Source organism: Telmatherina bonti (assembly GCF_933228915.1).
Source record: "Telmatherina bonti genome assembly, chromosome: 7".
NCBI classification, from domain to species: Eukaryota; Metazoa; Chordata; class Actinopteri; order Atheriniformes; family Telmatherinidae; genus Telmatherina; species Telmatherina bonti.
The window spans coordinates 32632885-32757267 of NC_136625.1; the positions used below are offsets into that span (position 1 = coordinate 32632885).

Genomic DNA, 124383 nt, shown 5'->3' on the forward strand with positions numbered 1-124383 from the left:
TAACATGCATATAAAGGTCATTTTAAGTGTAGGGATTTAAAACAAAACCATCACTGTTTCTGTGCAATCAAGTGCATCAGCTGTGGTCTTTCAGATCTGAACACGAACAAAGAACATTTATAGATCCATATGCAGTCACATGAAATAGAAAACTATCCTTTTTTCTGTATAATTCAAGGTTTGACACATAAGGGAATCATTTAAAAATATTATCAGACCTTAAATATGGTTAAAAAATGCAACCTCAGTCATTATTAGTTTAACAAAAAGTAAACCAAAGTGCAGAAAAGTGTGTGAAAAGACTGAGGGCTTCACTTCTGTAAGGACGAGGATTAGAAATACTATTTTTATTGATTATCACCAGAGTGAGATCCTTTATAAAATAGTTTGATCACTTTCGGCATTAAGATTTGTTAACGCCAGCGGTTTTTAAACTGGGAGTTGTGATATCATTTCAGAAGGTCGACAGATAGCTGCGAAAATATGTAACCTACAGTTTATCCATCTTCTGCCGCTAACCCGGGGTCGGGTCACAGGGGCAGCAGCCTAAGCAGGAGAGAGGGAAGCCCAGACTTCCCTCTCTCCTGCTACATTTGTGAACTCTGCGGGGGGGATCCCGAGGCGTTCACAGGCCAGCCGAGAGATATTATCCTTCCAGCACGTCCAAGGTCTTCCCCGGGGTCTCCTCCCAGAGGGACGTGCCTGGAACACCTCACCAGGGAGGTCCAGGAGGCATCCTGACCAGATGCCCGAGCCACCTCAACTGGTTCCTCTCGATGTGGAAGAGCAGCGGCTCTACTCTGAGCCCCTCCTGGATGACCGAGCTCCTCACCCTATCTCTAAGGGAGAACCCGGCCACCCTGCGGAGGAAACTCGTTTTAGCCGCCTGAATACAAGATCTCGTTCTTTCGGTCACAACCCACAGCTCATGACCATAGGTGAAGGTAGGAACGTAGATCGACTGGTAAATCGAGAGCTTCACCTTCTGGCTCAGCTCCTTCTTCACCATGACAGACCGGCGCAGAGTCTGCATTACTGCAGACGCCGCACCGATCCCCTTGTTAATCTCACGCTTCATCCTTCCCTCACTCGTGAGCAAAACCCTGAGATATTCAAACTCCTCCACTTGAGGCAGGACCTCACTCCCAACCCAAAGAGGGCAATCCACCCTATTCCAGCTAACCTACAGTCATCAGATAGATTTGGGGTTTTTAACAGTGCTATCAAAATAAAACTGTTAACGTAGAGATAATTCTGTCAAATTAGCACCTTCATGAACAGCCAATTCAGAAGAAAATGACATGATCTCAGTGAGAGACGCTGTGCGTGCCTTGTCACAGCGGTGAACCAAATGTGTGCTGCTGGGCGGCTGGTCTTATTGCTTGTTTGTTTACCAGCTGAGTCACATGATGGTTCAACATGACACACAAGAGGGACGGATGATGAGCAATGTGTGACTGCACTGTGCCACGAGCAGAGACACTTTAGACAGATGTAGGAAACCAGGTCACTTCTTTCACAACGCATTCTGAACAGAGGAGAGGAACTAAAACTAAAGTATCGGCTGATTTAGATGTAATATGATATAGATGTAATTTATCACCCCTAAAATCAAATATCTTTGCTAAATGATCTTATTCATCTAACTAGTTTATCTGATTAATCCATTAACGTTTTGTATGACTTGGTCCAGTTCAGGGTTGTAGGGAAGCTGGAGCCTCTCCCAGCGATGTAGAACACACCGTGAACAGGTTTCCGGTCCAACACATACCTACTTACACTTACTTCTAGACATGCATGTCTTTTGGACTTCTGGATACACGGGGAAACCATACAGCAGGGGTGTCCAGCTCCAGTCCCCGAGGGCCACAATCCTGCAGGTTTTCCATGTATCCCTGCTCCATCATACCTGACTCAAACTAATCAGTCATTGTGCATTGCTGTTGGATCCATTTAATGGAAACTAGGTGTGTTGGAACAGGGATACATGGAAAACCTGAAGGACAGCGGCCCTAGAGGACCGACTTTGGACACCTGTGCCATACAGTCTTCTCCCAACTTACGGTGTGTTCAGACCAAATGCGTTTTGAGCGTCAAGAGTGGCAGGTTTCCATGTAAAGTCTATGGGGACGTCGAGCTTTCTCGTGTTGCATTTTGGCCGTCGGCGTTCCGCGTGGAACGCGCCAAAAATTTAATACGTTTTTTAAGCTCGATGCGCGTTCCACGCGGAACACGAGTCAAAAGCCAGAGATGGACAAAGCTGAACTTTGGCCACTCGACTCGGGGCGTCAACCAATCAGAGCGATCAGCTCGCAGCTCCTGGAACATTCCTGTGGTGAACCCAGACACGGGGCTGAGATGCCATTACTGACATTACTGAAATTATTTAGGATAGCCGTACCTTGCTAAAAAGCTGAATGTTACTGATTTGGCAACGTAGTGGGATACGTTGCCTAGCAACGCTTTGTTTGGGGGGTGGCGGCGGCTCTCTGCTGAGTGCTGCTCTTGTTGCATTAACACTGACTAACTGCCCTACGACAACGTCCTCTAGCTTTATTTATTAAATAAAGCCATGCCATATCTCTACTGAAGCCACCATCATTCAAACTGACCGGAAGAAAGCGCCGACTCCCTCCTCTCTTTTCCGCCACGTTTGCCGCTCGCTCCAGACACATAATCAGCAGACGCGGCAGGAGCGTTTTGGGCGTCGGACACAAAAGTGGCAGTTTAGTGACCAGCGTCAAGCGTTTAGCGTTTGGTCTGAACACACCGTTAAACTCAAACCAGAGACCCACTCACCAAGAGGGCAGTGCAAACCATCACAACTTTGTGCAGACCTTTATCACAGTCCAGCAGGTTTACCATGAATTCCTGCCTCAACACACCTGAATCGAATGAAATGTTTCACATAGCTTTCAGGTTCTGCACAGTGGCTCATTCATTTGAGTCAGATGTGTTGGAGCAGGGATACATGGAAAACCTGCTGGATCGCAAACCTTGCAGGAACAAAGTGAGTACCTCTATTATAACTATCATTTAAGTGTTATGCATTTATTTTTATATTTATTCATGATTTATTTATTAAATAATTAAATGTATTTAAGTTAAGTATTTAGTTCCAGTATTGTTTTAATGTAACTGGAAATAAATTTAAAGCTTCTGAGATGCTCTTCTCAAGGATGAAAGAGCTTGATGTGCCTTTCTCACTTTTAGAGATCAGACCTTAAAACAAGATAATTCTTTTTCATTTGAGAGTTGCTTTTACTGCCTTTTTTAAAAGAAAGATCTGATTCTGTTTTCTGCTCTTGTTTTGACTTTCTTTTCAAAGTGAGGAAGAAGCGACACTGAAAAAAAAATGTCAAAAAGCTGGTTTTGAAGGTTTTTTAACTAAAAATTTACTTACTGTTTTTTTATAACATGTAAGACATTTCTCACAGGATACTTTTCTCATTTCAACAGATCAGTAGTGTTGAGTTAGTACTTTGTGGTCTTGACACTTTTACAGCTAATATTTGGTGGGATATATACAATGATGGTGTCTCAGACAGATAATTAATTTAATACACTTATAAAACAATCAATTTTAAGATCCAAGTAAAAGTCAAATGACATAAACTCTGAAAAACTGATAATTTTAAACAATCTGCTTTTGTGGAGTTTTTTTTTCTTCTCTCCAATCACAGTCTTAAAGATTTTCAGGGTGAATATAAGATTTGGTTACCGATACAGTTTTTACAGTGTAGAAACAGGTTGCTGCAGAGGAGAAATATGACCAAAATCTGGTTTTCTTTCTGAGTGAACACCTGAAAAGTAAGACTTTACTTTAAGTACTCTAAGTATTGAATGACTCCAACAGTTAAAGTTCAGGACTAAACAATTCGAAAAAGACTGAAGATTGCATTTATTTGGAAAAGTAACAGGAAAAAAGCTCTTCTCTCTAAAAAGAACATGTCAGCACTGCTTTGGTTTGCATCTTAATAAACCACAAGACTCAAACCAAACTTGAGATGTTTTTTTCATAATGCACAGTGACATGTTTGCTCAAAGCCACCCTGTCATGGTCTGAGAGTTTTGGTTTTGTTGAGTCGTTGTTTAATTTCTGTTTTGAGTTTTTCCTTGGTCTGTTATCAGGTTCTAAAGCTGGAGTAGGTAATGTTTTACATTCCTACTCAAGAGCCAATCAGATTTCTCAAATCTCAAGTTAATCACAAAGAGACCAAAGCCAGCTCACCTACCATCGCCCCCCTAAAGGTATATCTGTTTATGGATAGTTAAAACATATAAGAACCAATAGCAGAATTAGCTAATAGCATAGATATGTTGTTCATCTTAAGAAAGGATCTTTTCACAGCAGGATGTCCTAATTTGCAGGATTTGGATGTTTTCCACTGTAGCACAACTGAATCGATTAGGTGGTCGACGTGTTTGGAAAGGATTTGAAAACAAACCGTTGAAGCGCCACTTAATTTGAATCAAGTGTGTTGGAGGGGGGAAACATCTAAAACCTGCAGAACTGTGGCATTCCAGGACTTGGAGATGGACATACCGGCCCTAAGGCCTTTACACGCCTACTCCAAATATTTTGTCTGAATAATTCATATTTCTTGTCGGTTCAGTGAAAAGTCATTGTAAACATTCACATCAACAGTAACAGTAACAACAGTAAGTTCAGCAATTTTGCGAGTTATTTTTTTTTAATCAGAGGTTTTTTTGAATATTCGCATCTGGCAGATCTACAATCAACCAATCAGAAAAGGTATGTTGACTGATAGATCACTGGTTACGAGCTGTGGCGGCGTCATTTTTGCTGCTATTTCATTCAAACTTTGTATCATAATGGCTGAGCATCTTTATTATTTCTTCTCTGCTTCCTGAAGCAAGCAGTAAGCAGCTAAATCCTCCAACTGTCCCACAGACGTCCATAGTCCGTCCTGAAGTGGCCGTGTTCCCGCTGCAGCTGCTTGATTAAACCATGAAACAAAGTTCTCCGGTCTTTTCTCGAACAGGATGAAGTCAGCGCCTCTTTTTGTCTTTTCTTTTGGAGCATCAGCCTACTGTTGGCGTGGCGTGGCGTGGCGTGGGCTCATGTGGAATCCACCTCACCATCTTGTTTTAGAATTTTCATAATTTATCAACACTTTCGCATTGCATTTAGTCTGAATAGATAGAAACGTTGATAATTCACCTCTGAATTATTTGCAGTATTGTGTTGTTGATTTGCATCGATCCCGGTGTGTTATACTGCGTTTTCAGCGTATCTTTACTAAGTAGAACACACACATTGACCCGAAGTAACGTGTTGCATGTGCGAGGTGCAATACTGGCTTAAACACTGGAGGCATAAACACCAGATCTAAGATAAACAGAATGGCAGAGTTCACAACCAACAGCATTTTTGTAATTGTTGCTCAATGTTGCACAGTAACAGACACTTGTGTCTAACAATTTGTAAGCTGCTGTTTACCAAAATGCCACAAAAGTACAAGGTTACTTTCAGATTGACCTTTTTACTAGTTATGAGTCCTGGTTCTGTGTATTGAACGCTAGTGGTGACCTCTAGTATTGAACGTTTTGGCTGCAGCATGAGTGTGTTGTTTGAAGCAAGTGTATACACAGATATAGCTGAAAGTTGTTGTGGACGCAAGCATACAAAGCTAGCATATCTCAGCCCTCAGTGTATCCATGAACTGTGAACCTCCAGGAAGTTATAATAGTCACGATGGCCTTGGTCAGACAATCCTGGCAGTACTTATCCACAACGCAAAGTTTGGTTGTGGTTCTGCCCTCATTGTGATTGTTTAATTAGGAAATCTTAAAGTATGTAGCAAATACTTGAAGGATTATGTTGTATTTTCAGACTTGCAGAATGAATCCATAGATAAGCCAAAAATCTTATGTCCTTGCCCTAACCCCAATGGATGTCCCCCAGTTGTGCAAGAGACTGACAATGTCCTACAGAAAACACGTAATTTAAGTTATTTTTCCACTGTTTCACGCTGCCCTGTGCAAGCTGAAGATGGGAATTCAATCAGAGATGATCCATTTATCTGGCAGGCCCAAACGTGTTGTGAGGGTCTGCTGGGAACGTCTGGCTGAGTCCCCCGTCAGAGCAAGCTTCAACTCCCACCTTCAGCAGAGCTTCAAACATGTCCCGGAGCTGTGACTGTAAGGTCGTTGGTGCCTGTCGTGGCGGTAATCCCAGGATGCCGTCAAACTGAAGGAGTCCTATTGGGCCTTTTTGGCCTGTGGGACTCTGGAGGCAGCTGATGGGTACCGACAGGGTAAGTGGCATGCGGCTTCGGCTGTCGCCGAGGCAAAAGTTCGTTCAACCAGTCTACATGTGTTTTGTGGACCTGGAGAAGGCATTCGACCGTGTCCCCCAGGGACTCCTGTGGGGGGTACTCCGGGAGTATGGGGTACCTGACCCCCTTGTGTGAGCTGTCTGGTCCCTGTACAACAGGTATCAGAGCTTGGTCCGGATTGCCGGTAGTAAGCCGGATTTGTTTCCGGTGAGGGTTGGACTCCGCCAAGGCGTTCATAACTTATATGGACAGAATTTCTAGGCACAGCCAAGGTGTTGAGGGGATCCGGCTTGGTGGCCTCAGGATTGGGTCCCTGCTTTTTGCAGATGACGTGGTCCTGTTGGCTTCATCTGGTTGTAATCTCCAGCTCTCACTTGAGCGATTCGCGGCCGAGTGTGAAGGATGAGATGAGAATCAGCACCTCCAAATCTGAGAACATGGTCCTCAGCCGGAATAGGTTGGATTGTCCTCTCGGGGTTGGGAGAGAGGTCCTGCCTCAAGTGGAGGAGTTTAAATATCTTGGGGTCTTGTTCACGACTGAGGGAAGGATGGAGCGTGAGATCGACAGATGGATCGGTGCGGCGTCTGCAGTAATGCGGACGCTGCGCCGGTCTGTCGTGGTGAAGAAGGAGCTGACCCAGAAGGCAAAGCTCTTGATTTACCAGTTGATCTACGTTCCTGCCCTCACCTATGGTTATGAGCTGTGGATCGTGACCGAAAGAACGAGATCTCGTATACAGGCGGCTGAAATGAGTTTCCTTCGCAGGGTGGCCGGGCTCTCCCTTAGAGATAGGGTGAGGAGCTCGGTCATCCGGGAGGAGATCAGAGTAGAGGATTGAGAGGAACCAGTTGAGGTGGCTCGGGCATCTGGTCAGGATGCCTCCTGGACCTCCCTGGTGAGGTGTTCCAGGCACATCCCTCTGGGAGGAGACCCCGGGGAAGACCCTGGAGGGATCACATCTCTCAGCTGGCCTGGGAATGCCTCAGGATCCCCCCCGCAGAGTTGGCAAATGTGGCTGGGGAGAGGGAAGTCTGGGCTTCCCTACTTAGGCTGTTGCCCCCGCGACCCGACCCCGGATAAGAGGCTGAAAATGAAGATGAAGATTATCCATTCATTTCCTTAGCTAGCAAAATATTTTAATTATTAGCTGAAAGTGAAAGTAGTTGTTATAAACTGAATTAATGTGAATCATGAAATGGATCAGGTTTTATTGGTTTATAATTATAACTACAATGAATTGGAATAAACTGTGTTTGTAAAACTTCCCAAGTGACTTCCTGCTAACAAGCTTAACTTAATTCAATTTAAAGGTGGTTTCACAATGTACTGAAATAAGAGTTATTTTTAAATCTGCCCTTAAAACACATAGTTTCCATTTGGCTTTTAACATTATGCAAGATGATTAGCTGATTTATTTATTTTTGTGCTAGTTATATTGATTTAGTTTATGTTTTATTTTATGTTTTAGGGCTATTTCTATGTACTATTAACTAATATAAGATCATTTTAAGTCATGTGTCTGCTCTAATGGGTTTATATGTGGCTTTTATTTTCATTTTCTACACAGCATTTTTGTCAGGTGAGGTTGTTATAAAGATGGATTTGACTGGATTGTTCTTTCTTGTCTTTTACTGACAGCTTCTGAATTTGATCTTAATTTGTTCAACAAAAGCAGGACAGTGTCATAATACACTTATCTGAGTTTATATTTAACTGAATTTTAGGACCTTGTAAGGATATGATGTGAACGTTTAGCTTCTTTTTTAATTGACTGCGTTTATTAACAAAACTTCATGTCATTGTATAAACAGGAATAACAAATTAAATACCAAAAAAGATAGTTTGCAGCAGATCTTCATCTTGGTGAGGTGTGCAAGGCTGCTCTAAGTACAGCTGCTGGTGGCAGTGACCTAATCGTCATTCTGCAATGCACTAATGAGAAAACTCAGTCTTAGACAGTTTACATTAAATGAATCAAGTTATTCTTAATTTCCTCCTACTGTCACACTTGTTTGGTGGTTTAAAACAGTGGTTCTCAAACTGGGCGTCAGGACCCTCATGCAGTTATGAGATAATATCAAGGGGTTGCCAGATAATTGTAAAAAATATATAGCCTACATTTATCAAATAAATTCGTCTTTTTTTTAATTATGGCTTTCAAAATTAAACCATTAATGCAGAGATAAATCTGTAAAATTAGTATCTTAATTTATAAAAACACTGATGCATAAACAAAGTTAACACAGATGACATCTTAAAAATGTGAATTATCTCAGTGCGAGAAGCTTATTTATTTTGTGCATGTAGATGTCTTATTACAGCGGTAAATCGAATCCACCAAAACCCACATTATCACTCACTTTTATGAAGATTTGGACAGTTTTCCAGTCTTACATTTAGAGGTGAAACATCACATAATTAATTACCCCATCTTTGGGTGGGGGTAGGAGATGTTAGACGTGGTCTCCAATATAAGTTAGCTGGGCGACGTGGTTTGAGAAGCACTGGTTTAAAGAGTCGTGTGCCATGAATGAATCCCTTTATATGCATGTGTTGTGATATAAAACAACGTTTGTGTCTGTAACAAAGGAAGCAGTGCAGCTCACTACTTGATGGCTGGTCTCTTCTACGCTGCACTTCTTCCATCTATCATCAACCATTTACCGCTGACATATAAAGTAACCATTTAACATGAGTCTTAAATCGACTCTGGCCTCCATAGCTGCCCCTTGACCAGCCTGGTTTATACAGCATAGACTCAGTCTATGGGTCTGATCATCATGCGAACGGCCTTCATGGAGTAGAAGCCTCCGCCGTAGTCGGCCCAGAAGATGCCATCCTGAAATTTGCTGCGGTAGACGCCACCGGTGTACCAGACACCGTTCAGATTGGCTTGGCCACAAGCGTTGTACCACCAGCCTCCTTTCTGGAAATGGGCACAGTTTCCTGTGGTTGGAGGACAGGAGGAGGATTAGTTCAGAGAGCATGCATCATAACAATCTTTACACAAAGATGTGCAACACTGAGGCAAGCTGCACATTTTCATAGTTGCAAAAAAAAGAAGAAGAGCAAAACCAAGAAATAATGACAGAACTGTTGGGCAGAGATTAACTTTTTTGATAGTTTTCCAGTCACATATATCTTTTTTAAAGTGTCATAAACAAATAATTTACAACTTGCATATGTTTTCTAAAAGAATTTAAACATCATCCCAGTGATAAATGGAAAAAGAGGCAGTGGTCATGCATGCGAGAGAGTGATCGTGATTTGTTTACTAAAGGAAGCGAAGGCATTGCTTGAGGCCTTGTGGGATTCAAGGCTACGTGAGCCTAACCAGCTAGGACACTTCATCACACTGCATTCAGGGTTTAAAATCCACAAGCTGGAGAAAACAAGACATCAGCGCTGCTGAATCTCTGCTTTAATGTGAGTGGAGTTTTAATAAAAATGTGCTTATTGCCTGGCTGATTTTCAAATGTTCCCTACTGTGTCTGCTTCTTATGTTGTGCTACCCGGATAAGACTTTTAGAGGAATAGGCAATACTCAGCCATGTGAAAAAGAAAACCTATTTTTTTTCTTCACATGTCAAGATATAGAAACAAAACTTATTTGGCCTTTACTCTGTCATAAAAATTATTCAAAAACAACAAATAAAGTTGGACTGGATCTGAGCTTAGCACTTTAAAAACCAGAACGCCAAAGTGTTTTACAAAATCGCAATTAAAGACATGAGAAATATGTAGCATAACACATGATATGAAGGTTAAATAACAGATAAATACGTGATTTACTACAGTGCTTCTCTGTCGTCAGGGACCCCACGCTGCATGTTTTAGAGGTAACACTATTTTAACACACTAAACTAAAACATGCAGGGCGGAGGTCCCCAAGGAGTCTGATATATTAGACGGTTTTGACTGATTTACAAACACTAGACATAATGCAGAAGTAAGTAACAGCCAGATGCAGCTGATCAAATGTAGTTGATTAATTGATCAACACCAGTGCGAACACTGCTGTAAAAACAGAAGTTTTGGCAGTTTGCTGCCATCAGTGTGTTAGCACCAGGCTTTTTTTGAGTCTGAAATTCTACAGCAACTTTCCCAAGCCTGACCAGTTGGACCCACTACACTACACGTTACTGTCTTCATGGCTAAACATGCCTGACTGAAATGAATGGCTCATTAACAACTTTGCAGAGAACTTGATGAGGAGGTCTATTAGTCTTTATAATGTGTGTTAGAGAAGGGAAACACCTTAAACATGCAGGTAGTGGGTCCTGAAAGACTGGATTGAGAAAATATCGAATGCCTTAGACTGTCAATGTTGTTTCCCGTTCAGCTTGTTCCTTCAGAGGGGTTGCCACAACAAATCATTGCTCTTGTGAATTGGCACATGTTTTTACACTGGATGCCCTTCCTGACACAACCATCTGCATTTATCTGGGCTTGGGACTGGCCCTCAACAGCAGTGTAGCGGAGCAGGACTCAAACCACTGACTGTCGGGTCACCAGACAAGCAGCTTCAGCACTTGACCCACTGCCACCCCGATGCATTAGACCAGGGGTGTCAAGCTCCAGTCCTCAAGGGCCGGCATCTGGCAGGTTTTTGTTGTTTTCAAAACCAATGCACCGGATTGAAATCTAATGGATCCAACAGCTTCTTGTCAGCCTGTTTAGTAATTTCAGTCAAGTGTGTTGGAGCATGGAGAGAGGAAAAACCTGCAGGACACCAGCTCTTGAGGACTGGAGTTTGACACCTGTCCATTAGACTGTCAATACTCATTAAAAATAAAAACAAAAATCCCTTTTTCAGACCTCAGTTAGCCTGTTAAACATCACAATACCCAAGATTAAAAAAGCACGGAAGCCAAGAGCAGTCGTTTTCCCCTATTGTTTTCAGTGGTCACCTCAAAACAACGACTTCATTTCCTCATTATCTCAAGATAGCAAAGGGTGTTTTCTCAAGCTCATGGGATAATTATCTCATTATCACAGCATGACCAACTTTGTCTTCTCAAGATCACGGGACAAACTTCCTATCACGGGATAATCAACTTTGTTTTCTCGACATAATGAAATAATTGTCTTATCACGACAAAACAAAGTTGTTTATCCCATGATAATGGCATAATTATTCCGTAATCTCGAGATAATGGTGTTAAAAAAAATGTGCCACCATGACCGCCCTCAGCTTCTGTGAAAAGAATACAATAGGTTTGTCGGGAAGGAATGTCGTAACTTCAGACTTCTTCTCTCTAAGAAGAACGTAGTAGCACAGCACAAGTTTGCTCAGTTAGATTTAAACCAGTGGTAGTCAAGTGGTGGTCAACCCGTCTTCAAGATCTACTGTCTTGCAACTTTTAGATTTATCCCCTCATACACACCTGAAACATATGAACGACGTGTTGGAGAGGGATACTTCTAAAATCTGCTGGACAGTAAATGTCAAGGTCTGAACTTGGGCACCCCAGATCTAAAAAAGCTACTAAACCTCTGGAACAATGTCTTTTGGACAAACAAAGTAGAGTTGTTTGGTTGTGATGCACAGAAGATTGCTTCGTGAAAAACAAACACAGCATATCAGCACAAACACCTCAGACCAACTGTAAAGCATGATGGTGGAGGGTTGATGATATGGGCTTGTTTTGCAGTTAAAGGACCTGGACAACTTGCAGTCATAAAATGGAGCATTAACTTCTCTATACCATCATACTATGCATTAGGGATCTTCAATTCTTTCCACAGGTTTAAGAAGTTATTCTGCTGCAACACATCTGATTCAGATTAAAACCTTTGCAAATGTCAAGTTCTAGACAAGTCCACTAATCACCAATTGATTTTAGTCAGACATATTGCAGCAGGAAAATCTCTGAAACATGGAGAACACCAGTTTATGCAACAGGATAATTCCAAACACAGCAGCAGATCTACAACTGAATGAACATAAAAAAAAAAAAAAAAAAAGATTTAAGACATAAAAAAAAAAAAACAATGTCCATTGATGGTCCAGTCCAAGTCCAGACCTCAGCATGATTAAATGATGTGCTGGAACCTTTACAGAACTGTACATTTGAGAAAAGAGGAGTGATTCAATATTCCTCCACAACAAGGTAATAAACTGGAGTTATATAAAAAATTATACCAATTTTCACAATTATTGCAGCAATATGTAGTTTTCAGTTTTTGTACTTTTGGTTTCATTGCGTAAAACCAGGCATCCAAATGCTTTTGATTGGTAGCTTCTCACTTGTTTTCTTCCCATGGAAGCTAAAAAGGTGTGTTGAGTTGTTAAAAAAAAAAACATGACACCATATGATATTTTATGTTACATATTGGAATCAAACCAGGATAGGATTTTTTTTCATACAACTCAATGTAATATGATTGTCAAACTGTATAATTGTATTTTAATAGATCTGTCTTAATCTTTCATTTTGAAAACCATTTGGAATATCTTTGGGATATGCTGGTGTCATATAGTGCCATATTTCCTGTCCTCTCTTGTCCATGTAAATGTTGGCATCAAATTTAGAAATCAGCAAAAAGATTCCAGCTCTTTTTACCTGTGAAGGCATCTTTATCCCGATCCAGAGTGGTGAACTGTTTGCCGTTGTGACTGCTGAGGGAATCCCCAGCATTGCCCTGGTAGGTGCCCAACCGCAGGCGGTAGCCCTCGCTCTCTGGCTCCAGGTGGAAGCTGCTGTACTGAGCGTACACCTTCTTGTCCATCCAGTCCTCCAGCTCCACAAGCAGCTTATAATCACCCTGCCTTCCTAACTTGTAGATGCCCTCCAGACCGAGCCAGTATTCCCCATCTATGTTGCCGAAGCCGCTCTGGATCAAAGGAAAATTAAAGGGAAGATCACAGAAAATAAGGAGTTTAGAAATGCAAGTATTATTTAGTAACCTAAAACCTCTTGTGGAAGGGGTAGTGGGATTGTTAGTAGAACAAATGAGAAATTTCTTTATGATGATGTTCTGTAATTTTGACTTCAAAAGCTAGAAGAAAGCAGCACTGTGATAAAAGAGACTCATTGTTTCTATGTAAGTCAAAAGAAAGCCATGTTTTAGAGGTACTGGTGGAAAAATGAGCATCTTTCCACAGATCTCTTGAATCATGGCTAATGCTAAAACTGGCCTGAGTACTTGTGTTGAATAATCATGAGCCATCTATTGCATGTCTGGGCATGAGCTCCCAGAACACTTTACATGGTAGAAGAGGTTGAGGTTTGTGATTGTGGATTAGCTGAATGAGCCAACAGATGATGAATGATGTAGGGGGTTTAGTCTTGGGGCTTCTCTGTGGTCCAGTGTATGTGTCTGTGAGAGCACAGAGGGAAATCAGTGTTAAAAAGAGCAATTTAGCTCCCAGTTACACGTGCACAAGGTTGGCAGTACTGAATGGAACGCAGGATTGCAGCAGATGCCAGCTGCGATATTCTCCATCTCAATCTCACGGGGCTTTGATGAGAGAGACAGCTCTATATGGTGTTGCGCAGCGAACCGACCAACCATCCATCTAGGAAGGAAACATGGGTAGAAGTGGTTTTGGAAAGAAACGCCAGCAGATTGAGCTGTGGAACATACCTTCGTTGTGGGACATCTAATGTTTCATAATGGGAATCTAAAAAAAAAAATGACCTTGGATGAATATGACTGCTGACAGGGCGTTATATTTTACAGTAAGTGAAAACACAAGGATTCAGGCTCAGGAAATTATCTTAAAGACCCCAGATGGTTTCTCTTGGTGGGTCAAATAACAGCGCTATTGTTGTCTCTGGATGAGCCAAAAATTCAAAAGCTTTAGTCCGAGAAAGAAAAGATGGAAGGAGAAGGAGACATGCAGGACAGAGGACCTTCTATTGTCACCACCTTGTAATTATCCCAGTTTCTAAAGAAGTTAACTGATCCGTCTTTTCGGCGTTGGATGACGCTCCAACCCCCGTTGTCTATATCCTGTTCACACCAGACCTGCAGAGGCCTTTCTGTTTCATCTGGTTTGATTAAGTACATCCCACTGGTGCTGTGGCCGGCCTCCTGAGCCTCCAGACAGTCCCTGAAGGGACCTGAAGGAAATAAAGATGGATATGCTGTTAAAGATATGAGGTAGTTGCTTAGGATGGTTTTTAGCTACTTTTTAAAACAACCAGAAGTATCTGAGCAGTTTTCTTGATTAGAGCTGTTTGAGTTCTCCAAATTCAAAGAAAATGAGCTACAACACTTCCCTTATCATCTTCTTTAGCATCAGAAGCAACGGCCTGTTCTTTATGAAAGAAAGGATATGAATCTGTCCCAACATTTCTAGTATATTTACTCATTTGTATTTATTGTGTTTCATTTGGATAAATATGATGCTTGAGGACTGTGAGCAAATTTAACTTTAGTAAGTTTTTCTTTCCTTTTTTAATTTGACGTCTTAATAATGAATGAATATCATTCATTTTCAAAACTATTTAGACCAATTAAGGGTTGTGGGAAAGCTGGAGCCTATCCCAGCAATCATTGGGGGACAGACAGGGTACACCCTGGACAGGTTACCAGTCCATCGCAGGGCCAACACAGAAGGACAAACAACCATTCACACTCCCATTTATTCCCATGAAAATTTAAAGTCATCAGTTAATGTAACATGCATGGCTTTGAACAGTGGGAGGAAGCCAGAGTACCCGCAGAGACCCAATGCATACACAGGGAAAACATGCAAATTCCACACAGAAAGGCTACTGTTCAAACTTCCCCCCAGCTGAGGCTCAAACCAGTGACCTTCTTGCTGTAAGGCCACAGTGCTAACCATTAGGCTAGTGTTTTTCAACCACTGGTGTGCCTTGAGATTGTCAAGTGTGCAAAGAGAAATGAGCTTATTCAAGATATTTTGACAAGAACATCTTCATATTGTTAATATAGAGTTTAATTTTTTCATGATTTTTATTGTTTGTGGTGTGCCCTGTGATCTTTTCTATGAAAATAATGTAACTTAGCTCAGAAAAGGCTGAAAAAAACTGCAGACCACCATGCAGCCCGAAAGAATAAGTAATATTTTTTTAGCTGACTACACCAATACCACATATAAGATAAGGTCTATACCAGTACCACATAAATTACTTATCTACAGCCACTTTTTGTTGAATATATAATGAGCATCTAGTTTCTGTGATACACAGCCGCATCACATAGTGTGGTCACATAGTGATTTAAGCATGATCATTTTTTAAATATCTTCTAAATTTCTTCTACAAGCTTTCTTCACCCTCATAATGTTTTCTAACAGTCAAGGAAGGCCTGGAGAAAAAACTATTAGCTTGTTCAAGTCCAGCTGTAAAGCAGAGATCAGAGCTAATAGTAGAGTTTCTAGAAATAAAAATAATTATACAATAACGTAAATACTCACAGTGAAAAAAAAATCTCTTGGAAGTTCAAAGATTAACATTGTTGGATGTTTTAGGAAACATAGGCTAGGCTAAATAACTGAACCATTTTGTCTGTAGTTCATTTTTGCCTCTCAAAGTTCATATATTTACATTAAAAATCACAAAAATTAAAAGTAAATTAAATGATGTAGCATCCAAACTGCATGTGAAAACCGAAAACTAGAGCAAAATATATTTATAGTATATATAATTAGCTTAACATAATTAGCTTTAGCCTTTGTCCAGCTAGCTTTGCTACGCTGAGTTGCAGTGACTCAGATTCACTGAAATAGTCACAGAAAGTAAAACTTCATGATAAACACAGTAATTTGTTTAATGTTTGCTTTTTACACCACAATATTGAACATGGTGTATTTTATTAGGAAGTGTAGTTTATTAATGCAGAATGTTTATTATGTTTAAGAGTTATTCTGGTGCTCATTCAGTTGCTTAAAGCAAGCAAACAAACAAACAAAAATGGTTGAAACTATCTAGAAACCAATAGAAAGTTTGTACAACAATTTTACTTTTTGCAGTGAAACTGAGCTGAAACAATGCAGCTTTTTTACATTTCTTTTACATTTTGTTAGTAGTTTTATGTGTGCTCTGGGCAGCAGCAAGAGGCAGGGACCCTGGCAGTCCTCGGCTGCAGAATCTGGCTCTAGGGTTGTGGCCTGGGAACGCCTTGGGATGCCCCGCAGAGTTGGCAAAATGTGGCTGGGGTGAGGGAAGTCTGGGCTTCCCTGCTCAGCCTGCTGCCCCCGCAACCTGACCCCGGATAAGCGGTAGAAGATGGATGGACTGTTTTATATGTGTTTTAAAAAATTCACCTTTTCCTGGCAATATTTGTGGATTCTGGTGAAACGTATGTTCATGTCAGAATGAATAAACTGTATGTGTGAATGGGTGATTGTGGCTTGTACTATGAAGCGCTTTAAGTGGTCAACAAGAGCATAAAAGTGAAATATAAATGCAGGCCTTTTACTATGTACATGTATCTGCTGTAAATCTGCAAAGTTACACTTGTTTACTACTTCCTTTGAAAAATAGGCCTGTTAAGTGTCTTAAACAAGAAATGTTTCTTCCTTCTTTTAGGTCAAACGACCGAACTAGATGTAGTCAGTGTTTGCAGTTTTTCAATGAAATTTGACCCTTTCCCAACAAGATTTCTTTAATAGTCAATGTGGCAGTGAGTTTTTATTTATTTAACTGTGTTCCTGCTAATTGTATGATGACATCAATAGAAAAAAAAATGGTTGGTTCGAATATCAGAAGTCGCTCCAACTTGTGGAGTGTAATCATTCCAGCCTGGGTTTTGTCCTCAAATCGTGTAATGGAACAACCGTGCAAAGGATCATTTTCATGCATAGCTGCACAGAAATCCATCACAGTTTATTTTTCTTGGGCAATGGCAATCTAAATGCATCAGGAAATGGTGTTGATGAGTAAAATCAAGCTGGTCAGGTCCTTTTCCTTTGCTTTAAGTTCCCCTGTCTCAGTTCAGACATTACAACATTTTTATTTCCATCCTGGTTTGTGTTCTTTCAGCTGAGCCTGGAGCAGACTACCAGCTGATTTAGCAAATCTTTAACCTCTGAAATAAGACCACTGGCCCGTTTTCAGCTGTATTCAAAGTCAGGGATTATCATGCTGTTGTGGTTGGCATGCAAATCCATGACTACTTCCCATTTTACCATGACTGTTCTGGATTTTTATGACTGAGTTGAGGAATAAATGAATGGAAATTTATAAACAGATAGATGAATGGATGTGGATCTAACTCACCCTCTGCACTGAAGTTTCTTTCAGGAGATTTCTGGACTTCAAGGGTGCCGCTTGTAGGTGGTGGCCCAGAGCGTGAGCCCCTTTCCCGGGCAAACCCACGGGTGTTTTCTGTCTGGATCTCATTGGTGAAACGTGGCACACTGACGGGAATATTTTCAGGCACCACCTGCACAAGTGGAGGTCCCAGGGGTGGTTGGTCATGCCTACGACTGTGAAGCTGCATACAGCGCTCCTCCAGAGCCCCAATCAGCACTGACTGATTGTTTACTACTGCAGACAGGGCTGCATATCTGGATTCCAGTTCCTTATACCGGGAGGCCAGGCGCAGTGACTCAGTGGTAGCATTCAAGATGCGGGTCTCCAACTGAGCCAGCTCAAGAGAGTTATCCCTTTTTCTTATGATCTCATGCAGGAGCTGCATGTAAAGCTGGGTAACTCTGGAGTTCATGTTTCTGCTTTCTTTCCTCAACAACTTCATTTCATTTACTAGGTTACCGTCAACGTCCACCACGAGCTTCAATGTTTCCATCTCACGCCACTGTTTCGACAGAAGATCTCGCACTGCAGCCACATCCAGGCGTGTCACCCGGTCCTTATCCGTTGAATAGCCTCGGGCGGCACAGATGGGGCCTGTGATCTTTTGCTCGGGGACCAGGAAGGTGTAGGAGCACTTCTTGTTCTCTTCATTGGCATCTGGAGCCCTTCGTAACCGGGAGAGGATGGGGTTCTTGGTGAAGGCTTGACTGTTGCTCCAGAGAGATAGACCAAACAATATAAAAAGGCTCCACATATCAGGTCCCATGATCCTCTTCTGACAATTCGAACAACAAGCAAGAGATCTGCAAAAAAGAAAAACACATTAGAGGTAGTAATCTAACATTTTTAATCAAAACACCTACAACATAAAAGTTCTGATCCATCTCCAATTCTTTGCAGACTCATTTTCTCCACTTACCAGATGGAACCGCTATGTATTTATAGTTTTCTTCATAAAGATACTGTATAAATGCAGACCTACATAGATTTTGCAGTTGTTCTTTTAGTTAATAAGCCAGTTGCTAAACTATTTTTGTGCAGACAAGAATGTCTAATGAATTGCCATGAAAATCTGTTTCTGTCTAAAGGCTCAAATTTTGATTTGTGCAATACGTTAGTTGGCTCTTCACCACGCCACTTCTTAGAAGGGATCATTAAAATTTATATGTATTACACAACCATAGTGTTTGTATTTGGCTAATGTAAGCTAGCAATGCCATCTCTTGCTAACATGAGATAGCAATTGTCTCTTTATGTTAAAAAAAAATTAAGAAAACTATGACTGCAAGCAATATTAAATGTTTCATCATGTACAATTGGTTTTGTCCAAAGCCCTAAACCTTTCAGGACAAAGCATAGCTCAGTGGTAAGCATCATAGGTATTTCTGATTGAGTCATGATGAAAATTAGCATAAATCTGACCAATATTCATATGACATTGTGCTGTCCTGCTTACTGATGGATGTAACTGACTTCATATCAATGTGTAAAGTCTGACTAGATAATAACAAAATGAATAGACATTTTTCACAACAACCAATGCTAACATTGTCTATCTGTTGTCCATCCTCGTTACAGGTGAGCTGGCACATCAAGAGCCTAACATTATGCTAACAATTAAATGAAACTCATAAACTTGCTAATAGTAACACTTGCCTCATATCTGGATGTCACTGCATCTGTTAGCATGTTCATGTTAGGATTTTGCACACCACTCATCTATGGCTAACCATAACCACAGAGATTCAGAGGCTCATGGGGCTAACTGTATTATTAGCAGCACAAGCTCTCATATTTATGCTCATGTTTTCAGTCCAACCCACCCGTCCTTTCCATTACATTTGCTGACAGTAAGCAAAAATATAGTGTATAAACATTATTTAAATAGTTCCATCTATTCTACAAAGAAACTAAAGCTAAAGCACTAATTAAAGGCATAAGGTGAACCTTTAACTTCCGGTGGATCTGTTATACATTCATGGTTGACATGGTCTAGATTCGCTTCTCCACTTAGAGCACTGCAAGTTAAAACAAAACTATTCTGAATGCTCAGATTTTATTCAGAGATTAAACATTTCTAATCTGATTGGATCAGCCTTGACAATAGCCACCATCTGTAAAGCATTAGCGGTCAATGAATACTTTTATCTGTAGGAAAATTACAGAAATGCTTTCCTATATGGCCTCCACTGTTTTCATATCTATAAACTAAATCAAACAGCTGTATAATCTTTAGGTTTAATTGATGAAAGACAGGACAGATTTGGAATAATTCTTCATCGCAAAAAAAGCTTGAACAATCAATACTAAGGTGCACTTAACCTAAATGATAGTCTAGCTAATTGCTAACATATTTAGTCTCATATCTTGTATTTTATTCTCTCCACCTATGTGTTACTAGAAAACTACATTTTTGCAGATGTTTCTTTTCTCCTCTAATCCGATTTAATCTGTTTAAATCGCTGTGCCTGCAAAATGCACTGTAAGAGCATCTGTTAGGACGATACAGGAAAGAGCTGCTAGCAAAAACTCTTCACAAGAATCCTGCTTAATTATGAGGTAAGCGAGCATTATAATGTAAAGTGAAAAGAAGCAGACCTTGACACATGGACTGCTTGTTTCACACATTAAGTCCTGCAGACAGTCCTGCCCTTGGCAAGAGCTGCCTTCTGCTGCGATTGTGGTGAAATAACACCCAACTGCCACAAATGTGTTATCTTAACTCATATTTTCAATACATTCCTCGATGTGTTCTTTTTTTCATTATGTCCCTCACCACATCTGTATCAGGTGTCTCTGTCTGTGCAAGTGTTGAGATCTGTTTTTAATATTTCTGTAGACCTAATGGCAGACATTCCAGTCTTACAGAAGATTTCACTAAAAATACGATATTCCATCGATAATTGAGTTGATGTGGTGTGAAATGACCCTGAATGTATAATTTAATAGATATCTAGTTAAAGTTTCTGATGGACATGAGGGGTGTATTTCAGCTAAGTAAAACGTCACTGAAAAGATTACCAGGAAGATCTAAAGAAAAACTGCTAAAGAGAATAATCTACTGTTTTTATCCTGTAAAAAATGTTAAAATTCAGCAATCTGAAAAAGTCGTGTCTGTTGTTTGTTTATACTCCACGGCTTGAAGGAAAGACACGTCACATTAAGTGTTTCCACTTTGGAGCAGACATCGTTGTCAAGTCCACAATTTTAAAAGTCACAAATCTGCATGAAGAGAAAAGGAAAAGTTGATTGATGGGGAAGTTATGAGCTAGATTTTCAACCTTGGGTCTTTGTAAAATGTGAGGCCAACACATTTATCATTCATTAGTGGCACAAGAGAGAAAGACAACTGAATCAGAAAAGCATCATGGGTTGAGTTAGAGAGCTTTTGTTTAATTACGGAAACTTTTTGACAACAAACTCAAATTTACATACTGTCGTAGTTTAATGGAAACAACTTTTGACCATTTCCTGGTTGGTTTTAGACTGTAACATTACTTGGCTAGGTGAAAATCAGAAGTTTGAAATCCATCATATTCAGAGCTAAAATACACTTTATACAACGGGATTGTCATCATGGACCCTACACAAGAGCATGTCTGTGTGAACTATAGCCTCAGTTTCCTGTTCTTAGCTGACAGGAGTGACACCTGGTATACTGCTCTGCTGCTGTCGCCCATCTGCTTCAAGGTTCGATTCAAAGATGGTATTCTGCATGCCGTGGTCGTAACCAGTGGAGATTTGAGCTCCTGTTACCTTTCGATCATCTTCAACCAGTCTGCCCATTCTCTTCTTACATCAACAAGGCATTTTGGTCCCAAAAAACTGCTGCTTACTGGACATTTTCTTTTTTTCTGTAAACCCAGAGATGTTTTTGCAGGATTACCACTTTTTGAAATGCTCAAATCTAGTAGTTTACTACCAATAACCAGTCACCTAAATCCGCTTTCTTCCTCATTCTGATGCTCAGTTTGAACTTCAGCAAGCCATCTTCACCATACATGAATAAATACACCGAGGTGATTAACTATTTGTGTTAGCAAGCAGTTGAACAGCTAATGAAGTGCCCAAAGAGTGTAAAAATGCCACAATACCATATTTGAGAATGAAATTCTTGCACTAAACAGCTGTATCATACAGCACACTCATTGGCATCACCATCACAAAATTAAAAACAGACCCAAAGAGGACTGTTAGATAATCAACACAGCTGATCAGAAATAATGAAATATTTCACGCCCTGTGATGGACTGGCGACCTGTCCGGGGTGTACCCTGCGGCCAATGATTACTGGGATAGGCTCCAGCTTCCTGCGACCCTGAATTGGACTCAGCGGTTAAGAAAATGGATGGATGGACGTCTTGAAGGAAGATGAATTGAATGAGCTTTTTTCTGGTTCGGTTGACAAACTGCTGTCCTAAATCTCCCACATAGTGGCAACACATTTTTGTTTTAACATGTTGTATCGTTTAAAATCTTCTTTTCCTCCCCAAATATAGATATGTTATTGAAAAAGAGAAGGAAAATGGTTCATTTATTTGAACTTGGGGATGAAAGAGAAATTAGAGTGTTTAAGGACCAATGAGGGGAGCAGGGATCCCTGGTTTATGAGTAATGTTTTCTGGAGTCTATTTTTGGAGAGAAAGCCTGTGTTTTGAGCTTATGGGCTTTGACAGCACAAAGAATGAAGCAGGGTAGGGTGCATGCAAAATTAAAAATCCCTCCTTCTGTACTCAATAGCATGGTTTGGCCCTGGAGCCAGAGTGGTGAGCCAGATTTTGGCGTCTGGGCCAAATCCAACCAGAAGGCAGTCTTGGATGTGACCAAGGAGGTTTAGCAACCTTCATCTAACACTTCTGACAGGCACGTGGTGCGACCCACTTCACACTGATGTGCTTTCAGACGAATCCACAAAGGCTTTTACCAGAATGCCAAGGAAGAAGAATCAAACTATTTGAAGGCAGAGACAGCTGGAGCTTTAAATCATTTCTGTGGTCTCATCTTGACATTTCGTTGCAACAAGGAGTCCTGTCCACATTTAATGGAACATATCCCAGAAGATCACCCTAAATCCAACTTGCTGCAGAAGCAGAAAGGACCCTTGTGTCATTTGTCCAAAAAAAAAAAAAAAAAAAAAAGAAAAACATGCTTGCCTCAAGAGATTTCTTTTGTTTTCATAAAGTTTGGTGATTGATAGAAAACATTTGAGCCAACAAATGTTTTTTAATAGCTGTTTTTTCAACAGCATAACTTTGTCCAGAATTGTTTTCCTTCATGAAATAAGCTGTATTTTTATTTGATCATGAATCATAAGCGATATGAGGGCACAGGAAAAGGCACTTAAAGAAAAGGGGCCATGTGTCAGAGCTCAGTAACACCTCAGCACTGTCAGTCAGATATTATTAGCCATAAAGCCCTTTCCCTCCACTTTTCTGTAATCACAGGTCATCCCTCTTTCAATAGCTCAGTCTCAGACGCTGGCACGACTGCACGACTCCGGCCTCACTATATGAATCTCACAGGCCTTGACAGGAGTGACAGTGTTTACATAGAGGCTCCTCAGCCAGGCCTGTAAATCTCATTATTTGCAGCTCTTACGACCAGGTTTCTCTCTGTCATTCTCACCATGCTGGTCTTCATCATGTCAGCAACATAGTCACCATTTTTCTGAGGACTCATTAAAAGGTAATCTTGTCCTCTCTTTCTCTCTTTTTTTTTTTTTGTTGCTCAGAGCCAGCAGACACTTACTTATGTGTCATTCAGCCCTTGCGATCAGACAGGTCAACCTTTGTGGTGGCTGGTTTTCCCAGCCTACACTGCGTCTAAGTCTATCTGAAGATTCCCTTTTTACATTGAATGGCTCAGAAAGTTAACCAGTTATCCCAAAATGCTGGATAAATACAATAAATTGATCCCATGTGTTTTAGTTAATGTTGTTGCTTTGGCTAGAGTTTAAGCACTGCGCTCACAGCTTATTCTGCTGATGCTACTGACACAGGCCATCTGCTGACCTTTATAAAAAGTGAATATGATCAAGATGTTGACATAAAATTGCATACTAAAAAACTCAATCCACAGCTCTTTTTATAACAGCTACAGATGTCCTTTTGGGCGGAAAACACCAAATACTGTCATATCAGCTATGTTTTAAGGAATAATTTGCACCTTTTATTGAAGTAAAAGCACACAGTCATGGACTGAAGATTTCATTTACCACACAGATGAATGTAATGAATCAAATTAACAAAAGCATGGTATGGAAGAGGCTTGAAAATACATAAACCTCTGCTAATGTGCAACTCTAATCTGCTGAGATTCAGACTGATAGAAAAGCTAATCAAATTTAACCATGAACAGAAATCTCACCTGTGACAGTGAGTCCAGCCAGGGGTCCGATCGTTGTCTCAGTGTAGTTTCCTCTGCAAGTTCATGCCCTCCATGCTCATTCACTCACTCCCAGTCCTCCTCTTAGTCTTTCTCATTGAGAGTGAAGGTCTGCGCTTAAAGCTGCGGCACCAGCAAACGCAGACCACTTGCAGAGAGCTGTGGAGGGTGGTCCATGCAGAAGGAGGGAGGCCAATGGTGTTATCTTCCCTTTAGCTCCTGCAGAGGCAAAACTTGGCCCTGCCTTCCTCCTCTGATGTCATGTAAAGTTTAGGAGGAGAAGATGGAAGTGTTCACCACAGATGAAAACGTGCTGAATCCAGCTGGGAGGCACTAAGTGGGAAAGACATTAACACCCCAAATCAATCTTTGTCGTCTTCTTTTAATGCCTGCTGAGCTTGTCTCCAACTCGTTCACTATTATTAGTCTTACAATCATTTCTATCATTCCTCTTAACAAATCTATTTTTGTATCAGCTCCAATGACTGGTTGATGTGGTCATGCAGCTTTTCCATAATAGGCTTGCTTTGCATGAGAGTGTCTCTCTTGTGTTTACTTCACATGAGAGATGTGTGTATCTCATAGCAATCCAAACGCTGTTGGCAGCTGTGTTTATTTGGTTTTGAGGACAATATGCACAGGGCTGTGCTGACAAAAAGAACGCCCTTCAGCTAAATGTTTTGGACTGAGGAGGAAGCACAGGCTTTGAAGCTTAGGGGAGATTCTCTGTGTGGGGAGACATACTTCTGCATGTGGGAGGATAGTTTTTCTTGCAAGCATTAACACAAAACGTTGATAATGAAAAAGGGTTTCACTGTGTGTGTGTTTCACGCATGCATGCGAGAGGGGAGATTTGTCTGTGGTGGTCAGTTATGTATTTAAATTACATCAAATAAAAGAACAAGTGAGAAAAGTTACATCTAAAAAGTATTCCTAAAAATAATTTTTGCTTTTCAAAGTGGTCTTCAAGGTCCCTAATTATTTTTTTTTTATAAACGGTGAAATATTTCTTATCTTCAAGATAAAGACTTGCTTGCTTTATTTGTGACTTATAGTTTAACTTAACTTCAATTTCCAAACTATTCAGCTCAAGTTTAGATAAGCGAAGAGCCTCCTTTCATTTGCTCTCTTTCTGTCTTTATGCAGATAAATATATATAAAGATATCTATAAATCTGTCATTCATGACTACAATAGGATTTATAGATAAATTCTTAAGAATTTTGCATTTTGTTTTTGAAGGTGACAAACTGAAGCACTCACGTTGACATTGAATCAAACGTTTTCTCTTTCTGTGAGCCCCTCCTTGTGGCTAAACCACTTCACTACCTAATTTCACCTTTACAGAAACCCTTCCTTTGAGATCAATTTCAGATGAGCTTCAGTGTAGATATATCTTTAGATCGGTGTCCTGCAGGATTTCCAACTGCTGGAACACACCTGACTTAGACTCAGACAAGCTCTGCACCTGTCATCTAAATACACATTGATTTGAATCAGGTGTTTTGTAGTGGGGACTCTTGGAAAGCTTGTGAGACACTGGCCCTCAAGGACCAGGATTGAGGATCCCTGGTCCAAAGCCCTGGTCCTGAATAATTGTCACGGATATGTCACTTTTTCAGCAATGAGCTCTTTGGGGTTCATCCGGTTGGTGCAAATTAGCATTTTATGTCTGTCAAACTGTGCTGTCTTTAGCATTTTGTTATTACAACAAGAAACAGAAACAAACTTCTACTTGTGTTTTTGCAACAGGTTTAAGTGTTGCCAGATCTAATGACTGAAGTAGGCAACCAGGTTGAGGAATACCAGGCCCATACTGAAAACAAGCAAGCTATCTGTACGAAGGGGAAAAAAACTTATCAGTTTTACTGGTAAATATTTCAAAAACTTGAAACTTGATTTTTGTTGGGGGTTTTTTTTCTCTGACCAAATCAAAATTTTGATCTTAACATTAATTTTAAACAAAATAAAGTCAGATAATTTTCACTTCTTGGCATCCTGATGAAACTAGTCAAAAGTCCTATAGCAGCACTGTTTTGTTTGTCAAAGTCCTGATAAAAGAAACAAAATAATTTTAATGAAGTAATAATCAATTCTTATGTAATTAATTATTTGCCTAATATCTATTCTGAACGCTTACAAATACTTTTTAGTGGCTTTGGAAAGAATATAAGCTCAAAGAAGTTATTTGTGATAAAGCACTTTGTGTTGTACTTTTGTTGTATGAAAAGAGCTATATAAATAAAGTTTGATTTTATTTGATTTGAAAACTGGCAACACAGCAAAGTGCCAAAAGATCATTTAAAAACTGTTCTTTGCTAAGTTATCTGTCATGTGTGGGACACAGTGGCTCCACACTGAGTTTGGGGCTTAATCCTAGAATAATTACTGTAGGCTGTTTAACAAACAAATAAACAAACAAACAAAAACAAGAGGAAAAAAACTAATTTTCGACTGAAAACAGAAAAAAATACCAGAAAAGCCCTCGGAGAACGCAAACCCCCACCAAGCACAATGTTAAGGAATCCTTTAAAATATTCCTGAATCCAAACGGGGATGCGGATCACCGCCAAAATTTAATTACTTCTTCCTTTTCACATTTCCAACGACTCCTGAAATGTCATTAAAATCTGTGCATAACATTTTGAGTTATCCTGAACAGAAACAAACAGATAAACAGTAAAAAGCAGAAGCTCCTTGGTGGAGGTGATGAATTAACGGGAGACTTATCAAAGGTTAACAAGCGAGACTGTCAACGGCCGTGAGTGACGTCACGCAAACTGTCCAATGGCACGCGTCGCAGTGACGGTTGCAACTCGCGCGAGCTCCGGCAGCGACTCTCATCAAAGCACAGGAGCAGCCTTAATGTTTTCCGTCCTCTCAGAGCCAGCAAATTGATATATTAATCTAACAAACATGATGCCTCTTTGTTTAAAAAGTCACTGAACGACGCGCCTCTGTTGTTTTTTTGTTTTGTTTTTCTAAAACTATTTTTTCTACCTTTTTTTTCCAGCATGGTGAGTCTGCCCCATAGACGGTCTATGGTCTGACCCCCCCCCCCCCCCACCTTCCACCTTTCCCAGCAAATGTTGCTAATGCTTTATTTTCGTGCTTATTGTCTTACAAGCGTCTACTTGTGTTGCAAGCCACAGGACCATTTGTTTTTGTCCACTTTGCCCTACAGAGACCGCGTGGATTAGGTGATTTAAACGGGCTTTAGTGGGTGCTGTGGATAAAATTAGACTTCTGCAGTGTCAGAGATCCTGTGTCACTGAGGATCTGATCTGTTGAGCCCTGAGCAAAAAGTCTGAAAGAACACTGTCTGACTAAATGTAGACCTTTAAAATTAACTTTTGCATTGATTTTTAAACCAAATTACTCAAATAAATAAACAACTAAATGTTGTTTCTCTAGTAAAGATGACTTGAGCTGATTTAATATGTTTATATTCCCAGTCAGAGGCGCTATATAGGGGTAAAAGTTAGGAAGATACTAAGGGCCCCATGACTTGATAGGGCCCCAAAAAGATGTATATAAGAAAATCATTAAATCTTTATTAAAAATAATAAATGCTTTTTTCAAAGGTTGTGATAAAATAGTGCAAAAATATCAACGGATAAACTATTTATATTAAAATAACCTAGTTAGATGCATGCACTGTGATTAAACCCTTTATGGGGCACTCAAAGAAATAACTTAAAATTCGAAATTTTAACCTAAAATTTTCCTTCTGGTATGAACCAAGACCTCCATTCTGTTGTTACATTAACAAAAAAAATAAAAAAAAAAGTTACTTACCCCATAAAGGGTTAAACACAGCCTTAGATCTTTATTATTACCATGAAAAGCTATTTTTTATCAGCTTGAAGCAATTGAAGCAAAAACAAAAATCTAAGATTTGCGATCAAGTGGTAGGGTCTATGGCACTGTCTTTCGTAGGGCCCAAAATTCCTGGCGGCGCCCCTGTTCCCAGTATATAATGTGCAGTTATGCATCCAGTAGAACTTTACTCATCTGATTACCTGGTAATGTGTGCTGCAGGATGCTGACAGCCCCCAGGCACTCTGCGACCTCTGCCTGGCTCAGGTGTGCAGCAGTTTAGATGTTTTGTGCAGCCTTCGAGCAGACGGCTCCATGAGCCTCATCTGGTCCCCGCTCTTCCCACAGGAGATGGCCGATCAACTGCTCCATAAGATGGCAACTAAAGGTAGGAAAACTGAACACACTGCAGCTGCCAAGCAGGAGGTTTGCAGCTTGCCTTTAAAGAAATTCTTCTATGATCTGAAGTTAAATGTTCTTCATTTGCAAACAAAAGTTAAGATGATGATTTATGAGTTCACAGTACACTGCGAGGTTATAAATTTCAGTTTGTTGTAGTTTAAAATTATGCTTTTTTTTAATCCCACAACGTGTCTCTGTGTGTTTTCACCTCCCAAGGGATACTGAATGACACAACTGTGGGGATTTTCCGAAACTGCGAAGAGCTCCGCTTGCGTAGAGCCTCCATCCGCTGCTGTCCGGTGTCGGCGGAGGCTTTCCGCTTGGCTATCTGCCCTCACCGGCTCCTGGAATTAGATGTCTCCTGGGTTTCTGGGGGTTTGACTGGTGCTGATGTCATCTCAGGTCTGGCCTCCAGCCCAGAGTGTCGGACTAGCCTGCAGAGGTTTTCCCTCAATGGTTTACGTCTGGACTGGGGATCTCTGGAAGATCCGCACGTTGGCTTCAGCTCCCTGCAGGGCCTCAGGACGCTCCATCTTGCCAACACAGACCTGACAGATATTATCCTTGAGGATGTTTGTTCTCTCCCTCACCTGGAGACTCTGGACATCTCCTGCAGCACTGTTTCAAAGCTCACTGCCCTCCTTGAGTGCAAAACCCGCCTGAGATCATTAATCGCCCACCGACTGCCACAACTGGACATGTCTCCTGCCAGGTTGTTTTTTGTCTTTAGCCAGCTTAACGCTCTCAGGCATTTGGACTTTTCAGATGACCACTTTGCCGTCGATGACAGTGACGGAAGTGATGGAGACGAGACACTGAGGCAGCTTCTGGAGGGGAGTCCTCAGATCCTACCTTCGCTTGTTTCTCTGGACATATCAGGGAGGAAGAGAATCAGTGAAGCTGCAATCAGAGCGTTTGTGGAGTCAAGGAGTGGACTCATTTTTCTGGGCCTACTAGCCACTGGCCTCAGCTCCTGTCAAGTCCTTTCTTCACAGAAAAACCTAAAAGTAAGCAACTCTAATGGCATCAAGCATATCGGAGAGATCAGAGAATCATCCAGAGTGACATTTGAGCTTGATTTAGGCATAAGTTTCTCATTTATTTCTGACCTAAGGCTGCGTTTGTATGCTCACTGAATATGCCCACTGTATTTCCTGTTTCTCTAATTCTGCTGTGCGTGTGTGTGCGTGTGTGTATGTTCAGGTAACCGGAGAGGCTAATGATAACCAGGTCTGTGAGGCACTCAGAAGGTACAGAGAGCGGGAGTGTTTCGTACGAGAGGCCCTCGTGCATCTCTACAGTCTAACCACTGACGCTGACAAACCACAGCCAGACATGCTGAAGGTGTTGTGGCCTCAGTCTCTAACTGACTGCATTTTTCTTCTAGCCCAGCACTTATGAATCACTGTGAAGGGCCCATTAGTTTCATTTAGCAGAAACATATGAATACAAGTGAGCTTTCAGGGAAAAAAATGCTAAAACAATTAAGGTTTTTAGCCGTGAAATATATAGAAATTTTACTTTTTTTTTTTTAATTTACCATTAAAATCAGTGTGGCACTATTCTTAGTTACAGTTCCATAGTGAGTTATACCATGCATCTTTCATTACTGATGGGTAAAAAAGAAGTAAGTGAAGTGATGTACTGAACCATAAGTGAAAACCATAGACCGTATATGAAAGATGAACGGAGCCTCCGGCGGATAGGTCAGGTTTACCTTCATGACAACTGTGGGGGGAGTGAATTTTTTTCTAACTCGCCCATTTAAAAGTAATTTTATCTTGAAATTAGGCATATTTAGGGGTGTGTCCTTTTGATTGACATGTACCCGATCTCCCACTTCAAGTAAGAAGAACTTAGAACAACCGCGGTTTTTAGCTGGTTAACAACGTGACTTAGCTTTAGCCCGCTTACCTCTGTTAGCTGGTTAGCTCCTGTTATCCCCATGTTAGCTCAGTTAGCTCCACGTTAGCTCGGTTAGCTCTTAGCTACAGAAAGCTACAGTTTGCTCGATGTTAATCATCCACCGTGACGCTCACAGCGCCCCTCTCAGCTCCACCTCTTTGCCCATATTTGTATTTTCCGGGCGAAACGATGCACATGCCCCTGCCAAGATGGCGATGATAGGAACCGCCCACCGAGATTCAATTCAGCTTGTCAGAAACCTATGGGTGACGTCACGGAGGCTCCGTCCATCTTTTCATATACAGTCTATGGTGAAAATAGAAGATATGATCCAACTATCTAAACTGTTTTTACAGTTTAAACAAACTTGGAAGTCAAATCTTCAACATAGTTTCAACTCTCTTAGATAAGCTTCTTTGTCATTTCTTTAAGTCGTCTTCAGAAATAGTCCTCCAGGCTCGAAGGGATTTCCGAAGCTTAAAAAAACTCTTGTTCAGTTCTCTGTCAAGATGATCTCACACTGCTTCAATAATGTTGACGTCTGGCCTCCATCAGACCTGTTGCCACTCATTTTCTCTCTAGTTCTTTGGCATACCTCAGTCCTGTTTCACTCTTCCATGGTGATAAGTCCTGACAAGCCTTCAGTGAGGAGTAGATGGATCAACTGGGGGTCCTGATGCATCTGTAGTTAGGTTCGATGTCAAGCCCCACTATTAAACTTTGGCAGACTTTCTCACTGTTACATACAACAGCTAATTCAGCGTCTATCTTGTATCCTGTCTCTTACCTGAGCTTTCTCCAATCAGAAAAGTCAGTCTGATGTTAACTATTTCTTTAACTCATACTCTTTCCCTTACTTTCCTTGTTTTTGTCACTTCCTTCTTTAAAGTACTCTTGTGTTTCTTGCTGAAAGCTCATGTTCAAAACTGCCAGTGTGCTGATATTCAGGTGTTGGCATGTGATCCTGTGCTGTTAACCAAAATGATGCGGCAAAGCAGCATAACAAAAAAAGCTGGGAAAAAACTCAGTAAAGAAAGTTGCAAAGTGCAGTTTGTCAGCCTCGGGACACTGCAGGGCAACAATTGCTCCAAGAACGCATATGATAAATCACTAAGAACTATTAAAACGTAAAAAATCGAGAGTTTTAAGGTCATAAAGTAACCTTTAAGTATCAATTTCTGATACTTTTTTCATTTGCTGCAGATTTTATTTAAAAAATTTCCTTTATATAGTGCTGTATATACTTGCTTTCATTGATCTTGAATTGATCTGGGTGCAGATAATCAGTCTTTAAATCGTTGTTCACATACACAAATTACAGCATACCCACTTTTTCCTCTTCAGGAGGACGTGCTGACCTTTAAAAGAATGAAATGCTTTAATATTACATGCATCTGTAAGCAGTTTGAGCTTATTTTCAACATACGACGCAGCTGCGGTTCAAACGTCCCATGGTCTGATGTGTTAATTACGGCACTTAGTAGTGATCTGAGATGGGAGGAGGTGGTAAGACATCTCCAGCCTTAGAGATTGATGCTGTAATCCAGCTGCACAGCTGGTTTGGTGTCTAGTTTTCAGCTACGGAAACGTTCCATTTAAAAATGTGGACTGTATCCAAGCTGACAATTTCAAATGAAGACACATGTAATAATGTCATGGACATGTTATTTCCTTCAGCTGGTGGTGAGTGCAATGCAGAGCCACCCCAGCTCCTTGCACATCCATCTGGTGGCCACGGCGTGCGTGTTCAATCTGACCACTCAGGACCTGGCGGAGGCCATGCCTGTCAGTCTGATCAGCTCCACTGTCACCCAGCTGTTGCATGCCATGAAGACCTTCCCAAACCACCAGCAGGTCAGTGGTTCCGCTCACTGTCTCAGATCCATCATATTTCATGTTAAGCAGCTTAGCACTCAGTGGGAAGCATCATAATAATGATGAGTTTAATTATTAACAAATTATCTCCGTCTTTCCAGGTGCAAAAGAACTGTCTGCTGGCACTCTGCAGTGACTACATCCTGCAAGAAGTTCCTTTTGACAAGTTAGTTCATTTTTCCACAGTTAAACCAGTTAAACTGGTGCTGGGAGAAATACTTTTATGCAGCTAGAAAACATAAGTTTAGTAACTTGTATCTCCAGGTTTGTAACTTGTAAACATGTTTTATGACTCATCTCTACATTAAAATTGTAACAACAAGAACATCAAATCTATAAGAACAAATTCTGGAAGTCAGAAAATGAAGCCAGCGAGCTGCGTTGCTGCTAAAACGATTTTTACCCATCCAGTCTTGGTGGCCTGTTTATGCTGTGTGTTTCCTCCCTTGCTGTTTGCTTCATGCTTGCTGCCACTGCTGCTGTTGCCACGATTACCGCATGTTGTCCGCTTTTGTTTTGAGCCTCTCCGCCACTCCAGCGTCCAGTTAAAAGAGAAATAACTGTTCGGCATTCACACCGGTATTTCATTGATTAAAAAACATGCTTCCAAGAGGATTTATGCTTGATAAAGTTTTTATTCATCAACCATAAGTCCTTTAAGATACAAACCAATTTTACAATTCAATTTAATCAATCTTTATTTGTATAACACAACTTTACGACAATGTCACAAAGTCGTCTTCGGGGGACTTTACAGACACATCATTTCAAGCCAGTTCATAAGAAATAACCCAGTTAAACCAACAGATTGCTTAAAATCTTGACTTGATCCAATCCCCATCCTGAGCTGCATTAGGCGACGGTGAAAAGGAAAAAAAAAATCCTTTTAACAGGAAGAAAAACCCGACTCAGCAGAACACTTGTAAAACTGACTAATATTTTAAGAGTACTGATTTGTACATGTACTTTTAAATCTGGAGATACAAGTAGAAAACTTCTGTACCTATCCTGGTGTCATGTATTTTCTCTCCCATGTTTCAGTGGAAATCTGATCTCCCCAAAGTTACGTCTGTGCATTACTGCCTTACATTTTACCGCCTTGTGTTCCCCATGCTGTCCCCATGATTCAGGTATTTAGCCGCCATGCTGGTTATTAACTGGCTGAGCAGCCACGAGGATCCGACCCTCCAGAGGATGGCGGTGGCTGTCATCTCCATTCTAGTGGCAAAGGTTAGGACTCTTCTCACTTACTGTGCATTAGTAAAATAGTACGGCCTCTCATAGTCCCACCTACTGAAAGCTAATGCAACTCTGTCACACTTATTTCTAAAGCCAGCTCAATGCTACTGTTAAGTCCAGATAAATGTGAACAATTTCCCTGTAAAGCGATGAAACAAAGAGAAATGTGTCAAATGAAAAGCTCATCAGTTTGTTTTTATGCACAGTTGTCCACAGAGGAGACAGCAAAGCTCAGCAAGGACGTCTTTTTCATGAAGGTAGATGAACATCCTCTTGTGTGTTTCTCCAAATTAGCTTTGAATAAACATCGATGTGTCTGTAGTTACCTGTGTCTTTCACCCACCTGCATGTTGTCAGTGGGACTCTTATTACAACCCGCTCTCTTTATCTCACTTTACTGCTTCTCATTTATTCAGTCAACTCTTTTTGTTAGCTTGTTTTAGCTCATTTTTCCTCATTTCTTACTGTTGTCTCCGTCTAACAGCAGCTGCTGGCTATCGTGCAGCAGAAAGCCATGATGGGAGTTGTGGACTCCACTCTGAAGTTTGCTCTCAGTGCTCTGTGGAACCTGACAGATGAGATGCCCACAGCAGCCCGCAACTTCATCGAGTGCCAGGGCTTGGAGCTGTACGAGGAAGTTCTGGAGGTTGGGAAGGAAAGAAAAATACACTGACAGATGTATTAATACAGAAATACGACCTCATAAAGTGACCTAAACCGTTTTCTTTTTTTGCATTTGCAGTCGTACTACAATGAACCCTCTATTCAGCAGAAAGTTCTCGGCCTTTTGGTGAGTGCAGTGTACGTGGACGTGGTGTTCATGATTTGAAAAGTGTTTTAAATTTTGATTATGTGGGAAAAAAAACAACATAGACTTTTCTTCTTGTGCTGCAGAACAACATAGCAGAGGTGGAGGAGTTGCAAGCTGAAATGATGGATGAGGACCTGATGGAGCACATCCTCAGTCTCCTGCAGGACTCCCAGGTGGAGGTGGGAGTCCGGTACTTTGCAGGAGGGATTCTGGCACAGCTCGCCTCCAGGGCAGAGGCCTGGACTCTGGACGATGAGCTGCTCACCACTGTGCTGAAGCAGCTGGTTAGTGTTTTGACTGCTAATGATATTATAATAGACTATAAAATCCACCTCCTGCTCCTTCAAATGTGCTTTGTGTGTTTTTGTCTTTGCAGCATGAGTCCATAATAACATGGAGCCATCTCGAGAGAGAAATGGTTTCTTACCGGTGAGAGGAAGAGTTGTGTGTAATGCTTTTGCTCATTCTGTCTGGCTTTAAATGCCAACTACATGTTGCATAACCTTTTATTAAATGTATCACATCAATTATTTATCCTGCGGTCTCTCCAGGGCTCTTACGTAACAATTTTCACAGCTTGTGCTGATTTAATACATCTGATAAAGGCATATTTTAAAACACCACATACACGTAATGCCACTTTTCATTTGTTTCGTCTGTTGAAGAGCGAAAGAGTCGTACCATGATCGCAAGGGAAGGACTATATTCACTTGTTTTCTGTGTGGAATAATTACATTGATGTTGTAGAAAATGGCCATTTGGTGCAAAGGAGAGGTCCTGAATGTAAATTTGCACTTCTTTCTTCATTAAATGCTTTGTTGTCTCATTTGTTTTTGTGAATCTGTCATTCCAGGTCATTCCGTCCATTTTGCCCCTTGCTTCAGCCTCGCCAGCCTTCAGGAGTGCAGCTGTGGGCGGTATGGGCTATACATCTGGTCTGCAGTCAAAACAGTAAGACATGCAAACAACACACTGGAGACCTCGGTGTGGCTGATAAGTGGATCTGCAGCTTGCCTTTCACGTCAGCCTAAAACCGTTTTCATGTAAACCAGCAGACTACAACCCTCTTCTATACATTTTTAATGCATTCATGCACATTAATGTTGCATAGCTTCACCGGGCCTGGTCCTCATCTGGTATGTTAGCACTGAACCCATGTGTGGGATTCTCACTTTATCTCTTTTCCATCCTCCAGCTTCACATTACAGCAGCTTGCTGGAGAAGGAGGGTCTGACTGAACTCCTGAAAGCTTTGGCTGCACATCCCGACACACACAGCGACATTCAGAGACTATCAGGCAGCATCCTGTTGATGGTAGAGGAGCACCAGAGTCACTCAGGAGCGACGGAGCCTCGTAAATCTTGACAAAAGTCTTGAGGAGTTGATTTTATTTATTTATTTTTAAGCTGCTTGTTAAACGTGCTAAACATACGGCTGCAAACGAGGCAGGTGCAGCAGAAAAATGCAGACATTTTGAATGAATGTTTAATAGACTAAGTTATGTACTATGTACAGAGTATTGTGTATGAGTGTAATGTGGCAGTTTAGCTCCAAAACCAAGATTGTTCCTGATAAGCAGTTGTTTGTGAAGCCGAAGTTGTTTAGAACACATGTAAATTCCAACATCTGCCACTAGAGGGCACTTTAGTATTGTAGCTTTGGGGCTGGTAAGTCCTGAATGTCTCTGTAAATTATTTAGCCATTAAACATATAGACTCAGAACCATATGCAATTAGAGGGAACTCAGTATAAAGCTGGGAAATAAGTACACCCTCCTCTCTTTTCTCTCCTCTCCTACATTCACACGCCCCCCCCCCCCCCCCCCCCCCCCCCCTCCTCTCTGGTATCCTAGATGCAGAATTCATTATATTTTATGTAATGCAGCTGGAAGACAGAACTGCTCCAGAGTGTCTATTATAAGTAGGGTCTATTTATAATTCCTTTTGAAAAGTGGATTAACAAGCTGGCATGAATATTTGAGTTGCACCACCATCTTTAACTTTTAAGTTTCAAATCCTTTTGCTTTCCTTTTTTTTTTTTTTTTTTTTTTTTTTGTCAAATCCCTTGGAGGAATTTCAAAGAGGGTCTAGGAAATAGATTACTTCTTGTCATGCTTGTGATTCAAGTTCATAATTTTCCTCACATAGTCATAAAGAGCTGCAGAAAGGGTCAGCAGTTAACATCGGCTAACCCACCACACAGTGGACTAACCCTGGCGGTCCTCTTGAGTTATAGGTCAAGTACCCTGTAGGAAACACGGCGTACTGTTACCTAGAGAAGTGTGGGAAAGAAGCTCTGTTTTACATGAGCCCTGCATGCAACATGGTGATGTAGCATGTGTACTTTTGCCGTGTTTAAATAAACATGCCATTACCATAAATATTGTATGGGAACTTTACACTGATATGTCCTGGAGACATGGAAAAGACGGCATTTGATCTGGGTTTTGTGCACTGTGTTAATCTGGTTTTAAGTTTCTACATTTGGGTCAGCGAACTGATCAATACTGAAGTGACACATGAGATGGAGGCATTGTCAAGAGGACAACAGAAGTAACCTAAAGAGGAAAGAATAGGGACAGTTCAATATTTGAGGGTGTGTTTAGCCTTCAAGACATGAAGAGATGAGGAAAAGTAAGTAAGCCAAAACAGTAAAACCAGTTGGTATTTCTCCAGTTGGAGTTTGGTGTTTTAATCTCCAGGCCTTTGTTACATTAAACTGGAAATAAAATGAGGTATGTATACACTGACTGGCAACTTTATTAGGTACACCTGGTTAGGACAGGATTAGACCCTACTGAACCTCAAGAACCATCTTAATTCTTGGTGTCAAAGATTCAACAATGTGTTAGAAACATTCCTAAGAGGTTTTACTGCTTATTGACACAATAGCGTCACAGTTTTTGCACATCATGATGAGAATCCCCTGTTGCACCACATCCCAAAGCTGCTCTGTTGGATGTAGATCTGGTGACTGTGGAGGCCGTTGGAGGACAGTGAACTCATCGTCATGGTGGAGATGATGTGAGCTTTGATACATGGTGCATCATCCTGCTGGAAGTTTCCATCAGAAGATGCTACACTGTGCTCATAAAGGGATGGACAGGGTCAGCAGTGACACTCAGGTGTGCTGTGGTGGTTAAAATAATGCTCATTTGTTACTAAAGGTGTTGATAAAATACTTCCCAAAGCATCACACCAACACCAGTGTGAACTGTTTATAAAAAGAAGGATGAAACCATGTTTTCATTATGTTTCCACTAAATTATGATCTTGTAATCTGGCAAGAAAGTTTTGTTCATCTTCTATTGTCCTGTTTTGGTGAGTCTGTGTGAGTTTTAGCCTCAGTTTCCTGTTCTTACCTGCCAGGAGTGGCACCAAGGCCGGATTATCCAATGGGCATGATGGGCCCACGCCCACTTGAGGCCCATTTGGGGACTAGTGGGGCCCACATAGGGCATACACCAGGAGTTTGGACATGAAACTAAAAGTACATAAAAGCCAGATAGTTACACCACAGTGTCTAGTGTATTTCTGTTGGTACCACTGTCAGAGAGATGTTAGAAAGGTCGTTGTACACTTTATCATTCACAATTTTCACAATGTTGTGCTGGGAAGTGCATTTTTGCACTTGTAATCTGGCCCTGAGTGGCATTCGATGTGGTCTTCTGCTGTTGTAGACCATCTACTACAAGGTTGGACATGTTTGTAAAAAGATGCTATTTACATGCCATGGTTAGCACTTGCTGTTACCTTTGTATTACTAAATCCTCTTTCTTCGTCATTTTGATGCTCAGTTTGAACTTCAGCAAGTCGACTTCACCTTGTGACTAAATGCATTGAGTTACTGCCATGTGATCATCTGCTTAAATATTTGTGTGTTAATAAGCTATTGATCAGGTGTCCCTGACAAAGTGACCAATGTCGAGTTCACATACTGGATATTGAATAATAATAAATGGTAAACAAGGTTTAAACTCACTATATGAGTGCTGATCATTTTACCTTTGAGTGCAGTTGGGTGGACAAAGAAACAAACTGTGAAACATGCATTCATTCATTCGTTCGTTATCCTAACCGCTTAGTCCGATGAAGGGTTGCAGGGAAGCTGGAGCCTTTCCCAGCTGTCATTTGGGCGAAAGGCGGGGTACACCATGGACAGCTCGCCAGTCCATCGCAGGGCCAAATTGTGAAACAACACAGTAAAACTCGCCTCATTGGTGCTTCTCTGTTTTCCCATCATATTAAACCCATCACATAATGGATAATCTGGTGAAACTGGGGGGAGTCGTATCAGTGTGGTACTGACAAACTGCATAATCCCATAATAATGCCAAACTACTCTGTTAGACAAGGACTGGAAAAGTGCTAAAAATAAAGATGGTTATATGGAAAGTGACAGGTGCAAAAATAACCCTAATGACTAGCAATAGAAAAAGAGAGAAGTGGTAAATAAACTAAAGGAGGGATAAAGAGAAACATGCTGGAGATAAGAGGAATAGGGTGAGTCAAAGGAAGCTGAAAGCCCCTGTCATGCTGCACAACTGTTATTGCAGAAATACCACAGACCAACTTGCAGATTCCCTGTCTCAGTTTGAAATATCATTGTGCTGCTTTTTGAGTTGGAGCTTAGTGTGAATGAGCATCTCGTTATCTCACTTGTGCAGCCAGCTCTATGGGATTAAAACAACTGTGAACTGGTCTGGGTTTCCAGATACACTAATGTAAATGGCACGAATCTCCAGCTATAAATGCAGGGGTGTGTGTGTGTGTGTGTTTGCACGCAGGAGTTCCTGCAGTGCACATGTGTGTGTCAGTTTTTTTTTATTTGCATAGTTATTTGGAGGCTAATTAGGCACCGGCTAACCTAAACAGCAAAAGATGGAAAAAAAGACACATTCAAAGAGCAAAAGAGCAGGAGGAGAAACAGAGAGACAAGGAAAAAAAAAAGGAAAGAACACTTCTTCGGGCACTGTTATGCACAAAAGGACACACCATCTCTTCTTAAATGACCTTTTATTGCTGGGGAAGGATACAGAGATGGCAGGCCCCTGAGCCTGTGTGCAGATATGTTACAACAGACTATCTTCCCTTCTGCCTCATGCAGGGATTTATTCTTTACCATCAATCAATAGCTGTGTTATATCCAGTTTAATAGGAGAACATACAGTATGTAATAGAAAGAGTGATTTCAGTTGCAGTAAACAAATATCTGATGGTAATGCAGAGTGATTATAGTGCAGAGAAATACACAGAAATCTGAACAAATTAAAATCTTTGTGCTATAAAAACCTGCCTTTGTGCTCATTTCTCTCACTCTTCTGTTGCATTCACATACTTGGAAACAAAACTTATGATAAATTAGGCTATTCAGGTTAATGAGGGTTGAAAACAAAACATTACACACTTACAGTTTACACAAGTAAGCAGACAGTAAGCCATAAATTCACTTCAGTATGATGTAAGGTTTATAGTTCTAGTGTAAGTAATGTCTCAGTTGGCTGTGGCTGTATGGGAGGGTGCAGTCAGTCGTAATTTTGTGCTGTCATCCATATGAGGTAGAGATTAATGATGAAATTTCTATGAAATAATTGAAACTGACAAACCCAGTTTCCAAGCAGCAGTCGCTGGAATGTATCCCTCATCTCTAATTTTGGTGTACGTCAGTCCACTGCTTCACTAATGGATGCTTTTTCCTGTTCACTGTATCTGTGTGTATGTGTGTTTTTATGTCATGGTGGACTAGAAATTGGCAGGCCATCCAATAATGAAGATCTCCTCTAGACATGAGGATCAAATATTTCTCTCTCTATTGCCTCAAAAGGGTTAAGACTTGGTTTTAGGGTTTCGATTTAGAGTAATGGTTAGGCAAGCATGATCTGCTATGATTAAAGCCAGGGGTTATTGGCTGTGTTGTGTCAATCAAGTGTCCCCATAGGAACATATAAAACAAATGTGTGTTTGTGAGCATGTTTATAAGTATATGTGTCAGCAGGCTATTATGGTCGGTTAGAGCCACTCTTACTTGATGTCACATCTCCCATCTGCAGGCATTTTACAGTGGCCAGTCTGCCTTCAGCTGAGTGGATGCACACAATGGAGCAAACATATGAGTTGTAACACCCACAGGCAGGAAATAAGCCTCCGAATCCAATAGCTGTTTGCAATTTCTCATCCAATCACTGAACTGGCTCATAACCACAGCTGTGCTACTGATGTGACCATTGCCAGCAGAATTATTTCTGTCCTGGAGTGCATCCGACCCACAAATCCACTATATAAACATATATTTTCTCAACATTTGTCATGTCTGAGCGACCATTTTGAACATATTTGGCGATAAATAAATTTGCTTTGTATTGTAAAGTTTGATGATAAGATTGTTCTCAATAATATTTGTATGTCAAACATAAATATTCATGTTTTTAGCCAAATAACTTCCAATGGACAGGTTTTCATGCAACATAACAGAGATCTATGCACATCCAGAGGCCAGAAAGCAACCCATTTTATGTGGTAGAAGCAAGACCCTAAACAGAGATGACAAGATATTTAACTTTGCAAATTGCCTTGTAAAGGGATTCCCAGATCAAGCCCTTAAGGCCCACTGTCAATGATTCCCTGCTGCAACACATCTGACTCAAATTAATGGGTCAATAGCAAACTGGTTCAGAGCTTGTCAGACATCCATTTAATTTGATCTAATACCTGCAGGATGGTGGGCCTCAAGGAGCTGGGTTGGGAATTACTTGGTGAGGATAGATGTTCATTTTCTGAATCTCAAGGGGATCCCAACCAAGATTGAGGATCCAGACCAGTAAGTGTAGACTCCTGTATACTTACATCCAGATATACATTTTTTAAGCATTTAGGTCTCTGCAGTGCTCACTTTTGTGTTTTAAAATATAAAACTCTGATCCCATAAGACTCACGATGAAGACTCAAGACTCATTGCTGTTATTGATGGCATTGATAACTTAAAACTTTCATTTTACATTAATAAGTTCACCATAGACTGCTTGATACTTCGTTATTTGTAGAGTTACTCTAAAATCACTTTAGTTCTTGCTATTTTATTCCCTTCCTTGTATGTATAACTATATTTTTAGGCAAGATACTCAACTATAACCTTTTTTCTTTTCACAGTTTAAAGCACAGATAATTTAAAAAGTGCTGTCAGGAATTCTTATTAAAAAAAAAAAAAAAACCACACAATTATTTTAAAAATCTGAGTAAAACTTGATTGATTTTCAAATGTTAAATTGTTAGAAGATTAGGCAGATTTTAGTTTTCCTCCAACTAAATTAGGTCAACAGTTTTTGGCCAAGCTGGGTTAGGTGTTAGCCTTTTAACCTGATGGACTGTTTCATGTAGCTTCATATTTAGCATGAAGGCATTGGAATAGCATAATTGTTTAATTTTCAAGACAGCAGAAAAACACAGTTTCTAAAAGATAGACAGAAATGTAAAACTACAACTTTGATTCTACAATATATGTTGAATTGGTAGTTTCAGATGTACTTTTGTCAATTTGTTTTTTCTTTGACTGAGCTAGGTTAGCTGTTAGCTTATAAACTAAACTCTGCAAAGCCTGTCACCTTTAGCATCCTAATTAGCATTAATATATGGGAATTATTGTCTCCAACTTTCGAAAATACTTGAAAATGTAGTTCTAGATGTTTCATACTACAACTCACTGATTTTATACATGTTAAATAAAAACGTTTATGTTTTGTTGGGGTGGTTTAATTTTTCTTTCAATGGAGGGTGTTAACTGTTAGCTCTACATTTTCATGCTACTACATGCTAATGGGCCTCTTGCTGTCACTTCATATTTAGCATAATAGCTTGTAAGTACCATAATGTTTTTTTCTCCCATTTTCACAAAAAAATTAAATAATCACAATTACTAAACATTTTAGATTGAAATGTTTTAGGGTGCGGGATGATGGAGTTTTGGTTAAAACTGCGAGAGTCTCTAGGCTTTTACACCATTTTCTATCCAGAGGTGATTCATGTTGGAGGCTGAACACATGCTTTTGTCTCTGTCTGTTTTAGGCACATTTGTGCATGTGCCTAAATATGGGGAGAGTGTGGGGGAGTTAAAAGTGCAGAATGCTGAAATTCAGTTCATCCACTTAATGTAACTATTACTGAAATTCAGCCCTTGCTGTGAATTATCACTCACTGAGTAAAAATAGTGAGTACAAGCAGGGGTTCATTTTATGTAACAGCAGTATGCAGGAGCAGCAACTGTGTACATCCTTCTTTAAAAAAAAAAGAAATTTGGGTAATCCCTGTCATTCCATATGTGTCACCATGCTGGCATGAATTAGGGCAACCAGCTTTCCTATTTCCAGCCTGCACCCTCACCCTCGCCTCCAGCATCATAATTAGTGTGCTTGTCAGAATCTAATATCCACATCTCAGATGAACATCTCTGAATATGATGTATAATTCTTCAGATACACATGAGAGTTTATAACACAGACCTTTGTAGACATGAACATTATGCAGTGCATTTTCTATATACTTAGGGGACCCATGCAAAAATGCAAAAAAACGAAACCCTTAAGAAGGAATCAGCAACGGAGGTTATAATGTCATCAAACATCTCAACATACTCCTCGCAAATGCAACACGCAGACGCATGCTTGACGTTTTTGGAATACAGTTATGTATGCTGTGCCATTGTGTACATGCATAGTTATACAAACTGGTATGAGTCAGGTTCACCTCTTTATATAAGGAGGAAAAGCAGGCAAAAATATAAATTACTGATTCCTGAGTGTTTATTCTTTGAGCTTCATGACAAATATCTGCCTTCTTTTTCAAACAATGCTTCAGTTTTCACATTTGCTAAAGCAAAATCATCACTGCAGCCTTTTTTACAGCAAACACATAACTTCCTTACTAATTACGCATACTTTTTAATGCGAGTCACTCAGCCATGAACAGCATGTTTATGCTTTATTGTTATTAATCTATTTAATGAGATAAAGTATCTTTGTATTTTGTTCTTTTCAGATCACTCTTAATGAAATGCACTTTTAAGTGCCAGTGAAAGTGCAAAGAGAGGTTTCTCTTTGTTCTCTTGGATTAAAGAGAAAGGGAACAGACTGTGTGTGAAGAGTGCACTAACAACTATAGCTTCTCCACATTGTCAGCATATGGCCACCCAACAGCTGCCAAAGCTGAAGCTAATTATCCAGCTCTTCAGTATGAAATATTGTTACGGCTATTACCTTAGTTCTCAAAATCCGGTGTACAAAGTCCAGCTGTCTGTAGTGTGTTAAGCTCTTTAATGCCAACTATGTATGCAGTTTAACAGCAGACATATTAAAGCACAATATTAATGATAACCACTCAGTTAAAGTCTGATCCAGTAAGCTATGAGAATGAGATGGTGAGCCAGCATGGACAATACCAGGATACTAAAACTGAGACAGCTAAATATAATTCAGACATCATTTCTTTTCGTAATCTTCACCTGTCAAAATCTGAAATATTACAGCCCTTTATGTCTCTTCTACCAATCTGATGCATAAGCATGATAACACCAATGCCACAGGAACTATAGCTTGCATTAATCCAAAACATCAGGTTCCTATCTTTTCCATTCAGGCGGCTTAAAGATTTCTTATTCAGTCAGTTGTGAGAAACAACCAACTGCACTGCAGCAATACAAATATACTGGAAGGCCAGAATATTGTGGAGAATAACACAGTTAAAGTGGCTTTACTGTTTCATTGTCCAAGTCCACAATAAAGAACATAAACTTATGGTTATGTTAATCCATGTAATTACACTTGTCCTCCTGGAAGAAGCCTGTAATTTGGATCAAATATTCTCTGAATAAAACAGCCCTTTGAGCCCATTTTCAGGAGATGACTGTATTTTGCATGTGTTTTCATAAATAATGTGCGTGTTGGTGTCCAAATATTCCCAGATCTTCAGTAACTACACAGAGGATGGTGTGACAAGGATTCTGTTTTAGTGTCAGAGTCAGTGAAGTCATACAGCCCCAATACTTGTTCTTAAAGCAAAAATGTGAAATGTCTGTGTCTTGATCTGAGCCATACGTAAACCTCAAATAAATCAGTTACTCTCTTCTGTGTTTTTATGAGGCAAAAACTAATTTTCATGCAAGTTTTAAGTGCATTACTGATCTACTAATTGTACCTACTTCCTTACATGAGTAAATGGAATGGCCTCAGAATGTATACACTGGCTTTTTTTGGTACACTGACACTACATGAAGACAGAACAGTGCAAGCAAACCAGTTACAAAGAGAGAAAGAAAGAGAACCAAAGAAAATTAAAAAAATCTGTCATCACAATGTCCTGTTTATGTGCCATCCAAAGGGGACCGCTGCCTAGACAGACCTCAGCATTTGGGGTTTGACTTCTCCATCTTCTCAGATGTTGTACAATTGTATTATGAGTTTCTAGACTGTGGTATGTTTCTGGACTAAGAGCGTGAAACGGCTTTACAAGACCACACATTACCTGTGCAAAAGCTTGCACAGATTTGCTTCTTATACATTATGAAATGTGCATGTAGTGTACACATTTATTCATGCACTCTAACAAAAATGGATTGTATAAAATTATGCAATTTTGCTGCTTTGAGCAATGAAACAGTTAAAATTTCACAGAGTCTGTTTATCTGATGGGTTACCACCATTCATTAACTTAGAGGACCTACAATCATGGTCCATGTGCAACTATGGTCATAAGGGTGTAGAACATTGCTGGTTCAGCCAGGTAACTGGTGTAAATCCATTTTCTCATGGTTTGGTTATATAATTTATTAAAAGAACTGAAAAACAAATGTTCATGTAATGTAAAAGTGAAAGTGCTTTACTCTGTATAGCAAAAAAAAAGAAAACCCTTCAACCAAGACTGTCAAAAAGCATCATCCATAATACTGACAGAAAACTCCTCCACTTTTTAAACGTCACATTCATATCCATCCACCAAGAATGAGTGTTTTTATGAGACAATTCAAAGAAAACTACATAATTTGAATTTGTTTATGTAGGCAAAACAACCCATAACTGCATTAATGTGTCAAGAGAGGAACTGCATATTATGTGTCAGAATTGTGTCCATTATTTTGAGCAAGACTTTTTTTTCCCCCAAAATTGTTGCAGTGATTACTTGTCACCAAGACAATCAAAGACCAAATGGCATCCATTAAGTCATAGGTGGCATTGTAAAGAGATAGTATTCCAGTCATAACTATCATAGTTTATCTATCCAAACCATATTATTATATTGCCAAAATCCAACCATGAATTAGCTTAAGTATTTTATTGTTGTATGAGTTGCATTTTTCCCCTATTGCCTGTATGGAGGAGTTTAGATGCTGTTCCTATGGGATGTGTTTTGGGCTATGAAAAAGTCATTGTTAGATTTTATTATGCGAGACCCAAAAGGAAGATTTTGAAATTGTAAGTATGACTGATTTTCTTATTTGTCTCTGTGACGGACTGGTGTGGCAGGGTGTAGCCCAGCTCACACCTGATAGCAGCTCAGATACACTATTAGACAAACGTTTGGGGACACTTACCCATTGGGTTTAATGGGGAAATGTCCAAATATTGGACTAGTACTGTAGATTCCAGCCCCCTTTGTGACACTGAATTGGAATAAGTGGGCGTAGCAACTTAACTTGGATATATGTAGTTTGACTATCAATTAAGTCGTTGATTACCTTGGCAAACATTGACAACAATTAGCTTGTAGGAAAAAATGGCTTACTGGTAAGTGTGTATCACTGCAAAAAGTTAACTGCAACAATATATTTGAGTATCCCTGTGGATTAAACTAGTTTGCTGGCAAAGATTATTTCAGTAATTCATTGACTGAGAACAAATCAAGTTAGTTACTCACTTAAATAAGTGTAATTCTGCAAAAATAAATAAATAAATAGATAATAAATAAAATAAAAACCTGTTTTTTTCATTGACTGACAGCCCAATACAATTTGCAAACCACATATTATGAACCACGGTTACCTTCACTTTTACAACTGCCCACTAAATTTACTTTGAAAACATGTCTGTTTAGAGTTAGCTAACTAACTAGCATAATGGCTAACCTTGTTGCTGTTAGCTTATAAATTAGTCAGCTTTTTTATTACTTGTTTCTAGCTAAGAACAGTGCACAAAGGCTAACAGAAACTAGCCTATATGCATATATGTAATGTTAAAGAGGTGCTTTCATAGCTTTTAGGTTTCCAAAAAACAAAATTCAAAGTTCGCAATAAAAATAAGTATTTGTCTGCCTAAGAAAACTCGGGTAAGTATTGTCAGAAAGTAAACTTCAATATTTTCCTCATTTGTTGAACAACATCATCATGACACATATTAGATTAATGACAAAACAGCAGACCAATGAGAGCAGATTGAGTCTTTCATAACAGCACATGAAGATGACAACAGGTAAGCTACTGAAACTGTGTACTGTACGGGAAATATATTGTGTTCTGTTTCAAAGTAAAGCATGTAAACTTTTCTGTTTCCCAAATTAAAAATAATGAAGCTGTAAATCACAATATGAGCTCTTTAATAACACAGCTAGCTAGCTGCCTCCAAGAAGATCATTTTCACTGACAAGAACTTAATTTTGGGTCAAAATTACCATTTCTCACTCAAACACAACACAGAAATCAACATCATACAAAATCAAACATTTGCATATATGTTCTATATATCGCCCAGTACTGGGGACCTCCACAAGTGACTAAAAAATGTAAGTCCACCATAAATGACTAGAAAGACATTCCTTATCACTGTTGAATCCCATTTCTTTGTTTGAAAGCTGAACCTGTTGAACAGACTCAAACTGACCGTTACATTAAACTTCAAGAAAGTTGTGGAGGTTGACAAGAGGCACTGTGGGAATCAGTGGTGGGCAGGGTGGGATTAGGTCTTTTAAACAGTGTGTGAGGTTTTTAAACCCCTGTTGTCACGGTCTGTTCTAGCTCTCGATGCATGACCCGTGCTTTCTTCCTCCTCCACTTCGAGCTGCTCGTCTTTCTTCTTGATGTAGCGCTCATAGAGCACCATGATGACACCCATCAACCAGGCTGACACTGTGCCAGCGGCAAAGATGACAAAGCCAATGACAATAAAGAAAAGGTAGTCCAAGGAGCCCAGAGTCTGGTGACACAACGTTCGTAGCTGGATGCCGACTTCACCCAGACGACGGCCTTGCATGTCAGCAGGTGAGCCACACACTGTCTGTCCCTCATCTGTCACACAAACATACCAAGAGGGAATGATAAGGATTAATCAGAGTGAAATGCAATATATCAGCATTTTTTGTTAGTTAAAGAAAAGCACTGATATACACTCCATAGACAAACTTGCTCTTATATCTTAAGTATCAAAAACTCCAGGCTATTGGTGTTGATACACTAAATAAACAGGTCGATTGTCTTGATTCATAATGTTCTCGACTCAATGTGACTGATATTTAAATATCTGAAAAGCTGTTTTAAATCCCAAAGAACTCATTTGAGTTTTGTGCCTATTTTTAGGCCCTATTTTCAAAAATTGCATACTAAATATGGCTATTTCATTATGGGTAGGGATAAACAGTTGCAGTATATCTCTGCAACCAACACGTCTGTTTGAATACTTTTGAAGTCATAGTTAAGGGAGATTTGTTTAGCTGTGTAAATATTTGTATGTGTTACTGGGGAGGAATACATTAAGATGGCACATAGCACAAATGATGAAAGTTTCATGCTTGCCTGAACAAAAAAAAAAACACTTTCAAGATTAATATGAACAAATGCCGTTGTGGGTCTAAACCTCTTTCAGGTCATAGAAAAACACGAGAAATCTCACAGAAGCAGAACAAGATTTTTGCACAGATGGTGGGGTCCCAAAAAGGACCATTTTAGCACAGTTTGGCACCAGCTGTTTTAAGTACAAATAATAATATATTTATTTATAAAGCACTTTCAAACAAAGTGTTGTTCATGGCAATAAAAAAAAAGAGCTAAACAGATTAATGAAAAAAAGACAAAGTGAATAAATGATTCTTTTGTTTTAATACCTCCACAGAACATGCCAGCCTGACGTCTTGAGGAAGACGGTTATGCAGTACTGGCACCCCGGCAAAAAAAAAAAGCATATTCACATTTTTTTCTCATCATAGTAACTTCTTGCAAGACTATAGCTTAGGTTTATTCAAACTATCCACAGTTCTGTAAACAGCTATGGATGACCCCTAAGATAATTGGTAGTTAGTCCTTTTATACACAGTCATGGCACCCTTACCTGCTTATGTTACTTATACATGTGGACATGTGAAGTAATTTTACATACACTACTAAATTTTCCATATTTTCACTTAAAAATAAATTCAATTAGATTCTTCCCATCAATTTACACACTATTTTTGTCACTAGGAAAGCAATAAATATTAACTAAATACTTCAAATTTCATTCAAACCCTTTGGCAGTAATGACAGCAAATCTACGGTATAAGCTTTGTCCTCAGGAAATTCTTTTCCGTCTTTTTGTTGTGGAAACATTAAAATTCAGCCAGGTGGAGCACAAAGCAAAGTGGTTTTCATGGCAATTCAGAGACTGTATTAACAAAGTGATGCTCAATGCCAGGGTTGTTCCACACAACAGAAGTCTAATAATTCATTTTTGTTTCACTACCTGAGCAGTTTTTTTTTTTTGCTTTATGTTGTCTGAAAGTCATTCAGATGCCTTTTGTGGTTAATATCTGCTATTTAGCGAGGTGTGGCTTCTGTTTGGCCACTCTTTCCTAAAGCCTGATTAGAAGAGAGCTGCCTGATGACTGTCTTTTTATCTCCACAGAAGATGCTGGATCTTGAAACTGCCAACATGTAAACATTTTAACAGGCTTGACATCATTTATGTAATTTTAAAGGACCCTTTGAGTTATAAACAAGCTAAACACTGAGTTCAATGTATCGAGTTGAAGACGAAAAAGCAGAAAACTTCACCACTTTAACAATGCTGCTTTCTCCAGGACCACAAGTTTCAGGGTGTTCCCGTGTTTTATGCTCCTGACTTGATGCTGTTTTAAATTACAACAAAGAAATCATGGATGAATTATTCAAACATGTTTTCTGCACAAAGGATTAGAAGTGACTCTGCTCTTTGTGTTTGCCTGAAAACACATCTTCAGGCTTTGGGTATGACTACAACAAAGACCTGCTGAAATCCACAAATCAGAGCAAAGCATTGTTTCCCTTCCTTCTAGAAAACTGGAAAAATATACGACATATTCAAAAACCTATCAGTCAAAATGAAATCCAGCACATGATGGATGTTGAGCTCCACAGCAGCTGACGAGGGAGTAGTTTTTCTGAATATAATCCTGAAGTCTGCTTGTGTCTTTTGTTGTTGTAAGCACAAACTGCATCACAACAGTGTTGCTGCTTCACACAGCCACTGTTTTTAATTGGCATTTTTTCAAAGCTTCTGCATTGGGGTGGGATTCCCACTGGGAGAGATCAAAAGACCTGAACACTTCTGCAGAGGGAACACTTTTCTGGGACCAGATTTCTGCACCAGCAGCCCTAAAATACACTCTTAATTTGCTGGTATGCTCTGTGTTGAAAATGTGGTTTGCACTCACACGTGGACCAGAACAATGCACACGTACACCCTGCAAGATGTTTCAGGGAAATGCAGAGCATAGGGCAGCAGATTAATTATGTTTGTTGTCTTACCACCTTACATAACAACATGCCAAGTTGATTAGTTAGGTTTTTTTTAATTCCTCCCCCAAGTGTTAAAATGTGTAATTGCATTTAAAGCTTAATTAACTGTGTAATGACTACAGAAGCCATTAGTGTCTCTATTTACAGTCCTCACTCATCTGCCAGTTCTTACATGAGTTCTGTCTAAACATCATGGTTGGGTACTCCTTATAATCCCGTCTGATGAAGCTAGCTCATAGTATCTGAATTTCAAGACAATATCAAGCAAAACGACAAAAGATTAAATTTTCTGTTTGTTTTTAATAGAATTGATTTGCCATTGTTCGTGCGTTTACTAGCTGGTTGGAAGTGCAAAAACTTGCTCTGTCAACCACTTCTTTTGTTACCCTATTAGCTATTTAGTACTTTTGCTGTAGTAACTGCGTTTACCAGTCACTTTATTAGATATAGCTTGCTAGAACCAGGTTGGACCCCTTTAATCTTTGGAAATGAGTTAATTCTTGGTATCATAGGTTCAACAAGGTGTTGGGAACAGAAGCCAGATTTGACCTCTTGTCTTTGTATCTTTGCCTTTGCTTTGGTAAACATTGTAAGGAACGCAGCAGCTGTTCTTAGTGTAAAATAAATAGTGAGAGCAAAGCACACTGGAAACTTGGATGGAAATTTTCCCGGGATGAAATGTTGTCTTTTGTGAAATATTCAGTTTTTTTGTTTGTTGTTGTTCCTTGCACTTCATTAGCTGCCAGCTTTTTTATTTTTAGCTGGTTATTCAATCTCAGCTATTTATTTGACACATCACGTATGGTAATTCCATACACGTTTTTTCAAGCTAAGGGACCCATCACCAGTCCTCAAGGCCCACTGTCCTGCAGACTTTCCATGTTTTAATGCTTCAAGACACCTGAGTTAACTTAACGGCTCAATTGCAGACTTGTGCAGAACTTTGTGATCACTGATTTAGCCAACTACTACCTGTTTAAGCATCAGTATAGAAACTAGTAAAAAAAATCGATACTCAGATACTCATGTAAAATGAAGTATCTAGTTATATATTGTATAACACGGGTAGTAATGTTTAAATGCTACCTTTAGAACGGCCACTTCCAACTATTTTGAACAAGCACTGCAGCAGGCAGCACCTCCCCCTACAGCAGCTACCTGGTGGACCCATTGTTTACACTGGTGACGAATTTCAAAATGGGAGCGGACAAAGCAAGGTAGAAATACTGAAAAGTAAAATCGTTATTTGTACTTTGAAGCAATGCTTCACCTGATTTGTGTGTCGACACGTTCAGTAGCAGACTTATGCAAAGCTTTGATATTACTGATTTATCTAACTACTACCTGTTTAAGCATAAATACAGAAACTGCTCATTAGTTATGGATGGATGGATGGATGGATGGATGAATGGATGGCTGGCTAGCTAGATGATGGACGGATGGATGGATGGATGGATGGATGGATGGCTGGCTGATGGATGGATGGATGGATGGATGGATGGATGGCTGTCTGATGGATGGATGGCTAATAGATGGATGGATGGATGGATGGCTGATGGATGGATGGATGGATGGATGGCTGATAGATGGATGGATGAATGGATGGATGGATGGATGGATGGATGGATGGATGGCTGATGGATGGATGGATGAATGGATGGATTGACTGGATGGATGGATGGATGGATGGCTGGCTGGCTGATGGATGGATGAATGGATGGATGGATGGATGGATGGATGGCTGGCTGATGGATGGATGGATGGCTACCTAGCTAGCTGGATGATGGATGGATGGATGGCTGGCTGGCTGATGGATGGATGGATGGATGGCTGGCTAGCTAGATGATGGACGGATGGATGGATGGATGAATGGATGGCTGGCTAGCTAGATGATGGACAGATGGATGGATGGCTAGCTGGCTAGCTGGATGATGGATGGATGGATGGATGAATGGATGGATGGCTGGCTGATGGATGGATGGATGGCTGATGGATGGATGGATGAATGGATGGATGAATGGATGGATGGATGGCTGATGGATGGATGGATTAATGGATGGATGGATGGATTGACTGGATGGATGGATGGATGGATGGCTGGCTGGCTGATGGATGGATGGATGGATGGATGGCTGGCTGATGGATGGATGGATGGATGGCTAGCTGGCTAGCTGGATGATGGATGGATGGATGGATGAATGGATGGCTGATGGATGGATAGATTAATGGATGGATGGATGGATGGATGGATGGGTGGGTGGATGGATGGCTAGCTGGCTAGCTGGATGATGGATGGATGGATGGATGGATGGATGGCTAGCTGGCTAGCTGGATGATGGATGGATGGATGGATGGATGGATGAATGGATGGCTGATGGATGGATAGATGAATGGATGGATGGATGGATGGATGGATGGGTGGGTGGGTGGGTTTTGTCTAAACGGTACGTTGTCGTGGCAAAAAAGACCACGATATCTTCACCAAAACATTTTCTTATAGCTCTTTGCTAGGTAGCTTACTTTGGTCCCTTTTTTGTCTGAAACCATAGAAACCATGTTACAAGTTGTACACCTGTTTATAGGAAAAATAACAATTTTCTCCTCACAAGTTGTTTTTACATAAAGTATTTTTGATTTGATCAAACATCCAATCAGAATCATCCAATCCTTACTACTTAAGGAGTAGTATTTAAATACGCCTTAGGCTTCCTTCTGCTTCTTCACAAACAAGATATAAAGTTACGCCAATGTGCATGCTTGTTTTGTACTGTATATTTGTTTGAGATAAAAAAAAAAAAAAAAGTAAAATTAAAAAAATAAAACAAAATGCTTCATGTAAACACCTCCACCTATCTGATCAACTGCGGGTGTTTAAACCATTTCAGTCTGATCAACAAAAAAGAAAAACTGTTTTCCCTCATTCCACCCATTTCTGTGGTGTGTGTTATTTTTGCGCAATCGAAACACTCGAAATGACGAGTTGTTAATGCCACAGTAAAGCAAAAGTGTTCTAAAATATACCGTATGCTTCATTCTCACGCACATTCCTCCAACATAAAATCTTCTGAATCTTCTCAAACTGCATGTCAAAAGCATTATGATTGCATTACATCTTTGCATTCTATAAACACAGTAGTTTGGATATCTTTGTCTTGCATCTGTGTAAAAATGTCAGCTAGAATCTCTTATCACATTGATTTCAAACACATAGAAGACCCATTTAAACGTCATGAGTGTAAATTTGTGGGACTTTTCTCCACATGCCGTTGTGGCCTTTCCTATAAGACTTAATCCAAGATCCCAAAATCAAGAGTATTAAGCTAAATTATGTGTGTATAGCTGTTTGTCTCTTTGTCTGAAATCTTTGATGAGCTGTCAGTCTGTCCAGGCTGTTCTCCACCACTTACCCAACGTCCCCTGGACAGGCAACAGAAGATGGACTTGGACTTCTTTGCTAGTTTGCTAAACAGCAGGCAAAACACTTTCTTAATGTGTGAAAAAATAAAGACTTGAGATGGTGGGAGGAGTGATCTGACAGAGGATGACAGCAATATACTTTTCCTTCCCATCAATTCACTTGACATTTCAATTTTCACAGGATGTAGGGAATGTATGTTTCCTTATATTTTATTCATTTTGTGTCTAAATCTCTATTCTTATCCTTGGAGGAGCTTTTCTTCAGCTCAGATATCTGAAAATGAGCTTGCAGCTGATGAAAATGTGAAGAGTCTGTTTGGATAAGCGCTGTCTGCCACAGAAATATCAAAGACAGCTCTGATCCTCTCAGTGGCTGTTGTTGCACTGTTCGTACGGACTCCAGCGATACCAGCCTGCATCACTTCTTTCCATGGCGCTCACATGTACGCTCACTCTCTACATACTTTCTATACATTGAAATCTCCCACTAAGACCTGTCAAACAGCGGTTTTCCATGTCTGTCCTTGCAGAGTCTGCTAATGTTTATCTACAAGTGCTTAACGGCCAAGAAGGAAACCCCTCTGGCCTCACCCCTCCATCTCCCCCCCAGGGGACTGGCATCGAAGAAGAGGGCTTTTCCTCTCTCCTTTCACCATCCACACTCTATTTCAAGACCTTCTCCTTATGTAACAGCCAAACGGGTGCTAATCTAGCCAGGAAGGCGAGACAGAGGAGAATCTGTCGGTTCCTTCCCGAGGCTTTATTTCTCACTCTCTCGTTTGCTTGCTCACCATAGCTGCATTTCCTAAGCTGTGGAGGCAAAGCAAAGTCATGCTGCCTGGGCCAGGTGAGATCCAGATGAGATATAATGAAACTTCAAACAATGAATGTCCCTAAAAAAAAATGTATTTTACTGCAAAATAACTCAAATACTGAACATTTGGTTGGGTTAATTTGCCTACAAGACAATAGATGTTTTCTGGGTTGTTTATTTCTTTAAAAAAAAAAAAAAAAAAAAGATGGAGAGACTGTATGCGGAGGGAAAGAATGTGTGCATCCATGTGTCCGCCTTCTCCTTCTTGGCAGCTGTCGCTGGGAGAGGCTCCAATCCGAATTAAGCTTGACAAAAAGGCAATGAGTGGCAGGAAAATAGGACATCTCCAACAGAAATGGTTTTAGACTCAGCCTAAGCTTCACGGGGACTGTGGCGAACTGGAGTGTGCATGTCTGTGAGTGTGTCGAGTGTGGGAGAAGCAGGGGATGCCTTTTTAACAAGCGTGGTGATTGTATTATAGCTGTGGTGTTAGAATTATAACTAGCTTCTTGCTCAGTAAGACACACTAAAAATAGCAGCTGCTCTTTTGCATGGTGATACATCCACACCAAAGCTGTAGCATTATAACTCAAAGTAAGAAATATTACAGAATATCAGACACATCTGTCAGGTTGGCAGCTAAATAACAAAGGGGTGGAGATCAATAATTGATGGTGGAGCCATGATTCATTAATTGCACCTGCTGCACCGGATCCTAACAGCTGAAAGGAGTATGGATTGATTTGTCATTTGGAGATAAAAGACGGTCTTGTTTTTGTCCAAAACTGCAGAGCAGAGAGCTGAATAAATGGGTCGAGCTGCAAGCGGAGAGTCAGGAGGCTGCATGCCAACAGTCTTCTTTCACCCTCTTTGTTATTTGATAGTCTGGCTGCGGTCACGCTCCGCTGTTGTCACCTGCGTCTCATCCCACTGAAAGATGAGAAAGGAATGCAAACTTGACTAAACTGCACAACTGAGTTGTTTGTTTGATTTACACTCGTGACAAGTTTATTGAGCACACCATGAACCTCCTTCGGCCTTCAAAACTGCTTTTATTCTTGGTGTCATAAGTTCAGCGAGGTGTTGGAAACATTCCTCAGAGATTTTGCTCCATGTTGACATGAAGCATCACACAGTTTCTGCACATCCATGATGAGAATCCCCTGTTCCACCACATCCCAAAGCTGCTCTGCTGGACTGAGATCTGGTGACTGTGGAGGCTGTTGGAGGACGGTGAACTCATCGTCATGGTGGAGATGATGTGAGCTTTGATACATGGTGCATCATCCTGCTGGAAGTTTCCATCAGAAGATGCTACACTGTGCTCAGAAAGGGATGGACATGGTCAGCAGCAGGACTCAGGTAGGCTGTGGTGGTTAAACCATGTCATGTTTGTACTAAGGCGCCCAACATATGCCAAGAAAATATCTTGTAATCCAATACCCCACCAGTAACCTGAACTGTTGATACAAGGCAGGACGGATCCTTGCTTTTGTGTTGTTTACACCAAATTCTGACCCTACCATCTGAATTTTGCAGCTGAAATGGAGACTCATCAGAACAGCAACATTTTTCCATCTTCTATTGTCCAGTTCTGGTGAGTCTGTGTGAAAAATGTAGCCTCAGTTTTCTGCTTTCAGCTGACAGGAGTGGTTATATGAGTTACAGTTTTGATGTCAAGATGACATTTTAGGCCAGACAGCTGCTGCTCACTAGATATTTTTCCTTTTTCCAAACATTCTTTGTGAACTCCAGAGATTGTTATGTGTGAGAATCCCAGTAGATCAGCAGTTTCTAAAACACTCTGGTCAACAACCATGCCATGTACAATGTCAATTAAACCCCCTTTAGTTTACTTTACATGAGTTGCTGACATGTAGTTGGATGATTAGCTATTTGTGTGAACAAGGAATTAAGTGTATAAAGTAATCACAATTACTTGTTAAAAGAATTAAAAGAATTGAGTAATAAAGTGGCCAGTGAGTCTATATTTCTGGTATAGTCTACATACGGTATAAGAGTGCTTCTTTTCTGTGGACTTCATGATTTTGAACGATGAGAAGAACCGCTGCAGGTGTTTCAGGGCATTCAGATGTGATGTGATGTGATGTAGGCAAATCCATTTCAGAGGCTTCTGTGTGTGCATCAGGAGATATGGGAACATTTATTTTCAGCCTAACAGAGTCTTTACTGCCATGTTTGAACTTTTATTATCATTTTACATAATATTAAATGTAAGTTCATGTCTCAGTTTTATACTTAAGCAATCATTAATGAAAATAATGTTGTAGGGAGACTCAGGGTTTGAACCCATTCTGAAGCTAATAAAACTACCTCTGTGGCCCAAACAAAACTGATTCCCAATATATTACATTTACGTTTGGTCACAATTCCAAAAATCAATTAGACAAGAAAATATGCAGCTTTATCATTTAAAATATCTGATATATGCTACACCCGCCACTGGGCTCTGCCACGGACACGCCCACTCCAGCCAGTTTCCTGAGCGGCCAGTCTCCTCATTACTAATCATTAACACCTGTTACCTGTTTAACCTCCAGCTATATAAACAGCAGCTCTCCACTCACTCCTTGTCGGACCTTGTAACTGCTTGCAACATTTTCTCCCATGTCCCTTCCCCGGCCCAGACTCACTCACCAGCCCTGAAGATTACTCTTGGATTGCTTTCCTGGTTTTAGGATCTCCTGTCCCGAGATTCTCCTTGGCTTGTGTTGCGCGTGCCATGGTCAGCTGTTTCACCTTACAGTTTCCAGCTGTGTGTCATTATGTCTTTTATTTCCTCTACAGTGATTGGCTGGAGTGGCATGCTAGGATGGATATAAGGTGGGAGTGCACAGAGCTCAGGCAGAGGTCACTGCCAACCTCTCCACCGGTTCCTTTTGGTTGTTTTGAGTTGGGAGTCTCCGGTAGTCCAGTTTTCAGTTTTGGTTCTTTGGTTTGATCTTCTTTTTGCTTGGGGAGCAGCCCAGATCCTACGGCCCATTGCATGGCTGGTTTGAGACTGCCCCCTACTTTTTCTTACTTTGGGCTGGGGCTCCCACCTCCTTTGGTTGCCGTTGGTTTCTTTCATAAATGTTTGTTAAATGTTGCTTGTTGGCGGTGGTTCCTATTTTTGACCCATATTATTGTTTTATTTAGGGATCGTAACCACTTGACTTCCTGGTGCTGACCCTTTGCCTGTCTCCAGGATAACCCATTTAGCTGCGTCGCCATCAACTTGCTGAGATCCTTGTTCTTCTCCTTGTTTGTGAATAAACTTGTTCTATATCTGATCTGTCTAGAAGAGTCCTTCATTAGCTACAATATAAAAACACCACATGAAAAATTACTCATCAGTATTTATTGAATGAATATGAAGTAAAAACAGAATCAGTGTGTGAAATTGCCCACATGACTAGCAGTGGCGCTTATTGGAGAGTTGGGGGGTCTTCTTAGTTGTAAATCTTTCCCAAAAAATTACTTTTTTGGGAAAAGCATTATGTTAAAAACACACCTGACAGAAAACCAGTTAAATTTCTGTTTTTATAGACATCATCACCCCGTTAATGATCAGTTAATCAACAGCATCTGGCTGCTTCTTCCATTCATTCATTTTCTTGACCACTTGTTCCAGTTAAGGGTCGCAGGGAAACTGGAGCCTATTCCAGCAACCATTGGGCAACAATAGGGCTGCAACTAACGATTACTTTAATAGTTGACTCATCTGTTTAATAATTTTTTTGATTAGTCACGATTATTTCTGTCACGCCCACCATCTGTGCTTCCAGTTGACGCAGTTCTTTTTACAGGCTCCAGTATGTTTTACCCCACTCTATTCATTTACAGCACATGAATATCCCCCTGATTCCCAGTCAGTCACAACATAATGTCTGACAGAGCTAAGTCTAAACAAAGCTATGGAGATTGCTTCGCCGTAATTGATTTCCACTCAGATTACTTCATTGCAGATTTGATCATCTTTATTGCTTTCATACATAATATCGTGGCAAATAAACATCATCTACACGCACCCTGCGGTCAAAAACCTTTTGCCCTTCCGGGCCAAACATCTGCCCAACCAGTGACACGTTCCCCCTATATACGTCACCTGCCCAGGTAACAATACAGCGCCCTCTAACAGCAACAATGAGGAAAACAGTTAAACAAATTGGCTCCTATAATGTCCTTTAGTAAGTTAAAAGAATGACTCCTGAACCAATTGAATATTAAATTTTAGCTTCACGGCTTACTACTAATTTATTTTGAAACATTCAAACTTAGCTATAGTGTCATATCCAAGCTGTACAGAATTTGCCTCAAAAAGAAAACAAAACAAATAAATAAAATAGTTTAACACAGTGATTTTCATAGAATTGCATCAAAAGGATGATTTACATCTTTAAAAAGCCTGTTTTGTATGTTAAACAACAGCACATTACTACTCTTTAATGCTAACTTAGCCATCAGGAATGCAGGAAACCATGACTCTGGGGTGCTTTTGTTTCAGATGCTCGTGCATGCCTGTCGTCCTGCTGTGGTACGCCAACTCTGCATGGCATACTACACATTTCACCTGTTTTAACTCTTTCATTAGTGTGAAATTAACTTTGGAAATACAAGGCCTGATCCTGTAATCACTCTGTCTCTGTTCAGGTTGCGCCGCTGTCGGTTTGTTCTTCACTGTTTAAGAACACAGACACTGCACAAAATGACAAAACTGCCTCCAGCGCCTTCCTGTGGTGCTTTGCAGTCATTTCCTTGATATTTAGAGTTCTTATACTGTCTGAACAGCTGTGGTTGGTAAATGGCGTTAAGTTTCCTGGGGCAGTGTTTTATTAGAAAAGCCATAATGGGCGTTTATAACACGGCTCGTTGACAATGACATTTCGCGTCAAGGACTTTTTATAATCGACGTCAACTAATCGTTGCAGCTTTAGGTGACAGGCACAGTTCATCCTAAACAGGTCGCCAGTCCATCACAGGGCTGGCTGCTTCTTACTATCATAATTTTTATTAAAGCTCTAAAAGTTGAAGGCAGTTTTTCACACATTCCTTCCTAATTTTGGCTTTTGTTTCTGCAATAAAGAATGACATGGTGTAATATGTCGTGGTGTTCATCTGAGTTTTCTCTTTCACTTTCACGTAATGAAAATATTCTCATCCTCTAAAATAAAATAGCATGATTTTAGTATTAAACATCGTTTAACATTAGCATCCTACAGCACTCAAACACACCTGGAGAAACTAGACAGGTATGTAAGAATGCTCTTGTATTACAGCTCTGCAGCTAACATGGCCTTCCTGCACACACCAAGTACTGTTGGCTTAGACTACCCACTGTGTGTGTGTGTGTGTGTGTGTGTGTGTGTGTGTGTGTGTGTGTGTGTGTGTGTGTGTGTGTGTGTGTGCTGAACTTCCTGACTGTCAGGAACAGGTCAGGAGTGGATACAGAATATCCTCGACCCTTCATCTGAACACAGGAACACCTCAGGGCTGTGTGTTGAGCCCACTGCTCTTCACACTTCTTGTAAAGGACTGCTGCCCCAACGGTGGTTGGACTGATCATGGACAAGGAGTCTGTATCCCGGCTTGAGGTGGAGCATCTTACCGGGTGGTGTAAGGATAAGAATCTTGCCCTAAATACCTCCAAGACAAGGAGATGACTGTTTGCTTCAGGACAGTCAAACAGACAGAACATCCCCCTCTCAGTATCCATGGCAAGTGTGGAAACAAGGACCTTGGAGTCAACATATCCAGCGATCTCACCTGGACCACCAACACCTCAAGCCTGTTCAAAAAGGCTCAGCAGAGACTTTTCTTCCTCAGGAAGTGTTGAAAGGCCCACCTCCTATGTAGTCTCACAGTGAACATGTCTACAGGTGCATCGCAGAGAGCACCCTGTGCAGCTGCATTACAGTCTGGTTGTACAGCAGTGGAGTGAAAGGGCTTGCAGCGAGTGGTGATCCAAGCGGATCAAGAGACGAACCTCCCAGATCTGGAATCTGTCGACTGAAAGGGGAGGCCACCAGCTTTCTCATTGACCCCACCTTGGTTTTTGCCTTGTTCCAACAAGTTATCAGCACAAGACTGTACTGGGACCAATGCAACATTTACAAACTCAATATTTGCACTTTATAACTTACCCATATCTACACTATCTTTGTATATATCAGTGTACTCAAGCACATGCTGACAGTTTGCCTTCCATGGACATTTAGGGTGCATTCACATCAGGATAGTCCACTAGACCCTGTCAAATTGTGGACTCGGCTCAGTTGTAGAGGGGGAGTTCCATGCAGACCGAGATTGGGTTCGTGCTGCATTTTGGTCAAACAAGCCAAATCATTAGCATAATATATACCCATTTTCACCTGAGGTGGCGCTGTGCTGGTATTTAGCAAAAGAGAGGACAAGACCCACGGCCATGTGAAGAAGAAAACTGTTTCCTCCACTGAGTTAAACATGGAGACGAAACTATCGCTGTTTGGGGGTTTTATTGTGTCTTGTGCAAGTATCCTGCAGAAATACACTGCAACAATGGACGCAGTATGAAAAACAAATGAGGCAGAGGACTCTTAACGCGATCACTGTATTTACCCACAATGCAATGCTACGTAAGATGCAGGAAGTGACTTTTTTTGGAGTTTGCTTCGTGTTTTTGTTCTGCTTAAAACGGGCCAAGACCTGCATTTGTAGGTGGACCAAGTCCGCTTCTTTGATCTGAATCAGAATTCGTTTGGCACACATTTCACATTTCCCCAAACAAAGCGGAATTTCCGAGCAGACGGACTGGGATTCGGATCAAAAAGGCTGATGCAAAGCTGCCCTTATTATACTCTTTGCTTGTTTGTTTTGTTATTAGCAACAAAGGAGGTATTTAGAAATGTACTTAAGTACACATATGAGCGCTTGCATGTGCACAATGACAACAAAAAATAATTTCTATTATATATTAATATTTCCGAACTGCTTAGTCCAATCAAGGGTTGCAGGGAAGCTGGAGCCTATCCCAGTAATTTTTGAGAGAGAGGCAGGGTACACCCTGGAAAGATCGCCACTCCATCACAGGCCCCTATTAATTTTCATTCATTCATTCATTTTCTGAACCGCTTAATCCAATTCAGGGTTGCGGGGAAGCTGGAGCCTATCCCAGCTGACTTTGGGCGACAGGCAGGGTACACCCTGGACAGCTCACCACTCCATCACAGGGCCTTATTAATTTTATTCCTAATATTTATGAAATAACTAAATTTTCCCTGTTTATCTGCAGGACACAAGTGTGAGATGTTACAGAAGCTGTGAATTTTCTCTTAAAGTGTGTGACAGTAATGATGGTACAGCTTCAAATAAACCTTTAATAAGTATGTTTTACTGTACAAAACTGCAGCTGGTATGTTAACAGATCTCTGTGTGTGTGTGTGTGTGTGTGTGTGTGTGTGTGTGTGTGTGTGTGTGTGTTTATACATCAGTGATGACTGAGTGCATTTGGTTGGAAATGTCTGCTTTTCTTCAACTCCTTTTTGGTCTTAATGTGGCAACAGAAGCAGGAAACAGATAAAATGTTCCTCTTTCAAACTAAATCTCTGCAATTAAAGAGGCTCAGAGGTGTGATGTAGTTGGATATGACCATGTGGACTCAAGATTTTTCATAAATTCTGTAATCTACAACAGTGCTGCGGTATTCTAGTAATTCATTATACTGTTTCCATTGTATTTAACTTTGTAGCCTATTTCCAGTCTAAAATATTGTATCTCCTGAAGCATCCATAGTTGCAGTAAATTTTATTTTGTAACTTTATACAGTGGGTCACAGGACAAGCTTAAAAATTCAGCACATTATTAATGATTAAACAAGTTTTTTTCTGGCAGATTTGCCTTCAGTCCAGCTAAAAGCAAAGCGATGTGCACCTGAAGAAACATTTTACGATGCTAACACGTTGACAACCTGTAACTTTTCTATAAATCCTCCACTAAACCAATACCTTACCAAGAATGAACAAAAAGAGGAAAAAGTCCAAAAACTAAAAACATATTTGCTTATTGGCACTTGGTCCTCTTTTCTCTCTAATCAAAATACCTGAAATGTCTTTCTCTGTCCAGAAAACTGTGTGGAAGTTGTTCAAGCTAGTTCCCATCTAGCAGCTGCAGCTATGATAAGCCAATAATCTTTAAAAAGAAAGGAAGAATGAGCCCTTTGGGGCTCTGTAGGTTTAAATATTTTAATTCAGTGAGCTGTTCTTGCAGCCCAGAGCAGATTCTTTATCTTTACCTCCACCGAACTCCAAGTTGAACTCATGCTGCATTCACTGTACCTGAGAAATTCAAAGTTAACACCAATTTGCTCAAAGCCCTAAAGCCCGTTTTCTTTCCTGTTACCTGCAGCAGCTACATTCACTTAAAGAAAATGTTTCCAACAAAATAAATCTGACATGTAATGTCCACCCTTTATTTTCATTTTATTTTCATTTTCCCAGTTTGAAGATGCAAAGTTCCCATTTATTCTGAATGCACCATCAGCATCTTTGCCATTACTAAAATAAACATTTGGTGAATATCAGCCCATAAGCAACAAAACATTAACATCCTTCAGCTAAAAACACAGTGACAGTATGAATCCACTGCTGCTGACGCATGGATTTAATCTGCAACGCCGTGCTTTAACAACCTGCGCCAGTTCAATGCATGATGTCACTCATGACAACACTGTGCCAAAAGAAGAAAAACTGGCTTTGGCCACAATTTAGATGTAAAAATGTATACATGCAGAATATTTATGCTGAATACAAACAAACTGTATTCAGGGGTGGGAGTGGGTCACTCAACACCCTGAAATACAGGCCAGAAAACATGTTTATTTCATCACTGACAAATTAGTTGTTTTAACTAAAGCATGTTACAAATATGCTATAAAGACCTAAAGACGATGCCATATTAGAAGAAAGGCCATAATACATTTGTTAACCAGAAGTTTGATGCTGATAGTTGTGTACTTTTGGTCATATCATCGTAAAATGCAAAACTGGTTTTAGTTGAACTCAATAATAAGTTGCTATCAATAATAATCAAGTTCAAACAGTGAGAGGATGTTGAATTAATGAAATGGAATCAATATAAGATGAGGACATGAAAATGGTGATGGTGGTGGTGGGATTGAGGAGGGTCCATGATGCGAAGACGTGATTCATTACATGCAACTTTTTACTGTCACTTATCCTTTGGGAGCTTTTTAATTATTTTCTCCTGATCTTTTTTTTTTTTTTTCTTTTTTTTTATCTGGTCGGTTGATCAATAGTTCAAATGACATAAGAGGTTTCTAATGATTTCAGTAGGACCTCATATAAACAGTAACCTTTCACCATTGTTTAGTGTATATAAACATGAAAATAAAGGAATTCTATTTAATGCTGGTAATGTGGTGTGTTTGCTGTGAGAGTCCTTGTGTTAAAGCAGCGGTTACACTGTGACACAGACGTCTGATAGTTCAGCAAAAAACCACCAAGTTCCAGCAAACCATGAACAGGTTTTGAGTTCAACAAATACTTTAAATAAGGTGAACTTGAAACAGTCATGCGTGTTGACAAATAAAAACTTAATTTTGTTCAATATTTCTTCCAATTTATGTGGAATTCATCACAAGTTTCTTCCACAACCTCATAGCAAACTCAAATTTATCAAGTAAGTTTAGGTTTTACAAACTCAAATCCTTCCAGCTGATTATGCAACAACAAAGACAACAACAAAATTTTCAAGTAAAACCAACTCACGTGCATTAGACTAAACTATATGTTATCTAAAGATTTTACACAAAGAAGAAATGAAGAGAAAGGACTAAAGAAGTGAATTAGACAAATAACTTCAAATTCAGGATTTAAAAATTGAATATTTGGGAAAATCTTATTGAAGTTTTAAAAGTAAAGTGCAGCCTGCACTGTGTGACTGAAAACAGCCCCCAGAAAAAGGCCAGTCCTTTATGTAACCAGGCATAATTAGCCAATAACTGGAGCATAGCAGCGTTTCACTGGTTTTGATACAAACAAGACAAAGGCTTGAATAGAATAGAATAGAATAGAATAGAATAGAACCTTGGAACTTGAAGCTCTCCAGGTGGACCCACAAGCAGAGGTCCTCGTTGTCGCACTCGCAGCTCCACGGGTTCCCGCTCAGCCCCACGGAGCGCAGGGCAGGCAGCGCGAGCAGGGACGTGATGTTTAGGACCGTCAGGTTGTTCCGGCTCACATCCAGCACCTGTAGGGCCTCATTTTCCGCAAAAGCGTCCGGGTGAATCTCGGAGAGTCCCGGGTTGTCCGTCATCCTCAGCATCACCAGACTCGCCAGGGGCCCGAACGTCCTGCCCTCGATCCGGATCAAGGTGTTGAAGGAGAGGTCTAGGTAGGCCAGCTTGCGTAGATTCCCAAACGTGGACTCGGATATTTCCGTCAGGGAGTTGTTGCTGCAGTCCAGGTACACCAGGTCGGAGAGGTAGTTGAGCGCGAGGGGCGGCAGCTCCACGATGCGATTGTTGGAGATGATGAGCTGCCGCGTGGCCAGCGGCAAGTTGGCGGGGAAGGTGGTCAGGTGCTGCCCGGCGCACTGGACCACCAGCTGGTCATCACACACGCACTTGTCCGGGCAGCCAGCGGAGATGACAGGGGACGTGACGACCCCCGTGGTGACCAGGAACACAACTATGAGCCGCAAGGGTTGCGCGCTTGGCTGCGGGGCAAGACGCATGACACCGCCGAGGGCTTCATCAACCCCGTTTGGACCGAGTCAGACGCAGTCACATCCCTCATTGAGACATCAGCAGCAAGTTGTGTCGTCCCAGAAATGATTCCCACTGAGGTCAGGCCAAGCGTGTGCCCCGTGGCGCGCTCTTGCGCGTAATGTCTCAGTTCATGCTGCCAGTTGGTTCTGGATCCAGCGCGCCAGACATCTTCACGCTGCTTCAAATGTCACCGATTTGCCGGCTTTATTTGGATGGCAGCTCGTGCGTCGTAAACCCGCACATCTTCCTCTCATGATGCTGCAGCTCGCGATGATCAGTTGCGCCACTACATGTTTGCCATCCTCTCGCTCTGTGAAATTGAATCTAACTGAGGAGGAGGGGGACTGAACTGCGGGGTGGGTGGGGGTGATCTCACGTTGTGGAGAGAGGGAGCTGGGACGTCTAAGCAGAGGAGGAAATGGAATACATTACTCATGGACGCCAGAGAAGTATAATCCATGCACATTTGGCATTTACTGCGATAAAGGTCAAGTGTGATGCTTTAAATGCAGGTTTAGGTGCCTCAGCTGAGTCTTGGTCCTAAAACCGGCCTTCCTTCCACATATCTGTATTGATCAATGCAATAACTGTTTGCAGACATGTGGACATGTGCATGCGTTCTGAGCCTTCCTCACATTGTGAGGCCAACAATGAGATGGTGACACTCTGGAAGCATCTGGTGAATGCCCATTAACATATTTACCCCACTCAGAAAATAATCCGCAATGAACTTAAAATGACCTCTACAAGCAGCAGGTGACGCGACCTGATGAGACGGGTCAGGGTGGTCTTGGCCCCTCAGTTGCGTTTCTGCTCTCTCCAGTCTCGGTGTGGAGTCCTGGGTCTATTCTTGGTTCTGTGTGTAGGTGTTGAAGTGCTGAATCAGACTCAGCACGATGGAGGAGGAAGAGGAGGAGGAGGAGGAGCAGGACAGATGTGCGGCTGACAAATACGTGAAAGAAACTATACCCCAAGCTGACAAGCCAACAACCCGCTGCACACTGACAGTACACGTTCAGTGTTTCCCTGTCAGACGCATTAACATCCACCAAATGACGTTTTTCTGTTTACATTGCGAGGTTTTTGTCATTTTTTCAGACTTGTTCTCTCCATGTGGACTCAAGAAATTCCCACAGCTGTTTTACACTGAAGATATTTAACGGCACTACAAGGACACCTAGCGACTGAAACCCGGTACTGCAGCCACGTGGGTTTTCACAAGGAAATGTGATGTTTTCACCTAAGAAAACAATTAAAACCAAAAAGACAAGATTTTTTTTTCAACTGTGACCATTTTACATTAGATATACTGTATTGATTCTGAGTGAACTAAATTAATTAGCCATTCTCTCATTTTAAGACAAGAAAACTGACAGAATCATCATAAATAAGGAGGATAACATGGGTCACTGCTGTGACAAAGCACCTGCATGCCCAAAATCAGCTTTTTCTCACTGAAATGATAATAAATTGAGATTTTTAGATGTGTAACAACTCTATTGTTTATGCAGGGATGTGTTTAAACACCAAGGTAATGGTGTAATTATGACAGCCCTTGTAAAAGTTGGTTTTATTGCCATTGTTGTCATGGAGAGGTGGTGGTGATGAGATGGCGAGACAGGAGGCAGAGTAAATGCTTAGAATGGTCTTTAATTAGCCGAGGAACACAGGGAAAAGCTACAGAAAACAAACTGGCAAATGGGAACTGAAACTAAGAACCAACAGAAACAGAACAAGACACAGGTGTACTGAATAGACTGAAACCTGGGGAACTAATGAACAGTAGGAAAAACAGGAAACAAGACATGAGAGAACTTAAACAATAAAAATGACAAAATAAAACAGGAAACCAGAACTAACAGTACAACACAAACTCCACATCATGACAACTGTCAGTGAAAGACTTCACAACTTTGGAGTTATTCTTTAATGCAATGGTGCAACTTGGAACATAAACTAGTCAAATAAATACAATAAATAATGAAGGCTAAAGATTTTATTTGATAAATGTAGACTATATATTTATTTTTACAATCATCTGGCATCCCCCCTGAAATGATCTTGTGACCACCATAAGGGTCGTGACCCCAGTATGAGAACCACTGCTCTAAGGTAAGGTAACATACACACACACACACACACACACCCATCATAATATATTCTTACTACAGTCACATTTATTCTAAGACCTCCAGCATGTTCCTGTCATGACAGCATGACTGTTGCACACCTTTAGTGTTTGATTTATTCATATTATTATTGTGGTTTTTTTTCAGTCATATTTTATATTAAAATGATACAAAAAAGAGAATGAATAAGAAAAAACTATCAGTAGAAAAGCCCTGATAACACATTTGATCCATAAGGGACTAAATCTTGTTTATGTGTTTCTTTAACAAACAGCTTAAGATTAATATGTTATTTTAGTCACATAAAAGTGGCGCAGCGGTCAGCACCGTGGCCTCACAGCATGAATGTTACTGGTTCGACTTGGGGGAGGTCTGAACGGAGGCCTTTCTGTGTGGAGTTTGCATGCTCTCCCGGTGTATGTGTGTGCTTTTTCCAGGTATTCCACCTTCCTCCCACCATCTAAAGACATGTTAGGTTAATTGGTTACTTTAAATTGTCCCTGGGAGTAAATGTGAATGATTGTCTCTGTGTGTTGGCCCTGTGATGGACTGATGACCTGCCCAGGGTGTATCCTGCCTCTCACCCAGTCATTGCTGGGATAGACTCCAGCTTCCTGCAACCCCGAACTGGACTAACGGTTGAGAAAATACATGAATGAATGCATAAAGTTAGTCATGATTCACAGAACCTGTTTTAGTCAAAACAACCGCTGTCAAACAGGCCAATCTGCTCTGGCTGCTGGTGTGATGCAGGTCTAACCTGACATGACATGTGGCAATGACCAAAATAACTTTATGGTTACATGTTATATCCTCATGGTATGTAGGTCTGATTCACAAATGTCATCAGGAACAGTGGTTTGCAAGCCTCAACATGATATGAAACTCTGGCCTGTCGGGTCCCGTCTCATTTTACCTCGCATCACTTCAGCAGATTATTTGACAACATTCCTCCAGTCCTCTGGATCAGGGCCCCGGTATTATCTGCTGCCATAGAGTCACTTCAAAAGGGCCACGCCATCTTGCACCTGTGCCTGTAATTCCATACCATAATGTCAGTAATAAAATAAAGATTAACTGCAGTGAAAGCCGTCACACAAACAGAGAAGAGTTCAACCAGATGATCGGAAACGGGCATACTATGACTCAGCAACTTTTTTTTATCTTTTTTGTCAAATTAGCCAATCACATGGCAGGAACTCGGAGCAATTACTCATGTAGACTAAGGTGACTAGCTTAAAATGAGCAACAGAAGAAAGAAGAAATGGGTTTTGTGACTTTTATACATTTTTATGAACATGTTACCATGAGATTTGCACAATAATAAATTTAAAAAAAAAAATCAAGTATTTCAAATTAGTAGAAAACTTAACAAAAAAATTATACAAAAAAATTTAAAAAAAAAAACAAATCATAAAATTAAAGGGGATTGAAGGGAAACTAGTGAATCATTAAGCAAATAAAAAGAGATGTCAAAGCAAAATGTGGCACACTGTTCTTTTAAGAATGCCTTTAAACAAAATTTCTTACCTAATTTCTCCAGATGACTCATTCAACAGTTTAATTTGATCCCACCTTGGTACACATCAGCCTCACACCCAGCAGCTACAAGAGTAATGGATAGGCTTAATTAATCCTTTAATGCTCACACTAAGAAAAAAACCCAATGGAAAATGTTTCTTTGCATATTTTTAGTTCCAACAATCATAATAAATATATTTATGACAGTTAACTAAACTTGAAACATTAATGAAATAACATTTTGGTATTTGGTTGTAGGAATGGCTCAAGCAGGGTTAATTCCACAAATCAATCAATGATTTATATTGGTCACTTAAATTTGAGCTCTACCAAAAGGTTTATTTCTTAGAGAGTCTTGTACTGTGTTTTAACACCCTAATTAGCTATATATTATACCAGTTCTCAAACCAGTAAGGATTGTGAATGAACATCATACAACCTATATTAAATAATATATATACATTTTGTCTCTGAGATTTTTATGTAAAACATTTATAACTAATTTTACTAACATATTAACTCAGATTCTGACAACTATATATATCCCCAAGTGTCAATTCCATTTACAGCCATGGGTCTAAGCAACGTACAGGATTTCATCCACATAGTTAGTCAACATCAGTGTGCAGGACTCAAGATCATGAGAGCATCCCACCATAAAGTGTCACAGTTTTACTATCTGACAAAACGACAAGTTCGATGGAACGAAATGAATTTAAAACACTTTTTAAGACATAAAACCTCACAGTAAGCACTGTCACTAGAATTTAAAAGCCTGACAGCAGAAGAAGTAAAAGTATTTGCATATATTTGTGTTCCTGCTGGAAGCGAGATAAAGTAAAGTAAATGTTTATTTATTTAGCACCTTTCAAGATAAAAATCACAAAGTCCTTCACAATAAATCACAAAACAATATAGAGAACATACAAAGAAATTAAATAACAGCCAGTTTAAAAAGATGCGTTTTTAGCTGCTTTTTAAAAGCGATTACTGACTTTGCCGATCTCAGGCTGTCATGGAACTGGATACGACGATGGATTGGTGACTGCTGGGGAGGAATGAGCTGGTTTTAAAGGACGTGGTGGTGATTGTGGACAGGTGTGTTAATTTACATGATCAGGTGCAGCTGTGGCTGGAGAGGGAGGGTGAGGCAGGGCGTGATAGAGAGTGAAGGTGGCGTCAGGAAGGCAGGGTACGACTCAGGCTGGGAGGAAGAGAAGTTCCTTCAAAGACTCAGTCACCTTTGATTTTCAGCAGTGTTTATTTAACAACCAGCAGACCCCGATCCGCAGACCTCAGAGACCTGCTGGGAACATATGGCTGTAAAAAGTCTGATATAACCAGGTGCTTGGTCATGTAGGACTCTACATGTTGAAATCAGAATTTTTTTTAAAGATCGCATCTCCAAGAGTACATCTAGACAAACCTGTCTGTCTTTCAGAACATGATCTGAGTGATGGATAATACTCTGTGCTATTTGGAGCACCCGCCTGTTCCACAGAGATTGCAGACAGGGATCTGCACACCCATGACCTTGACACAAGTTTTCACAATGCTGGACAAGCTGCTTTTGTCCTTCACTGACAACCTGTGATGCCAACACAGAAAAGAAAAGACTCAATAAGAGTGATAAAACACACATAAAATGGATTTAGATACATTAAAAGAATTCTGTTTCCTGCAGAGAGGTAAATACTCTGTTGGCATTTTTTTCACAATAGCCTCAGTATTTTTTATACAATTTTATTTGACATATGTACTTATTTACACATTTAATTGCAACTTACAGATCACAATGGATCTACAAAACCAAAAAAGATTTTAATTGTGGGTATATGGTGATGAAAAATATTTCACATTATGATCAGAGCAACTTTTCAAGATCCATATGTTATATTAGATGCACATATGTGTATATTCCTCATCTGTGTAGTAACCTTGTGGAAGATAGAGAAAAGCAAGATGAAAGCAGGTTGAGTCTAGCGCTTTATTTCTTCCACCAGTTCAAAAAGAACAAGAGAACAATCTTGGCCGCAAAAGCAACAACTTCCCTCTCGAAACCGGAACTCCTTCACAATAATAGCTCCTTGTGAGTGAGACCTAATATTAACCACCACAACCTTGACCACCTAAACTGACTCACCCCAAAATATAAACTGAGGTCAGACCTTTAAGTTTAGCAAGTTTATTTCTATAGCACTTTTCATGCAAAAGCAGCACAAAGTGCTTTACAGAATAAAAAGCAAAACTAAAACAAGGTTAAAAACAAGCCTTTACAGACAAAAACATACAACTCACCCAAAGTCAAACACATCCACTCATGTTTTTACACACACTCACATAGGTAAAACATATGAAACACTCATCCAACACTCTCATGCCCAAGTTTCAATCAATCAATCAAACTTTATTTATGAAGCGCTTTTCCAACATAAAATATGTAACTAAAAGCGCTTTACAGTTTAAAATCAGACATTAAGGAAACACACAGACAGACACATTATATAAAGTTATATATAAAGTATATAAAGTTAATCAACTTTTTTTTTCTGCATACCCCTAGAATGTTTAACAAGTACCTCCAGGGGTACTTATACCCCCATTTGAGAAACACTGGCTCAGTAAATGTTCTATTTATACCCAATCCCGACACCCTCACTCGTCTACACTTCATTTTAATGTAAATTCTTCTAGAAGAGTGTTGCCTAAAGGAAAGAAATAAAAGATTTAAACAATGTACCATGACAGAAGGAAATACGAAGACTCTACAGTGTATTTAATATAAAGGAAGAGGAGAAAGGTGGATAATGGTGCCATTTTAGTGATAAAAGCGTGAAAAATCAAAAGAATATGACGTTTCAAGCGTCGACAGTCACGCCCTTGCGTGTGTTAACATTACGTAATGACGCACGCACGGAAAATCGTTGAGAAGGAAACTTCATTGCTGCATCTGCCGCTACGTCTGAGGGTCAGAGCTGTGAACCTAACCTACACCTTTTCAGGTAATGTCTTAAAATGTGGTTACTTCTGCGGTTTTTCTTTCTAATTCAGGCATAGAAATGCTTCCGCTCCGTTGACCTTCCATTTGCAGGACGTCCTTGTCCTGCGTTTTTCCCCCCTTCCTTTGGTTTTCCGCTCTTCGCTTTAAAACTTATATGTTGGCTGGAGACCTGTCAGCTTGTTTCTTTTACATTTTGCAACACAAATAACAGCAGTAGCGCGGGTTTGGGGACCTAGCTTGCAGGTTACGAGATAAACCTGCACTGAAACAGAAAAAAAAAGAAGATAGAGCAACCATAACTTATTGACTATTCCTCTGCCGGGTTTTGCAGGATGGTCGTGCTTTCTAAGGAGTATGGATATGTGGTGCTGACTGGCTTTGCCAGTATGATTATGGTCGGACACCTGGCTATGAAAGTAGGGAAAGCCCGGAGAAAGTACAATGTAAAGGTGAGCGGGATTGTAGTCTGCTTTAAACTGCCCTTTTGAATTTTAAGACCAATATATGTATGTAAATAATCTCCTTCTTGCTGTGCAGTACCCCCAGATGTACAGTGACGACCCAGAAACTGGGCACATCTTCAACTGCATCCAGCGTGCACACCAGAACACGTATGTATAACCTGCAGAGTAAAGAAAGAAACACACTGTTGCTCCAAGATAGCATGCATTGATAAGAAAGTGAATGCAGGTGAAGGTTAACACACTTTTGTCACCTTTCACCAGGCTGGAGGTGTACCCAGCCTTTCTGTTCTGCCTTGCTGTTGGTGGTGTGCATTGCCCTGTGAGTTTTATATTGCGTGCTACACAAGATGCTTCCAAGTTAAAATACAACACATGGTTTAAGCAAATCTGAGTGATTTCTTGTGTTTATTGCAGCGTCTAGTCAGCGGGCTTGGAGCTGTGTGGATTGTTAGCAGAGAGGTGTACGCACACGGCTACTCTACAGGAGGTAAGATGGCATAAGACAGAACTATTTTTATATGCTTTTATTAGCTACTGTGTGAAAACCCAGTGCTAAAGTTCCTTGTTTAAAATCCTTGCTGTCCATCTTCATTAGATCCTAAAAAAAGAATGAGAGGTGCATTTGGGAATCTGGCTTTGCTGGGGATGATGATAACCACTTTCAACTTTGGTCGTCACCTTTTGGGCTGGACTGGACCGCGAATGAGGCCCTTCCGTGATATACCTGCCCAGTAATGAGGATGAAGACTTTAGCCTGGGGCTTGCTCAATCATTATAATAATCAAACCATTGATAACATTGTGTAAACTGCACTCCTTGTAGTCTGTGCTAATCTCTGACCTGTGCAGCGGGTTAAGTGTCACAGGTGATCTCACCAGTTCTACATACAAAGGAATGGATGTATTTAGATTACTGTATGTGGTACATGCACAGGCTGGCGGAGAGTTTTAACATGCAGGAGAGTTTTAACTGCACCTTGAACTGAAAGTTGTAGTCATTTTGCTGCATGGGGTCTTTATTGTCATGTTGCTTAACGTAACAAAATCGACTCTTTTGTGGCAAAAATGGTCCAGTAATTTTTGCATTTAATATTTTGTACTTAAATGAATAATGAAACATGTGATGTCATGTAAAACCTTTTCAAATGAAAGATAAACCTTGATAATTTACATTTTCACTCCTTTTTTTTTTTTCTTTATAAATCAAATCCAGATATCATTTACTATTAACGTGTGGTGTAGGTTATCTTTGGCCTTATCAGTGTCTAATGGCGGCTGGTTGAGTATTAGGTTGCATCACCAAAAGGGTGTGTATGATTGTAAAGGGAGTGGTTTCCTTTATTTACATCAAGTCACAGTTCAGAGGCCATCTGTCTTGTCCAGGGAGGTGTGTTAACTCTGCCAACATGCTTGTCTGAACACTCCCATAAATAAATCCTGCATGACAAAAGGGTTTTGCACAGGTCACAATGACGGAGTATTGCACAAGAGCTCACCTTCACAGCACAAACCACATAGGATTTTATGTCTTTTTCTCTTTTATTACTAAAGGAGCAAGCAATCCTTACATTCTTACATATTAATGGCATCTTATTAGAAACATGATCACTTAGCAGTAACTTAACACTTAAAACTTGTACAATAGTTGCAGCAAACTTGCATGAATACTCCACCTACGACAGAACAATAACAAGCTGTAAAGCTCCTCACCTACTGCTTCTCACCTTCAGTCAACACCGTGTGATCATATTTAATACATTTTATAGCATTTTAAACAGTTCATAGCTTTACAATTTTTACTCTGTTAGATTTAGCAAAGTGTCGTCTTGGTGAACATTGTTAAATTTAACATTCAGTATGAAAAACAACCAGATTGAAGACTTAACAGTCCTCAAACTACGATCCCTAGTTTGATTAGAACTCGTGTAACTCCATTTACAACTTGGGGCGACTTTGTTGGATCATTCAACTTTCTTTTGTAAAGAACTTGCCTGTTTATGCAAAGCTATGGCTTCTTTTTCATCCTTTAGTATTTTCTGTGGACTTTCTGTAAGATGCAGCATTAAGGCAGCAGTTTGCTTTGAAAGTGCACTTCACTAAAAGTTGGTCGCCTAAAGGATCATAAGAAATAATCCTTAAATATTTGGGGTATGTTGGAAACTTTCACACGTGTCTCAAAGCACTTTACCCGGTCCGTGTATGTCCGTTGTGCTCTGTGCTCCATAACTTGAGGTTCTCAGAAGTAATTCATGGAGAACTTATATGCTACCTCACATGCCCTCTAGGGGGCAGTGTGGCCATTTGTGCCATTTTAAAGTGCAGTGCATACATAAAGAGAAGCTTTTAGTTTGTATCAGGCAATGAAGAAAACTTGAAGTTTCTCCCTGACTGAGGATCTCCAGAGCTTTAAAGGGAATGTGGAAGAATGCTGAAGTGAGTCTAAAACCTCTTATTTAAGAGAGATGCGTTCTGAGAATCCTTGTGAAACGTTTTCATCACTGACTCTAAACCTTTAATCACAACAGGGAATTCATTAGAAGAGACGCAGATGTTTCCAGGCAGTGGTTCTCCTCACGTCCAAATGGGTTGTTGTTCAGCGTCTGATCTGCGAATGTGCTCTGAGCCATTTGTGGAAGCGGCTGATGGGACAGGAGCCTTCCTCAGTAGGTGTACCTGGAGAGCGGCGTGTCCTCCATCAGATCATCCTGCAGAAAATGACGTCATAAGTTCTGCTATAATGTTTACTTTAAAGTGAATCAGCAGCCTTCACAGATGGGCGTTACCACTGATTTTTTTTTTATGATTTAATAAGTAAAATTACAATACCAATCAATTGTACAAAAACAGCCCACATTAAAGACAAGAAAAGGAATAATTGCATATGCGGACTGTTTAATGTCGAGAGCTGCGTGACTCAAACAGAAAAATACATAAACAAATAAATGCTGCAGTGATTATATACAGTATGTGTGCATTTCTATGCTTTTATAAATATTTTAAGATATTCAATTAACCATTGTTCAAACTCAATAAGACTCTTGTTATTATCTGTCTTACTGAATACTTCAAAGACACAGAGTCTACATAACAAGCAGACAACATCACTGCATGTTGAAATAATGTGAGCTGCTGTCAGGGACATATATATTACTATAGTACTGCACTTTTTTTTTTTTTTTTTTAAAACCAAATGAGATGTCTTCGTTTTTAGAACGAGGGGGCAGAGGTGGCAATTTCCAGTCAAGAAAGTAAAGGTCCTGTCCGGCAGCTGTTCCGACCAGTCACCAAACTAGCTGAATTTCATGAGCAGAGTTTATTTGCCAGGTAAACAAGCCTGTTAGTGAAAACACCTGTTCTAAATGTACAGGTAGATCCAAAAACATGGAACGACTTTTACTTTCTGGACCAGGAATTGCCACCGCTGCGTCTTGCAGACACAGTCCAGACGACCTGATGGCAGCTGGGAAAATTCATATTCTTTGAAGAAAACTTCAGACTTACCTTATAAACAAAGCTTTTAATTGAATATTCATAAATGGGTGTTTTATTTATATATTTATTACTCTCCAAATCTCTAATGTTAAATCTGCTTTTATTAATAATTTGTGATGTATTTTACCAATTTATTTAGTAAAGATGTTTATCTTTTTTTCCATATTTTAAACAACTTGTTTTAATATTTAACTTATATGATTAGATTGAGGAGATAGACTCAAACTTTCCCACGAGCCTTGATTGGAACAAGCAGTAATGCTCAATAAATGGGATTATATCATTATTTTCCATTTCAATTTTCCAGTTTTATTATTTTATTTTACTTATTTATTTTTCTATTTTTTTTATTGTTCTTTTTTCAGTCTGTAATCTATTATTAAATTCCCAGTGTTTTACTTTCCCCAATGCAATTGATGAGAGTTAGGAATTGTATTGAGTACAGGTGTCAAAGTTCAGTCCTAAAGGACCACTTTCCTGCAGGTTTTTGTTGTCTCTATGCTCCGACTGAAATGAATAGATAATTTGACAAGAAGCTGCTGGATCCATTTGATTTGAATTAGATGTGTTGATGGAGAGAAGCAACAAAAACCTGCTGGATACAGGCCCTCGAGGACTGGAGTTTAAATTTGTTTGGGATAAGTGTTCACCAGGAATCATGCCCGTCCCTAGTTAGGCCTTCACACAAAACACGGACAACAGTAATTTTACAAAATACATTATAATGCCAAAAAAGGGGTAAAAATAAAATAAAACACTTCCTATCACACTATCAAACTATCAAAAAACATTATCAGTAAAAAAGTCAATATTGTCAATTGATTTAATAAAACATCATAAACATAACAGCAAGGTGTCACATATTTAAAAAAAAAAAAAAGATCAAACAGTAAATCTGTCTCTAGTTGTCAGTGCATACAAACAATCCCACCATTTTACCACCAACAACAATTAGTGTTAAAAGTACAAGTCCTGGTTAACGTACGGTTGGTTTGTGGTCTGGGTGGGGGGACTTGATGAGTTAAGATGGGTTTTTGTCGGTTTTCGTGCAAAGCACTGATTGGTTCATTGACTGATCCTCACATTTCCAAAAGCAATTGCAAAATATACACTGAGCACAGCTTCGAGAGCAGGATAAAGTGTTTTTGGGAGCTCAGTCTTGAGTGGTCTGGAGTTTTTTGTCTTTCAATTCTTCTAAAACTGACATTTTTATCCTTGTAAAGTTGCCTGTCAGATTTTTTAAACCGAGTTACAAGACATACAAGCACAATTTAGTCACCGGTAAACTTACAGTTTCAGAAAAGCAGAGTTATGTGATGGTATACCAACAGGTTGGTGTGAATCAAGACTATGTGGAAGTGTGACTCTACAGATAATGTGCATGAGCTTTTATTGCAGTCCTCCACCAGCAGAATGATGCAGAGCCCTCAAGCTGACAGTATGAGCTGACAATATGAGCTAACCCAATGCTAATTAGCTGAAAGTTATCTCAAACTGGGAGGGGTCCACTCAAACCGGTAACACACTGATTTAATTAACGAGATAAAGTTTCAGAAAAGATACAGAATCACAAATGAAGAGCTCAGAGAACAGCAATAATTATATAACACTTTTTTTTCACTCCAACTCAAAACAGTGTTTCCTATAGCAGAGCCAAGGTAACGCACTCTTCATATTTCCTTATCATTTCTGCCATGAAATTGCAGCTAAACTGTGAAACAATGGGGACATATCTCTAAGGGCTCCAACCCCAACTGATGGCATGAGAAACTAAAGCAACTAATATAAGTTACCCAGTTACTCAGCCTGCTTTGCAAGCTATACTATCAAGACGTCATAGCTGCTAGCATAGCTAGGTTTATTAGCTAGCTGGGGCGGCCTCTGTTAGCAGCTAGCAGGCATAACCTTTTTATCTAATGTTTAATCTTTATCTAATCTTTTTATATGCAGTGTATGGTCAACTGTGCATAGCAGCTGCTGCTTCTAAGTTAGCTACCCTAGCTCCTAGCATAGACTATTAAAAATAAGTCTACAGCTGCTAACAGCTGTGACGGTTAGATAGTAAGCAGTTTATTTCAATATCATTTAAATCGATAGATATTTCTGTTGTAAACACATCCTGATATTTTTACGTCCATACAAACACATCATGTAGTTTCCCTTTCTTTATATTTTACAGTTGTTAGTAAAGTCAGAACATACAGAGAAGACCAGTGTCGACTAGTTGTGAGTGCTCAGGGCCACCAAATTCCCTAGATTCCCATTTACCATAATGCAAAAAAAGAAGAGATGGAGAATCACACTCCCAAGCCATTTTAACGCATCTATTTTGTATGTATATGTGTATGTAACGTTTTGAGTAACACAGATCAGTTTTCAAGGGATTAATAACTGCTGGAAATGAACTACATCATCTCCAACAGTAAGAGACATTTTACCCAAACGTCTGGATGCCACCGTGCTTTGATATTAGCAAGCCTGATTGGGAGTATTTTATTCTTTGACACAAAGATACAACATAGGACTTCTTTTCTGTTCAGAGTTAATATTTCAACACTTAAATTCACAACTGATTTTCTTGTTACCAACAATTAGGGATGAAATTTTGTATATTTGAGAGTTCCTAAGGGGTCCAGCAGTTTTACTGTCGTAAATTTAAAGCACTTCAGGCAGGATTTTCTCCATTGTGTTGGTCTTCAAATGTGAGTGATGCTCCAAAAATGCTGCAGAATCCTACATTTTTTGCAGTACAGCTGGACTTTAGACTGTTATATTGAGTACTTCTCTCTTGATAAAAGCTTCCACTTTACCCAGTTAGACAACTATAATGTAGATTTCTGTATCTTACCATGGGAAGATCCTGCAGACGATGAAACTCAGGGTGGTTTGTCCGCTGGCGGAACTTGAGAAAGAGAACGATGAAGACAATAGCAGTGGTGACAATGAACACTGAGAGCAGACCAGCCAGCAGGGGGTCTAAAGGGGAGCTTGAGTGGTGGTGGGACCCTTCAAGGTCTAGATTTATAAAAGGAAATTATTAAATTTAAAAGTAAAATGACAGAAATCAGTACTTTCTTTTTCTATCTGATCAACTTACCTTCGTCTCCGACTTTCAGTTGAGAGGGAACCTCCTCATGCGTCGGTGCTGCAGGCACCTGATCTGACGACGAGGTTGCAGGCGGTGATTCAGACCGTGGCGTTGTGGTGAAGGTGGAGACCGTGGAGCTTGCATTGTGCACAGTGTGGAGTGACTGTGATGAAAAGGTGGCGGTGGAATTGCTGTTCGGGAGGCCTCTGCCTTCAGTAGCTGATGTCTGATGAGGGATGGTGTTCAGAAGAGTCGGCGTGGATGAAAGCCGGTCTGCAGCAGCTGAAAGTGTGGGCATGTAAGTGCAGAGCTGTGTCAATTCAAAATGTGCAGACAATATCTTCAAAGGAAATGAGCTTTAGCCTGAGCAGCCAGGGGTAGCTCTAGAATGCTCTGCTCGGGAAAATCAATCACTCCCACTGACATAAAAGCTGCTGTCCAGAGTCAAGAAACCCTTTAAAAAGCAGATGTGATCATGTGGTTCACAGACAGCGTTTTCAGGCACAAACAGTGACTCATTTAATTTTCCTAAACCTCCTTGAGCTTTCAGCTGCATCACAGAAATGCTTTCTGAGCTATGAAGTGAATATCTGGAGAATCCCTCCCCTACATTTAGTAAAATAACCTAAATCAGAGAAACATTTTCTGTATTTTAAAGTGAGAAACAGCTTTAGCCAAACAACAGCCTCCGTATTGTTCTGCAGGGGCAGGAAATGACGGCTGCGGCCAAACTGCCTCATCTCTCTGCACCTAAAAGAGGCAGCTGGCATCAGCTGAGGAGTTTATATTTATCTGATCTGTAAAAGGGGGAAGTCTAGAAGGAGGTCACGTTCTCGGGCTTGGACCAGTCATGTGGGGGTCAGGGGAGGACTGTGTTCCTGGAACTTTGCTGGCGGTGAAAGTCAGTCTGAGAAGATGTTCTCTGTTTGCAAACAAGCAGCGTTTATTGTGAGTCGTGTGATAATCTGATTCCAGTCTGAAGAAAGTGAACTGAAAAATGACAGATGAGCAGAAACAGAAAAAGACAAGTTGTTCTTGATGATAAGAGCTCTTTAAAAGAGAAGTGTATATGTGTGAATACCTGAGAGAGATGCAGCTGTACTGATGAGTGTGTGCTGAGATGTGGCTTCTGCAGAGCTTGAGGTGAACAAATGAGTCGTGGGTTCAGCTGAGGTTTCATCCCCGCCTGCAGGACTTCCTCCCCTCTGTGGCAGATCATTTCCAGGATCCTCCATCAGGTCAGGAGATGCTGATGTTCCAGCTTTGTTCAGATATGTGTCTGTGAAGGCAGGAGGAGTAGCACGACTCTGACCTTGTAGATACAAACAAAAAAGATCATTTAAGAGAATCTTGTGGTTCAATTCTCAACTTTGAACCCTTTCATGCATAGTGGCCATATAGTGAACACCAATTTACATGCTTTTTTCTTGCATATGCATGAATGAGGATGGTATTTTTGTAAATAAACCACTTCAGTGGATGTTAGTGAGTCAATCAATACGTTTCCACTCACCGGAGAATAAATAAATATATGATATAATTGAACATAATCTAATTATGCAAGTTTACCTTTGCAATGAGTAGGAAAAGAAAATGATACAACTATATCTTATACAAGATTTACATGATATTATCATGATTATATATCATTTTATTTTTTATAGAACACATTAGAATTACTTATGATAAATTCTAAATATCACTAATAAATAAAAAAAAAAAAATCATTGCATGTCTGTAGAGGTAAAATCCTGTATTAAAAAAATTTAGCTTTTTTTTTTATTAATTCATGAATTGTTAAACATTTTCATCAGTTACTGTGCTGAACATTTTTGTAAGAAACAATACAATAAAAAGTTATGAGGTTTAAAAAATTACTGCTGATTTTCAGTCCAGTTTTTGTGTCATTTGTCAAAACTCAGCAATTTTTACCCTTTTTCCTTTAATATCTCAATTACAAGCAGCTTTCATGGAGACCATGAAGCTTCAGTAAACAGTAGATGAATGAACTGAAGGTCCAGATGCATCTTACTTTTATTTCTTACAGACATCACTGTCAAATCCTAATAATCTGCTGTATTTTCTAATTTTAGTCCTGCACTCCTTCATCAGACCCCTGAGTGTCCAGTTTGCTCATTTTTAAGGCCACCTTGCTGACACTTTTTGGCCAGTCATTGTTTGATAATTAACTTCTTGGTTATCTATTATATTTTTCTTTGATATGATAGATAAGTGGGAATAAAATGTATGCATTTGAGTGAAAATGATAAAGTGGCTGAAGATGCCATTTGGATTTAGTTCTTTGCTGACTCATCCATCGAGTGCAGATGCTTTATGTATGCTTGAAGGGTTCAAAACTCAGGTGGATTAACTGAGAAATAAAACCTTGGACTGGAAATAGGTAAGGAAAAAAAAGCCCCACAAAGCCTGGAGAACTCTTCTCAAAACATTACAACAACACCTGACTGCTTTTGCAGAGTCCTGCAGATTAAAAAGTGAATTCAAACAAATAGTTTTGACGACAAACAGTCCGTGATGGCTGCTGCCCATGACTCACTGAATCAGCAGTTCCTTTGGCAATTGTTCTGTTATGCAACTATGTGGACAGAATATTTAACAATAAGGGGAATAGCCTGCATGTCTGCACCGATTAGAATGAAAAAAAGCCTTAGAAACATATGCGAGAATAACCATAGATTGAGTCGAAAAATATCAAACTAAATCTGAAAACATAGCAGCAGATTATTAACTATGATTATTATCTGTCTCTAAGATTCAGTTTAATCTGGTCCAACGTGGCAGTGAGATGCAACGAGGTGTGTAAATGAGCTATAAAAGTTGCAGGAAGACAGACATCACATATAGGCCCTATCCATGTTCAGAAGAAACTGTTGATCTGCAGGATGAGAGAAGATGTGAATTATCTTTCCACGTCCTGCTGAAGTGTTTAATAAACACACAAAAAGTACATCAAGAAACTTATCAAGCAGCCTGCAGCTCTCTGAATGTTCAATAAAAGCTGTAGCATCATTTGCCGAGTCGACGAGTCCAAGTCACGCCACAGACACCTTCACACACATACACACACCAGGGGTTTACCTCTTGTCTGCGATGAGCCGGTGTTAAGCACCACCAAGACGCAAAACGCCAAATGAATTTCAGGTTTCATCTCGTCTGCAGCAGGTTTCTTCCTCTGAGGGTCTGACTGAGTCCGCAGCAGCTCTCTTCTCTCCCTCTGATGTTGTTTCCGTTACGTGATTTGACAGGGCACATCATCAGAGCTAAAAATATCCTGAGGGAGTCGGGCAGAAGAGAAGCAGGGGTGGGGCCGCGCGCACGGCGCGGCGTGGTGGGAGCATAAAAAAGAAAAACAGATCCACACGCGCGCGCGTTTCTTTCTCTTTTCTCTCTTTGTTTTTGCTTTAAGCTGTGTGTACACTGAGATTACCACAAATAAGTGAGCAGAGTTCACAGATCTTTGCTTTCCCAGTTGAAATTATTTGTCTAAATGCATCCGTTTCTAGTCGCTGTTGCTCCAATCAGACGCCAGTGCGTCAGCGGCGCAGCCGTGTACGTCAGGAGCGCCTGGTGCGCGCGCTGTGGCGTTGAACCAGCTGCGAGCAAGTTTCACAGCAGCATTTTATGAGTCGTCAGACTTTATGAAGGAAAAGATCAATAGAAACTTTCTGGTGGGGACAGAAGACGTGGGAGTGTTGTTCTGTCTTTCTTCTTTTCTGCCCCCACAGAGGTCACCATGTCGCGCCTGGAACAGGCACACACGTGCGCACACAACTGAATGACCCGCTGCGTCCCCTGTCTGCCTGACTTTTAGCTGGAAGACTTTTGTGATCATTGATAATCGCCGATCAGGTTTGAGTTTCTTAGCAACAGGAAGACACTTGAAGGTTGCAGCAGATGGAGCCTCCAGCCACCGCAGGACACGACCCGGTGGAGCAGGAGTTCACGGTGGAGAATGTGGAGTCGGTAAGTTACTGTCAACTAGCAGTCACTTAAATCTCTGCAGACACCACATGTAATAACGTTAACAAACACAGAACCGATTTCTTTTTTTCTTTTAAAGAGAAGTTCTTATGTTTTATACTTTTTTCCCCCCCTTTACGCTTAAATCAGCATTGTGTTGACCATTCTGGACCATTTGCAACATGATACCAGCTATAACCATATGCTGTCCTAATAATAGCCGAGCTAACAGCAAGTGTTTTGGATTAATTGCCATGACAACATATTGTTTTGTTGTAAAATTATTTCTTATTCAGCAGGTATGATTGACTGAATGCACATTAATAAGTGAACAAAGAAATCTGTCCCATTTCTGTCATTTTCTGTGACTGATTCTGGAAGCACAGATTAATAATCTGACTAAATTCAACCCAAATAAACTTTTTATGTACAACATTTATCAATTTAAATGTTTACAGACATATAAAACAACTGAAATAAAATATTAAACACCAATAAAGATGAACAATTACCAATAATATAATGAATTTGCATATAATAATAATAAATAACAATGCTGATGGTGACAAAAGCAAAAAGACAGATGTTTACTTTGGATCCCATGGGAATAAACTAGCATCAGAATTGGTTGAAACGGCCCCTGTGTGGCAGGCCTTCATTGGCGAACAGTGGGTTATCAAAGATGTGATCAGTCAGATGAATTGATTGAATGATGAAGCCTTCCACAACTTTCAGCTGCAACTAAAGCTAAGCTAAGCTATGGTAGCTAATCAAAGCTAGCTAAGCTATGCTAGTAAAGTGAATTTGAACACACCTAGAATTCAGGTTGGCAGCACAAACCTTTGCCCACTTCAAAGTAAAAATCTGTCTACTAACAAGCTAAGATGTTAAAACCTATTTTTATGATCAGTACAGCAACTCAAAATGAACTAGGAAACACATTATTGTGTATATTTAAAAGTATTTTTATCGTTTTGCTTGACTGGCTAAACTAAGATACAAAGGATGATCTGATTTCAGCCCATTATTAGTTTGTTGATTTGCTGAGTTTGCATTCAAAGTTCTGAATTCAATTGTTCCTGGTAATATCCACCTTCTTGCTTATTATTATTTTATTTTTACTTTCTTCATCTTTTCTTTAAAATATGTGATCATTTTTAGCCAATTAGCTAAAACAAATCTAATCAGGCAAATTGCAGAAATGCTAGAGCATTTTCTTTTTTTAAGATACGAACCCCCATCCTAGCATGCAACATGGAATGAGTATAGGGATAAAAATAGTACATAATTATTTAGTTTTGGATTATTTTAATATATCCATTTAAAGAAGCTTGAGGGGACTGAGGAGAAGCATAAACACTTGACTCTTAAGCACAAGATTCAAGTACTAGATGTAGCCTACTTGGTAAAATGAGTCAAACAACTTGGTTAAGGTTTGGAAAGTTCAGTTCAATTCAACTTTATTTATATAGCGTCAAATCACCGCAATGCCAACTCAAGATGCTTTACAGACAGGAAAAAAAACAAAAACAACACACACACACACACACACACACACACACACACACACACACACACACACACACAAAATGTAATGAAAGCCAATTCATAATAGCCTATATAAGGAAACCAACAAACTGAGTTGGCAGCTCCAACTCAATCTCCAATTCTGAGCAAGCACACTGGCGATAGTGGGAAGGAAAAAACTCCATTTTAACAGGAAGGAAACCTCCGGCAGAACCCGGCTCAAGGACAGGCAGCCATCTGCCTCTGCTGTGAAGTGTATCCTGGTTATGCATTAAAATATACAATAAGATACATATCACTGGGGAAAACCATGATCAACATATTCCACACTGTCATACAGCCCCTGCACACCTATGAGTGATGCTTAAGGGCTTGACCTCTGCAATAGGGAGCCTCAGTGTCGGCAGGTGAGGAATTAGGAGTCAAATAAAGTCCATAAGGAGGAAGGAAGTTGGATTTCTGTTAGTCTATATTCTTATCAATGTTTCCAGGTGTTTCCAGCAGAAATAACCACATGATTTAGTTTCAACACGAATTCCCTCTGCACTGGTCTGTTTTTCATCCTGTAGGCTCTCTACCAGCTGTACTTTGATCCAGACATGGAGCGTAAGAACGTGGCCCAGAAGTGGCTGACCCAGGCCCAGGCCTCTGCACAGGCATGGCAGTTCTGCTGGGCTCTGCTCAGCCCGGATAAGGTTCTGCTCTACAATCTCTATAGTCACACATTTTCATTTCCATTATTCATATCTGGTTGAATATCAAATCTCTGAAAAGGTATAAAGCAGCTGTTTATTGTCACAATCTCTTCACATGTGTCTTGTTGCAGATCCCAGAAGTTCAGTTTTTTGGTGCAAGCACCCTCCACATCAAGGTTTCACGGCACTGGAATGACCTCCCCACAGAACAGCATGAGACCCTGAGGATGCAGCTTCTCTCTCATATATTACACTTCTCCTCTGGACCCAAAATGGTTCTGACTCGTCTGTGTGTAGCTCTGGCTTCGATGGCACTTAACTTAATCCCCCAAGCCTGGTCCCAACCGGTAGCAGACATGGTGAGAGCCTTCCGACCGCAGAAACCTGATTCCAAAGATGACTCTGGCGCAAAGGCCACTCAGGACCCTCATTTCCATTGTGTTGCTCTTCTGGAGCTTCTCACCGTACTTCCAGAGGAGTTCCAGAGCAGTCGTCTGGCTCAAGCTCGCCGTGCTCAGCTGAGGGAAGCTCTGGCTGGGGAGTGGGCTGTGGTGTGTCCAATGCTGCGACAGCTCCTGCAAAGCCAGGACTCGTCCAATCAGGTGAAGGAGAAAGTGCTCCAGTGTCTATCCAGTTGGGTGGGTCTGGATGTACCATTAGGAGAGAGTCAGGAACTGGTCCAGGACTGCTTCAGTGCGCTCTCTAACCCAGAACTATTTGACACGGCCGTGGAGACGATAGTTAGCGCCATCTCGCAGCCTGACTGTCAGAGGTGAGACGCATGCCACATTGTAGGTGATGATCTGTTTCTAGATGTGTGACCCAGAACACTTGTATGCAGGTACATTGATGCTCTTCTGGGCCTGATGCCTCAGGTGCTGGGTCTGTATGACCAGCTGAAGACAGCTGCTCAGGATGGGGACATGGAGACTTCACATGGTATTTGTCGCATTGCAGTCGCTCTGGGGGAAACGCACTCCAGGTATACACAGATACACACTCATGGCCTCCTCTATAATAACTAGACTTCAGGAATACATATGTTGTGTTTTGATTTGTGTGACAGGGTTTTGTTGGAACAGTTGGATCACTGGCAAGCATATTTGGCTTTGGTTAACATGATCCTGTTCTGCACTGGCATGCCTGGACACTATCCTGTTAGTGAGACCACAAGCTCCCTTACGCTCACCTTCTGGTACACTTTGCAGGTATAGAAACTAAGTCAAGCTAAGAGGTGAAATCAGTCTAGTCTTTTTTATATTATTAACCAAATTTCTCAACACGCTTTTTCAGGATGACATTTTGTCCCTTGAGGAAGAGAAGCAGACTGTTTACCTGCAGGTTTACAGGCCGGTTTATTTCCAGCTGGTGGATGTGCTGCTTCATAAGTCCCACTATCCCTCTCAGGAGGACTACGCCTCCTGGACGTCTGACGACAAGGAACAGTTCAGAATTTACAGGTAAGTAAGGAAGCTAATGCATAGTTTTACTAAACTTTAAGATCAGATTTCAGTTCATGACACTTATGTCTTTTAGATTCAAGGAATTGAAATATCTTATTTGAGTTTCATCTGTCGCTAAAATAATTGAGTATCGTATTTTTCGGGTCAAAAGGAGCATAAGATTATAAGGCCTCAATTACAGAGTCTATCTCTGTGCTTAAGTCATACATAAGGCGCACCGTATTTTTGGGCGCATGCTAAAACAAAGTAACGAAAGCAAAACATTGAGTTTGGTTGGCCTTTATTCAACTACGGTACATATTTAAAAACACACACAGTATTTTTTTATCAATGTGTTGTGTCACAAATCCATCGAAGTACTCATCTTCTGTATCTGAATTGAACAGCTGGACAATTTCGCCATAAAGCATACCGGGTTCTCTCTCGTCATTGTTGGAGTTAGTTTCGTTGCTTGGTGGCTGTTCAGTAATGTTTCGAGCTTCTTTTGCAGAAGTTCGGACAACAGTCAAAGGAGATACCGTACCCCAGGCATCCACAATCCATTCACATACGGCGTAACTCACCCGACACTGCCTCCCAGTTTTCGTACAGATGTGTTTACTGTCTTTCATCCATCAATACTATGATGCTCGCAACTTAACTTTAAACTCGCAGTTTACACCAATGGCCAGTGTTCTTGTGTTAATCCTCCTAATCCTTACTGATGGCAAGCTCAGAATTCATTTGCTTCACTTGATTTTTCAAAGTAGATTTTGGAACTCAGTGCACATATAAGGTGCGCCGGGTTTAAAGGCGCATCGTCAATTTTTGAGAAAAAGAAAGGCTTTTTAAGTGCGCCTTATGGTGCAGAAAATACAGTAGTTGGACCTGACGATGAGGTTTGACAACAGTTCAGTGTAAGACCCTGGGTCAAAACATTTATTTTGTCAAAAGATTTCAAATACTTGATTTTATTTCGATATCATTAAAATGTTTCATGTTATGTCTTTAGTTCTAGTTTCCTGTTTTATTTTGTAGTTTTCCTCGTATAGTTCCCTTGTGTCCTGTTTTCTGTTTGGCTTTCCCGTTGATTAGGTTCACCTGGACTCATTAGTTACGTCATTCCATCTGTGTCTTGTTCTGTGTGTGTGTGTATATACCCCCCTTGGTTTCTGTTTCCGCTTGTTGGTTGGTTGTGTTAGTTTATGTTGCTTCATGTGTATTTGTACCTACCCTGTTTTCCTGATCAAGTTTTGGAATAATAAAGTCTTGGTTCTGCATCCCTGCCTGCCTGCATTTGGGTCCACACCTTCACCCCACCATTAACTTCTATGCAGATGATACTGTGGTTTACCACTCTTCTTGTTCAATCTGTCAATTCAATTCAATTCAGTTCAGTTCAATTCAGTTTTATTTATATAGCACATTTGAAACAGCCCCTGCTGACAGAAGTGCTTCACAGTACAGAAAATACAGATAAAATTATTTAAAGTCTAATCAAAATATAAAATAAAACTTAGGGTGACTAAACGATAAAATCTCCTAATAAGATAGCAATAAAATAAAATGCAAGTAAAAAAATACTAAAAATATAAAACAACACAAATCAGTATAAAAAGCCAAGGTGTACCCCCAAAAAAGCTAGTTTAAATGATGAAAGGCCAAGCAAAAAAGATGAGTTTTTAGTCTGGACTTGAATAGGCCTACAGACTGAGCGGACCTGACAGACAGAGGAAGACTGTTCCAAAGTTTAGTTCCAGCTACAGCGAAGGCTCTGTCCCTCCTGGTCTTCAGCTTGGCTTTTGGAACAGCCAACAAGAGCTGATTGGCTGACCTCAGGGCTCTGGGAGGGGCATAAGATTGCAGTACATCAGTAAGATAGGGTGGGCCCATGGAGTTTAAACACTTAAAAACAATCAATAAAACTTTAAAACACACTTGCACATACTTGCAGTGTACTTTTCACATCATACAGTCCCAAGTGCCTGATTTGGAATTATTGCTAAATAGAGTCAAAACTAAAGCTATATTTTGTTTTAATGCTAGGAAGGCAGATGACTCTCCTCCCCACATAAACACCTTGCAAGACGGTCATATCAGATTTGACGCTCACTACAAGTATTTAGGTATTTAAATTGATAAACATTTAAGCTTTAGATTACATATAAAAACCTTGTTAGGACAAGCTAATGCCCTGCCTCTGATAGACTACGGAGACCTGCTGTATATGCATGCCTCTGTTTAGAAAGTCCTTACGCTGACAGTGTGTACCACAGTGCCTTAAAGTTTCTGACCAGCTGCAAAGCTCTCAGTCATCACTGCACATGTCATGAGTTCAGTGGGATTCCCTATTTATATGCACTTTCATATTGGTATTATTCTTGGACTGCATCCTTCTCACCTTAGTGATTATATTTCATTCCAGTCGAGCATATCATTGAGTGTTGTCTGCACTCAAATGACTGTCTTTTACTGACAGTCCCTAAAGCTGACACTGAACTTGGCAAAAAGGCATTTAAATTCTCTGAAGTCTAGAAAAGCTTCCAGACTGACTTCAAACTGCAGGAGCTGATCCGAGTTTAGAGCTTTCGAAAACATCTGTAAGAGTTGGGAGGCTGACTCAACAGGTTTCTGTAATGCAGGGGTGCCCAAGTCTGGTCCTGGAGATCTACCATCCTGCTGTTTTTAGGTGCAACCCTTCTCCAACACACCTGAATCAAATAAGTGGCTCGTTAGCAGGCCTCTGCAGAGCTGAATGACATGCAGAAGAGAAGTTCAGCTATTTGACTCAGCTGTGCTGGACAGGGGTTGCATCTAAAGGTTGCAGGATGGTAGATCTCGAGGACTGGACTTGGGCACCCCTGCTGTAATGCTTGTCCAGCTTTCTCTATTTTTCCCTCTCATGTTTTCTAATTGTGTTTTATTATGATAGCTTTTTTTAATGATCGTCTTAATGATTACTGCTTGTAATGGGAAAAATTTAACTGGAATAAAATAAAAAATAAAATAAAAAAAAGACCATACTAAAACTGAGGAGCATAGAAAAACATCCATTTTGCAGCCAGAATTGACGCTGGATCTTTACCTGCTCTCTTCACTGGCTTGTTTTACAGGGTGGACATCTCTGACACATTAATGTATGTATACGAGATGTTGGGAGCGGAGCTGCTCAGTAACCTCTACGACAGGCTGGGCAGGCACCTAATGGATCCACAGCAGTCGACCGTATGGCAGGTAATGTCATTAGCAAGCTCCACTACAGCACTCACAACATAAAGTGATACCGACTAATAAGAATTATTGCTGTGGGATCAATTATACAAGTTGGAGGACTTACCATCATGATCAGTTCTTCTCAGTTAACTTAATTGCATCTTTATCTGTCAGTGACCGGCACTCAGAGTCAGAAAGCGATGACGGAAAAAGTGCTGTGTAGACAGAAAAAAAGATAATAAACGATATGATGTTCAGCCGTCATCTGAAGAGGCATCAATTTTATGGATGTTTTCACACTTTACAATAAACAGAGGTTTGTGTTTCTTATTGTATGATGCAAACTTACCTTCCCACAAATCTGAATACTGCCTGAGGTATTTTTAGACCATCCAAGCATTCATTTTTTATAATGTATTCTCGCAAGTAAAACAAAAAGTTATAAAGTTATTTGTCTCATAATATTTCTCTTTAAGGTGCGCCACAGAAAAGGGCTTTTCATCTTTTGTTTAGTTTTTTTTTAATTTAAAAACAAAACATGTTATGTTATGTTATGTTATGTTATGTTATGATGTTACGTCACGTCACTATATTGTATATTATATTATATTATATTATATTATATTATATTATATTATATTATAACTTGTCAGATTAATTACACAATTTTTCTAAAGGGAGCATGGATGTTCTGCAAAAATGGAGGCTTTTGATGAGACAAAACATTGCATTTTCCATACCATATATAGTAATACCATATAACTATACAATAATATAATAATAACCATAAAATACCATGTAAAAAATGTCCTTTTTTTTTTAGTTTTTATAAAGATTTGGCTGAAATTTATCCTCCTTTAAAACATTATCATAGAGTGCTTCTGATAATATCCACCATCAACATCTCTGCACTGCAGATGCTTCTGCAGCCTGTTAAGTGTATGGTCTTTCAGTTCATCTGGTTTTAGATATATTAAATTGTAAATAACCCTATTCGTTCTCACCAAACATCTGAGCTTAGTTGTGGTTTGTATCGTAGCCTTTTTTTTTTAAGGAGAAGAGCCTGTTGGGTAGTTTCACTCTGCAGAAAGTTTTGCTTCGTTCCTCTTTGTGTAGCAGTCTGTCTGCCACTCCTATGTTTTCTCCTTCACACTATCTCTTGTTCTCACATCATACTTTGTTCTTCATCACCTTAAGGACACTGAGGCTTTGTTGTTCGGCTTCCAGTCCATAGCTGAGACCATAGATGTGAACTACTCTGATGTTATTCCTGGTCTGATTGGTCTTATCCCCAGAATCAACATCAGCAACATTATGCTGGCTGACACAGTCATGTACACCATAGGTACATACTTGGATGCTTGTTTACTCTCCACTCATTCTTTACTGTAAAAGCTGTTTAAATGTATCTGATCATTCCTCTATGCTTTGCATGCCTTTTTTCCCTTATGAGCTGCTCTGAACCAGGTTGAAGAACACGTATGCCAAAAGGCCAAAAGTGGTTCTTCTACCATTTGGGTCACCCCTGATGGCTGTGAATTAAAAAAAAAAAAAAGCTTGTGATCTTCCTGGTTTAATCCTCAGCTGCATGTTCTCCCTGTGCATGTATGGGTTCTCCCTGACCTCTTCTCGCAGTCCTAAAACATGCATGTCGGGTTAACTGGTGATTACAAACTGACCCTAAGAGTGACTGTGAGCATGCATTGTCATTTGTTTCTGTAATGTCCCTGTGGTGGAGCTAATGGATGGAAGGGATCCTGCTAAGCCAACATGTTAACTGTGCTACAAAGTTTTCAGCTCCAAAAACAGAAGAACAGATTCCAGAAACTTTATTCCAAATTAAAAGGCTAAATATTTTCACAAAGGAGTTAAATATCCACAAATCTGCTACAAAACTAAGTTACATCTCGTCACACAAATTTAAAGTGCTTAAAACTATAAAATACTGTACAGTGAAGGCAGGTAGTAACCAACAAACCAGCAAAAAATGACTATTGAATCATGGTATCGGAGTTTACTCTCAGCTGTTAAAGTAACATCTTTCTGCAGGGTCGCTAGCTGAGTGGCTGGCTGACCATCCGGTGATGTTGGGTGGCATATTACCCATGGTGCTCCAGGGCCTTGGAAAGGCAGAGCTCTCCGTGTCCAGCGTGTCCACACTGAAGAGGATCTGCAGGGAGTGCAGACTCGAACTGGGCCCCTACGCTCAGGATATCCTCACTGTCTCACAGGTCAAACATACAATCTCATCTTGTTCCACATTTTCTGTGCTACTTTTCAACAACGGTGCGATCACAGTGTCTTTTTTTACAGGATGTGCTGGTGAAAGAAATTCATAAGGTGAATAACCAGTCTGGACAGCTTAAGTATTTTCCAAAAATGACTGGATCAGACTTTGTGTGTGTTTTTGTGCTCTGTGTGTGCAGAGCAGTCAATGCATGTGGCTGATGCAGGCCTTGGGTTTCCTTCTGTCCGCCCTGCCAGCTGAAGAGATTTTAGTCCAATTGCACTCGCTCATCACCCCTCATGTCCAGCAGCTGGATACACTGGCCCAGCGGGAGGTAAATATCAATGATAAATGTGGCAGAACTTGTTCTGCAATCACTGTTGTTTTAATGCTAAATTTATACATTTAAATATGCTTTTTCTTTAGTGTACAATCCTTTTTAGACTGGTTTTAGTGCTGTTTATTAGTACATGTAAGAAAAAACCCAAAACATTACAAAATTGTAAAACAAAATCAAGCTGAAGCCAACAATCGTGTACTAGTTTGTTTTTCAGAATGCTAATGCTAATTGTGATGAAAAGAAAATTATAAAGAGACAGATAAAACAAAAGTCAGCATCAGACTGACTTTTACTGACTGGAAAGATCTCAGAGAAGAAATAGGATACAAGTTGGGTGCAAAATTAGCAACCATTAGGGAACACATCCGTGAAGAGTAGTGCAGCTTTAAATAAATAAAACAAAGCAGTTCTTCATCATTTGAAAAGAGCTGATGCTGGTTGGTTTAAGTTCTGTCAGCAATTTATCTAAACCTTCCTGAAAGAACAAGAGCAGACAAGCACAGACGAAAAGAAAATGAATAAAAATCGACAGGAATGATGTTAATTTCGATGTAAACATGTCATTAAATCCAAAATTGAACGTGATGCTAGTTTAGAAGGCAGATTAAATTAATTTAATGAGTATGTTGAAGCTGTTCTCCAGTCTGACATACAGTTCTGTAATCAGACTTCAGGGTTTGTGATGACTCATTTAGAGCAATATTTAACTTAACATTTACAGTAACATCTGTAAAAGCACTTTCATGTCCAACAATGACATGTCTCAATATTTAGATAATTGTTTTTGCATACCAGCAACATCTTCTTCCTCTCGCCCCTGCAGCCTGAATTGACTAACAAACCGAGCATCATCCACATCCTGGGGATGCTGTCCAGTCTCTTTACCACTCTGGACATCAGCAGACATTCAGATGACTTTGAGGCAGCAGCTGGTCCCAGAGTCCCACCCCCGCAGAGCACACAAAACCCAGTGAGTTCACAGAAAAACAGCACATCGCTGAATAAAAATGGAGATTTCACCTAAAAATATTCCTAATTTTCTGTTATTTTAGGTTGTAGTTGTGCTGCAGCAAGTGTTTTCTTTGATTCAGACCATTCTCAGTAAATGGCTGCATGACTCAGAGGTGGTTGAGGTAGGAGGACATTATTCTTGCATAGATACGAGTCTGTGGATGCATGATCAGTCTGTTTGCTCTGTTTCCGGTCCTCCAGGCGGTGTGTGGGGTTTTTGATAAATCAGTCCGAACCCTCCTACACGATTTTGGGCCCATGGTTGCTCAGTTGAGTGAGATGCTGGGGCAGATCTATTCCACTTTCCCTCAAGCCTCGGCCCTGGACCTGGCACGCCAGGTACGGCTAGGCGGTGGTGTAGTCCTGGGTATACACGGGTATATGCGGGTATACACACTTCTTCTTCAGTCAGAATTGAGTATATCCATTTCTGAACTCCCCTGTAAAGCTGCTTTTACAATTACAAACATCCCTACACATGTTCCTACGTCACCCAGCAGCTCAGACAAGGTTACCAGTATGCTACACTGGTGCAGTTAGCCATCATCTGCGTTAACTTCAGCCTGAACATAGACATAATACATGTATAAATATATGTCTATGAGCCTGTCTTTCTCCAGTCTGTGTGGCAGTACTGGTTTAGTTATTCCATAACTCTTCCTTCCTGAAACCGAAGAGCAGAAATGATGTGACGATGAGCAAATACACTGGTGGATTTCAGTAGAGTAGTCCTACATGTCACTGTTTCTGAAACTGCGTTTTCTGGACTACTTTTATTCTGGGGTTTTTTTTTTTTTCTTATAAAGAGCAAAAACTTACAGCATCCTCACTTCAACCAGTCGAGGCAGATGGCTGCCCTCCCTGAGCCGGAGGATTTCTTCCTGTTAAAGGGGAGTTTTTTCCTTCCCACTGTCGCCTTGTGCATGCTCAGGATGGGGAATTGGATCAAAGTCATGACTCGATGCAATCAGTTGGTTTCTATTATAGGATATGTATGAATTGACTTGAAATGATGTGTATGTTGATTCGTGTATGTAAAGTGCCCTGTGACAATAATGTTGTGAAGTGGCACTATACAAATAAAGTTGAATTGAATTCTTGAGGGACCACTACACCACTGCGGCTAGGCATATCACAGCCTGAAAAAAAAAAAAAACCTAACCCCTTCTGGAATTTGGTGGAAACTCTCATTCCTTCTATTTTTATTTTAGATGGTTCACATATTTTCTGGAGAGGATCATCACATCTCCAACATCAGGAGCCTCATTGATGTCTTGACTTCAACAACACTTACTATTTTTCAACAAGGTGAAAGAGAGCGTCTGCATTTCTGCATGTTTTAAAACGTAGCTTTGACTCATCCGCTGTTCGGCAGGTCCGAGGGATCATCCTGATATTGCAGAATCGTTTATGCAGCTCCACGCTCAGGTCTGTTAACTCCTCCAATCGCTCTTTGTATACATGCAGACAGAAAATTTATCGAAGTGCAGCATTTGTGTGTTTTGTGACCTTTAGATTCTTAAAAGGAAGCCTGATTTGTACCAGTCTGACCAGTTAGATGTTAAAGCACTGTTTTACTGTGGTGAGTATCACTGAGGTGTTTGAGGCTGATACGAGACACTTTTTCTCTTCAACCTGTTCTGTTTGTCCTTTTTACCAAACAAAATCTTCTTCTGCTTTTTCTTCAGGGATTATGTCCATCAAATTTCCAGAGACGCCAACAGCAAAAGCCGCGTGCCTTTTCTTTGTAAGTCCAGACTGACTTGTGCCAGATTTCCTCTTGTATCAATGGAGCGCCCGGTGGATGATCGTTTCTGTCATGTCCCCGGCAGACAGAGTTCTTGGGACACTGTAAGGACATGCCTCCGCTTGCTGAGGTGATACAGATGGATGGAAAGCTCCTGACGGAGACCGTTCTCCAGGTGAACCAGGCTTTTTGAGACAAATTCCAAAAATATGAATCATAATAGATCTAATTGGGCTGGTAATTTACTGGTAACTAGGGTGGCCAGATGTCACGCTTTGTGCGGGATTGTCCCGCTTTTCTATTACTTTTCACAAGTCCCACAAAACGGGGCGCTATCCCACATTGTTACAACCAGGCTTCACTTTTGTGAAGGAAAACAAAACAAAACTGGCTTTTACTAATTGTGTGTGGCAAAAGATTTGACGGCTGTCACATCACACCGCCTGCTAATTTGAGTTACACTCATGTCAATCAAACTAGGAGGCGGGACTTAATGCACATCTAGGATGCACCGGTGCACCCACTAACGAAAATAAATAAATAGAAAAATACACCAACCGATCATGGAGGACAGGGAGACGACCGCAGTGAAGAAGAAAAGGAAGTTTTGTTACAACAAAGACTGGGAAAGCTTAAATTCCTGGGTTAGACCTGTTCGAGGAGACTGAGAGGGTTTTTTGTAATGTTTGTCAGAGTAATTTTTCTATGTCACATGGTGGGAAATATGATGTGAAACGGCACCAAAAATCCGAGTCACAAAAAAACGCGCTACTCAGAGGGAGGCTTCCCAGTCAATGGACATGTTCCTGATAAAGCCTCGACTGCTAATTCTGTTTGATTCTTGATATCGCAAAAGAAACAAGGAAATAGTATGAAAGCTTTTACTGTTTCCTTTTGTCAGAGAACTTGAATTTCAATAGAAAAAATAAAAATATAATAACTGATTTGTTATGTTTGGATAGTAATTTTATTACCAAAGAGCAGCATAGAAAGGTTTTAAAAAAAAAAAAAAAAAAAAAAAAAATTGTCAGAGTGGAATTTCACATTGTCCCACATTTTCATAGTTTTTGTCCCACATTTGGTGAGAGAAGATCGGGTCACCCTACTGGTGACCTGTCCAGGATGTACCTGCCTCTCGCCCAGTGATTGCTGGGATAGACTCCAGCTTCCCTTGGACCCTTAACTGGACTAAGTGGTTAAGAAAATGAATGAATTTAAAATGTCACCTCACTGTCTTTTATTGTCTTGTAAATTCTCGTCCTTTCGCAGGCGATCGGAGGCGGTTCTCCCCGCAGTCTGACGGAGCCGTTCTCTGATGTCCTGCTGAATCTAAACAGACATTGTCCCACCTTGTTGCCTCAGTGGCTGGAGGCCACTCTGCAGAACCCAGGGTTCCCCTCAGCCCATGTGTCCACGGAGCAGAAACGTACCTTCACTCAGCAATTTCTAAGGTAACATCATCACCATCATACCAAAACCAAAAGCTCATGATTTGGGTTGTTTGACGACCACGACTTCCCGTCATGCGTCTTCATCCAGTAAACTAAAGGCTGTTTTTTATATAGGCCTGTCGCAAAACGCAATACGTCAATTAATCGCAAAAATGTACGCATTAAGTTTACCAGACGCAATAATTTGCAGTTGTTTTTCTTTTCTGCTGCATTTGTTTTAAGACAATATTAACTAAACACGGCAACACAATAAGCTTCCATCTGGACTTAAGACCTTAAAGTGGAACTATTATGTGCATTTCAGGCTAATTTATTTTTATTTCTGAGACCAGAAGGGCTGGGATTGATCGAGTTATTGTCACAAATCACTTTATTTACTTCAGACTGACCCTCTCCGTAGGCTGTCAGATCAGCCTGTGGGCAAAACGAGTGGATTGAGACTCTTCTGCATTAAGCCCCGCCTCCCACCATTGCGCTACATCGGGAGCGCGCACCGCACCTGCTTTCGTCGTCATTGTAACATCTCATAAACAGAAGGATTAGGCTCATATGAACTCAATTTAAAAACACAAAATACAATGTCAACACATAGCATACAGCCCTACATGTTGGAACCTGAATCAGAGCCTGAAGACGAAGTGGAAAACAGCAACCCACAGCAACGAATGCAGCAGGATGTCTCTCTTTGGTAAACTCACCAGCCATCGTTGGAAATAACTTTATCCCACGTTTTCCACCCGCCTGATGTATTTGTACATGCCCTTGTTAACCAGTAGAAGGTAACCAATCACCGAACCTTATCCCCCGGGACGTAACAAGGATTTCCAAGAAGAAAAAACTCTCTAAAATGACACATTTTTCGTCGCCATGGAAACCAAACGGAGAGAGTGCTGGAACTCAAACTCAAACTCAAACATGCGTTTAGGTGATAAAAAACAGTGCCGTTCACATGTCTGATGAGGATTCAACACTGTAACACTGTAGAAAGCTCAGAAAACTCCAAATACCATAATAGCACCCCTTTAACAAACAGGCTAGCTCCATCTTCAGTTCATAAGCACTGGGGTGTTTAACAGACAGATTAAAGACAAACAGGACAGTGCAACATGGTGTGCACTCAGATAGCATGGTTGGTAAAGCCATGCTGCCCTTAAATATTGTTAAAAATGCGACATTTTGAAAAATGTTGCAAACATTTCACAGCCAGTATGAATCTGCCTGGATGAACAAACATGTTACAAACGGCAAATCCACAACTTTCCAATGACATGAAAACATACTGAAGGAGATCAAAGATATTGAATTTTACCATTCCACCTCTGTTCCAGTCCAAACATGTCCCCTTATGTGAGCTGACCATAGACCACGTAACTGTGTTACAAGTGTTTAGAGACCATACGTGCCAGATAACCACGTTGCCAAAACCCCAGGAGAAATCCTGATCTGTTTTAGCAGACTGGAGACTGGAGGAGCATAAACTAGTCTGCACATCGAGCTAAATTTAGAAATTAAAGTATGTTGATCTTTGAAAGGGTGTACTTGCATTATTGTGGCATTATTGTTATTTTAGTTGAAAATGGTCTCAAAATAACAACAGTAATCGCTCAGCACGATATTGTCGTCTATCGATATTATTGTCTGAGACAATTAATCGCACGGCAAAATTTGTTACCGTGACAGGCCTAGTTCTATATACACTGAGAAGCAGAAATAAAATATACAATTTATTAATCAAAATAATCACAGCTGTCATAAGGCAAGAGACAGGTACACCCTGTTTAGCAATTCACACCAACCAACCATCAGGATGCGAAAAGCCTGCGTCGCAGATGAAACCAGCAGGTGAAAACAGCGTTGTTGCATGAAGCAGTTATGTGATTCTTCCTCTGTGTCCACCTCTGCTGCTTCTTCAGCATCTCATACTTATCAATTGCATTTTCATTACACCTAGAACTGCGTAGAACCTAAATATCACAATGAAAAATTGGTAATGGAGACTCCTGAATTTGAAAAAACTTTCACAAAATGGTTTTTATGCTCTAATGAGGAATTACTTCAGCCTCTGCACTTTTTCCACATCTGCACATCATGATGTTTTATAACATGGAGGAGGGGGTAAAGATGTGCTCTGAATGACTTCTTTCATCTTCTGATGAGAAAACCTACAACAGCAGTAGCAGCAACCAAAATATCTGTTCCAAAATGCGAAAAGTTTGGTATCTCCGTCCTCCTCAAAGTGGAATCTTTGTTGTTTTTTTTTTTTAGAAAATCTGCCGTCAAGCTATTTCTCAAGATGTATTTTAACAGTTTCAGAAGCTGTTCTATTCAAGTGGTTTTTCCATGAACATTGAACTCTTTTCCAGATCTGTTGCGACTTGCAACCATGGCAACAGAAAATGATGATTAAGCTCACCAAAACTAAATTAATAAAGGGAATTCAAAAGATGTTTTTCAAGAACTCTGATGGGAGAATTTTTTGCTAAGCTAGGAGGGCTAGCAAGGACACAGAAGGAATACAGAGAATACAGTATCATGTTTTTCTTTGAGGTGTGGCTGCCTGAACGGATCCTGGGTGTGTTTATTCACTGCTTTATGTATCGCAGATTGAGGATGAGAAAGGAGATTTTGCTTTTTAAAGATAAAAAGCATGATGGCCGCATGTGACATCAAACTGTTAGCAGCGAGTTTTCAGTCATATCAGCTTAAAAAAATCCAGAGCAAGCTGAAGGAGGCGGGTCTAAGTCTAGGTGGTTGTGGGGTGTCAGAGGGTAGGTGGGTTGGTTCTGGGTGGGGGGCGAGGGGCAGTTTGGGGGTGGGTAGGGAGTGGTTGCCGGGGTGAGGGGATGGTAGCGAGGGATGGTAAATTGTCATATATATCACAACTGACTGCTTTTTTGCACTTATTTTAAAATTAATGTCTCCTCTTCAATTATGAAAATATGTGTAACAAAACCTTTGTTAGCAATGAGGGTGAAAAATAAACCTAATGAAAATAAAACAATAATAAAACAATTGCTTATTAATTGTATTCACCATAACATGTTCAGTTAGTTGTGATATTGTTTTGCGGTCATGTTACCCAGCCCTGAATATCATATATTATCGTGTTATTTACTGTGATGGACTGGCAACCAGTCCAGGGCAGTGGTGTAGTGGTCCCTCGAGAAGTGGGTATATTCTCAATTTTTCACCCTTTTTTAAAAAAAAAACAAAAAAACAGAAAAGTAGCCCCAAAAAAACACTCTTTCAGAAAAACAGCATTTAAGACTACTCTATTTAGTTCACCCCACAATTGATCTGTATATTTATCACATTATTTCTTTGGTTTTAGGGAGGAAGAGTTATGAAAGGACTGTCACACAGACTAGTGAGAGACAGGCTCATAGACATATATCTGTATTATGTCTATGTTCAGGCTGACGGTAACGCAGCTGATGGCTAACTGCACCAGTGTAGCACGTAGGTACATTTATAGAGACTTTTGTAGACGTGAAAGCAGCATCACAGGGGGGTTTAGAAGTGGGTGAACTCAATCCTTACTGAAAAAGAAGTGGGTATACTCTGTATACCTGTGTATACCCTGGACTACACCTGTCCAGGGTGTACCCGGCCTCTCACTGGTGATTGCTGGGATAGACTCCAGCTTGCCTGTGACCTTTAATTTGACTAAGCGGGATAGAAAAAGAATGAATAATACATAAATGTTTCAATGTTTTTATTTTACTTCACCATACCTGCCCTTTCTGCACGGCTATTGTTTCTTCTGCCCTGTTCCTTGCTGTTTATAGATTACTGCGCGCCACCAGCTGACCTTTGCAGATAAATTGTTTTAATTGTACTCAATATAATGTCCGCTGAAGAGGCAAATATGCCTTCCACACCCACTAGAAAACGGCTTTTAAATGGCTGATCACACTGTAATCGTCTTAATTCATTGTGTAACCTTCTCCTTCAATATAAAACTGCTTCGCTTTAAACTTTGATAGATTTTATGCTGATTTATGAGGTTTGCAAATCATTGTTAGTGTTTACAAAGTGTTCCTGCCTTTAAGGCAGTGGGGTTGGTTGGTATTCATGTTATTTACATTTTAACGCCCGTTTTGTTTTTCCTCTTTTAGGGAACCAACCAACAAGCGTCGTGTGAAGGAGATAGTAAAGGAGTTCTCTCTGCTCTGCAGAGGCCTGCAGGGGTCTGGATACTCTGAATACTAGTCAGAGCTGCTGCTGCTGCTATGTTGCAGGTTTCGTCTTGATCTGCAAGTTTTAGAGGCAAAAATCTGGTCAAACCTGCAACTAAAAAAGCCGAGTTTGTTAAAACAGGATCGTCAATGAGAAACTGTAAGATTGGGATTGAACCAAATCAGAAACACGCATTAACTGTTATTTAGAAGTTTGGGTGTCTGCCAAACACGTTTTTAATAAAACACTGTCACTAAAGCAGGATAACATTTAAAGTGTCACAGTGCTGTGAATATACATCAACCGTTTAAATAAAAACTTTTTTTTTGTCCCAAATTCATGAGCAACTGGGTTTGTTGACCAGTTTATTTTCTTTTCTGTTGCATACCGATGTAGGTCATATTCACGCATTATCAAAATATAGAAAGCCGCCCAACCCCTTCCCACGCCTGGCTTCATCCGGTTACAGAGGAGCGCCTTTAAACCAGTCATCATTCAGCTCACAGCTGTTGTACATGGACACATCTGCTAATATATAATAAAAACAACTTAATCACTTTTACAACAGAAAAGTAAACAAGACCAACTTTTGAAGCAGACAACATGTGACTTTTTTTTCCTTTAAAACCAGCGATGTTGCTGTTCGGGATGGCAGTCGTCATCGGATGTTTTGTCTACATCCTGTGTTGTAGAAAGTTCAAGGAAGTGCTGTCTCAGTGGAGGTTGGTGTTGGGTGGAGAGGGGTCTACAGACAAGTCTCTGAGTGCTGGTTGACCGTGTGCATCAACATTCAGCCCATCGGGCTCTTCCTGAATCAGTCCTGATCCGGGTCCATCACTATCGGATTCTTGTGAAGAGATTCAGCACCGACTTTGATTCCTGCGAAGGGAGGGAAAATTAAACGGAGCTTCTGACATTACAGCAAATAAATCTGCAATTTCAAGCTAGAAATTACTTTAAGTCCAGATGTAGCTGAACAAAAGACACATTAGTCTTCTAAAAGCATTAGGCTGGTTTATACGGTGGATTGCTGTCATTGATCGGTACCTTGGTGCAACGCGTTTTACTGAAGACATTCCAGAAACGAAGCGTCTCATCGCCAGCTCCGGTAACAATGGCCTCTCCATCTGGTGACACAGCCTGAGAGAGGAGCGGGATTACGGATTAAAACTGGTATGTGCATACAAAGAAATCTAAAACTTTCCTGGAAATAATAAATCCAGTGGTCAGGTACAAACCATATCCTGGATCAGCGGTACTGGAAGTGTTTACATATTTATATTATTGTGCAACTTTATGTTAAACTGCAGAGCAGCTCAGTTGCATTCTGCTTTCTGATTGGTCCTCTAGTGAAAGGGGTCTTCGAGGACAAGTTTAGACTGTGTGTCTGTTCCACAGACTGTTTATAAAAGATGGACGAAACCTCCGTCATGTCACCTGAAGGTTTCTGAAAAGCTGATGTTCAATTGGCCGTTCCCAAAGTCGCCATCTTGACAGCATCACACGTGCCATCGCTCCCGGAAAATACAAAAATTGACAGGGGTGGAGCTAAGATGGGGGCTGTGAGCGTAGGAGTGGACAAATGACATCTATTAAACTCCGACCTGACTGTAGCTAAGAGCTAACTGAGCTAACTTGAAGCTAATGGGAGCTAACCAGCTCACGATGGTAGGCAGGCTAAAGCAAAGTCACGCGGTTAGCTGGCTACACTCTACCTTTTTACAGCAGGACTTTGGGTGAAGGTGGTCTTTCTAACATGGGAGTCTGTGAGAATGTGCTCTGTTTTGGAGCCCCTAGTGGATGAAGGGGGAACTGCAATTTCTGGCCACTTCTATCGCACACTGGATGCAGCAGTGGACTGAGGTGAACTTTCTGAGCACACGAGTCTCCACCGATCAAGGTGTTTTCTCATGAAGTAGCTACAAATGGAGGTTAAATATCTTACATCAGTGTCCATCTTTTTCCTTTAGGCACTAAGACACTCATACACAAAGACGTTGAGACACCCTGAACGTTTTTACAATAATCTGCTCTGGAAGATGCTGGAAGAAAAAAGTTCTTTACAATCTTTGCAGTGACAAATTTTATTTTGGAACTCTGATCCTGTTCAAGTTTGGCAGAAGAGGGTGAGCTGTGAACTTTATTTGCTTGAAAAGACTATACCCTCATAGATCTTATTTTTATACCCAATCCTGACACCCTTAGTTAATGTACTGATTGTACAATCTTCCACAATCTTTTTCTGCCTTTTAAAGTGTTGCTGGCAACAAATCTTATAAATTGTATACAAATTATCTTTGCTCTAAGGGGTTTCAGTCTATTTACCATCAAATGCTTTTGATTTTGTCTTATTATACCACATTAAAAAGGGTTTTTTTTCCCAGCACAAACTCACCTATATAATCTGTTCTTTATCTTTTCCAACTTTATGTATCGAGTCTAAATGTAAGAAAACATAAACTATTCAAACTATTTATTTTTCAGGACAAAATTATGGAAATGATGAACACATCAATAAAAATGCAACTCCTACTCACCCCATCTTTACATTTCGATACAGTAAATAATTTTGTATTAAGTTAAATCTAATTTCTCTGATGTTACTCACTTGAACAACATCAAACAAAAACAAAGAGAGAGTTTCTGGTCTGAACTTTCATGTGAAGTTTTTTCTTTTTTTTGTAAAAGCAAAAGAGATGTGTACGATCACTGACAGTGAAAATATTTTCTTCGAACATGATAAAGGTTAGAAGAAATGAACAAATCACAGATTCAAACTTTACAAAACTTCCCAACTTGTCTGGAAATGGGGTTTGTATATGAGCTCACTTTCGAGAGGCATTCAGGAACAAGCCGTAAATTTGTACATAAATGTTTATTCTTTTTATTATTATTATTATTATTATTATTATTATCATCATTATTATTGTTTAAAGAGACAGAAGATTACTTTAGAGTTTTGCCATGCAACATGGGATTAGGGGTGTGTTCAGTATGTGTGTGTGAATGATTGTGTGTATACCTGTTTTAATACATGTAAAGCACTTTGCACTACTTTATGTATGAAAGGTGTTAAATAAATACATTTTGATTTGATTTGATCAGCTAATCAAACCAAACCAAACTAAATAAAGATAGTAGATCTGCAGGGCTTATTATCATCTTCATTAACACAATATTATTGATCTTTCTTTACTGCTTCATAAACTAAAATATGTTGCTTATGTTAAAGTTAGACTGTAACATATATATTAACATTTGTACAACACCACAGAACATACCAGGTACAGGACTCTGTAGGAGTGTCCCGTTAGCTTGGCCACCTGCGTTAGCGATGGGTACTTCCACACCAGAATCTGGTTCTGAGAGTAGCCGTGTGTGCTCACCTGGAAATGAAAATGAAACTTTCTTTGAAGACTTTAAAAGCAGCTTGTAAAACTCCAGAAGAATATTTGTTGGAAAAAAAGATAAACTTTTAATGTAGGTGCTGATTGTTTTAGTGAGCTGGCTTGGCGACAGGATGAGAATGAGGCGTACCGCTGTGGAAACCTAAGCAAGGACGATAAGTCCTGGCAATGAAAAGGCAGCTAAGTGCTCTCTAGTAAATCTATAGAGGAGCACACATGCCGAACTTCAGTCAGGATTAATAAAATAGAGATGATCATTTACCTGAAATCAGTCTTAACTTTATTTATTTCTTCAATAATCAGCTTATATGAACACAATTATCAGAAATAAATAAAAATACTTATATTTTAGTTCATATAATCGTTTTAATTTCACTATGATAGGATGATAATTAATCATTAAAAAAAGACTTAAATGATTCTAACTGAACACATAAAAACACAAGAGATAAAAGCTTTGTGGTGATGCTGGAAACAAACAAACTGGGAACAAACTGTGTCTGAAAACAAACAAACTGGGAACAAACTGTGTCTGAAAATAAACAAACTGGGAACAAACTGTGTCTGAAAACAAACTGGGAACAAACTGTGTCTGAAAACAAACTGGGAACAAACTGTCTGAAAACAAACTGGGAACAAACTGTGTCTGAAAACAAACTGGGAACAAACTGTGTCTGAAAACAAACTGGGAACAAACTGTGTCTGAAAATAAACAAACTGGGAACAAACTGTGTCTGAAAACAAACAAACTGGGAACAAAATGTGTCTGAAAACAAACTGGGAACAAACTGTGTCTGAAAACAAACTGGGAACAAAATGTGTCTGAAAACAAACTGGGAACAAACTGTGTCTGAAAACAAACTGGGAACAAACTGTGTCTGAAAACAAACTGGGAACAAACTGTCTGAAAACAAACTGGGAACAAACTGTGTCTGAAAACAAACTGGGAACAAAATGTGTCTGAAAACAAACAAACTGGGAACAAACTGTGTCTGAAAACAAACTGGGAACAAACTGTGTCTGAAAACAAACTGGGAACAAACTGTGTCTGAAAACAAACTGGGAACAAACTGTGTCTGAAAACAAACAAACTGGGAACAAAATGTGTCTGAAAACAAACAAACTGGGAACAAACTGTGTCTGAAAATAAACAAACTGGGAACAAACTGTGTCTGAAAACAAACAAACTGGGAACAAAATGTGTCTGAAAACAAACTGGGAACAAACTGTGTCTGAAAACAAACTGGGAACAAACTGTGTCTGAAAACAAACAAACTGGGAACAAAATGTGTCTGAAAACAAACTGGGAACAAACTGTGTCTGAAAACAAACTGGGAACAAACTGTGTCTGAAAATAAACTGGGAACAAACTGTGTCTGAAAATAAACAAACTGGGAACAAACTGTGTCTGAAAACAAACAAACTGGGAACAAAATGTGTCTGAAAACAAACTGGGAACAAACTGTGTCTGAAAACAAACAAACTGGGAACAAAATGTGTCTGAAAACAAACTGGGAACAAACTGTGTCTGAAAACAAACTGGGAACAAAATGTGTCTGAAAACAAAAACTGGGAACAAAATGTGTCTGAAAACAAACAAACTGGGAACAAAATGTGTCTGAAAACAAACTGGGAACAAACTGTGTCTGAAAACAAACTGGGAACAAACTGTCTGAAAACAAACTGGGAACAAACTGTGTCTGAAAACAAACTGGGAACAAACTGTGTCTGAAAACAAACTGGGAACAAACTGTGTCTGAAAACAAACTGGGAACAAACTGTGTCTGAAAACAAACAAACTGGGAACAAAATGTGTCTGAAAACAAACAAACTGGGAACAAACTGTGTCTGAAAATAAACAAACTGGGAACAAACTGTGTCTGAAAACAAACAAACTGGGAACAAAATGTGTCTGAAAACAAACTGGGAACAAACTGTGTCTGAAAACAAACTGGGAACAAACTGTGTCTGAAAACAAACAAACTGGGAACAAAATGTGTCTGAAAACAAACTGGGAACAAACTGTGTCTGAAAACAAACTGGGAACAAACTGTGTCTGAAAATAAACTGGGAACAAACTGTGTCTGAAAATAAACAAACTGGGAACAAACTGTGTCTGAAAACAAACAAACTGGGAACAAAATGTGTCTGAAAACAAACTGGGAACAAACTGTGTCTGAAAACAAACAAACTGGGAACAAAATGTGTCTGAAAACAAACTGGGAACAAACTGTGTCTGAAAACAAACTGGGAACAAAATGTGTCTGAAAACAAAAACTGGGAACAAAATGTGTCTGAAAACAAACAAACTGGGAACAAAATGTGTCTGAAAACAAACTGGGAACAAACTGTGTCTGAAAACAAACAAACTGGGAACAAACTGTGTCTGAAAACAAACAAACTGGGAACAAACTGTGTCTGAAAACAAACAAACTGGGAACAAAATGTGTCTGAAAACAAACAAACTGGGAACAAAATGTGTCTGAAAACAAACTGGGAACAAACTGTGTCTGAAAATAAACAAACTGGGAACAAACTGTGTCTGAAAACAAACTGGGAACAAACTGTGTCTGAAAATAAACAAACTGGGAACAAACTGTGTCTGAAAACAAACTGGGAACAAACTGTGTCTGAAAACAAACTGGGAACAAACTGTGTCTGAAAACAAACAAACTGGGAACAAACTGTGTCTGAAAACAAACAAACTGGGAACAAACTGTGTCTGAAAATAAACAAACTGGGAACAAACTGTGTCTGAAAACAAACAAACTGGGAACAAACTGTGTCTGAAAACAAACTGGGAACAAACTGTGTCTGAAAACAAACTGGGAACAAACTGTGTCTGAAAACAAACTGGGAACAAAATGTGTCTGAAAACAAAAACTGGGAACAAAATGTGTCTGAAAACAAACAAACTGGGAACAAAATGTGTCTGAAAACAAACTGGGAACAAACTGTGTCTGAAAAACAAACTGGGAACAAACTGTGTCTGAAAACAAACAAACTGGGAACAAACTGTCTGAAAACAAACAAACTGGGAACAAAATGTGTCTGAAAACAAACTGGGAACAAACTGTGTCTGAAAATAAACAAACTGGGAACAAACTGTGTCTGAAAACAAACAAACTGGGAACAAAATGTGTCTGAAAACAAACTGGGAACAAACTGTGTCTGAAAATAAACAAACTGGGAACAAACTGTGTCTGAAAACAAACTGGGAACAAACTGTGTCTGAAAATAAACTGGGAACAAACTGTGTCTGAAAATAAACAAACTGGGAACAAACTGTGTCTGAAAACAAACAAACTGGGAACAAAATGTGTCTGAAAACAAACTGGGAACAAACTGTGTCTGAAAACAAACAAACTGGGAACAAAATGTGTCTGAAAACAAACTGGGAACAAACTGTGTCTGAAAACAAACTGGGAACAAACTGTGTCTGAAAACAAAAACTGGGAACAAAATGTGTCTGAAAACAAACAAACTGGGAACAAACTGTGTCTGAAAACAAACAAACTGGGAACAAACTGTGTCTGAAAATAAACTGGGAACAAACTGTGTCTGAAAATAAACAAACTGGGAACAAACTGTGTCTGAAAACAAACAAACTGGGAACAAAATGTGTCTGAAAACAAACTGGGAACAAACTGTGTCTGAAAACAAACAAACTGGGAACAAAATGTGTCTGAAAACAAACTGGGAACAAACTGTGTCTGAAAACAAACTGGGAACAAAATGTGTCTGAAAACAAAAACTGGGAACAAAATGTGTCTGAAAACAAACAAACTGGGAACAAAATGTGTCTGAAAACAAACTGGGAACAAACTGTGTCTGAAAACAAACTGGGAACAAACTGTCTGAAAACAAACTGGGAACAAACTGTGTCTGAAAACAAACTGGGAACAAACTGTGTCTGAAAACAAACTGGGAACAAACTGTGTCTGAAAACAAACTGGGAACAAACTGTGTCTGAAAACAAACAAACTGGGAACAAAATGTGTCTGAAAACAAACAAACTGGGAACAAACTGTGTCTGAAAATAAACAAACTGGGAACAAACTGTGTCTGAAAACAAACAAACTGGGAACAAAATGTGTCTGAAAACAAACTGGGAACAAACTGTGTCTGAAAACAAACTGGGAACAAACTGTGTCTGAAAACAAACAAACTGGGAACAAAATGTGTCTGAAAACAAACTGGGAACAAACTGTGTCTGAAAACAAACTGGGAACAAACTGTGTCTGAAAATAAACTGGGAACAAACTGTGTCTGAAAATAAACAAACTGGGAACAAACTGTGTCTGAAAACAAACAAACTGGGAACAAAATGTGTCTGAAAACAAACTGGGAACAAACTGTGTCTGAAAACAAACAAACTGGGAACAAAATGTGTCTGAAAACAAACTGGGAACAAACTGTGTCTGAAAACAAACTGGGAACAAAATGTGTCTGAAAACAAAAACTGGGAACAAACTGTGTCTGAAAACAAACTGGGAACAAAATGTGTCTGAAAACAAAAACTGGGAACAAAATGTGTCTGAAAACAAACAAACTGGGAACAAAATGTGTCTGAAAACAAACTGGGAACAAACTGTGTCTGAAAACAAACAAACTGGGAACAAAATGTGTCTGAAAACAAACAAACTGGGAACAAAATGTGTCTGAAAACAAACTGGGAACAAACTGTGTCTGAAAATAAACAAACTGGGAACAAACTGTGTCTGAAAACAAACTGGGAACAAACTGTGTCTGAAAACAAACTGGGAACAAACTGTGTCTGAAAACAAACTGGGAACAAACTGTGTCTGAAAACAAACTGGGAACAAACTGTGTCTGAAAACAAACAAACTGGGAACAAACTGTGTCTGAAAACAAACAAACTGGGAACAAACTGTGTCTGAAAATAAACAAACTGGGAACAAACTGTGTCTGAAAACAAACAAACTGGGAACAAACTGTGTCTGAAAACAAACTGGGAACAAACTGTGTCTGAAAACAAACTGGGAACAAACTGTGTCTGAAAACAAACTGGGAACAAAATGTGTCTGAAAACAAAAACTGGGAACAAAATGTGTCTGAAAACAAACAAACTGGGAACAAAATGTGTCTGAAAACAAACTGGGAACAAACTGTGTCTGAAAAACAAACTGGGAACAAACTGTGTCTGAAAACAAACAAACTGGGAACAAACTGTGTCTGAAAACAAACAAACTGGGAACAAAATGTGTCTGAAAACAAACTGGGAACAAACTATGTCTGAAAATAAACAAACTGGGAACAAACTGTGTCTGAAAACAAACAAACTGGGAACAAAATGTGTCTGAAAACAAACTGGGAACAAACTGTGTCTGAAAATAAACAAACTGGGAACAAACTGTGTCTGAAAACAAACTGGGAACAAACTGTGTCTGAAAATAAACTGGGAACAAACTGTGTCTGAAAATAAACAAACTGGGAACAAACTGTGTCTGAAAACAAACAAACTGGGAACAAAATGTGTCTGAAAACAAACTGGGAACAAACTGTGTCTGAAAACAAACAAACTGGGAACAAAATGTGTCTGAAAACAAACTGGGAACAAACTGTGTCTGAAAACAAACTGGGAACAAAATGTGTCTGAAAGCAAACTGGGAACAAACTGTGTCTGAAAATAAACAAACTGGGAACAAACTGTGTCTGAAAACAAACAAACTGGGAACAAACTGTGTCTGAAAACAAACAAACTGGGAACAAACTGTGTCTGAAAACAAACAAACTGGGAACAAAATGTGTCTGAAAACAAACAAACTGGGAACAAAATGTGTCTGAAAACAAACTGGGAACAAACTGTGTCTGAAAACAAACTGGGAACAAACTGTGTCTGAAAACAAACTGGGAACAAACTGTGTCTGAAAATAAACAAACTGGGAACAAACTGTGTCTGAAAACAAACTGGGAACAAACTGTGTCTGAAAATAAACAAACTGGGAACAAACTGTGTCTGAAAACAAACTGGGAACAAACTGTGTCTGAAAACAAACTGGGAACAAACTGTGTCTGAAAACAAACAAACTGGGAACAAACTGTGTCTGAAAACAAACAAACTGGGAACAAACTGTGTCTGAAAACAAACAAACTGGGAACCAACTGTGTCTGAAAACAAACTGGGAACAAACTGTGTCTGAAAACAAACTGGGAACAAAATGTGTCTGAAAACAAAAACTGGGAACAAAATGTGTCTGAAAACAAACAAACTGGGAACAAAATGTGTCTGAAAACAAACTGGGAACAAACTGTGTCTGAAAAACAAACTGGGAACAAACTGTGTCTGAAAACAAACAAACTGGGAACAAACTGTGTCTGAAAACAAACAAACTGGGAACAAAATGTGTCTGAAAACAAACTGGGAACAAACTGTGTCTGAAAATAAACAAACTGGGAACAAACTGTGTCTGAAAACAAACAAACTGGGAACAAAATGTGTCTGAAAACAAACTGGGAACAAACTGTGTCTGAAAACAAACTGGGAACAAACTGTGTCTGAAAATAAACAAACTGGGAACAAACTGTGTCTGAAAACAAACTGGGAACAAACTGTGTCTGAAAACAAACAAACTGGGAACAAAATGTGTCTGAAAACAAACAAACTGGGAACAAACTGTGTCTGAAAACAAACAAACTGGGAACAAACTGTGTCTGAAAACAAACTGGGAACAAACTGTGTCTGAAAACAAACAAACTGGGAACAAACTGTGTCTGAAAACAAAAACTGGGAACAAACTGTGTCTGAAAACAAACAAACTGGGAACAAACTGTGTCTGAAAACAAACAAACTGGGAACAAACTGTGTCTGAAAACAAACTGGGAACAGACTGTGTGCCTGAGGGCAGAGTGGGCTTAAAGCCCTTATTCATGGTAGTCAGTCCAGTATGAGCTGTTACATCAAACTGGGACATATTCAGTGTGACGTTATACGATTGTAAGTGTGAGAGCGCGCTCACCAGTTCGTTGGCGTGCTTGGACCAGGCCAGGTTGCAGACCTGGGAGCCGGTGTCTGTGCTCTGCAGCGCCTGACCAGTCAGCGTGTTCCAGAAGCGTAGGCAGCGGTCAGCGGTGCCGCCGCCCGACGCCAGCAGCCCGTGTTGGTGAGGCGACCAGGCGATGGCCTTCACGGCGGCCAGGTGGTCGCTGTACTGCTGCACGGGAAGAAGGCTGGAGCTGTTCCACACAAGCAGCTGGAGGAAAGAAAACATCTTTGGTGTAATAACAGCTTCCTCGTCTCAAGATGCTCGGGGGACATTTAATTCAAAGCTTTCCTCACTTTGTTGTCGTTGCCTCCAGAGGCGAGGTGCTGGTGGTCCGGAGACCATTTCAGGCCGCACACTTCTTGCCTGTGACCTTGCAGCCGCCTCTCAGCAGAGGGGGGTGTCCTGACGTCCCGCTGCAGGATCACTCGGTCCCGACTTCCGGATGACAGCTGCTCCCCATTCCAGGCCAGGGCACCTGGGCCACAAAGTACAGAGGGGGAGCTTCTCAGATTTCACTGCAGCAGTCTAAACCCAACCTGGCGTTTCTCACAATGACAGCAAACCAGAATAAATGGAAAGTCTGGACTCTGGTTGGTTGGAGATTACAGATGGTCTACGAGCCGTTCGCCAGCTTAAGAAGCCAACTGTGATGTAGATGTTTGCTGCTCTAAAAGAACGAACCAGAGAGCAACAACTGAGCCTCAGCTGGAACGGCTTAAAGGTAGAGTATGTAAGATTTTCAATATTTTCAAAATAAATTAACTAATAAAATAACTACGATCATAATTAGAAAGTTTTTTTTAACATGTAGGTTCCAGTCTGTCCATATTTGATGCGTTATTAAATTACAAGTTTACTTAATGACAAATGACAAAAAGCTTTTATTTTACTGGTAGGCAAACATTTAAGAAGGGTCTTTGTCATTAATTAAACTTGTAGTTTAATAACACATCAAATATAGACAGACTGGAACCTACATGTTCAAAAAATCTATCTAATTATGATTGTAGTTATTTTTTTAGTTAATTTATTTTGAAAATATTGAAATCTTACATACTCCACCTTTAAAGCTCAAGTTCTGCACTTTTTACATGTGAGGACAGAAAATATCAGGTGTCAGTGTGTTATTGTTTCATTAAAACTGAGCCAAAATGTAGTTCACTGATTCCAGAGGGTTGAGAAAAGAAAAAAAAAAAGCATTTTATTGATCATTATCAGTGTGAGCTCTGCACCATTTAGATGTGAGTTGACACAATGTCAAGGAGGAAAGACATCAGCAATGATCTGACAGAAGCAACTTTTGCTGCTCATCAATCTACAAAAGGTTATAAAGTCATTTCCAAACTATGTTGAGTCCATCGTTCTACAGAGTAAAAAGATTATTCCCAAGTGGGAAATATTCTGTCCCAGATGTGGAAATCCCAGCAAGTTGAGCCCAAATTCACACCTTGTAATTCTCAAAGAAACAGCAAAAGACCCAGCAGCTGCATGTCAGACTCTACGCGTCTCAGTTAGCATGTTAAATGTTAAACTTTTTTTTTGTTATTCATCTCAAACACATATACAATACAAAACAAGGATGCGTATTTGTGTAAAGAATATACCTTGTTTGAGAAGGAGCAGAAGGAAGCCCAAGGCTTATTTAAATACTGCTCCTTATTCACAGTCTTTAATTTACACATTATATGGCTGTATACACAGTTTACATACTGAAAGTCAGAAGGCAAAATTTAAAGCAGCAAAATAAATGATGAATTTTCTTCTTTTTTTATATTTATTCAATAACATTTTCTTGTACATTTTTTAAACTGAATATTATTATTACATCATTTTAAATCATCACTTATTCCATTCCATAAAGTTACTCCATAATAGGAAACACATCTACTTTGCTGCATATGACAGAACTATTAGAAAACGCCTGAACAAGCATAACCTGCAGGACAAAGTCACTTCTCATGTAGGCGCAGCTGCAGGTAAGAAAGTGTCCAAGTTCCCCCAGAGTCCTGCAAGTTTTGGATGTGTCTGAATCAGATTAATGAGTCCATGTGCTCAGGCAGCAGGAGAGCCATTTCATTTGGATCAGGCATGTTGGAGCAGGGAAACATCTAAAACCTGCAGCACTGTGGTTCTCTCGGACCAGAGCTGGACACTCATGGCTTCAGACCGTCACATCCTCGACAGGAACAGAGACTTTATTCGTGTTCTGGAGGCCTGGTCACAGCTTTTCCTCAACACATCGTCCAGGTGGAAGTTTTGTCTAAAACTTTTGTGTGATTGGTCAGAAAGCATGATTTAATGCTTCCAAGTTTCTAATTTTCCCCTGTCGTGAATGATTCAACAAGGCTGAATGAAAAGGTTTACAGAACAGCAGTTCGACGTGTGGAGGAAGTACAGAATGCACATAAAGACACGGACAGGGACACCGCCGTGTGTAAACCCCCGGCCCGCCGAAGAGCACACCAGTTCTGGGAGAATTTCTTTAGAAAGAAATAAAACCAGAGTCGGGACGTTGCAGTTATAAATAAAATCTAACTTTATTTTTTAAGCCGTTTTCTTGCCGACGCGCGCTGCAGGCAACAGAGTACTTCACAAGATAACAAGAGAAGTTGAAAGCGAGACATTTAAAAACAATAAAAAAACAGACTCAAGCTGTCTTCCACACACTCACACAAGGACAGACAGCAACCCAATACCCTCCCAATAACACGACTCCCTAATTTCTAGGGATGCACCAATACCTATACCGGCGTCGGTACTGGCTCAATACCAAGCGTGTGTACTCGTACTTGGTATTAATAAAAATTTACCGATACCACACTAGTCAAGTCAGTGCAGATGTGTTTGATAACATGTTTTGGACGTGTTTTAAAAGAAATAAATGCCTTAAATATGAAAATGTTATATTTTTTGTTACACTAAAAGCTAGATCTTTGTTTCAGAACCACACATTTATAGTTGTATTTAGGTAAAATGTGCCAAATCAAAATAAAACTTGTTGAAATTGTTAGATCTGTAATGTTATTATGTTTGTATTGGTGATGTAACTTCAGAAAGGATGGGTCATTTATTACCACCTAATGAAATCTTACACAGTTATAAAAGCAATAATAACCATAGTCACAATAATGTTCACATAAACACATTTGGTATCGGTAAATATTGGTATCGGCAGATATTGAAATTTCAGATATCGGATCGGATCTCCCAAAAAGTGGATCGGTGCATCGCTACTAATTTCTGTCTTTTTAACTGAACATATATATAATAAATAAAGAAAATAAAACAGCAGCATGCTCATGTTGATGTGCTGTTTGTTTTTCACCTCAGACCAGGTGTTAAGCACGGCGGTGGAGGTCTAATGATCTGGGCTTGTTACGCACCCACTGAACTTTGACACCTTGCAGCCTCTTAGTGAACTATAAACTTTATATACTAAAACATTCTAAAAACACATGTTGGGCCATCCGACTGACAACTAAAACCAGTTACAAACTGGGAAAATGATCCCAAACATCAGCAGACGTACAGCAGACTGACTGAAAAAGACAGAACCGACGGTTTGAGATGACCTTCATGCATCTGAACTGAAACGATGTTATGCAGGAGTGGCTTAAAGTTCCCTGCAACGATGCCAGAGACCGTAACGTCACATAGAAACGATTACTTTAATTTATCGCAGTTAAAAGTGGTTTTTATAAATGGCGAATCATGGGTCGGACGCAGTCTCTCACACCACAAGCAGCAGCAGTGGAAAGCAGGAAAACCTTACATGTATTTTTCATCACGTTTGAGGAAACTCCATCATACTGACCTACTCTGGCCGAGTGACCTTCCAGACTGCTCAGCTTCCTCCCTCCAGCTGCATCCCAGATCTGAACGTAACCCTTGTGGGTCCCGACGGCGACCAGGTTTCCCTGTTAGGACAGGAACAATTAAACCATCAACGGCTGCAAATTCATTAAACATAAATAAGCAGAGAACGACTCTCTGGCTTCCTCACCCTCTCATTCCAACACACTGATGTGACAGAGTCTCCATCCACTGACAGATCACATAACCTTGTTACCTGCGAGGACAGAAGCAGGAGGATTGATCAGAACTGCTGAGATTTACTCAGTAGAAGCTCATCTTGTCTCACCTGGCTGGTGCAGGCACTCCACAGGTAGACGCAGGCTCCCAGCCCGACACTCAGCAGGTTACCCGCCGACCAGTCTACCAGGTTGAGGTAGAAGTCATCCTGCAGCTCCGGAGCATCCAGGACTTTAAAGGGGATCTTTGAGATCTTTCTCGCTGGTTTACGAGGGGAGCGAAGCAGCTTGTGACTACAGAACCATCAATAAAAAAAGAAAAACATGGCAACTTAAGGGAGCCAGAGCGGCATTTCTGTTGAGCCTGCGGGACATTACGCACCTCTTGTTGCTGAGTGGAGAAAGGGAGTATGGTGAGACTTCGTTATCGCTATCAGAAGGCACTCTCTTACTGTGGACGGTGTACTGCAGAGGATGGAACAGGAGGAGAACCAGCGTTACAGCAAACTGAACACACGTCAGCGTTTGAACAGCTCTACAGTTCATTTAGCTAAAGTAACTTTTAATTCATTTCCAGCTAAATCATGACTCAACAACAACTGGCAGGTCATGAATTTTAAATCGACGTTGTAAGTTTGAATCAAGTCACAAACTTTATCAAATACAAGCAGATTATAAACAGATCTACACATCTGCATCTAAAGACTGGACAGATGTCAAACTGTGTGAGTACAGTGTGTCCAGCTACACTGCCCGTCCGATGTGAAAGGTTGTAACTAAGTAACAAGCTAAGGACCTCCGGATGGGTGATCATCATCATGGATGAAGATGTTTCAGCTCCAAAAAGCTATTTAACCCCACCTGATGCTCCTCATTAAACAACCACGTGGAAGCTACGTCCCGCCGTCGTGGAAAAGATTTCGGTCTTTTACAAAAAGGTCAAATCATCAGCACCGAGCAGAGATTCAAGAAAATGCAGAAACCATTGAAACTGGGTTAAAAAATACCCAACACCTTAATAAAAACTACAAGCATCTTTTTGTGCTTTTGTGGTCAGAAACAAATCTTGTCAATGATCACTTAAATGTTTGGTGTGATCCAGTCGTAAAGGAAATAAACCAATATGAATCAGGGTTGTGTTTAATAGTGAAGACTGGAACATTTCCACATGAACAATGGAAATGGAATTTAACGGATCGGGACTGAACAGATGTGTAGCCATGAGAAAACCACTAATCAGAGAGGAAACTGGAGAAAAAGCCAGGGAGCCACAGAAGGTGGTCATGTGGTCTAATGAGTCCAGATTTACCCTGTTCCAGTGATGGACCACCAGGGTAAGAAGAGAGTTGGATGAGGGGATGCAACCATCATGTTTACTGTACAATACACACTGAAAACCAGCAGGACTGCGGCCCTCGTAGGACCAAACTGAGCCCTTAGAGCAGGGGTGTCTAGATCTGGCCACAACCCTGAAGGTTTTCCATGTATCCACCTGACTCAAACCAACCAGTCATTGTGCAGAACTTCATTGCCAGGTGTGCTTGAGCAGGGATACATGGAAAACCTGCTGGACAGCGACCCTCGAGGACCGACTTTAGACCTTTTCTTTGGACGGACAGTGTATAAGGCTGGTTTAGAGAACATCTCTCAGTGATGGGCACCCTAAACAAGCTGTGGAAGTCTTGAGTGAGGACTGCATGTCGCCGCTCATCCGTGTGAGGGTCTGGCGCCGTCTCTATCCCGGCCCCCAGCAGCTCATTCCTCAGCAAGGCAGCGTACGCCACGGCATCTGAACAACAGGCAGCGACAGGAGAACACAGCCAGAGTTATAACTCAGGGCTGAAAACTAAAGCTAGATGAATCACTCGCAAGAGGAGATGTATGATGGATGTCCAACCTTTGCTCGAATCAGAACTGGCGTCCTTTGCTTTGTGGTTCTGGGAGGGAGAGCGGCAGTTCTCCTGGGGAGAGAGGAAAGGATGTGTCCACATCATCTTCAGCTTTGGCTACTGAACTCTTAATCTCCTCAAGTTAATAAAAACGACCCAAAGATACGTAAACTACTCACGTTGGCGTAACGGAAGTTGATGCTCCAGTTGCTTCCAGCTCGGGTGGGAATAAAGCGGTCTCCTGACTTCACGGTGACTGGACTCTGGGCAGCACTTAAGCACTGAGGTGGGTCGAAAAAAAAAAACCCCATAAACAATCCATGAGGGTTATTTACATCAACAGCTGAGCTAGATTGGAATCATATTTATTTATCAATACTGAATCCTATGTGACTGACATGCTCAGATATGAAGGATGGGGCATCCCATGCATCTCACCTTGGTCAGACGGGCCTCAGTTGGGAGGTTCTGATGGTTTATTTGCCTCAGCAACCGTTTCTCGTACTCTTGGTCCATTTCTTCAGGGCTAAAAGGCAGCAAGGCACCTCTGCTGCCCTCCCCGCCCCTCTTTTTTTACACTTCCGCCCCAAGCCGGTGAGGAAATCCGCAGCGGACCCCCATCTCTGCGAAAAACAAGTCAGCTTAATTCACAATGGAGGCTACTGACATACAAGCAAGGCCGTATTATGTATTATATTATGTTCATCCAGGGCCCAGGTGAAAGATAATAAAATTCCTTTTTCTTGTGTTTATCTTATTTCTATTCAAGACCATTGAGACAAGATGGACTTTATATTAATAATATGGGCTTAAAAGAAAAAAAAAAGAAAAAAAAGAAATTGGTTTGTGGTGTGCCTTGTGAGTTTTCAGTGAAAAAAAGTGTGCCTTAGCTCAAAAAAGCTTAAAAAACACTGGTGTAAGGTATTGCTATTGGTATCACTGACTGAGAGATGTTAATAATGTCGTTTCAGTGTATCATTCAATTTTCACAATATTGCAGTGGGGAAGGGGGGCCCATGCAACACTCTGGTGCCCTGGGACTTGTTCACTTTGAATCCGGCCTTGCATACAAGTATCTATTTAGGCTATAACCGAGCGGCCTGGTTAGCCTGGCGTGTTCATGTGAGGATAGTGAGGCTGCGTGGGTTTTAGTAAACACGGCTCAACAACAAAAAGCAGCATTTAATATCTTTTATTCACAAGAAAGCAGGCGGATACGGAGACAGAGTCGATGAAAGCCTTCGCAGTGTCCCTCGCCGTTGTCATGGCATCATGCTCGCGCACACAGCAACCTATTGCCAAGCGATTCAAAGTAAGATCAGCTGACGACCCTGCAGATTCCCCGTCTTACCGTCTGACACGGTGGATTCAGGTGTCCAGATCAGCTGTCATCGTCGGATGAACAGATCGACGCTGCGGCGGAGAGAATCTCTTCACAGACGCCAACGCGACTCGCTGGTGTTGTTTATCTTCGCGACAAAGATGGCGACCGAATCAGCTGTAGCAGAAATTCTTTGGTTTTTTTTTTTTTTTTTTTTTTTTTTTTTTTGGTGGACTCCTGTGTTGCTGTCCGTGTTGTCAGCGCACGGTAAATAGCGCAACAGCGACACGTGCTGGTGACGCATGCGTACTGCAGTACAGGCATATACTGTTGCAGTTCGCTGTGAGACCGCTGGGTGTCGCTATTGCAGCGTTTGTTTTTAGTGTCAGACAGGTTTAGTTAAAAAAGTCTTTTCTGTTATTTAATTGTTTAATTGCAGCAGGATAAATTAAAAATTTTAAAACATTTATTGAATGTGTCAGTTTTTACTGACGTAAAAGATCAATTATCATTTGGGGCTTGGCATGGTGGTTAGCACTGTGGCCTCACAGCAAGAAGGCCACTGGTTCAATCCTTGGCTGGGGCAAGGTTTGGTCAGAGGCCTTTCTGTGTGGAGTTTGCATGTTCTCCCCGTGTATGAGTGGCCATTCGTCTTCTTTTAAATGTTATAGGAGCTAATAGGGCATGGATGAGGGTGGTTTTGGATGGGTGAAAGGGGACTATGGGTGTACGTGTGTGTGTGTTTTATCTATTTTGATGTAAATTCTTTAATTATGTAAAGCACTTTGTATTGTTTTTAAGCACGAAAAGTGCTATAGAAATGAAGTTTGATTTGATTTGATTTGATTTGATTTGGGTTCTCTCCAGGTACTCTGGCTTTCTCCCACCGTCCAAAGACATGCATGTTAGGTTGATTGGTTTCTCTAACGTGCCCATAGGAGTGAGTGTGAGTGTTTGTTTTTCTCTGTGTGGTCCTGTGATGGACTAGTGAGCTGTCCAGGGTGTACCCTGCCTTCCGCCCAAAAGACTACTGGGATAGGCTCCAGCTTCCTCGCAACCCTGAATTGGACTAAGCAGTTAGGAGAATGAATGAATTATCATTTGGATCATTTTTATTCACTAAAACAAAACAAGTTTCTAAATAAAACAGTACTGCAGAAACAACTTGAAACATACACATATTATTTTTCTGCATTATCATCGTGACATCAAAACTTTAACTGGCAAGCTGATCTGTTGGCACATGCTTACCTAATGGGCTCTGTGTGAACTTTACCTAAAAGCAAACAGAAGTCTTACATTTGCTGTCTGTGATACAACATTTTGAGTTGCCCTACATAGAGCACTGTCCATCCATCCATCCATCTTCTGCCGCTTATCCGGGGTCGGGTCGCGGGGGCAGCAGCCTAAGCAGGGAAGCCCAGACTTCCCTCTCCCCAGCCACATTTGCCAACTCTGCGGGGGGGATCCCGAGGCGTTCCCAGGCCAGCCGAGAGATGTAATCCCTCCAGCGTGTCCTGGGTCTTCCCCGGGGTCTCCTCCCCGAGGGACGTGCCTGGAACACCTCACCAGGGAGGCGTCCAGGAGGCATCCTGACCAGATGCCCGAGCCACCTCAACTGGTTCCTCTCGATGCGAAGGAGCAGCGGCTCTACTCTGAGCCCCTCCCGGATGACTGAGCTCCTCACCCTATCTCTAAGGGAGAGCCCGGCCACCCTGCGGAGGAAACTCATTTCAGCCGCCTGTATACGAGATCTCGTTCTTTCGGTCACGACCCACAGCTCATGACCATAGGTGAGGGTAGGAACGTAGATCGAGTGATAAATCGAGAGCTTCGCCTTCTGGCTCAGCTCCTTCTTCACCACGACAGACCGGCGCAGAGCCCGCATTACTGCAGACGCCGCACCGATCCGTCTGTCGATCTCACGCTCCATCCTTCCCTCACTCGTGAACAAGACCCCGAGATATTTAAACTCCTCCACTTGAGGCAGGACCTGACCCCCGACCCGGAGAGGGCAATCCACCCTATTCCGGCTGAGGACCATGGTCTCAGATTTTGAGGTGCTGATTCTCATCCCAGCCGCTTCACACTCGGCCGCGAATCGCTCAAGCGAGAGCTGGAAATCACGACCAGACGAAGCCAACAGGACCACGTCATCCGCAAAAAGCAGGGACCCAATCCTGAGGCCACCAAGTCGGATCCCCTCAACCCCTCGGCTGCGCCTAGAAATTCTGTCCATATAAGTTATGAACAGAATCGGTGATAAAGGGCAGCCTTGGCGGAGTCCAACCCTCACCGGAAACGAATCCGACTTACTACCGGCAATGCGGACCAAGCTCTGACACCTGTCGTACAGGGACCGGACAGCTCGTACAAGGGGGTCCGGTACCCCATACTCCCGGAGTACCCCCCACAGGAGCCCCCGGGGGACACGGTCGAATGCCTTCTCCAGGTCCACAAAGCACATGTAGACTGGTTGGGCAAACTCCCATGCCCCCCCCAGGACCCCAGAGAGGGTATAGAGCTGGTCCACTGTTCCGCGACCAGGACGAAAACCACACTGCTCCTCCTCAATCCGGGATTCGACTATCCGGCGGACCCTCCTCTCCAGGACCCCTGAATAGACCTTACCAGGGAGGCTGAGAAGTGTGATTCCCCTGTAATTGGAACACACCCTCCGGTCCCCCTTCTTAAAAAGGGGGACCACCACCCCAGTCTGCCAATCCAGCGGTACTGCCCCCGATGTCCACGCGATGCTGCAGAGGTGTGTCAGCCAGGACAGCCCCACAGCATCCAGAGCCTTAAGGAACTCCGGGCGGATCTCATCCACCCCCGGGGCCTTGCCGCCAAGGAGCTTTTTGACCACCTCAGCGACATCAGCCCCAGAGATAGGAGAGTCCACCCCTGAGTCCACCAGCTCTGCTCCCTCATGGGAAGCCGTGTTGGTAGGATTGAGGAGGTCTTCGAAGTATTCCCTCCACCGACCCACAACGTCCCGAGTTGAGGTCAGCAGCTCCCCATCTCCACTGTACACAGTATTGATGGAGCACTGCTTCCCCCCCCGAGCCGCCGGATGGTGGACCAGAATATCCTCGAAGCCGTCCGGAAGTCTTTCTCCATGGCCTCGCCGAACTCCTCCCATGCCCGAGTTTTTGCCTCGGCAACGGCCGAAGCCGCATGCCGCTTAGCCCGTCGGTACCCATCAGCTGCCTCCAGAGTCCCACAGGCCAAGAAGGCCCGATAGGACTCCTTCTTCAGCTTGACGGCATCCCTCACTGCTGGTGTCCACCAACGAGTCCTGGGATTACCGCCACGACAGGCACCAACGACCTTGCAGCCACAGCTCCGGCTGGCCGCCTCAGCAATAGAGGCACGGAACACAGCCCATTCGGACTCAATGTCCCCCGCCTCACCCGGCGGGGGACATTGTTCGAAGCTCTGCTGAAGGTGGGAGTTGAAGCTCGCTCTGACAGGGGACTCAGCCAGACGTTCCCAGCAGACCCTCACAACACGTTTGGGCCTGCCAGCTCTGACCGGCTTCCTCCCCCACCATCTGAGCCAACTCACCACCAGGTGGTGATCAGTTGACAGCTCCGCCCCCCTCTTCACCCGAGTGTCCAAGGCATGTGGCCGCAGGTCCGACGATACGACTACAAAGTCAATCATTGAACTGCGGCCCAGGGAATCCTGATGCCAGGTGTACATATGGACACTCTTATGCTGGAACATGGTGTTCGTTATAGACAATCCATGACGGGCACAGAAGTCCAACAACAAAACACCATTTGGGTTCAGAGGGGGGGGACCATGCCTCCCAATCACTCCCCTCCAGGTCTCACTGTCATTGCCCACGTGAGCATTGAAGTCCCCCAGCAGAACAATGGAGTCCCCAGAAGGAGCACCCTCCAGCACTCCCTCCAAGGACCCCAGAAAGGGTGGGTACTCTGAACTGCTGTTCGGCGCATAAGCACAGACATCAGTCAGGACCCATCTGCCCACCCGGAGGCGGAGGGAAACTACCCTTTCATCCACCGGGGTAAACCCCAACGTGCAGGCACCAAGCTGGGGGCTGATGAGAATGCCCACACCTGCTCGGCGCCTCTCACCATGAGCAACTCCAGAGTGGAAGAAGGTCCAGCCCCTCTCGAGGGTACTGGTTCCAGAGCCCAGGCCATGCGTCGAGGTGAGTCCAACTATATCTAGTCGGAACCGCTCAACCTCGCGCACAAGCTCAGGCTCCTTCCCCACCAGAGAGGTGACGTTCCACGTCCCTAGAGCCAGCTTCTGCAGCCGGGGATCGGACCGCCAGGGTCCCCGCCCCTTGCTGCCGCCCAGCTCACATTGCACCCGACCCCTACGGCTCCTCCCACAGATGGTGAGCCCACGGGAGGTGGGGCCCATGTAACCCTTTCGGGCTGAGCCCGACTGGGCCCCATGGGCGAAGGCCCGGCCACCAGATGCTCGCTCTCGTACCCCGCCTCCAGGCCTGGCTCCAGAGGGGGGTCCCGGTAACCCGCGTCCGGGCAAGGGAACATTTATGCCCAGGTTTGTCATCGTCATAGGGGTCTATGAGCCGTGCTTGGTCTGGTCCCTCCCCTAGACACCTGTTTGCCATGGGTGACCCTACCAGGGGCATAAAGCCCCCGACAACATAGCTGCTAGGATCTTCGGGACGCACAAACCCCTCCACCACGATAAGGTGACGGCTCAGGGAGAGGCATAGAGCACTGGTGGCACATTTTGCAAATGAAACCTAAGATTAAAGTTAATTCTTTTTCTGTTTCATGTGAACAAGGAAAACAGTGAAAATGAAACAGAAATGGGAATTCTGCACTGCTGCTGCAGAAGTTTCACTGAGTAGAGACAAGGCATGGCGTCCTGAGCTGCACGTAGACCCGCCACACTCACCGCCATTTGACATAATACTGCATATACACACACTTACACGCACACACACTGTTTACAGATTGTCTCCGATACGTGTCTGACTCATGGTGTTTCTCTGTAAATATTAATCTGTAGTCCAGTTTAAATTGTTGCACCATCTTTGACTGCCTCTATCTCCTGCCACACTTTGCTTCTTATTTTCTTCTCTACATCTAGATTTAAAAATTGCAAATAAAAGTCTAAAAAATGTAGTGATCAAATACTCCCATTTTCCAATACCTAACAGAGTGTATTGGAAAATGGGTAGACTTGTTGGAGATGCTAAAAAAAACAACAATTTAAAAAAGCGCTGGTTCCAACCAAGGTATGTAGAATAGCATCTCTCAACACATAACATGTTCAAATCTTGAAGCAGATGGTCTCCAGCAGCAGAAGACCACACAGAGTATCACTCCTATCAGCTAAGAACAGGAAACTGAGGCTACAATCCATACAAACTCATCAGAACTGGACAATAGAAGACAGTCGAATAAGTCTCTATTTTAGCTGCAGTGTTCAGATGGTAAGCTCTGAATTTAAAAGCATGGATCCATCCAGCTCTGGATCTGTGGTTCAGACTGCTGCTGGTTTGATGGGGCCCACTATGAGCCCCTTAGGACCAACATAACAGGTTTAACCACCAAAGCCTACCTGAGTACTGCTGCTGACCATGTCCATCCCTTTCTGAGCACAGTGTAGCATCTTCTGATGGAAACTTCCAGCAGGATGATGCACCATGTCACAAAGCTCACATCATCTCCATGACGATGAGTTCACTGTCCTCCAACGGCCTCCACAGTCACCAGATCTCAGTCCAGCAGAGCAGCCTCTAAAGGTAAAAGAGGGTAAAACCTGGTACCTAACAAAGTGGCCCCAGAGTGAATGTGTCAAGATTACAAGAACAGCTTATGTTACTTCAGATACAGAGATAATACTTAAATTTGATATTTTGATTTAACCTTTATATTTAACATACTTGACTTGTGTACATGTGGTCACTAATTATATAATAATTTCATATAGTTTCTGTGGTAACATTTCCATATTATCCAACCCTCTGCCATTTTTTAAAAATTTCTTACCAGTGATGGTGATCATTAGTTCTGAGTTGGAAGCTCTATTGGCAAAATTATCCCTTTTATTCCCATCGTAAAGAGTCCTTTTAAAAACTCCTGGATCCAGACAATGATCCAGATCAGACCCCAAAGTCTAATCGCTATTAATTTCTTTCTGAGATATCCGTCCATAAGGTTTTGGATTATGTTGCTAACAGACAGACAGACAGACAGACAGACAGAAACCCGCGGCAGTGAATACACTGACCTCCAACTCGGCTGAAGTAATAGTAAATACAGGTAAAATGTGTCAAATAAGAGAAAATTAATTCACATAATTCATGTGTTATAACTTTTTTAAGCATTTTTTTTGCCCATGGCACCCCATAGTTTTCACCATCCTCAGGATGAAGGTTAATAATTTGTTTCAGTCATTTACATTCCTCTCAGGCAACCTTTTTTTTTTTATTATTTACTATTTATCTACAAGTGTAATCTGTAGCTCTGAACCAGTCCTCCAACTGGGACAGATATCCAAGCAAGCATCAACACCACC

General features: G+C 40.8%; 7 protein-coding genes across 9 annotated transcripts; 3 read left to right on the forward strand and 4 right to left on the reverse strand.

Moving 5' to 3' along the window:
• Positions 1 to 8177: 8177 nt before the first annotated feature.
• Positions 8178 to 24033, reverse strand: angptl1b (angiopoietin-like 1b). Its single transcript, XM_079243655.1, has 5 exons — positions 23901 to 24033; positions 17499 to 18337; positions 14179 to 14372; positions 12870 to 13140; positions 8178 to 9249 (listed from the first exon to the last, which is right to left on the reverse strand). Exons 2-5 carry the CDS (start codon positions 18298 to 18300, stop codon positions 9062 to 9064), a joined length of 1455 nt encoding a protein of 484 aa, XP_079099781.1. The 5' UTR covers positions 18301 to 18337; positions 23901 to 24033; the 3' UTR covers positions 8178 to 9061.
• A 2750-nt stretch (positions 24034 to 26783) lies between these two features.
• On the forward strand, positions 26784 to 35736 carry LOC306758699 (protein zyg-11 homolog). Of its 2 annotated transcripts, none has more exons than XM_079244072.1 (14): positions 26784 to 26934; positions 27959 to 28124; positions 28355 to 29145; positions 29342 to 29482; positions 31721 to 31897; positions 32020 to 32084; positions 33049 to 33148; positions 33364 to 33414; positions 33642 to 33803; positions 33900 to 33947; positions 34052 to 34252; positions 34345 to 34397; positions 34822 to 34919; positions 35164 to 35736. In XM_079244072.1, exons 1-14 carry the CDS (start codon positions 26932 to 26934, stop codon positions 35331 to 35333), a joined length of 2226 nt encoding a protein of 741 aa, XP_079100198.1. In that variant the 5' UTR covers positions 26784 to 26931; the 3' UTR covers positions 35334 to 35736. The 2 variants fall into 2 exon arrangements, with proteins under 2 accessions (XP_079100198.1, XP_079100199.1); XM_079244073.1 differs by having other exon boundaries at positions 33645 to 33803.
• Positions 35737 to 46908: 11172 nt separating this feature from the next.
• LOC306758942 (leucine-rich repeat-containing protein 52-like) lies at positions 46909 to 64650 on the reverse strand (the record flags this gene model as incomplete). Its single annotated transcript, XM_079244386.1, has 2 exons — positions 46909 to 47228; positions 64002 to 64650. The coding sequence occupies 2 exons, from the start codon at positions 64648 to 64650 to the stop codon at positions 46909 to 46911; spliced, it is 969 nt and encodes a 322-aa protein (XP_079100512.1).
• Positions 64651 to 71234: 6584 nt separating this feature from the next.
• mgst3a (microsomal glutathione S-transferase 3a) lies at positions 71235 to 73171 on the forward strand. Its single transcript, XM_079243125.1, has 6 exons — positions 71235 to 71336; positions 71667 to 71784; positions 71873 to 71946; positions 72061 to 72118; positions 72214 to 72286; positions 72395 to 73171. Exons 2-6 carry the CDS (start codon positions 71668 to 71670, stop codon positions 72532 to 72534), a joined length of 462 nt encoding a protein of 153 aa, XP_079099251.1. The 5' UTR covers positions 71235 to 71336; position 71667; the 3' UTR covers positions 72535 to 73171.
• A 183-nt stretch (positions 73172 to 73354) lies between these two features.
• Positions 73355 to 81605, reverse strand: LOC306757883 (uncharacterized protein). The gene is made up of 5 exons (XM_079243056.1): positions 81478 to 81605; positions 79460 to 79690; positions 78388 to 78660; positions 78139 to 78305; positions 73355 to 74503 (listed from the first exon to the last, which is right to left on the reverse strand). The coding sequence occupies exons 1-5, from the start codon at positions 81545 to 81547 to the stop codon at positions 74459 to 74461; spliced, it is 786 nt and encodes a 261-aa protein (XP_079099182.1). The 5' UTR covers positions 81548 to 81605; the 3' UTR covers positions 73355 to 74458.
• A 380-nt stretch (positions 81606 to 81985) lies between these two features.
• On the forward strand, positions 81986 to 100995 carry LOC306758316 (importin-13-like). 2 transcript variants are annotated; one of them, XM_079243615.1, is made up of 21 exons: positions 81986 to 82362; positions 84456 to 84581; positions 84713 to 85353; positions 85423 to 85563; positions 85648 to 85789; positions 85875 to 86041; positions 89137 to 89257; positions 90434 to 90581; positions 91286 to 91467; positions 91550 to 91576; positions 91663 to 91797; positions 92627 to 92773; positions 92856 to 92936; positions 93016 to 93153; positions 94026 to 94122; positions 94190 to 94242; positions 94330 to 94396; positions 94503 to 94561; positions 94647 to 94736; positions 95831 to 96012; positions 100131 to 100995. In XM_079243615.1, the coding sequence occupies exons 1-21, from the start codon at positions 82294 to 82296 to the stop codon at positions 100222 to 100224; spliced, it is 2907 nt and encodes a 968-aa protein (XP_079099741.1). In that variant the 5' UTR covers positions 81986 to 82293; the 3' UTR covers positions 100225 to 100995. The 2 variants fall into 2 exon arrangements, with proteins under 2 accessions (XP_079099741.1, XP_079099742.1); XM_079243616.1 differs by lacking the exons at positions 92856 to 92936; positions 93016 to 93153.
• Positions 100932 to 118011, reverse strand: fzr1b (fizzy/cell division cycle 20 related 1b). The gene is made up of 14 exons (XM_079243618.1): positions 117877 to 118011; positions 116964 to 117148; positions 116705 to 116806; positions 116534 to 116597; positions 116298 to 116425; positions 115019 to 115101; positions 114747 to 114930; positions 114609 to 114674; positions 114420 to 114522; positions 110899 to 111080; positions 110579 to 110812; positions 103473 to 103577; positions 101239 to 101331; positions 100932 to 101070 (listed from the first exon to the last, which is right to left on the reverse strand). Exons 2-14 carry the CDS (start codon positions 117039 to 117041, stop codon positions 101029 to 101031), a joined length of 1464 nt encoding a protein of 487 aa, XP_079099744.1. The 5' UTR covers positions 117042 to 117148; positions 117877 to 118011; the 3' UTR covers positions 100932 to 101028.
• Between the last annotated feature and the right edge of the window lie 6372 nt (positions 118012 to 124383).

Excerpts from the sequence above, each read along its gene's own strand:
- angptl1b (XM_079243655.1), bottom strand. The coding sequence starts at position 18,300 with ATGGGACCTGATATGTGGAGCCTTTTTATATTGTTTGGTCTATCTCTC. Across the intron at positions 14,373-17,498 it reads AAGAAACTTCAGTGCAGAGG|GTCCCTTCAGGGACTGTCTG; the intron begins GTGAGTTAGATC and ends TATTTCCTTCAG. Across the intron at positions 9,250-12,869 it reads GGATAAAGATGCCTTCACAG|GAAACTGTGCCCATTTCCAG; the intron begins GTAAAAAGAGCT and ends CTCCAACCACAG.
- fzr1b (XM_079243618.1), bottom strand. The coding sequence starts at position 117,041 with ATGGACCAAGAGTACGAGAAACGGTTGCTGAGGCAAATAAACCATCAG. Across the intron at positions 116,426-116,533 it reads CAGTTCTGATTCGAGCAAAG|ATGCCGTGGCGTACGCTGCC; the intron begins GTTGGACATCCA and ends CCTGTTGTTCAG. Across the intron at positions 111,081-114,419 it reads AGGTCACTCGGCCAGAGTAG|GTGCCCTGGCCTGGAATGGG; the intron begins GTCAGTATGATG and ends TTTGTGGCCCAG.
- LOC306758316 (XM_079243615.1), top strand. The coding sequence starts at position 82,294 with ATGGAGCCTCCAGCCACCGCAGGACACGACCCGGTGGAGCAGGAGTTC. Across the intron at positions 82,363-84,455 it reads CGGTGGAGAATGTGGAGTCG|GCTCTCTACCAGCTGTACTT; the intron begins GTAAGTTACTGT and ends TTCATCCTGTAG. Across the intron at positions 94,123-94,189 it reads ACTTACTATTTTTCAACAAG|GTCCGAGGGATCATCCTGAT; the intron begins GTGAAAGAGAGC and ends GCTGTTCGGCAG.
- LOC306757883 (XM_079243056.1), bottom strand. The coding sequence starts at position 81,547 with ATGAAACCTGAAATTCATTTGGCGTTTTGCGTCTTGGTGGTGCTTAAC. Across the intron at positions 79,691-81,477 it reads CGGCTCATCGCAGACAAGAG|GTCAGAGTCGTGCTACTCCT; the intron begins GTAAACCCCTGG and ends TGTATCTACAAG. Across the intron at positions 78,661-79,459 it reads TACAGCTGCATCTCTCTCAG|CTGCTGCAGACCGGCTTTCA; the intron begins GTATTCACACAT and ends CCACACTTTCAG.
- LOC306758699 (XM_079244072.1), top strand. Across the intron at positions 29,483-31,720 it reads CACAGCCAGACATGCTGAAG|CTGGTGGTGAGTGCAATGCA; the intron begins GTGTTGTGGCCT and ends TATTTCCTTCAG. Across the intron at positions 32,085-33,048 it reads CAAGAAGTTCCTTTTGACAA|GTATTTAGCCGCCATGCTGG; the intron begins GTTAGTTCATTT and ends CCCATGATTCAG.
- mgst3a (XM_079243125.1), top strand. The coding sequence starts at position 71,668 with ATGGTCGTGCTTTCTAAGGAGTATGGATATGTGGTGCTGACTGGCTTT. Across the intron at positions 71,785-71,872 it reads GGAGAAAGTACAATGTAAAG|TACCCCCAGATGTACAGTGA; the intron begins GTGAGCGGGATT and ends CTTGCTGTGCAG. Across the intron at positions 72,119-72,213 it reads TTGGTGGTGTGCATTGCCCT|CGTCTAGTCAGCGGGCTTGG; the intron begins GTGAGTTTTATA and ends TGTTTATTGCAG.